This window comes from Hyperolius riggenbachi, chromosome 2 (assembly GCF_040937935.1).
Source record: "Hyperolius riggenbachi isolate aHypRig1 chromosome 2, aHypRig1.pri, whole genome shotgun sequence".
NCBI classification, from domain to species: domain Eukaryota; kingdom Metazoa; phylum Chordata; class Amphibia; order Anura; family Hyperoliidae; genus Hyperolius; species Hyperolius riggenbachi.
Window position 1 is genome coordinate 29,721,315 of NC_090647.1, and position 124,041 is coordinate 29,845,355.

The 124,041-nt window shown below is 47.9% G+C and overlaps 2 protein-coding genes and 1 long non-coding RNA gene across 5 annotated transcripts in view; 2 read left to right on the forward strand and 1 right to left on the reverse strand.

The window, feature by feature from the left end:
* Positions 1–675, forward strand: part of LOC137545404 (uncharacterized) — a 9,525-nt gene extending 8,850 nt beyond the window's left edge. The window contains exon 3 of the long non-coding RNA XR_011026027.1: positions 457–675. This is a non-coding gene — a long non-coding RNA (uncharacterized lncRNA). The remainder of the gene's footprint in view (positions 1–456) is intronic.
* A 5,992-nt stretch (positions 676–6,667) lies between these two features.
* On the reverse strand, positions 6,668–33,100 carry NEU3 (neuraminidase 3). 2 transcript variants are annotated; one of them, XM_068264646.1, is made up of 4 exons: positions 32,955–33,100; positions 23,053–23,166; positions 21,382–21,590; positions 6,668–9,701 (listed from the first exon to the last, which is right to left on the reverse strand). In XM_068264646.1, the coding sequence occupies exons 3-4, from the start codon at positions 21,580–21,582 to the stop codon at positions 8,709–8,711; spliced, it is 1,194 nt and encodes a 397-aa protein (XP_068120747.1). In that variant the 5' UTR covers positions 21,583–21,590; positions 23,053–23,166; positions 32,955–33,100; the 3' UTR covers positions 6,668–8,708. The 2 variants fall into 2 exon arrangements, with proteins under 2 accessions (XP_068120747.1, XP_068120748.1); XM_068264647.1 differs by lacking the exon at positions 23,053–23,166.
* Positions 33,101–40,275: 7,175 nt separating this feature from the next.
* Positions 40,276–110,855, forward strand: RAB6A (RAB6A, member RAS oncogene family). Of its 2 annotated transcripts, none has more exons than XM_068266588.1 (8): positions 40,276–40,492; positions 83,122–83,180; positions 86,098–86,151; positions 92,433–92,538; positions 99,680–99,791; positions 101,080–101,173; positions 101,333–101,399; positions 107,471–110,855. In XM_068266588.1, the coding sequence occupies exons 1-8, from the start codon at positions 40,423–40,425 to the stop codon at positions 107,533–107,535; spliced, it is 627 nt and encodes a 208-aa protein (XP_068122689.1). In that variant the 5' UTR covers positions 40,276–40,422; the 3' UTR covers positions 107,536–110,855. The 2 variants fall into 2 exon arrangements, with proteins under 2 accessions (XP_068122689.1, XP_068122688.1); XM_068266587.1 differs by lacking the exon at positions 92,433–92,538 and adding an exon at positions 92,228–92,333 and having other exon boundaries at positions 40,277–40,492.
* The last annotated feature ends 13,186 nt before the right edge of the window (positions 110,856–124,041 follow it).

A 124,041-nucleotide genomic window follows, 5' to 3' on the forward strand; every position in this document is an offset into this window, starting at 1 on the left:
CAACCTACCTACCTAACTGACCTAAACTGCGGGAACTTACCTAACTGACCTAAACTGCGGGAACCTACCTAACTGACCTAAACTGCGGGAACCTACCTAACTGACCTAAACTGCGGGAACCTACCTAACTGACCTAAACTGCGGGAACCTACCTAACCCATACTGCGGGAACCTACCTAACTAACCCATACTGCGGGAACCTACCTAACTAACCTATACTGGCTCCGTGGGGGGGGGGGGGGGCGATTTTTACTCCCTCGCCCTGGGTGAAACTTATCCTAGAAACTGCCCCGATGTCACATGTCACCTCGGGTATCCTTTAAGGAGCCTGTGAGAGATGGAGAAGATGGTCTGAAAATGCTGCCAGTTATTTATTATTTATCTATTTGTATTTATGAAGCGCCAACATATTACGCAGCGCTGAACATTAGTTACTAACCGTTTTCTCTCCTGCAGGTGCTGCGTTCCCAACGGTATCGGAGATTCCTGGTGAAGCATTTCAGGATGGCGTTCGGCAGACAAGAGATGATAATCGTCCGACGTGCATTTTTAGAATTTTTTGCACAGTGTGCTGAAGTCTGGGTAGCATAGAAAGGATGTAATTGTATGTGTTAATTTAATGTATAGATAAAGCAGATGCTGGAAATAAATCTCACCAGTAATATAAGAATTAAATGGTCGTTCTTCCATTCCATTGTGTCGATCTGTAACAATCATGGCCGGATTTGTCGGCAGGCCTCATGGGCTGTGGCCTTGGGCAGCAGATGGGCTGGGGCACCGTTGAAGCTGATCATCCTCCTGTGTGTGGTGTTCTTCTACTATCATCCGCTGCCTGCCTGCCCCCCTCACCTCGCCCGCATGATGTTAACGAGAGCCATGCTCTCCTCCCCAAAAGATCCCCTTGCTTGCTGCACTTCATATGCAGACCGGCAGATCAGCGGTGCAGGTAGCTGACAGTGGCGAGAGCGACCGGTGTGTCCCGTGACCACACCATACACAGGAAGTGACATCACTGGTCTGCACATGAAGTGCAGCAAGCAAGCGAGAGGAACTTTTACACTTGGCTATATGTTATGCAAATCTATGGTGAGGATATTTCCATCCCTTTGGTTTGTTCCCCTGTAACAGCATCGGTTGGTCAGGGGAAATGGACTTGTCTAACTCTCCATTAATAAGAGCAGATATTGCTGACCAAAAGGTCTTAACCCCTTTGGCAAAACCACCAGATGTTCACTTGTGTGTGACGGCATGCAATAAGGGGGGGGGGGGGGTAAGGTAGGCCTGATGGAGAACTCTCATATTAGTTTCAATGTGGGAGAAGTAGCTACTACCTTTGTACAAAGTAAGGGCCGGGCGGTGCACAACAAAAAGTGCTGGCATAATTGCAAATGCAACGCTTTTTGAAGTGTTTTTTTATTTTTTATTTTTTTAAAGAAAACCTGTAACTAAAAAAAGTTGCCCTGGGGGGTACTCACCTCGGTAAGGGGAAGCCTCCGGATCCTATCGAGGCTTCCCCGTCATCCTGTGTCCCACGGCGGTCTCGCTGTGCCCCTCTGAACAGCAGGTATGTAAATATTTACCTTCCCGGCTCCAGCGCAGGCGCAGTATCGGCTCTCCGCTTGGAGATAGGCGGAAATAGCCGATCTCTGTCGGCCCGCTCTACTGCGCAGGCGCAAGTCTCCTGCTCCTGTGTAGTAGAGTGGATCCGACAGAGATCGTCTATTTCTGCCTGTTTCCGAGCTGAAAGCTGCAACAGCGCCCCCGCTGGAGCCTGGGAAGGTAAATATATCCAGCCTTGTCGAGCGAGGATTCTAGGACACTTCAGGGGAGCTGCAGGCTTTAGCAGCGCAGCTTAATGAATCAGGCCCATAGACACTGAACAAGCATGCAGCATATCAGGTTTTTTTGACATTATTTTCAGATCTGACAAGATTAGCTGCATGCTTGTTACTGGTGTTATTCAGACACCACTGCAGCTAAATACTGTAGATCAGCAGGGCTGCCAGGCAACTGGGATTGTTTAAAAGGAAATACATATGGCAGCCTCCATATCCAGGGCCGCTGCTCGCCCCAAAGATCAGTGGCATGTGCCCCGGATCTATTGTGGGGTGCCCCTAATGTCCCCAGGCAGCAGTGGTGCTTCAATGGGGGCATGCTGGGAGCAGTGGTGCATCAATGGGGGTAGGCTGGGCGCTGTGGTGCCTCTATGTACGTAAACTGGGTGCTGTGATGCCATGCTTGGTGCTGTGATGCCTTTATGGGGACATGCAGGGAGCTGTGGTTCTTCTGTGGAGGCATGCTGGGAGTTGTGGTCCCTTAATGGGAGTCCCATGGAAGCATGTACACTAGAAGTTCAGGAGAAAGCCAGACCGGCCAGCATAGAAGCCAGGTAACTCCGCCTAATTATGTTTAAGTGACACTGCCTATTTATGTACACACACTGCTGCTCCATGCTCTGTACACACGCTGCTGCTCCATGCTCTGTACACACGCTGCTGCTCCATGCTCTGTTCACACGCTGCTGCTCCATGCTCTGTACACATGCTGCTTCTCCATGCTCTGTACACATGCTGCTGCTTCATGCTCTGTACACACGCTGCTGCTCCATGCTCTGTACACACGCTGCTGCTCCATGCTCTGTACACACACACGCTGCTGCTCCATGCTCTGTACACACGCCGCTGCTCCATGCTCTGTACACACGCCGCTGCTCCATGCTCTGTACACACACACGCTGCTGCTCCATGCTCTGTACACACACACGCTGCTGCTCCATGCTCTGTACACACGCTGCTGCTCCATGCTCTGTACACACGCTGCTGCTCCACGCTCTGTACACACGCTGCTGCTCCACGCTCTGTACACACGCTGCGGCTCCACGCTCTGTACACACGCTGCTGCTCCACGCTCTGTACACATAAAACAGTAAGGACCGGCACCGCTGTCTTGTATCAAAGCTCTTTTAATAGCACCAAAGTGGCAGCAGTGACAGACTGCTGTTTCGGTTTACACCTTTATCAAACTGCTCAAAGCCAGGCTGGCTTTGAGCAGTTTGATAAAGGTGTAAACCGAAACAGCAGTCTGTCACTGCTGCCACTTTGGTGCTATTAAAAGAGCTTTGATACAAGACAGCGGTGCCGGTCCTTACTGTTTTATCTGGACTGCACTTCCCAGGAGGCACTGGGGAGAGACCTTGGGCACGCTGCATACTCTTTTTTTGGAAACTGTGCTCCCTCTCTTTTGTTTATGTCCACGCTCTGTACACACGCTGCTGCTCCATGCTCTGTACACACGCTGCTGCTCCATGCTCTGTACACACGCTGCTGCTCCATGCTCTGTACACACGCTGCTGCCCCATTCCCTGTACACATGCTGCTGCCCCATTCCCTGTACACATGCTGCTGCCCCATTCCCTGTACACATGCTGCTGCCCCATGCTCTGTACACACGCTGCTGCCCCATGCTCTGTACGCACGCTGCTGCTCCATGCTCTGTACACACGCTGCTGCTCCATGCTCTGTACACACGCTGCTGCTCCATTCTCTGTACGCACGCTGTTGCTCCATGCTCTGTACACACGCCGCTGCTCCACGCTCTGTACACACGTTGTACACACACTGCTGCTCCATCCAAAGCCAACTGTAGCAGGGAAAGAAAGGGGGAGGTGCTGTGAGCTGCAGGATACCTGCAGATATTCTGGTGTCTCAACCTGTGCCTGTCCTCAGACACTGCACCGGCCCTGGTCTGAGGGGGGATTCTGGGCAGCTATAATATAAAGGGGCCTATGCCATTAGCAGCACTATAACTGTGGAAGTATCCGGAGGGGGGGAGGGAACGACACAACGTTAGTGTCAATTTATGGCAACACTATAACAGAGTGGAGGACAGCAAAGAGCAGGGCGGGTTTAAGTGGCCCAAGGGCAAACTTTAGCTGGGGGGCAGAGCTGGGACAAGGTCCTCCAGCACCCAAGGCTGAGACACCAAAGTGCGCCCCTCCATCCCTCCCACCATCACACACTGATTGCTATTAGACTAAGAGGGCCACAGGGCCCCCAACACCTTAATCTCTAGTTATCTGGCTTGCAGTCACTGCCATGTATGCCCTTTTCTTATTTCTCTCCGCTTCAAACACAATAGGGGAATGATAGCTGAGTGAGTTGTGCACCTCTTCCTACACTGTGCCCTGAGGCTGGAGCCGCTCTTGCCTCGGCCCCGCCCTGCGCCCCTCCTACACTGCGCCCTGAGGCTGGAGCCTCTCTCGCCTCTGCCCCGCCCTGTGTGTGTCTCTCCTACACTGAGCCCTGAGGCTGGAGCCTTTCTTGCCTCTGCCCGCCCCCTCCTACACTGCGCCCTGAGGCTGGAGCCTCTCTCGCCTCTGCCCAGCCCTGCTGGGGAGCCTTCCCCCCCCCCTCCTCCAAAGTTAGTCTCTGGATACAGCACCCCCCCCCCCCTCCCACATGCTCCCCCAGGTGTGTGGCAGTCAAGGCGGCGTATACTTAACCTGATTCCACGCCGGCCCGGTTGCCATGGTTTCCTCCCCCTGATAGTTCAGGAAATTGGATTGTTAATGAACACCTTTACATTGAGCTAGCTTTGAATTAGAACATTATTATTATTATAATTATTGGTATTATAAACATTCCAATAGATCTGAGCCATTTTCTGCTACATTTTATAGAATACATTAAACAAGTCACGTCAATAACTGTCCCTCAGAGGGACTCACAGTCTGATGTCCCCACCGCAGCCTGTCGGGATAATGTTTGGTTGTGGGAGGGATTTGGAGCACCAAAACAAAATCCAGGGGGGACAAACATACTGCGGTGGCTTATGAAGCCATATAATGGTTACCGCCAGTGACCATAGCTCCCAACTGTCCCTCTTTCGGAGGGACAGTCCCTCTTTAGGAACCCTGTCTCTCTGTCCCTCTTTCCTCCGCATTTGTCCCTCTTTCAGGACATTGTCCCTCTTTCTTCGTAAATATATATCTTTCTCTACTAAAAATGTGTTTGATTGTCTATAAACTTTATTCTCATCCTTTAAATTGATATATTACTAATTTTAAAATCTTAATATGAAGGAAAATGAACCAGGATAGGAAGGACCAGTGTGGTTTGAATTATAAAACAACAAATTTTTCTTATGAAATCTTTATGGTATGCGTGACTAAGGGTGGGACAGGGGCATGATCAGGGGTGTGGCAGGGGCGTGGCTTAAGTGTCCCTCTTTCTCATCTCAAAAAGTTGGGAGGTATGACTGAAAAGCATGGTAATATGTACATAGCTTAGATGCCTGTTTTTGCATAGTATTGCATTACTCTACGCAGGCTTTCCAGAGGTGAAAACTAAGAGGCCTGCAAATAAAACAGCGCAATGTCAAGTGCTATTATTCTCTGAATTACTGGGACTTTTCTGGTCCTCACTTTCCTAAACGTGGAGTTTAAATGAAAACAGTCACCAGTTTTTTTTTAACACCTACTGCTATTTATTAGCATGCTGGTCCCATTGGCCACATTGGTGGGACTGAGAACTGAGGCACTGTGCCAGCTCTTTTGTTAAAACAGCCTCACTGCAGTGCCAAATATGGTCACTAGAAGGCACTGTAGCTGGAATGGACACTTACTGTTCCTCTGGGCACAGAATGCAGAAGCTGATTTCATAGTCAGAACACAAGGGGGGGCAGAAGGGGACACATGGGTGACATAGAAGGATATATGAGGGATACATGTTGGACACAGGACATGAGGGACACATGGGATACACAGGATGACACATGGGGGACACAGTAGGACACCAATTGGGGGAAAACGTGTACAAGACGCTCCTGGAACCTGGACGCAACAGGTTTAGTATGTTTTTTTTCCCTGGTTCTTGCCCTCTAAACCTGGGTGCGTTTTATAGTCCAGAGCGTTTTAAATGCCAAAAAATACGATAATTCTTTCAGGACTGTTTTATAATTAAAGTGCCTGTAGATATCCCAGCCACACTGTACCATCAAAAACATATTATTTTCAGATGCACTACAGCATAAGATAAGGAGACAGGGCATGCTGATTGAACGCATAAAAAGTAGCAGCACACTGATGAGTCATCGCCATGCTCTTTGTGCAGTCAGGAAGATCGAAATGTAACATTGGTGGCGCTGCTCTGCTCCTCCCTATCCCACAGACCCACACTGAGTGCGGCTGTGCAGGAAATTACAGCTGACTGATTCAATTGTGTTTATTAACTGTATTTGAAAATATACTTAAAGGACCTCTGTCAGGAAAAATTTTAAAATGTAAAATAGATGTAAACATATACAAATAAGAAGTACGTTTCCCCCAGAGTAAAATGAGCCATAAATTACTTCTCTCCGATTTTGCCGTCACTTACAGTAAGTAGTGGAAATCAAACATTACCGACAGATTTTGGACTAGCCCATCTTCTCATAGGGGGGTTTCTCAGGGTGCTCCTTATTTTTATAAGCACTTAGTGAATGGCAGTTGCTCCGTCCAACTGCCAATGAAGTGTACGGTGAGCAGGGAGGCTGGCCAGCATCGGTGTATAAATCTTTTTCAGGTAATGTCTTTATAAAGGTCATGCTGAGAATCCCCCATGAAGAGATGGACTAACCCAAAACCTGTCGGTAATGTCAGATTTATACTACCTACTGTAAATGACAGCAACACAGGAGAAATGTCATGTATGGCTCATTTTACTCTGGAAGAAATGAACTTCTTATTTGTATGGGTTTTAAATTTTGAGATTTTCGCGACAGTTCCTCTTTAAAGGCATAGTCCAAAAAGATCTTTTGATGTTTGCAGTTGAGGGAAAGTTAAGCCACCTTTAATCTAATGTAACGTGTTCAGTGGATTCTGGCGGTGACATCTTTGGGCTCAACTTCTTAGATCTGCACTTTCCAAGTCTCTTCTTCATCTAATATGGGGGGGTTCCTAACAATCCGTGTGGAGGCAGGGGGTGGGAACACCGAAACCTCCAAAGTGGGTGGGTACAGAACCAGTAACTATGGCAACCAGAGGAAGCCCCAGAAAACATTAAAGTGGACCTGAACTGGAAATGACAGAAGGAAAACAGAGAGAAATGCACCCTGTATATATTTAGAGAGTTTAGCCTGTCTAATTCCCCCTCATCTGCGACTAATCACAACTGTAATTTGATCTCTCAGTTGTGTCAGCTGGTTGCCTCGGCAGAGCAGCTAGTTTGTAAACACAGGATGTTAGCCCTATGTCTGCTTCCATGAAAGCAGGAAGTAGACACACTGCAGATTTATTGCAGGATTTGTATTAGCTGTAACAAACAAATGTTTTTCTTTAACCTTCTGCCGCCCGCGTCACGCCAGTAGGCGTGGCCGCGGCGGCAGCCCCAGGACCGCCTAACGCCAATTGGCGTAAAGTCCTGGGGCTTCTTTTTTGCATGAGATCGCGCGCTATTGCCGCTCGGGAGACTGTTAGACGGCGATCACGCCGTCTATTTACTAGGTGCAGCGCTGCGATGAGCAGCAGCGCTGCACTGGGGACAGCCGTGTGACACGGCTGTCCCCCTGGGGGACAAGAGAGCGATCGGCTCTCATAGGGTGAAGCCTATGAGAGCTGATCGCCATGATTGGCCGGCTGTGGGGAGGGAGGGAGGGAGGGAATAAACTTACAGAAACAGGGTTTTTTTTAAAAAAAACAAAAACAATAATATTTATTTAAAAAAATAAACATGGGGGGAGCGATCAGACCCCACCAACAGAGAGCTCTGTTGGTGGGGAGAAAAGGGGGGGGGGGAATCACTCGTGTGCTGTGTTGTGCGGCCCTGCAGCTTGGCCTTAAAGCTGCAGTGGCCTTTCAAACTAAAAATTGCCTGGTCACTAGGGGGGTTTAGCCCTGCAGTCCTCAAGTGGTTAAAGGTTATTATGGTGTTGGTTATCTATTAGAGCAGAGAGGAAGTTCTGAGTTCAGGTCCGCTTTAAAGAGAAACTCCGACCCAGAATTTGAACTTTATCCCAATCAGTAGCTGATACCCCCTTTTACGTGAGAAATCTATTCCTTTTCACTAACAGACCATCGGGGGGCGCTGTATGGCTGATATTGTGGTGAAACCCCTCCCACAAGAAACTCTGAGGACCGTGGTACTCCTGGCAGTTTCCTGTCTGTGAACCTTGCTGCATTGTGGGAAATAGCTGTTTACAGCTGTTTCCAACTGGCAAAAACCATGCAGCAGCTACATCACCTGCCAGCAGTAAAAATGTCACCATGTAATAAATGTCAGAATGTAAATCAGGGATTTATAAGATTTTACAATGGGCAAACACTGACTAAATCATTTATACATGATTATTGTAAAAATGAAGCACCTTTTTTTTAATTACATTATTTTCACTGGAGTTCCTCTTTAAGAAGCCTCCACAATCTACCTCTAGCTCAGGAATGTCCAACTCCAGTTCTCGGGGGCAATCTCCATGAAACCTCATCTATGGGTGGACTGACCCTTCTTATAGTGCATTGTTTCATTAGAAACACTTTTCTTTTCACACCTTTTCTCTTGTAAACCGTATCGGGTTAAGCAGCACCAGTCTTGCCATGCTTGGTTGTTTAAGAAGACCACAAGAGTCCATTAAATTAGTACGTAAGTGCAAAGCAATGATTAGAAGTTATTAAAAAAACATTTAGCTTGTGCTGCAGGCAGGCATGCACTTCTTTCTTGCCTTCCACGGTGGCCTGATTAAGATTTTGAGATATTTTCCATAAGTTCTTCTACTTTGAAGCTTCGAAAGGAAATCTTTTCATAATAGCAATTATCGCCACACTCGAAAAGGCATCCAAATGTATGCGAGCCCTGGCACACGGCTAAGTCTGAGTACGCGCTGGGTCCTTTGTTGAGGATCCATGGCTGGCCCCAGCCGGTTGATACCAGTGGAGACTTGTTCAGGTAAATTCCGAGGTCAACCCTGGTGTCGTGGCTCGTTGGGTGGGAGTAGAGAAGCCAAGACAAGGCCTGTCTCTCCACGCTGGTGTGCTCTTGGCCATCATTTTCATCTCCTTGCTGGTGGACCTCTAGGGGTTGGTAGCTCACAACACTACCTTGGCACCCATGGGGTGGCTCGATGAGATTTTGACAAAAGTGTGAGTCGTCAAAGTCCTTGGCATGGAGGTCGCTTGTCGCTTCGACCCGGAAGTGCTTGGCTGAGCGGGCGCTACAGTACAAGACTCCAGGACCGTTGGCGCAGGCCACTTCTGCTATCTCACACTCGCCAGTCTGCTGCTTCCATAACGTGCTGCCCCTCTGCCAGGTCTTGCCGTGGTCATCACTGTAGAACACAAAAGAGTGAGGCTTGGTCTTCCATGGTATGGGTAGGCCGCAAAAACGAGAGTGGATATAATAGAGGTACGCTGGCACTATCAGCTGCCCAGATGATGATTGAATGCCGTGGCCTGGTCCCACAGCCAGAGTGGCACAATTTTTGAGGTCTTTACCTAGAATAGATTGTGTCACGTCCACCAAAGAGCTCCAGGATTGGCCGTGGTCACTGCTGGAGACGTAGCAGAGGCGGGCAGCATTTCTGCCTCTGAAGATCTGGGTCCACTCTGAGCAGTCCGTGCGAATGCAGACAAAGAAAAGGAAGACTGTTTTTGTTTTGGTGTCGTACAGTGGGCAGGGGTTCATGGTGCGATGACCGGACAGCTTGGCGTGTCTAACAGCAATCATCTTTTCCCACTGCAAAGAAGAAAGAATATCATACTTGTGTCATACAAGCTGATACTAACGCCCTCATACACAAGATCTGTCTTATCTACAGTCATCTAGCCATCCTGCAACCACGTGTCATACAAGCTGATACTAGCGCCCTGATACACAAGATCTGTCTTATCTACAGTCAACTAGCCATCCTGCAACCACGTGTCATACAAGCTGATACTAGCGCCCTGATACACCAGATCTGTCTTATCTACAGTCATCTAGCCATCCTGCAACCACGTGTCATACAAGCTGATACTAGCGCCCTGATACACCAGATCTGTCTTATCTACAGTCATCTAGCCATCCTGCAACCACGTGTCATACAAGCTGATACTAGCGCCCTGATACACAAGATCTGTCTTATCTACAGTCATCTAGCCATCCTGCAACCACGTGTCATACAAGCTGATACTAGCGCCCTGATACACAAGATCTGTCTTATCTACAGTCAACTAGCCATCCTGCAACCACGTGTCATACAAGCTGATACTAGCGCCCTGATACACCAGATCTGTCTTATCTACAGTCATCTAGCCATCCTGCAACCACGTGTCATACAAGCTGATACTAGCGCCCTGATACACAAGATCTGTCTTATCTACAGTCATCTAGCCATCCTGCAACCACGTGTCATACAAGCTGATACTAACGCCCTCATACACAAGATCTGTCTTATCTACAGTCATCTAGCCATCCTGCAACCACATGTCATACAAGCTGATACTAACGCCCTGATCTATCATACACACCTGTGCTGTCACAACAGCCTCTCTTGATTTAACATTGCTTATATATTTTTTAGTAACAGAATATTCCAGTTCCCCTTAGCTAGTTGGAGTAAGTCCCAACTGTCACTCTCTGCACAACAGCCATTTTGTACCACATTCAGTTATAGATTTGAGTCAGTTGACGAGGTAATCCTAGCAGACACATCATCTTTTTATCTTTGGAAAAGCTCTAAAAACATCCTTGTATGCTTGAGAGATCCAAGGGAAAACAAAAATGTAAATCCACTTACCTGGGGCTTCCTCCAGCCCCTGGCAGCCGTCCTGTGCCCTCGCCGCAGCTCTGCAGTAGTTCTGTGTGACGGCGCAGTACAGACCTGATGATGTCGGCTACACCATGTGACCCGCGCCGTGGCGTGCACATGAAGCCGACTCGGAAGCTGACCTGGTGAGCTTGGCTTCTGCAGCAGAGGACACCGGCAGTGAGAGGAGCTGCGGCGAGGGCACAGGACGGCTGCCAGGGGCTGGAGGAAGCCCCAGGTAAGTGGATTTACATTTTAAAGTGAACCTCCAGACTAAAAATTGACTCAGCAGCACTGGAAAGGCCTGGTGTTTCTTTAACTGTTTCACAGCATCAGAACTTTTTTTCTCTTATACAAGCCTCATTTTTAGCTGCACAGAAAAAAACTGCCCGGGCATTTTTCCCCTAATGCTGTGCAAAGCATGATGGGATTTCTGATGTTGTTGTTCTCGTTCTGCTGTTTTGGTGCAATTTTTTTTTTTTTTTTACCATTTTGAATTTGACATTTGAAGCCTAACGTGTGCAGCTGGGAGGGGTAATCAGGACACAGGACAGTTGGAACTGTGTCTCCTGCTCCCTGTCACCTCCTTTCAACCAAAAAGATGTCTGCCCCCATGACAAAGGATGGCAGCCCCCATGCATCACAAACATTTGCCTGTTCTTTTAAAACGGGGTGGGTAAGAGATTATATTACCTATCTATTCTAATTAACATAACTAATGTAACTTAATGACAGTATGTTTGTTTAGGCTGAAGTTCCCCTTTAACCTTGGATGTTTCCTTTAATGCAAGTAAAGATATTTTGGATTCAGCTTAGAGTCTTTTTTTCATCGAGTAAAACTGCCTGTGGAGGTTTCTGAGTCAGTGTGGAGACATATTGCTACAGGCTGGGTATTCTGGAGTGTGCCTCACACATAAAGCGGGAATCGAGACAGAACAGTTAAAAGGAACCTGAAGCGAGGAAAATTATTTAAAATAAACACATGACACAGCTGCAAATGTATATTACATACTAACCTCACCGCCAGTTCCTCTCAGAAGCTCACCATTTTCTTCTTACAGTGATCCCTTCCAGTTCTGACAATATTGTGTCAGAAATGATATATACCAGTTGCTGTCAGTTATATATCAGCCGCTGTCAGTTACAACTGAATATGCAAGGTAACGTCCATGTTTCCCTATGGCTCAAGTGGGCGATATTACAGTTTAACAGTGTGCTGACCAGGAAGCTGTTAGGGGGTAATGACCATTTTTAAAATGGAGGACGGAGAATTCCATTGATGACAGTGGACAAATGGGACGCAGGAGAGGAGAAAGAGATTGAGGAGTAGACTACACAGGAGGTAAGTATGACCTGTGTCTGGTTATTTTGACTTTTTATTTTCAGTTCAGGTTCTTTTTAAAAGGTGATGTGACAGCAAGGTACAACAGGATTACCACCTTACCAACTGACTCAAACCCTTAACCAAATCATTCTGTGCATTCATTAGACGTAGGCTCACAGAATATAGATTAACTCATTCCTAGCCAAGATGATCCAGATAAACTAGTTGAACCACCTGTGAGGCCAAGAAGGTCACTTCATCTTTCTCTAAAGGCAAGAGACAGGTACCCGATCCCTCTAGCGACACCGCTGGGCCGTACAGACGCGAAGTAGCTGACGACGTGCTCTGTTACTATGAAGGATGGGGCGGAGGGATGGTGGAAGGGGCGGAGGGACGGTGGAAGGGGCGGAGGGACGGTGGAACAGCACATGCGCGTCATCGTATGGTGGGTGGGGGAGGGTCCTGAACAAAAGCATCAGCCGTCGCTTGGGCGAGTTATTCTGCCGGGCAGATCACTTGTGGGGGCTACTGTACACATGCCTGATCATTGGCTGAGGTGGCCGTTATCTGCTGCCTCAGCCGACTTTCATCAAGCGTGTGTACGTAGCTTCATCTAAAGTCAACTAGGCAGTTCTGCAGCTGGCACTAGATCTCGCTCAGGAGTCACATGACCAGAAATCTCTCCCAGCGGTCATATATGACCCCTCAACCCAATCTTTTCTAGCAGGTATTCCACCCACCAGTCATGAGTGTCCCTCAAACTCTCCCCAGAGGCACCAGATCTCACCCAGCAATCACACATCTGCCTGGATCTAGTAGTTCCAGGTGTCCCCTAATCTCTCCCAGCAGTGACAGGTGGTCCCCAGTCATTTCCAAGCAGCCACATGCAGCCCTCAATATCTACTAATAGTCACAAATGTCCACTGATCTCTCCCAGCAGTCGCAGGTCTCGCCCAATCTTCTCCAGTAGTGGCTGGCAGCCCCCGATCTCTCTCAGTAGTCACAGATGGCTGCAGTTTCTCCCAGCAGAGGAGTCATACCCACTCACAGCCTCATTCAGGACAGTTTTACACTTACTTTTTGCGCTGCTATGCAGTGTGATGCTCCTGCCGCACCGTAACGCAAAATATGTCAATCATATGACCCTGCCGCAGAGTGCGCCGACGGGGTCATATGCCCCCGATCAGTGATGTACTCCCTCCTGGGCAGGGTCATATGCATAGCGCCACCCCCGCTCAGTGATGTACTCCCTCCTGGGCAGGGTCATATGCATAGCGCCACCCGCGCTCAGTGATGTACTCCCTCCTGGGTAGGATCATATGCATAACGCCACCCCCGCTCAGTGATGTACTCCCTCCTGGGCAGGGTCATATGCATAGCGCCACCCCCGCTCAGTGATGTACTCCCTCCCCGGTAGGGTCATATGCATAGCGCCGCCCCCGCTCAGTGATGTACTCCCTCCTGGGCAGGGTCATATGCATAGCGCCACCCCCGCTCAGTGATGTACTCCCTCCTGGGCAGGGTCATATGCATAGCGCCACCCGCGCTCAGTGATGTACTCCCTCCTGGGCAGGGTCATATGCATAGCGCCGCCCCTGCTCAGTGATGTACTCCCTCCTGGGCAGGGTCATATGCATAGCGCCGCCCCCGCTCAGTGATGTACTCCCTCCTGGGCAGGGTCATATGCATAGCGCCACCCGCACTCAGTGATGTACTCCCTCCTGGGTAGGATCATATGCATAGCGCCGCCCCCGCTCAGTGATGTACTCCCTCCTGGGCAGGGTCATATGCATAGCGCCACCCCCGCTCAGTGATGTACTCCCTCCTGGGCAGGGTCATATGCATAGCGCCACCCGCGCTCAGTGATGTACTCCCTCCTGGGTAGGATCATATGCATAACGCCACCCCCGCTCAGTGATGTACTCCCTCCTGGGCAGGGTCATATGCATAGCGCCACCCCCGCTCAGTGATGTACTCCCTCCCCGGTAGGGTCATATGCATAGCGCCGCCCCCGCTCAGTGATGTACTCCCTCCTGGGCAGGGTCATATGCATAGCGCCACCCCCGCTCAGTGATGTACTCCCTCCTGGGCAGGGTCATATGCATAGCGCCACCCGCGCTCAGTGATGTACTCCCTCCTGGGCAGGGTCATATGCATAGCGCCGCCCCTGCTCAGTGATGTACTCCCTCCTGGGCAGGGTCATATGCATAGCGCCGCCCCCGCTCAGTGATGTACTCCCTCCTGGGCAGGGTCATATGCATAGCGCCACCCGCACTCAGTGATGTACTCCCTCCTGGGTAGGATCATATGCATAGCGCCGCCCCCGCTCAGTGATGTACTCCCTCCTGGGCAGGGTCATATGCATAGCGCCACCCCCGCTCAGTGATGTACTCCCTCCTGGGCAGGGTCATATGCATAGCGCCACCCGCGCTCAGTGATGTACTCCCTCCTGGGCAGGGTCATATGCATAGCGCCGCCCCTGCTCAGTGATGTACTCCCTCCTGGGCAGGGTCATATGCATAGCGCCGCCCCCGCTCAGTGATGTACTCCCTCCTGGGCAGGGTCATATGCATAGCGCCACCCGCACTCAGTGATGTACTCCCTCCTGGGTAGGATCATATGCATAGCGCCACCCGCGCTCAGTGATGTACTCCCTCCTGGGCAGGGTCATATGCATAGCGCCACCCGCGCTCAGTGATGTACTCCCTCCTGGGCAGGGTCATATGCATATCGCCACCCCCGCTCAGTGATGTACTCCCTCCTGGGTAGGATCATATGCATAGCGCCACCCGCGCTCAGTGATGTGCTCCCTCCTGGGCAGGGTCATATGCATAGCGCCACCCGCTCAGTGATGTAGTCCCTCCTGGGTAGGATCATATGCATATCGCCACCCCCGCTCAGTGATGTACTTCCTCCTGAGTAGGATCATATGCATTGCGCCGCCCCCGCTCAGTGATGTACTCCCTCCTGGGCAGGGTCATATGCATAGCGCCGCCCCCGCTCAGTGATGTACTCCCTCCTGGGCAGGGTCATATGCATTGCGCCGCCCCCGCTCAGTGATGTACTCCCTCCTGGGCAGGGTCATATGCATAGCGCCACCCGCGCTCAGTGATGTACTCCCTCCTGGGCAGGGTCATATGCATATCGCCACCCCCGCTCAGTGATGTACTCCCTCCTGGGTAGGGTCATATGCATAGCGCCACCCGCGCTTAGTGATGTACTCCCTCCTGGGTAGGATCATATGCATAGTGCCACCCCGGCTCAGTGATGTACTCCCTCCTGGGCAGGGTCATATGCATATCGCCACCCCCGCTCAGTGATGTACTCCCTCCCGGGTAGGGTCATATGCATAGCGCCGCCCCCGCTCAGTGATGTACTCCCTCCCGGGTAGGGTCATATGCATAGCGCCACCCGCGCTCAGTGATGTACTCCCTCCCGGGTAGGGTCATATGCATAGCGCCACCCGCGCTCAGTGATGTACTCCCTCCTGGGCAGGGTCATATGCATAGCGCCGCTCCTGCTCAGTGATGTACTCCCTCCTGGGTAGGGTCATATGCATTAGCGCCGCCCCTGCTCAGTGATGTACTCCCTCCTGGGTAGGGTCATATGCATAGCGCCACCCGCGCTCAGTCATGTACTCCCTCCTGGGTAGGGTCATATGCATAGCACCGCCCCTGCTCAGTGATGTACTTCCTCCTGGGCAAGGTCATATGCACAGCGCCGCCCCCGCTCAGTGATGTACTTCCTCCTGGGCAGGGTCATATGCATAGCGCCGCCCCCGCTCAGTGATGTACTCCCTCCTGGGTAGGGTCATATGCATAGCACCACCCGCGCTCAGTGATGTACTCCCTCCTGGGTAGGGTCATATGTCATGTACTCGCTCAGTCATGTACTCCCTCCTGGGCAGGGTCATATGCTTAGAGCTGCCCCTGCACAGTTATGTACTTCCTCCTGGGCAGGGTCATATGCATAGCGCCACCCGCGCTCAGTGATGTACTCCCTCCTGGGTAGGATCATATGCATAACGCCACCCCCGCTCAGTGATGTACTCCCTCCTGGGCAGGGTCATATGCATAGCGCCGCCCAGGCTCAGTGACGTACTCCCTCCTGGGTAGGGTCATATGCATAGAGCCACCCCCGCTCAGTGACGTACTCCCTCCTGGGCAGAGTCATATGCATAGCGCCACCCCCGCTCAGTGACGTACTCCCTCCTGGGCAGGGTCATATGCATAGCACCACCCCTGCTCAGTGATGTACTTCCTCCTGGGCAGGGTCATATGCATAGCGCCACCCCCGCTCAGTGATGTACTCCCTCCTGGGCAGGGTATTATGCATAGCTCCGCCCCCGCTCAGTGATGTACTCCCTCCTGGGCAGGGTCATATGCACAGCGCCACCCCCGCTCAGTGATGTATTTCCTCCTGGGCAGAGTCATATGCATAGCGCCGCCCTCGCTCAGTGACATACTCACTCCTGGGCAGGGGCATATGCATAGCGCCGCCCTCGCTCAGTGACATACTCCCTCCTGGGCAGGGTCATATGCATAGCGCCACCCCCGCTCAGTGATGTACTCCCTACTGGGCAGGGTCATATGCATAGCGCCGCCCTCGCTCAGTGACATACTCCCTCCTGGGCAGGGTCATATGCATAGTGCTGCCCCCCCACTCAGTGACGTACTCCGGGCTGGGCAGGGTCATATGCATAGCGCCACCCCCACTCAGTGATGTACTCCCTCCTGGGAAGGGTCATATGCATAGCGCCGCCCCCGCTTAGTGATGTACTCCCTCCTGGGCAGGGTCATATGCATAGCGCCGCCCACGCTCAGTGACATACTCCCTCCTGGGCAGGGTCATATGCATAGCGCGGCCCCGCTCAGTGACGTACTCCCTCCTGGGTAGGGTCATATGCATAGCGCCACCCGCGCTCAGTGACGTACTCCCTCCTAGGCAGGGTCATATGCATAGCGCCACCCCCGCTCAGTGACGTACTCCCTCCGGGGCAGGTCATATGCATAGCGCCACCCCTGCTCAGTGATGTACTTCCTCCTGGGCAGGGTCATATGCATAGCGCCACCCCCGCTCAGTGATGTACTCCCTCCTGGGCAGGGTATTATGCATAGCTCTGCCCCCGCTCAGTGATGTACTACCTCCTGGGCAGGGTCATATGCATAGCGCCACCCCCGCTCAGTGATGTACTCCCTCCTGGGCAGGGTCATATGCATAGCGCCGCCCTCGCTCAGTGACATACTCCCTCCTGGGCAGGGTCATATGCATAGCGCCGCCTTCGCTCAGTGACATACTCCCTCCTGGGCAGGATCATATGCATAGCGCCACCCCCGCTCAGTGATGTACTCCCTCCTGGGCAGGGTCATATGCATAGCGCCGCCCTAACTCAGTGACATACTCCCTCCTGGGCAGGGTCATATGCCTAGCACCGTCCCCGCTCAGTGATGTATTCCCTGCTGGGCAGAGTGCACCGACAGGGTCATATACATAGCACCGCCCCCGCTTAGTGACGTACTCCCTGCTGGGCAGAGTGCGCAGATAGGGTCATATGCATAGTGCCGCCCCCACTCAGTGCGTACTCCCTCCTGGGCAGGGTCATATGCATAGTGCTGCTCCCCCACTCAGTGACGTACTCCGTGCTGGGCAGGGTCATATGCATAGCGCCACCCCCACTCAGTGATATACTCCCTCCTGGGCAGGGTCATATGCATAGCGCCACCCCCGCTCAGTGATGTACTCCCTCCTGGGCAGGGTCATATGCATAGTGCTGCCCCCGCTCAGTGATGTACTCCCTCCTGGGCAGGGTCATATGCATAGCGCCGCTCCCGCTCAGTGATGTACTCCCTTCTGGGCAGGGTTATATGCATAGCACCGCCCGCGCTCAGTGATGTACTCCCTCCTGGGCAGGAAGTACATTACCTTCCCATCGGTCCACGCATGCATGTCGTAACGCACTGCATTTCTTTGTGGACACTATGTGCATCGACCATAGACTTTCATTACCCCAAGCATCATGTGTTAAGCGCAGTGTTTGCTGTAACGCGCTGCAGCTCTTGCGTCAGATCGGATACTTCCTGCGCACCGCAACGGAACGCAATAAGTTTGAAAATATTCATAGATTTGCATTGCTTTTGAGGCCCCTTGCGGTGAAATAAAGTAACGCAACACAGGTTTCGCCTGCATGTATAAAAGGGGCCTCAAAGGTTAAAGTGGACCTGAACTCTTGCACAGGACAGAAGGAAAACAGAGAAATGCACCCTGTATGTATGAAGAGAGTTTAGCCTGTCTAATTTCCGCTCATCTGTGACTAATCACCACTGTAATTTAGTCTCTCAGCTGTGTCAGCTCAGGATTCTCATCTTTCGAAGTCTCTTCTTCATCTAATGTGGAGGGGGGGTTCCTAACAATCCGTGTAGAGGCAGTGGGTGGGAACACCCAAAACTCCGAAATGGGTGGGTACAGAACCAGTAACTATGGCAACCATAGGAAGCCCCAGAAAACATTAAAGTGGACCGGAACTTTTGCAAATGACAGAAGGAAAGCAAAGAGAAATGCACCCTGTATATATTTAGAGAGTTTAGCCTGTCTAATCCCCCCCTCATCTTTGACTAATCACAACTATAATTTGATCTCTCATCTGTGTCAGCTGGCTGCCTCGGCAGAGCTGCTAGTTTGTAAACTTACCAAACACACAATTGGAGAAACCAAACTGTGTTTGGTAAGTTTTAGAGCAGTAGGAGACAGGCCTTGGAGGTGGCAGCTCCAAGGTTTTGGCTGCGCTCACATATGGTGTTAGATGCTGGTTCTGGGGCCCCGGGCAGTGAGAGTTCCCGGGGCCCCAGGCTGGCTCATGCACCATTGTTTTTAATTTTTGCTAGTTTGTAAACACAGGATGTCAACCCTATGTCTGCTTCCATGAAAGCAGGAAGTAGGCACACTGCAGATTTATTGCAGGATTTGTATCAGCTGTAGCAAAGAAATGTTTATTATGCTGTTGCTTATGTTTAAGAGCAGAGAGGAGTTCAGTTCCGCTTTAACCAATACAACAAAGCTAGGCATGCACTACATGGGACCCTCCATAGCTCTGGATATGCTGTAGAGTGAACTGAAATGATCAGAACATTTTGGTAGCCCGGAGGGGAGGGGGGGGGGGGTGCAGTGGAATGGAGGGAAACACTATGGGTGAGCATTGGAAAGCTGTAGCTCAGTACACGCAGAAGCAGAAAATTGCATGCATAGGTCATGCAAACTGTAAACAGCTTGGAATCTGGCCAATCAAATGCACTTCCTGGCAATTTTCATTGGACCAGTTCCAAGCTACGGTTTGCAATAAATGTGAGTGCAAGCCAGAATGATAGACATCTCACTGACCTTCTCTACCCCTCATATATTCCTGCAAAGCACCAAGACCAGGCGGCACTCAAACTCCTCAACTGTGATGTATGGCGGTGATACAAGAACGCCAATGACATGCTGGATGTATACAACAGCATTAGACCGGGTTCACACTGGATGGATGAAAAACTGATCTATTTCCAAATCAAATGGATGCATTTGTTACATTGGGCATCAGGTTTTCATGCGGCGTTCCCGGTTTGCGTCTGCGCCTATATCTGTCACCATCACATTCGTGTTCCACCGCCGCTCGGATCCACTGCACAGCAGCAGACCCCCGATATACACTTTGGGGTCTCAGCAGAAGCATTCAGGCTCCACCCCCATTGGATTTCAATAGACCAATGGGAATCCTCCCTCAAACCAGGAAGAATTCTCATTGGTCTGTTGCAAACCAATGGGAGCCTGATGCCTCTGATGAGGCTTTGATCTTTATACCGGCGCAGTGGACCAAGTGGTGGTGGCAGCAACATTGGAAGACCAAAATGGCGGCAGAAGAGTTAAAGTGTACCAGAGACAAAGTATAATAAAAGTTTTATACATACCCGGTGCTTCCTCCATCCACCTCCACACTGACAACTCCCACGCCGTCTTCCTCCACCTCTTTGCTTGCTCGGTGGAAATCCCGTTAGCTTGGCAAGTCGGCGCATGCATAGTTCGTCCGCGCATTCACCCCCATTTTGCTCCTGTGGCTGGGAGTGTTCTGGCGGGGCGCATGTACACCCCAACCCTGCCAAGCTAACAGGACTTCTATGGAGCAAGTGAGGAGGCGGGAGAAGACGGCAGGAGAGCGATTGGTGCGGAGGGGGCTGGAGGAAGCCCCAGGTATATATAAAACTTTTGTTATACTTTTTCTCTGGTTTCCTTTAAAAAATGGCAAAACATACATGACGACCAGCCTACTGAGAACAGACAATGGGAGACATTTATCAAGCGTATCTGAGACAAAATATTGATAGGTTTTTAGAAATCCGTGCAGAACTGTCTCAGACATCTTAAGAAATCACTAGATAGTGCAGTTTCCTTCTAAAACTGTTCTATAATAGGAGGAGCTAGGAAGGTTTATCAGACAGTGCAGTGTGTGAGGGGAATTGCTGTTGCTGAGGTAACCAATACATCTACTGTATTGATAGCAGCAGGCTCTGAGAGGAATTCAGCAGGGGGAGGAGCGCTTCACAAATCATGTCTAGCCTGCACTGCTGCACTATCTGGAGAAATGCTATGAAACACTCCTTAATCTGCAACAGTTTAAGAATGGATTTGCACTTTTCTTAACTGTAGTGCAGCTCTAGCAATTTACGCTAAATTGCCGCTATTACCTAGGAATTAAAGTGGAACTTAAGTAAGAGGTATACGGAGGCTGCCATATTTATTTCTTTTTAATCAATACCAGTTGCCTGGCAGCCCTGCTGGTCTATTTCTCTGCAGTAGTATCTGAATAACACCAGAAACAAGCATGCAGCTAGCCTTGTCAGATCTGACTTTAAAGTCTGAAACACCTGATCGACTGCATGCTTGTTCAGGGGCTATGGCTAATAGTATTAGAGGCAGAGGATCAGCAGGGCTGCCAGGCAACTGGTATTACTTAAAAGGAAATAAATAACGCAGCCTCCATATTCCTCTCTCTTCAGTTCCCCTTTAAGAAGTTTCTTATTATCATGCAGAACAGTCCCCCTGCTGGTTAGAACTGAAAAAACTGTCGGTAATGCTTTGATAAATCTGGCCCAGTATCCGTTCTCATAGGCTATCATTGATTCCATTGTCCACCATTTCGTCCGGCCGATCCAGAAAAGTTGTGCAAGATGATCCATTCGTATCCATGCCAATCCGTTCCGTTTAGTTCCACGGAACAGAAAAGTTTTATGTGCAGTGTGAACCAGGCCTGAAAGGAACACATCAGAACTTACATGTATAGTCCCGTGCTTCTCCACGCCTCTCCGCATCACCAGGTAGAGCGCATCCTGATCTCTGGGAGACGAGCGCTTCTCCGCAAACGCCAAGAACACGGGGGGATCTTCTATGCGGAGCAGTGCCGGGATCCGATACGTCACCCCATTGGGCTCTTGCTGGAATATCGTCACCGCGTCAGATCTCGCCGGCTCCACCATGACCGCGGCTGGAAGGTAAAGCAGAAATCCTGACGCAGGTACACAGTCACCACTGATGTCCCCCCTTTCCCACTGACTGCATTTCAATACGAAAATCAGATTGTGCACAATGTGACTGTACACTGATGAGATAAACTATTGTATCTATCCTCCTACTACTAAAAATGACTTTTAGAATCTCTGTTTTCTTTTTTGTGCAGCAGCAAAAAAAAAAAAAAAAAAGTATTCTTAATGTTGTATTATCTCATATGTCTGATACAGTCTTTCAGGGCCCATTCACACTAGAAGTGCTTTTCTGAGCGTTTGGCGATTAGCGGTTTTTAAATCGCTCCCAATCACTTTCATTAAAATCGCTGTAAAAATCGCCAAGATTTTGCAATCACGTACGTGAAAATTGCCACGATTTTTATGAAAGTGAATGGGAGCGATTTTAAAAAGCACTAACCAATCGCAAAACGCTCACAAAAGCGCTTATAGTGTGAATAGGACCTCAGTATCCCAGAAGCTAAAACATAATAAGTATTGACAGCTTCGATTTTTTCTCTTTTTTTGGGGGGGGGGGGGGGGAGGGGGGGGGAGGCACGATGGCTGGCTACTGGGGCCCATTTGGCTGATCATAATTGACGTTTGTATAGTGAGCATTAGATATTTTTGCCTATCATAGGTGATAAAATGAAGGCTAACTAGTTCCGCAATGATAGGAACCAAATGTAAACATTACAAACAGAAAACAAAAATGTATCCCTCCCTTCCCCCGCCAGCCAATCAGCGCGATCGGCTGTCATAGGCATCAGCCAGAAGGGGGCAGGCTTGGGCTTGAAAAGACATCAGAGAAGACAGACTCAGCTATAATGATTCCTGAGCAAAGCCAGACTGAATGCCCAGTCGGGGATTTTATCAGGGCTGATAACAAGCAGGCTGAGCAGTGCAGAATGGAACAGAGAGCAGGGTAGGTGTTTTCTCTAATGTTCCCACTGATATATATGGTACAATACATGAGGGTGCTTTGTCTCTGGTTCACTTTAAGCATGAAATCAATCGGAAATCAGCCTGCAGTGTACGGGCAGGCAACAAATCTCTCTCCTATCAGATTCGATGAGAGAGAGATCTGTCTCTTGGTCGATCTGCCCACACATCGCCTCAGGCTGGATCCACACTCGTCTATCAGTTTTCTACGTCAGTTTTTCTGCACGAGTTGTCTGACAGTTTTGCATTGCTGTCAATTGTTTTCCTGCATGTGAAAAACGCATTCAGTCATGAACTAGCCCATTGATTATCGTTAGTTCTCAGTTTCCCTTTGCAGAAAATGCACAGAAATACTGAGGAGTGGAGACAGGCCCTAAGCGTCACTATAAACTCCCTGGGTCCTAGAGACAGCATTGCCTGTGATCACCACATGATGAATGTGACATAATGTGACATAAGCCTGGGAATCCCCTTGTAAACACAGGAAAAGATAAACACACATACCTCTCTGCTTTGTGTCCAGGCTTTGTGCCAGGGGTGACAAACTGCCCTGACTGGTCCCCGCTACAGGAGCACAGAGTGACTGGTGGCGGCCATTTCCCCGGAGACCATCCTTCACTGGAAGAGAAAGGAAGACCGCAGAAAAATGGCTGCCATCTGCGGTCCCAGGAAAGCCAGAGCAGATGGGCCTCTAGTGACCGCAGCTGACAGGCAGCTCTTCCGTGTGGAACGCCCTGCAATCAGCTGGGAGCTCACTGACACCCTATAACTGCATTATACTGATCAGTGTGATATGACATGTCACTCCTGGACATGTTATGTCACTAGCAATACACAGAAATCACATTGATGTGCCTAAACAGGGCAAATACCTACACAGGCTCTGCTTACTGCACTTTCAGCTTATTAAAGGGAACCTAAACTGAGAAGGATGTGGATTTTTCCTTTTAAAATAATACCAGTTGTCCGACTCTCCTGCTGATCCTGTGTCTCTAATACTTTTAGCCACAGCCCCTGAACAGGCATGCAGATCAGGTGCTCTGACTGAAGTCACACTGGATTAGCTGCATGCTTGTTTCAGGTGTGCGATTCAGCCACTACTGCAGCCAAAGAGATCAGCAGCACTGCCAGGCAACTGGTATTGCTTAAAAGGAAACATCCATATCCCTCTCAGTTTAGGTTCCCTAAGGCCTGGTTTCCACTTTGCATTTTGTGTGAGATTTTTCTCCCAGAAAATTTGCATTGATTTGGCAACTAATGTTAGTGAATAGGGCTGTTTCCATTCAATGTGAATTTTCGTATATGCGTTAGTACGCGTGAAAAAATCTGAGGTCCTGCATAGCTCCCAACTTTGGGAGCCCTGTACCTCTTTCCTCCTCATTTGTCCCTCTTTCAGGACTTTGTCCCTCTTTCTATGTAAATATATATATTTCTCTACTAAAAAATGTGTTTGGTTGACTCTAAACTTTATTCCGATCCTTTAAATTTATATTTTTCTTATGAAATCTTTATGGTAAGTGTGACTAGGGGTGTAAAAGGGCCGTGATCAGGGGTGTGGCAGGGGCGTGGCTCAAGTGTCCCACTTTCTCATCTCAAAAACTTGGGATGTATGCTCCTGCATCATTTTTTCGGACATCGCGTACGAAGGCAGGTAGGCAATGCATAGCAACGCAAATTTTCGCATTAGATTCATGGTTACAGGAAGTTGTTAGCAGTCATGACTAAGCTGTTACTAGGCAGATTGTGTTTATTTAACCACTTCAGCCTAACTGGACGAAAATTTTCGTCCAGTTAGGCTGCGCGCGCTCCCGCTGGCCCCCCGTGCGCGCTCCCGCTGGGGGCCGTTAGCCCAGCGATCAATGAAAGGGATTATAAATCCCTTTCACTGATCGGGCCCCCCCGGAGAAAAGCCGACAGCGTCTCGTCAGACGCTGCGGCTTTTCTGAGATCAAAAAGTTCCCCGTCTTCTTTCTTCTTCCTGGGAGCGAGATCGATCGCTCCCAGGACTTTTTGACTGTGGCCATCTTGTGGCCAAATAGCAAACTACACCAAAAAACACTTAACACTCAATAAATACATTTTAAAACATTTACAATCCCCTGTTTACCTCCCACACCAAAAAATACCCACATACAAGTTTTAATAAAAAAAATTAAACAAAAATTACAATAATAAAAAAACCAACATAAATAGTTACCTAAGGGTCTAAACTTTTTAAATATTCATGTCAAAGGAGTATATCAATATGATTTATTAAATTATGGGCTTCTAAATAGTGATGGACGCAAATTGAAAACATGCACCTTTATTTCCAAATAAAATATTGTCGCCATACATTGTGATAGGGACATAATTTTAACGGTGTAATACCCGGGACATATGGGCAAATACAATACGTGAGTTTTAATTATGGAGGCATGTATTATTTTAAAACTAGAATGGCTGAAAACTGAGAAATAATTATTTTTTTCCGTTTTTTTCTTATTCTTCCTGTTAAAATGCATTTACAGTAAAGTGGCTCTTAGCAAAATGTACCACCCACAGAAAGCCTAATTGGTGGCGGAAAAAACAAGATATAGATCAATTCATTGTGATGAGTAGTGATAAAGTTATTGGCAAATGAATGGGAGGTGAAAGTTGCTCAGATGTAAAAAAAAAATCTCAACCCTGTAGACTGAAGTGGTTAACTAATGCAAATTTTCTCGTACAAAAATTCACATAAAAATTAGTAAAGATTTACATGCGAAATTTCACCAAGCAGAAAAATCTTACACGATTCTTTGCAGGCGAAAATGTCACGCTACAGTGGAAACGTAGCCTTAAAGGGAACCTGAAATGAGAGGAACATGAAGGCTGACAGAATTATTTTCGGTACTTTTCCGTTAGCCGGGCGCATTCGCTAGGTGCCAGCAGAGTTACATCTTTCCCTACTATCCATGGCGGCCTGGAGGGGGAATAGTAATTAACGCCATGGATAGCATGGACCTAGCGGATGCGCCCGGCTAACAGAAAAGTACCTTATTTCCTATTAAACAAACCAAATTGCCTGGCTGTCCTCCTGATCATCTGCTTATAAGGCTCACCACACACCATACAATCTTAGTTGTTCAGTCTTACCAATTTCATATAGTATATAAAGGTGTCCTTTAACGGTACAATTTTTCATCAGATCTTTTGACGCGGTTTTAATGATCGTAACTAATCGGAAGGCAATTAACGATTGTTTACATTTACTGAACGATTCTTTCTGCAAATTTGATCATAAAATCCAACTTTTGGATTGATTTTATCCAGGGTCGTAACTAAAAATCACTGGGCCCCCCTGCAAAACTTTGGTTGCCCTCCCCCCTCGCTTTCTTCACAGGTAAACTGAGAACCAATGTTATTCAATTGGCTAGTCCACACCTGAATGTGTTTTCCCCATGCAGATAAAAACAGACAGCAGTGAAGCACTGCACACATTTCCTCTATCAATTACATTATCGTCTGTGATAAAATGTGCATGCTTTCATACCTACAGACACACGTGGTGTGCAGAAAACGCATACAGAAAACTGACAGACGAGGGTGCTCCCAGCCTCAGCTTATTACACTCACACTGTCCTCCTCTGATTGAGCAGAACTGGCTCTGCAGACTCCTCCAGCACCACTACAGTGCACAGCACTTGGCGAGGGGTAGAGAGGCTGGGGGCGGGGCTCTGCAGACTCCTCCAGCATCACTACAGTACACAGCACTTGGGGAGGGGTAGAGAGGTTGGGGGCGAGGCAATGTACAGAACAGCCAGCTGCACACTGAATGTGGACTGTCAACAAATCTCTGTCTGCAAAACTTTGTATGATTCCTCATCAGTGGCTGAGCAGATTCAGTCACTGTGTAGGAAGCACTCCTTATGCCCACTCCTCCCCACATCCTCCTCTGTCCGCCTTCGTTATCTTCTAAACCCCCCCAAAGCCACTTCCGGGGGCGGCCATGTTAGTGAGCAGTGCGCAGGCTCTGCCCGGCAATTGGTCCACTCTCCTGGTTTATTTTCCTTTATATTATCCTTATAAAAATAAGAAATTTTGCAAAAAAAAGAATAAAGTAATGAAACCGGCACTCAATAGACTAGATACAGCCGCTGGACCTTGGTTGCAATCCACTGTGCTCTAGGTTAGGTACACTTCAGTATTTCCCAGTAGAAAAGAACAGCGAACCTGGCACCAGTATGCAATAATCCAATATTCCTTTAATCCAGCAAGTACATGCAAAACATTAGGAGCACAAAGAGGTCGGCCTAACAGCCGTTTCGCAGGTTCCCCTGCTTCTTCAGAGCCTCTGAAGAAGCAGGGGAACCTGCGAAACGGCTGTTAGGCCGACCTCTTTGTGCTCCTAATGTTTTGCATGTACTTGCTGGATTAAAGGAATATTGGATTATTGCATACTGGTGCCAGGTTCGCTGTTCTTTTCTACTGAAAATAAGAAATGTATCGATTTAAAGAGAGACTGAAGCGAGTATAAATTCTAATTTTTAACTTGTATTCCTGTCAAGGTCCATAACCCCTGCTAAACCGCCACTATCCCACGGCAAAATGAGGGGTTTATACTCCCCGAATCCCCTCTCCTTTGTCCGGGGAGTGCTTCCTGAATGAGGCAGAGCTAATGGCTGTAGCTCTGCCTCTCAGCGCGTCTAGCCCCGCCTCTCCCTCGCCCCTCTCAATCTGCCTTCACAGAGAGGGGCGGAAATCCGCCGGCAGATTGATGCGCATGGAAGCAGCGCTGCGGCTCATAGCTCTGCCTCCAACAGCAGCAAAATCCACCACCAAGTAAGTCGTAGATTTTGCAGAGGGGATTTGGGGGGTATAAACCCCTCGTTTTGCTGCGGGATAGCGGCGGTTTAGCAGGGGTTATGCTCCTTGACAGAAATACAAGTTAAAAAAGAGAATTTAGACTCGCTTCAGAGTCCCTTTAAAGGCAGGTAATAAAGTTAGTAAGAGTTAATTAAACACATTTTTCAAGAGAAAATATATATATTTACACAGATATGTACATCAGTCCTGAAAGAGGGACAAATGAGGAGGAAAGAGGGACAGAGAGAGAAGGTTCCCAAAGAGGGACTGTCCCTCCAAAAGAGGGACAGTTGGGAGCTATGCTAACCTTCCCCTCTCAGAAACCTAATGCTAACCACTACCTTCCTTGGATTCCTAATACTAACCACCACCCCTACCTGATGCGTAAATCTACCTTTCTGGTTCACCAACGCCTAATGCAACACAGGCCTGGACCATCCCAAATCGCAGTATGTGCAGTAGCACATGTTGATGGGCAGCACTAATTGTCATTGTACTGGCAAGAGAGCGGAGTGTCCCAGAGTCATTCGCACTGTCTCCACCAGGTGTCAGCAGAGTGTAGAGCAATGGAGCTTCTCACAGGTGGCAGCAGTAATGATGGCTGCACATGACTCCCTAGATTTCAACAGTTGATTGGGGGCACCGGTTATAGGCCCACTTGGAAACCCCTGGGATTATCAAAATCCTTACAATTACTGAAATGACTGAAGTTGCCGCAAAAAAGTAAAAAAAAAATGAATAATATAGATGCACCGTAGCAATCATTCTATATGTCCGATTAAGTGACAACAGGCCTTGGTGGCGGCATAAAAAAAATAAAAAATTAGATACCTAAGAAGAGGCTCCTCCAGACCACCACTGCTTTCCCGGGTACCTCTTAAAGTTTGCGGCTGCGCTCCTTCTTATGCACGAGCACGGCAGTACTGCGCCTGCGCAGGGGCACACTCCCCACTGTACAAGTGTGCCCACCCAAACATTTCTGACAAGCTCTAGTCAGATATGTTCTGGGGGTCCGTGCGTGGCAAGGGTGGGGGGGCCAGGAGAGCGTGGGAAGTCTGTGCAGGATCCAGAGGCTTTCCTTTTCTTAGGTAAGTATCTCATTTTTTTATATCACCTTAGGTACACTTTAAAGGACTTTCGAGGCGAGATATTAAATCTATCTTTACATACCTGGGGCTTCTTTCAGCCCCTAGAAGTCATTTGTGGTGTCCCTCACCGCAGCTCTCCGGGATCTCACTGGCCTATGGACCGCCGACTTCTGCGCATGCACGTGCAGGCGCCCGTGTCATCAGGAGCCTACTTCATCTGCGCAGAATTAATGCGCAGGTGGGGTACGCTCTGGGTAAGGTGGGCACATTCTCACACGGGGTGGATGCATGCATGCCCACGCATGCGCAAAAGACTCCAAACCGGTGAGGATCACAAATGACTTCTATGAGCTGAAAGAAGCCCCAAGTACGTAAAACTAGAAGTAATCTCTCACCTTGTAAGTCCTTTAAGGTGCGCAAACACTTTGGGTATCATTCATAAAGCATTTCCGAATGCGGAAATGCTTAACACCGGTGACTTTCCCGACCACTCAGCATAAGCCCCATTCATAAAGGCTCTTTCCGCATGAAAAGGTGACAGAGCGATACATTTCCGCCTTGTGCGGAGTTTTTCTAGATTAATCTAGAAAAAGTAACAAACACATCCATTCATAAAGATTAGAGCAAGCGGTATCCGGAAGGAAAATACCGCTTGCTCGACAGTAGCGATAGGCGGGCGGAATACATATAAATGAATGGGAGGGACCTCCCAAGCAGCATCAGACAGAGCAGCGCAGGGAGGGAATCGGGCAGCTTTTAAGTTTCCGCATGTCTTCCGCCACGCTGCCGCCAGCTTCCTCCAGAAACCTCCGCACTTCTTCCGCAACAGGCAGACTTCTTTATGAATGGCCACCCAGAAGTCTTAATTACCGGTTGCGGAGAAGAACGGTGTTTTCCCGCACTACCGACAGCCTGTTTATGAATGATACCCTATGTGACATTCCTCGGTAGATTTGATCACTGTGATTGAATCTGCCAAAGATTGTTGACCCAACAACAGGAGGAAGGTGCGCGGCAGCTTTAGACGAGGTGAGTGTAAGAGAACTTCCTTGCACAGCACTCTGCATAGGGACCATAAGGCGAACCAGCTCATTTCAGCAAGATTGTTTAGGTGCCGCTATTGCCATCGGCGCTCAGTGACTATTTTGGGTGCCAGCGCTTGCCAGAGCTCAAATTAGAAACAGGTAATTTGGGCGTCGGCACGCAAATTACATGTCCCTCCTCCCTAAGTTAGTATTTAATAGTTAGTATAGTATTTAATACTAGTTGACCTAAGCCGGTATAAAAATGGGCTCTAGGTCTGTCACCTGCCCGCCGCGCACACACGCCCGCCCGGCCCCCTGGCCCATCCTGCTTATGTCCCAACGTCTGTCCGTGCAGCACATGCGCAGTAGCACAAACGCAGGACACAGGGACAGGAGTGTACGCAGGGACACAGGGGGATTATAATATAGGATGGCCCAAAATTTCAGCGGGAGTAGGGTGAGCTGTCTTTTGCCTTCACTCTCCGCCCAAATTTGCTTGCAACCTTTTTAAATGTAATGGCATTAGCAGGGGATGCCTGGTGGAGCAGGGGGACGAACCCGAAGAAGACATCAGACGTGTAAGATTGACCCCCCCTTTCCCAGCCCGCACAGCTGATTCTAATTAGCAGGGTGAAATCCGGAGAGCTACTATCCGGGTTTCGCCCGAATTCGGTTTTGAGCATCCCTTTTTGAAACCCACTAGGCCCCAGGCACCTGCCTCGGTTGTCCGCTGGATGATCCTGCTCTGAGCGACGGTAATTGACATTTAGGCCTCTTTCAGACTATACGCGCTTCTGTGCGCATTTCGGCAGTGCGTATAGTGTGCGACATGCAAGAACGGTAGAAGGGCATAGACAGCCCTTCTGCCGTTCCCATCATAGGTGCTGCTGATTAGCATATTGCGCTATCGCACTGTTGCGTGCATTTTTCAAGAATCGTAGTGCTGACGCATTCACTGTAGTGCATGGGATCAGCAGCGCAAATGGCGTGCGATCGTATGGGTTGCATTCCGATTGCACATTCATCTCCGCTAAACGATGTGAACTAAGCTTTAAAGTGAACCCGATGTGAGAGCATACCTCCTAACTTTTTGAGATCAGAAAGAGGGACATTTAAGCCACACCCCTGCCACACCTCAAACCACGCCTCCGACACACCCCTAGTCACGCATACTATGAACATTTCATTAGAAAAAAAAAATGTTTTATAATTGAAAGCACACTGGTCCTTTCTATCCTGGTTCATTTACCTTCATATTAACATTTGTAAATAACCGGTTCAGCGCCGCAGTGCCGAAAATCTCATGCATCCGAGCAACGTTCACCTCCCATTCATTCGCCTATAACTTTATTGCTACTTATCACAATGAATTGATCTATATCTTGTTTTTTCCGCCACTAATTAGGCTTTCTTTGGGTAGTACATTTTGCTAAGATTTATTTTTTTCTAAATCCATTTTAACAGGAAGATTAAGAAAGAAATGAAAAAAAAACATTATTTCTCAGTTTTTGGCCATTATAGTTTGAAATTAATATACGCTACCGTAATTAAAACTCATTTATTTTGTTTGCCTATCTGTCGCGGTTATTTCACCGTTTAAACGATGTCCCTATCACAATTTATGGTGCCGATATTTCATTTAGAAATAAAGGTGCATTTTTTCAATTTGCGTCCATCGCTATTTATAGGCTTATAATTTTAAATAATATAATAACATACTCTCTTGACATGCATATTTAAAAAGTTCAGACCCTTGGGTAACTATTTATGTTGTTTTTGTTTTTTTTTATTGTATTTTTTTTTGTTTTTTTTAAATAAAAAAATGTATGTGGGTAATTTTTGGGGTGGGAGGGAAACTGCTATTTTCTAATGTAAAATAATGTAATTGTTTTATTAAAAATGTATGTGGGTGCAGTTTACTATTTGGCCACAAGATGGCCACAGTGAGCAAAGTCCTGGATGCGAACTATGTCGCATCCAGGAACTAAAATTCAGAGGAGTTGTTTCCTGGGGGGCAGAAATACCACGCTCTCTGGAGAGAAAGCGTCGGTATTTCTGCGGGGAAGTCAGATCGGTGAATGGGAATTATATTCCCATTCACTGATCGGGGGGCTAGCGGCGGGCGGCGGGTGCGCGCGCGGGCGCGCGCCCGATCGCGCGCACCACGCAGGGAACACAGCAGTGCCTTTCTGGACGAGAAAGCTCGTCCAGAAAGGCCGAACTGGTTAATAAATATGTCAATTTAAAGGATGGGAATAAAGTTTAGAATCAATTAAACACATTTTTCAGTAGAAAATTGCATATATTTACATAGATCTATGCATCAGTCCTGAAAGAGGGACAAATGAGGAAGAAAGAGGGACAGTTGCAAGCTATGTGGGAGTGATATGGAGGCTGCCATATTTATTTCCCGTTAAACAATACTAGTTGCCTGCCAGCCCTGCTGATGTATTTGGCTGCAGTAATGTCTGAATCACACCAGAAACAAGCATGCAGCTAGTCTTGTCAGATCTGACAATAATGTCAGAAACACCTGATTTGCTGCATGCTTGTTCAGGGTCTATGGCTAAAAGTATTAGAGGCAGAGGATCAGCAGGACAGCCGGGCAACTGGTATTGGTTAAAAGGAAATAAATATGGCAGCCTCCATTCTCACTTCGGGATCCCTTTAATAGATTTCATGATCAGCACGGTGGCGTAGTGGTTAGCGCTTTCGCCTTGCAGCGCCGGGTCCCCAATTTGATTCCCAGCCAGATCAACATCTGCAAGGAGTTTGTATGTTCTCCCCGTGTCTGTGTGGGTTTCCTCTGGGTACTCCGGTTTCCTCCCACATCCCAAAAACATACAGATAAGTTAATTGGCTTTCCCCTATATTGTCCCTAAACTACGATACATAATATAGACATTGGGCAGCACGGTGGCATAGTGGTCAGCGCTCTTGCCTTGCATCACTGGGTCCCCGGTTCGAATCCCAGGCAGGTCAACATCTGCAAGGAGTTTTATGTTCTCCCTGTGTCTGTGTGGGATTCCTCCGGGCACTCCTGTTTCCTCCCAGATCCCAAAAACATACAGAAAAGTTAATTGGCTTTCCCACTGAAATTGGCCCTAGACCACGATACATACACTACACAATATAGACATATGACTATGGTAGGGACTAGATTGTGAGCTCCTTCGAGGGACAGTTAGTGACAAAGACAATATACTCTGTACAGCGCTGCGGAAGATGTCGGCGCTATATAAATACTAAATAATAATAATAAAATGATCAGATCTATTCAGACTTGATGAATCAATACAGTGTGTGGCAGTGATGGTTCCTCTGATCACTTGTCCATCACACAGGGTATGTCCAGGTTTGGGAATATCAGTAGATTACCCATCAATATAATGCATGGTTTATAGTGACAGCCCACAGACCCCAAGTAACCAGCTGTTCCCAGTATACCGACATTCCAATGCCATACCCCAAATATCACGTGACTGGCCCTTCCCTCAGTCACCGCCCACTGCTGATGAAGGCACTTCCCAGAGCAGAGCTCCTCGGTGACGTCACCCGGAAGTTCCAGCAAGTAACGTGGCGTCCGCGCTCGCTCACTGCAACCAAGCTTGCCTCCTGAGACACCGCCCTCAAGGAAAACCGGGCCACGCCCAAGCCCGAGTCTGCTGCCGAGAGGGAGGGGCCGTGCGGCCGAGGCTATTGGCCGCCAGTGGGGCTGCCTGTCCACCAATCGCTGCGGCCGCTGCTTGTGACGTCACGCCCTCCTGGCAGACGCCTCTGGCGGCCATGCTGCTTGTGGCAGCGTCTTGTAACGATGTGATGATAAATTAGTGATAAATTATTTATTATTATATGATGATGTCCATGCCACATATCCAGTCAGACTCATCATTCCCTGCTACAGACAGGCTGCTCTTTCTGATTAGGTTTAGTTTTTAAGTCATTTCTTTGTTTTTATTTGGAAATACATTAACAATCACATACCTCCCAACTTTCTGAGATGAGAAAGAGGGACACTTAGGCCACACCCCTGATCATGCTCCTGCCACACCCCTGTCACACCCCTAGTCACGCATACCATAAAGAGGTCATAGGAAAAATATGTTGTTTTATAATTCAAACCACACTGGTCCTTTCTTTCCTGGTTCATTTTCCTTCATATTAAGATTTTAAAATGAGTAATATGTCAATTCAAAGGATGGGAATAAAATTTAGAGTCAAACACATTTTTTACTAGAGAAATATATATATTTAAATAGAAAGAGGGACAAAGTCCTGAAAGAGGGACACATGAGGAGGAAATATGGACAGGGCTCCCAAAGAGGGACAGTTGGGAGCTATGAACAATCATGCAATCATGATCTAGTTGGGCAGGGCATTTAATACACCATAAACACACATAACTTTGTATTGGGGATAAATTGATTACTGATAAAACATAGTGGGCAGTACGCTTGCATTTCAGCACTAGTATCCTAAAGCCCTGTATACATTATTATTATTTAGTGTTAACATAGAGCCGACATCTTCCATAGCGCTTTACAGAGTACATAGTTGTCACTTAACTGAACCTCTGAGGGGCTCACAATCCAATCCTTACCTTTATTATTAAGTATTTATATAGTGCTAACGTCTTCTGTGGCGTTGTACTACAGAGTGTATTGTCTTGTCACTTAACTGTCCCTCGGTGGGTGAGGAGGTGTGTAGTCCAGGAGTCCCAAGACTTCTTATGGATACAGGAAAAACAGAGAAAGACCAGAAGCCCCTTATGGTGTAGTATATTAACCATTTAAGCCTTCTGGACATAGAGGCTACGTCCAAAAGGCCATGTGTGCTGCCGCAGCCGATCGCACGCATGCACACGCACTCAAGGCCCGCGGTTCGTTAGCTGAGTGATCAATGAATCGGGCTATGGTGCCCGATTAGTGATCCCTTTCCCCAGCAGAAAAAGCGACGGCTTCTCTCGTAAGCCTCGCTTTTTCTGCCTCTTAAGTCCCCCTACAGGACGTAAGGGAGACGTAAGAAGCAGAAAAAGCGAGGATTCCGAGAGAAGCCGTCGCTTTTTCTGCTGGGCGTACATGTTACATACATGTGACGTAATGTAAACAAACTCATGGCTGCCATCTTCTGGCCAAATAGTAAAACTACACCTACATGTAAAAAAATAAAATAAACACATATTTACATAAAAAAAATTACAATTTACATCCCACCCTCCCAAAAATACCCAAATAAAATGCTTAATAAATAAAAAAACATTACAATAAAATAAAAAGTGTAAATATTTACCTAAGGGTCTAAACTTTTTAGATATGCATGTAAAGATGAAATATATATATATATATATATATATATATATATATATATATATATATATATATATATATATATATATATTATAAACTTGTAAATAGTGATGGATGCAAAATGGAAAAAATGCACTTTTATTTCCAAATAAAATATTGTTGTCATACTTTGTGATAGGGACATAATTTAAACGGTGTAATACCCGGGACTATTACCATAGGCAAATACAATACGTGGGTTTTAAACTGAGAAATAATTAATGGTTTCAGTTTTTTTCTTGTTCTTCCTGTTAAAATGCATTTACAGTAAAGTAGCTCTTAGCAAAATGTGCCACCCAAAGAAAGCCTAATTGGTGGCGGAAAAAACAAGATATAGATCAGTTCATTGTGATAAGTAATGATCAAGTTATAGGCTAATGAATGGGAGATGAGCATTGCTCGGATGCATAAGGGGAAAACGACTGAAGGCTGAAGTGGTTAATGTCAAGTTCTGGATAAACATAAAGTGATGAGGTACTCACAAAGGTGGGTTGCAAGACCAGCAACCACAGTATAAAAACCAGTGTGGAAATCCCGTCCCCACTCGGGCGCTTTGTCTTCAAATGTATGGGTCGCACTCCAGAAAAAACGATTGGGTACAAAAAACAAACAATTGACAGAAACCTTTAATAGCTACGGGGCTGTAAACAGTATCACTGGGAGGGAGAAGGCGCCCCAAAAAATAACCATGGATGTAATAATTATAAAATGGCTTACCTCTAAGAAGAAGGGGCAACGCCAATATAGGAAAGAAATTTTAATTATCAGACACAAAAATTATAACACGTTTCGTGGAGCACAGTCCGCTTCCTCAGATCAAATAAAGCAGAGTCTGGGTAGCCAAGGTGCAGAGCTTGGAGTGCCTAAAAAGAAGCCATTTTATAATTATTACATCCACGATGTCCCTCAGAGGGGCTCACAATCTATTCCCTACCATAGTCATATGATAAAGTCAATTTAGGGGGAAGCCAATTAACTTATCTTTATGTTTTTGGGATGTGTGAGAAAACTGGAGTGCCCAGAGGAACGGGGAGAACATACAAAATCCTTGCAGATAGCATACATCCCAACTTTCTGAGATAGGAAAGTGGGACGCTTAAGCCACACCCCCAACCACGCCCCCGCCGCACCCCTAGTCACGTATACCATTAAGATATCATATAAAAATGATGATGTTTTATAATTCAAACCACACTGGTCCTTTATATCCTGGTTCATTTTTCTTTATGTTAACATTTGAAAATAAATAAGAAATACTGTATATCAATTTAAAGGATCAGAATAAAGTTTATAGTCAATAAAACACCTTTTTTCAGTAAAAAAAAAAAAAAAAGAATACAAATAGCTACACATATCTGTACATCAGGTCTGAAAGAGGGACAGTGGGATTGAGTACCCAAGAGGGACAGTTGAGAGCTATGATAGTGCCCTGGTTGGGATTAAAACCAGGAACCGGGATATGGGATCGGGATATGATCCCTCGGTGGAGGATGTACAGACGTGTCATTACAGAATAATGCACTTGGCCGTGTCACTCCACCAGGCTGATTGCTGGCTGAAGCATTGGGCGCCTGTAACGGCCGGTGTAACACAGAGAGGGTCTGATTACCGGTGATCTGCAGTATCACCGATAATCAGATATATCTACTAACCTCTGGACACCTGAGAGAGAAGTGATTGATTGGGTGTAACAGTAACACAGTAGACTGTACCTAAGGAGTAGGTACAGAGGCAGTAAGGAATACTGCACAGTAGTATGCTCCTTCCGTAAGCCTAGACTCTCCCGGGGGAGGAGCTAAGCAGAATGTGGGAAGGACAGAGCGTGAGTGACACCAATGAGCGGGTGTCACTAACAGATCTGGGAACTACCTCTAAAAGTAAGGCTAGTTCTCAAGGTCGGCCAAGCCAGGTCGTCAACACACAGACAAATAAAGTACAGAATCAGAAGGCAGATACGGAATCCAATAACAGGCAGGGTCAGGCAACGGAGAATCAGAATAACGAGGTACAGAATCAGGAGGCAGATACAGAGTCCAGGAACGAGCAGAGATTGGCAACAGGATATCAGAAATAGCAAGGTACAGGATCAGAGTTCAGAGGAATAGTCAGGCAGGCAGAAGGTCATAACAAATAATACAATTCAATATTCCTAATGCTAAGGTGTGAACTCCTTGATGTCAACACCTTTGGAAACTATGCTAGAACACAGATACAGACAAGGTCTGAGTGCTACCACGTAGTGATCGCAACGACAGACAACCAGAGAATGACCAGCACCCAGTATATATACTAAAGCGCTCTCCAGCACCACCCTAAAGTGCTGGACCAATGAAAAGTGGTGGAGATGTCAGCTGACCAGCTTGGTCAGCTGACCTTCTTCTGGCTGTCATATAAACTCTGCCTCTCAGCGCGCGCGTCATTCTGAACCCGTGTGGACTATCAGTCCCAGCCACACCAGTCATGTTTTGCAATGTCTCTGCTGGCCTGCACGCGGGGTGAGGCGCACCGCTATCTGCACATGCGGTGGCCTCCCCGCCCCTGGTCAGACCGTCAGTAGCAGGCCTGTGCGCGCAAACCGGTTCTTCCGCGTTCCGCTATGCCAGCCGCGGAAACAGCCGCCTGCTCCTGCATCCATGCGGGGGCTTTTCCGCGTTTCTTCACAGCGCCGCTGTATTCACATTAGACCCATTAGATTGTAAGCTCGCAAGGGCAGGGTCATCCTCCTAATGTTTACTGTTTTTGTCACAATATTTGTGCTGCTTGGAACTCTGTTGTACATTTTGTTAGCGTATCTATGTTCCCCTTGTCCTCTTTTTGTGCTTTGTAAAGCGCTGCGGAATATGTTGGCGCTATATAAATAAAATAATAATAATAATTTCATGTATTGGCAGGGCACTGTTTGCACAGAGTTTGTATCTAGAAATGTTGTTCCTTTGGGTGCTTGGGTTTCTTCCTATATTGCACAAACATAATAAAAAGTTAATTGACGTCCCTCAAATTAGCTGTAGGCTACTTTGGCACTGACATGTTATGTAGGACGATATAATCTCAGGAAGTCCCTGCCCTTGCCAGCTTACAATCTAGAGGACAGTGGGGTGGAAACAATGGGTGAAGGGAAGGAGACACAGATGTTAGTGGATGAGGCAGTGAACCTCCGATTACTACGTACAGCAACTTATAGGCTTGTCTGAAAAGGTGTGTTTTTAGAGTACGTTTGAAGGTTTCCAGGCTTGGAGCATGACGGACAGGCTGTGGGAGTGAGTTCCAAACAAGAGGGGCCACTCATGAGAAGTCCTGGATGCAAGAGTGAGAGGAGGTGACCAAGCTACAGGACAAAAGGGTCTCCTGTGAGGAGCGAAGTTAATATAAATCTTTACGAGACCTAAAAGCAGCACTATTTTTAGGGGCGTGCAGCCGCCCTGAGTGCTGTGAGGGAGGGGGGCGCAGTGATGGAAGGGGGAACCGCAACTTCAATGGGACTCAACCAGCTGTGGGGAGGGTGGCCCAACTTCTCCCTCCTTTCCTCTCCTCTCCAACGGGGCCGCCCTCTGTGCTCCCCCCTTCACTTGAGTTAGCGCAGGGAAGCCTAGAGGAACTCAACTTCCTGCTGTTCCAATCACCGCTTATTTGCCGCAGGTATCCTCTGCATGGCCGTAGCTGCAAGCGAGCGGTGATTGGAACAGCAGGAAGGTGAGTTCCTCTAGGCTTCCCTGCCATTACTCTGCAGTGGAGGGGGAAGCACGGAGGGCAGCCCCGGTGGAGAGGAAGGGAGGGAAAAGTCGGGCCGCCCTCCCCGCGGCTGGTTGAGTCCCAGTGAGGCCGCGGCTCCCCCTCCATCACCCATGGGGGGTACAACTACCTATCTAACATATACAGGGGACTCCTATCTATCTAACTAACTTATACTGGGGGCACCAACCTGTCTAACCTATACTTCTGGCACCTACCTATCTAACCTATACTGCTGGCACCTACCTATAACCTATACTGGGGGCACCTACCTATCTAACCTATACTGGGGGCTCCTACCTTTCTAGCCTATACTGGGGGCGCCAACCTATCTAACTAGGGCCGTTTCTTGGCCAGCAAATAGACCGGCAAGTAGAAGAAGGGGGGGCACAGGCAGAAGGACATAACTGCTAGGGAGCTGGTGACGCGCGGTGCAGCCAAGTGGAAGAAGAAAGAAGATTACCAGCGCGATCACCTTCCTCGACTCCTCCTGGGCTGCCGGCGTCCAACGTCAAGTCATCATCATTTCATCACCGTGCGTGCCCACTGACTCCCGGAGCATAGCCTAACACTGAAAAATGACATTTGTTTTCTCTATCTTGAGTACTGAAAACAGTGTTATTCAGCCTGCCTAGTGTCCCAGTTAGTCAGAATGGGCAATTAAAAAGTAATTTTGCTCACACTCTTGCCTGTAAATTGTTAAAGTGTGCCTGTAGGGAAAAAAGTGCCCCAATTCGCTACTTACCTTGGTAGAGTGAAGCCTCCAGATCCTCCATAGGCTTCTTCCTTGCCTCCACTGATCCAGTGAAGGGACCACCAACACCTTGTCAACAAGGGCTTTGTTGAGCAATGCCCCTGGTCCCGCTCCTGTCTCCGAAGGAGCGTGTCCACACTGTGCAGGACGCCTGCCCAGTATCATATACCCATACAGGCCCCCGTGGCTGTCTTTGCCAAGTGTGGCTGGGTAGTGTACTGGTTAAAGAGAACCTGTAACAAAAAAAGAGTTCCCCTGGGGGGTACTCACCTCGGTAGGGGCAAGCGGCAGCCTCAGGGTCCCAATGAGGCTTCCCTCTCCGCTGTAGCTGCAGGCAGTCGCTAAATCAGGCAGGGGTGCTGGCACCAGACTGGTCAATCACAGCCACCCAATGCTCCTTTTGCTGACTGGTGCCGATGGTCTCTCGGGTGGGACCACGGCACCGTTATTGGGCCAATCACTGCTCTGGATCAGTAGCAGTGACACCTGATAGGTTGGGACATGACCACCATACATGCCTCATATATAATTAAATTTGGGTTATTTTTAGGATCAAAGATGAATGTTAAAAAGAAGAGAGAATACAGTAGGACAATAGCTCAGCATTGCTGTGTAATGCTGCCAGAATGGCATTATTATGGTCTTGTAATGTTTCTTATTGTAATAAATATTTTATTTCTATAATTATTTTTCATAATGCAGTTATTATTTCATATATTACTTTATTTATTTAATATTTTATTTATATTGACAGCTGTCGGCTCAGGAGGAAAAGTTGTGAGCTGGCACTCCCGGAAATGACGTCACCGAACACGTTGCCACACTTTCTATGGTTTCTATCGCTGGACGCTCAGCCCCGCCCTCTCCTCGCTGATTGGCTAGGCCCGCAGCCTGCTGAGTGGTTCAGCCAGCCGGTTGCTATGGAGACAAGCCCCGGCCGTTGAGGCGCTGCAGGGCTGGGCTGAGTGTGTGTAGGCTGCAGAGGGGCGGGGATTGTCTAGCAGGTGTGTGTGAGAGGTCACGGGAAGCGGCTCTCTCCGCAGCGAGCGACGTCCCCGGTTCCCAGGCCGCCCCCTCCCGCCTCTCCTTCCCCCGCAGCCGCCATCATGTCCTCCGGAGGAGACTTCGGCAACCCGCTCAGGAAATTCAAGCTGGTCTTCCTGGGAGAGCAGAGCGGTGAGTGACGGGCCGGATGCGGGAGGGGCTGTCGCCTCATACACTGTGCTGCTGTGTCCCCTGCAATCACCTGTACCACAGACCCCCCACACACCAACCCATTCTCCTATACGCCCCCTATACCTGTGCTGCCTATCTGTCACCTCACTCCAGACATCACAGCCCCCCCCCTCATAGTAACTCACCCCCCCCCCATACATACATATCAGTGTTACCCCCCCCCCCCCCCCCCCGCATCTCCTGTACCATGGCCCCCCCACACACACCAGCTCATCACCCTACTATAGCCCCCCCCCCAATACTTGTGCTGTCTGCCTGTCATATCACTCCAGACATCACAGCTAACCCCCCCCCCCCCCCATTTCCTGTACCATGGCCCCCCACACACCAGCCTACCACCCTGCATCCCCTATAGGCCCTCTGTACATCTGCTGCCTGCTTGACATCTCACTCCAGACATCACAGCTACCCCCCCCCCCCCCCTCATGGTAACCCAGATCCCCCATACATATCAATGTTACACCCCCTAATCTCCCCGCATCCCCTATGGCCCTTCACTAATTGTCCTGCCTGCCTTATCACTCCAGTGTTATCCCCCACCCCACCGTTATCCAAGATCACACAAATTCCACTGCCCCCCTCCGCCACTTTGTATCCTCAGGCACCCTCTGTAGATCAGTGCTAACCCCCCAACCATGTATCCCTAGACCACCCCCTTTCATATTTCTGCTACACCCCCTCATGTTATCTCAGATCACCCCAATACCACTGCTTTCCCTCCCCTTACTTTGTATCCTCAGGACCCCCCAATATTTCAGTGCTACCCCTCAACCATGTATCCATAGGCCACCCCCTTTTATATTACTGCTACACCCCCTCATGTTATGTAAGATCACCCTAATACTACTGCGCTCTCTCCCCCCACTTTGTATCCTCAGGACCGCACCATATATCAGTGTTAGTCCCCAACTGTGTATCCCCAGAATGCCCCCTTTTTATCACTGCTACATCCCTCATGTTATCCCAGATCACCTCAATACCACAGCTCACTCTCCTCCCACCTTGTGTCCCCAGGCTCCCCATATTTCAGTGCTACCCACCAAGCATGTCCCCAGACACCACTAAACCTGTGCTGTCTGCCTTTCATCACACTAGACTTCCCTGCTAGCTACTCCTCCTTCCACCCCACTATCTATTCCCAGACTCTCCATATATCACTGCTACCCCACATTATCCCTATTCCACTGTTATCCCTACCATATATGCAAAGACTCCCTACAGATCACCCCAATACCACTGCTCTCTCCTCCCCCACCATATATTCCCAGACCATGCTTATGCCACTGCTGCCCACTACCCCCTCCTATCTTACTCTTCATTACCAGTATCTGATAAATACCCAGAGATTGCCTACATATGATGAAGTGGTGAATGAAGCTTTGTAAAGAGTTTATGACAGGCCTGGTTTCCATTTACCGGAGTTTGCAGATTTTTTTGAAGTGGTAATTTTGAGCATAAGATTGCATGTAAATCTATTATTTATAGAGATAAGTCACTTATCCAGATGGGTAAGCAGAGGTAGCTTGTAAACTCTCCATGGGATTATGCTGGTGTAGTGGATAGCATTTGTCTTGCAGCTCTAGAATTCCAGGACCGAATCTTGGCCCGGGAAACTATCTGCATGGAGTTTGTATATTCTTTCTGTGTTCACATGAGTATCCTGTGAGCAATCCAGCTTCCTTCCCAAAACATACTGGCACGTTAATTAGTTTACCCTAAAACTGGGACTTTAGGCGACCATACATTTATCAGTCTTTCCCGACGATGATCTGATTGCTGTGATCGAGTCTGCTAGGAGTCAACGCAGCAAATGGTACTGGTCGATTTCTGGACCAAGTACATGGAAGATATTGCTCCATCAGTGGTGGGACGGCAGCTCCCCACTGTATCTTCTACCCTGGGGTGAGTGTGTCACATGACAAATGCTAGAGGCCTCTAGTGGTCGAGTAAGGTACTTGCCTCAGTACCTCTAGTGTTTGGCCTCTAGTGTATACCATGTGACACAGATGGTCAATAGATTTTATGCTGATCTGTGCTTACTGTGTGGCAGGATTCAATCCCTCTCGGGCCAGATTTGATTTGAGTGGATCTATCTGGTGCCCATCTATTAGTGTATGGCCACTTTAAAAAGCTTCTGTGGAGGGTATTGAAAACAAAAAACTGACACTTACCTGGGACTTCTATCGGCCCCCTGCAGCTGTCATGTCCCACGCCGTCATCCTCCGGTCACTCGTTCCCCGCTGCCGGTCTCGGTCTAATTATTAGTCTAAATAGACTTACTGCACGCTCCCGCTAACGTCTCTGGGAGCTTTCTGCGCGGGCGCAGTATGAGAAAACCTCGCAGTACGAGAAAACCACATACTGCGCCTTCGCCGTAAGCGCCCATAGACGCAAGCAAGAGCGTGGCCGCGCAGCCGCAATTGTATTAGACAAATAATTAAACTAGGGACCAGCAGCGGGGAGCGGGGGATCGTAGGAGGACAGCACTGGACATGACAGCCGCAGGGGGCCAATAGAAGCCACAGATAAGTGTCAGTTTTTTTGTTTTTAAAACCCTCCACAGAACCCCCTTAAGGTGGCCATACACTTCCAGATCGTCAGCAGATGCGACTATCAGATAGATTTCTGTCAGATGCCTGTCAAGTCCAATCTGACAGGAATCTATCTGATGTGTGCCACACACTAGGGACAGATTTCCAATAGATTTCAGAATGAAATAGATCTAAATGCATTATTGGACCATTACACCCAATGCAACTCCATGGGTCTGTTGCCAGCAGCAGATCTACCTAGATTTTCCATCCTGTCAGATCAAATCAATTGAAATTCCCTGCAAATCGATCGGCTGATTCAATAGAATCTTTCGAATCAATTCCATTGAATTGATCGATCGATGTCTGAAATCGACCAGTGTATGGGCCCCTTTGCACTGTGTTGGGGACATAAGGTTATGAGACCCTCTGAGGGATATTTGACATGAATTATTCAGTGTACTCCGTAAACTACAACAGAAGATGCTACTTCTTTATAAGTACATAATAACAATAATACACTTAAACTACATAGCCTTTGATTTATTTTTTTATTTAGTTGCAAAATAAAGTCGAGCAATCTGTTTGTAGGGACTGAGTTTGGGAAAAAGAAACCAATATTATGTTTTTGTTGTTTTTTTAAATGTATCTCTTAGCAGGGGTCCAGAGATAAAAAAAAAAAATATTGTATTGTTAATAGAAAGAGAAATTAATATGAAGTACGGGCAGCACGGTGGCGTAGTGGTTAGCGCTCTCGCCTTGCAGCGCTGGGTCCCTGGTTCAAAACCCAGCCAGGTCAAGATCTGCAAGGACTTTGTATGTTCTCCCCATGTCTATGTGGGTTTCCTCCGGTCACTCCGGTTTCCTCCCACACCCCAAAAACATACAGATACGTTAATTGGCTTTCCCTAAATTCGCCCTAGGCTACGATACATGCACTACACGACACATACATAGACATACGACTATGGTAGGGATTAGATTGTGAGCCCCTCTGAGGGACAGTTAGTGACAAGACAATATACTCTGTACAGCGCTGCGTAATATGTTGGAGCTTTATAAATACTTAAATAAATATATAGCTCAGGGGCTTACAGAAAAAGGTTTAGCAGCCAATTCATCAAACCCCAGCAAACCGATAACTTACCCAAAATGTAGCTATGTAAATAGGAAGGTTCTCATGAAACAAAATGATTGTGTTTGTCTGAAAAGGCTGTTGTAAGTCTGGGAGATTAGAGAAACAATATTATTAAAGTGTACCTGAACTCAGAACTTCCTCTCTGCTCTAAGAGATAAGCAACAGCATAATAATCTTTAAAGAAAAAAAAACATTTCTTTAAGGCGTGTACGCATGCCTGATTCCTTCAAATGACTGGTCATCAGTCCCGCCCGCGGGGCCGCCTTTCTGCCGACAGTTTGCCCGTGTGTACAGTCTGTCGGCAGGCTGATTTTGACTGATCAGCCGAGCGGTTCAGTCAAAACCAGCCTCATCAGCCTGCCGACAGACTGTACACACAGGGAAACTGTCGGCAGAAAGGTCGCCCCGTCGTTTAAAGGAATCAGGCGTGCGTACGTGCCTTTACAGCTGATACAATTCCTGCAATAAATCTACAGTGTCTCTTCTTCCTGCTTTCATGGAAGCAGGCATATTAACTTCCCGTGTGTACAAATTAGATGCTCTGCCGAGGCAGCCGGCTAAGAGATCAAATTAAAGTTGTGATTAGTCACAGATGAGGGGGAATTATAATAAACTCTAAATACATATAGGGTGCATTTCTCTGTTTTTCTTCGGTCCTGTGCAATAGTTCAGGTTTACTTTAAAGAGAACCCGAGGTGTGTTTAAAGAATGTTACCTGCATACAGAGGCTGGATCTGCCTATACAGCCCAGCCTCTGTTGCTATCCCAAACCCCCCTAAGGTTCCCCTGCACTCTGCATTTTGAGTCTTTAAACACACCTCGGGTTCTCTTTAAAGGGGAACTGAAGTAAGAGGTATACAGAGGCTGCCATATTTATTTCCTTTTAATCAATACCAGTTGCCTGGCAGCCCTGCTGGTCTATTTCTCTGCAGTAGTATCTGAATAACACCAGAAACAAGCATGCAGCTAGTCTTGTCAGATCTGACTTTAAAGTCTGAAACACCTGATATGCTGCATGCTTGTTCAGGGGCTATGGCTAAAAGTATTAGAGGAAGAGGATCAGCAGGGCTGCCAGGCAACTGGTATTGCTTAAAAGGAAATAAACATGGCAGCCTCCATATACCTCTCTCTTCAGCTCCCCTTTAAGCTGGCTATACAATTAATCTATGGCCAGATTGACCACTAAGCCCCATCTACAGGATAAGATTCTTTGTGCGATTTGATTACGATTCTATTTACGATCCGATTAAATCCAACATGTCCGATCGGGATTTGATTCAATTCGATTTGCCATTTTTTTGCAACGGCAAATCGAGTCCCGATCGGACATGTCTGATTTAATCAGATCGTAAATAGAATCGTAATCGAATCACACAAAGAATCGGATCGTATAGATGGGGCTTTAGATATGGTGAAATCTGATCAGAGAAGGATCTTTTACCTGGTCACACACTGCACAGCAATTTATCTACTAGAAATTGTCCTGCCACTGGTCGCCACACAACGCCCCAAGTGTAAGTGATTTCAGCAGGAAATGATTGAAAATAGATTGAGCCACAGTATTGCACAGCTGCATGGAGTGCAATGCTATGGCCTGGCGATCTACCACTGCTCCTACCTCACCCCCAATCAACTTGAGATTTTTTTTTTGGCCTGTCCAATTGATTTGCAGTCAAAATGTAAACCAGTCGGACATTGGAATGGATGGAATGTAGATTTGGTCAGAGTGATCGAATCTGCCAGAAATCGAACATAATTGGTGCATGTATGGGCAGGATAGGACAGTAGGAAGTAGGATAGGACAGTGGCTCATACAGTCAGTCAGTTCCCCAAATAATCCCAAGACTAATCTACCCTTCAGATCAGCAATGAGGGGGATGCCTGATTATTGTAGTGATGTACAGAGACTCCTTTGTCCAGTCCTTGTATGTACAAGTAACTTCTGTATGTCAATCGCATGTTTACATCTTCACACAATACCACGTGTGTATGACCAGTCAATATTTACCAGCATGTCTGATTGCTGATCACTCAGCACACACAATCACAGAGACAATTATCAGTTGTTTGTGATCAGCCTGTCCATATCCATAGATCAGAGGTACTAGGCCAAGGCAGGTAAGCAAGCCTAAGGGCCCTTTTCCACCTGCAATCGCTAGCGTTCACGCTGAACGCTAGCGATTGCTGAATCGCAAAACCGGCGATTCCCCCGACGTTTGCGGCCGCGATTTTGCTATGCTATGCACTGCATAGCAAAATCGCGGCAATTATCGCTCCGCCGCGCGTTCGCGTTCCCGACAAAAGCGAATCGCGGTAGTGGAAATGACCTACCGCGATTCCTATGTTAAAAAGCAAACCGTAGCGATTGTAAAATCCCTAGCGGTTTGCGGTTTTGCGATTCAGCCAGCGCAAACGCGCTGGTGGAAAAGGGCCCTAATGCTGGGTTTACACGATACGTTTTCTGCATTCGATTAGGCGCACGTTTTATTAGCCATGCGATTTTCTGCTCGATTCTTTTATCTTCCACTCGTTTTTATTATCTTTTTTCCATTGACTACTATGACAAACGAATTGAGCGGAAACATCGGACATGTCGGAACTTTATCATCGAAGGCATCTATTGGAACCATTCTTACAACAAAACATATCGTGTAAACCCAGCAATACACCCATCAATTTTCTACAGCAGGTTTGATCGGATTGTATGGAAGTGTTTGGTTAATCAGGTGCGGTGGGAGATCAGCATTTAGCGTTGCACTGTATCAAATGGTGTAGCGCACCATGCAGTTTAACTTTAGATCAACAGGTCTAATCGATTATTACTGACAGGCCTAATCTAAATTCCACTCATTTTTCTGATTTTCTGTTCAAAATTGGGCGTATAAATGGGATGAAAAATATAACCAATCCGATTCTTTCAAATGGAATGGACTACAAAAACAGATTGATGGAACGATCAATGAATTGATTGTTTGTTTGTTGTCAATTGGCACCATGAACACTATCTAGTCCCATTGGAAGGTTTATCATTTGCTAAAATTGCATTGTTAATGGGCACCTATAGGGGCTATTTCCGCTAAGAGCCACGTCCGTTTCCTATTTCTGCCGTGGCTCCCATATTGCTGAAAAGCCGCAGCCCAATTCACTTAGCCGTAGCATGCAGGGTTTTAGGGGTCCAGGTGTGTACTGAAGAAATATGCAAGTCATTACAGGTATACACAGCGTTTCTCCGCGCAACGCGCTTGCGGGGAAACGCTGCAGATTCCGTATGTAGTGCAAACAGGCCCTTAGGGGTTGGTTGACAATTGAAGGAAGACTGAAACAGATGCACCAGTTGTAAATTTTAGTGACATCCATGCTAACCTAGAAATAAAAAACACATATATAAGTAGATAAATACTACTTCTACTTACATAACAGATGTATTGTGCTATCCACATAATGATTCCTGTGAATTTTATAAAGGAAAAGCAGGAAATCCTATTCTAGGCAGTGGCCATCTTGCTAAGCTAATGCTGACATCATATCCTCCCTGACTCTTGTTTTCCCCCATCCCTTCTCTGGCTCATTGTGTATTCATTAGCTGCCCTCCTCCCAGAGTCTTCAGACACTCCCACTGAGGTACTAGGAACTGCACTGTCTTTTTTTTTTTTTTTTTTTCTTTTCTCCTCCAATCGCTGAGTCACCTCAGCCTTGCTAGTAAACACAAGTGAGCAGAAGATCGTGTTTCAGATAGGCAGTTAGGCAGGGAAACAAATGGAAGAGGAGGAATATATTATAGATAACCCCCCCCAACATTCAACTGTTTGGCACTGACTACTAAAGGGCCAGTGCTTCTAAAGTATGTGATAACTCCAAACCATAAGGGCCCTTTTCCACTTGCAATCGCTAGCGTTCACGCTGAACGCTAGCGATTGCTGAATCGCAATTACTGGCGATTCCCCGACGTTCGTGGCCGCGATTTTGCTATGCTATGCACTGCATAGCAAAATCGCGGCAAAAGTCGCTCCGCGGCGCGATCGCGATCAAGTAAAAAACGAATCGCGGTAGTGGAAATGACCTACCGCGATTCCTATGTTAAAAAGCAAACCGTAGTGATTGTAAAATCGCTAGCGGTTTGCGTTTTTGCGATTCAGCCAGCACAAACGCGCTAGCAATCGCAATCACAAATGCCAGCAATTGCGATTTTCATTAATTCTGTTATGAGATTGCATTTTTTTATTTGCATTGCATTATCACTCTAAAATTCGCTCCAGAAAGCGACTGCGATTTGCGATTTCCAAATCGAATCACTATAGTGTAAAATACTTCTCATGATTTCTATGACAAAGTAACAACCCTAGCGATTTGCGATTTTTGCGCTTCAGCTGTGCAGTGGAAAAGGTTCAGAATCAGCAGAAAAAGTTTTGAATGCAGGATTAGCATCTTTATCACTTCATACACTCAGACCAGTTGCTGTTGAAATTGTATTTTTTTTGGTGACAATCACGCTTTAAGGAGGGATTTGTCTAGCCCCAATAGAAATTAGAAGGGATACAAATTCCACTGTAGGCGATGACACACGATACAATAAAAAGATCCAATTTCATTGCAATTCAATAAACGATCAGTTGTGCAGATAAGTAGAATGCAACTTTTTTTCCTAGAATGAAGACTGATCGTATTTCCAGGTTTTTTTAACTACATCTCGATCAGGAGCAGTGGAAATTACTGTACACATTTTTCAGAAGATGAATAGATTTGTCAATTTCTTGATGTTTAGAACCCAGCAAATTTTCAATTTTTAATTTTTTTTTTTACAGAATTGAGGGAAAATTGGACATGTGTGATACATCAGCTTTTTAAAACGTTACAATCAATCAAAACATATTGAGCTTCGCAAATTGTAAATATAAAAAATTGTATTTCGTTTGTGGCCACCTTACCCGAGATTAAAACAAATGGCCGTGTTCTAGTTTCTTGTTTTTGTTATTATTATTTCTTTATTTAGAGAGAATAGGTTGTAAATGATTGAGCACAATGGCTGTGTGGGTTTGTCAGGTTGCAGATTAGCACATGGTGGAAATAGTCTGCTTTTCTGTCTGCATTTTAATAAACAAGCCCCTCTTTTGTGTCTGCGATTTAACTCCAAGGATTAATGGACGGCTCAGTCTGGGTTTCTCCTGCACATATTTGCTGATCGCAGGGATAGCAGTGTACATTGTGTCACTATTGCAGTGAATGCTGTAAGTGTGTTTTAAGAATAAACACAATTACTATACGGTCCTGCGTTAAAGAGAACCTGTAACCTGTAACGAAAAAAAAGGTGCTGAGCTGTGTATACTGGCAGGGCCGTCTGTGTGTGTCTGTGTGTGTCTGTGTGTCTGTGTGTGTCTGTGTGTCTGTCTGTGTGTCTGTCTGTGTGTCTGTGTGTCTGTGTGTGTCTGTGTGTGTCTGTGTGTGTGTCTGTGTGTGTGTCTGTGTGTGTCTGTGTGTGTCTGTGTGTGTCTGTGTGTGTGTCTGTGTGTGTGTCTGTGTGTGTGTCTGTGTGTGTGTCTGTGTGTGTGTCTGTGTGTGTGTGTGTGTGTGTCTGTCTGTGTGTGTGTGTGTCTGTGTGTGTCTGTGTGTGTGTGTCTGTGTGTGTGTGTGTGTGTGTGTGTGTGTGTGTGTGTGTGTGTGTGTGTCTGTGTGTGTGTGTGTCTGTGTGTGTGTGTGTGTGTGTGTGTCTGTGTGTGTGTGTGTCTCTGTGTCTGTCTCTGTGTGTGTGACTGTCTCTGTGTGTGTGACTGTCTCTGTGTGTGTGACTGTCTCTGTGTGTGTGACTGTCTCTGTGTGTGTGTGACTGTCTCTGTGTGTGTGACTGTCTCTGTGTGTGTGACTGTCTCTGTGTGTGTGACTGTCTCTGTGTGTGTGACTGTCTCTGTGTGTGTGACTGTCTGTGTGTCTGGCCTGCTGTTGGCTGGCAGACATGCCGGCACTTGCTCTCCTCAGAAGTTGCTGAGCTGTATATACTGGCAGGGCCGTCTGTGTGTGTGTGTGTGTGTCTGTCTGTCTCTCTCTGTGTGTGTGTGTGTGTCTCTGGCCTGGTGTTGGCTGGCAGACATGCTGATGCTTGCTCTCCTCAGAAGTTGCTGAGTTGTATATACTGGCAGGGCCGGTTCTGCGCGTGTCTGTCTCTGTGCGTGTGTGTGTCTCTGTGTGTGCCTGGTCTGGTGTTGGTTGGCAGACATGCTGACGCTCGCTCTCCTCAGAAGGTGCTCAGCTGTATATACTGGCAGGGCCGTGTGTGTGTCTCTGTCTTTGTGCCTGGCCTGGTGTTGGTTGGCAGACATGCTGACGCTCGCTCTCCTCAGAAGGTGCTGAGCTGTGTGTGTGTGTGTGTGTGTGTGTGTGTGTGTGTGTGTGTGTCTCTCTGTCTTTGTGCCTGGCCTGGTGTTGGTTGGCAGACATGCTGACGCTCGCTCTCCTCAGAAGGTGCTGAGCTGTATATACTGGCAGGGCCGGCTCTGTGTGTGCAGAGGGGAGTGCACGCTGCTGCGGAATGCCAGTAATTACAGCCTGTGTAATTAGTGCACCGCCTTAATTAACTTCATCCAGCTGTTTATTTTTATGCAGATCTTCCTGCGCGACTTTCACCATATATTATAGAACTTAATGTTCCAGCGCAGGCATTGTTTTATATGCTTTTAATATGTTATTTTCAGTTAATTATGCCTAAGAAGTTATTATAGTACTTTGGCAAAGTGGGGGGGAGGGGCAAAATAATTCCTCAGCTCCTCCTCTAGGTGCTTTCTCGCAGTTTGCGGTCCAGTGACAGGCCCTCTTTGCTGTGGTATTAGAACCTTCCCCTGTGTCAGCTGGCAGTCTGGATGGGGGGGGGGGGGGGGGGGGGGGAGACACAGCGCTGGTCTGGCTTTACAGTGACAGCCCCTCTTTGCTGGCAGTCTGGTTGGTGGAGCCACAGCTCCAGTCCTGCTGTACAGTGACAGGACGTCTTTGCTGTGGTATGTGAGTGGTCCCCTGTTACAGCTGGAAGACACGGCACTAGTCCTTCTGTACAGTGACAGGTCCTCTTTGCTCGCAGTCTGGCTGGCAGAGACACAGCGCTGGTCTGGCTGCGCAGTGACAGGTCCTCTTTGCTGTGGTATGTGAGTGGTCCCCTGTGTTACTTGGCAGACACAGCACAGGTCTGGCTGTACAGTGATAGGCCCTCTTTGCTGCGGTATGTGAGGGGTCCCCTGTGTTAGCTGGCATACACAGCGCTGGTCTGGCTGTACAGTGACAGGCCCTCTTTGCTGTGGTATGTGAGGGGTCCCCTGTGTTAGCTGGCATACACAGCGCTGGTCTGGCTGTACAGTGACAGGCCCTCTTTGCTGTGGTATGTGAGCAGTCCCCTGTGTTAGCTGGCATACACAGCGCTGGTCTGGCTGTACAGTGACAGGCCCTCTTTGCTGTGGTATGTGAGCAGTCCCCTGTGTTAGCTGGTAGACACAGCACTGCTCTGCACACAGACACAATGAGTTCAGTGTCTGCAGCATTGCTCAGTGCGTTTTTTTTTTTGTGGCCGGATCTTTCTGCAGCTATAGCCAGAGCTGGAGGACTCTGCAGGGATCTGGCTGGATGGATGCTGACTGATCACTATCAATTATTCACTGTGATAATAGCATGCTGGGAGTGTGGCGGATCTATCACTGTCAGATGGGGCAGAGCGCAGGCCCCTTCTACTAACACTGCGCTGAGTAATGCGTGTATACTGAGGCATGCTGGGAGGAGAGCCAACCACAGCGCAAAGGCCAAGCACAGAGATCTATAGAACATCTGATAGTCCAATGAGACTTCTGCAGCTAAAGCTACATGCATACGCTATACAAGAGTGGTTTGAAGTGTCCGAATGACATTTCTATATTTCACTGTATTGAATGACAAGTGCTGCAAAAAATATAGCTAAATGGCGGTGAGCAACCAATAGCTGTCATTTTGCCAATCCTACTGGCGGGTCAACTCAAGCGACAGTTGGGCTCATATCCTGTAGTCGGCTCAGTACATGCGTGTATCATCACAGGAGACATGCAGGTAGTCTGAAATGTAGTTGTATGGAAGAGTCGTTTGTGGACAACGGAATATCGGTGTCGTGTGTGGGACATCTTTTGAAAGACGTGTCTCTAGCGTGTGTACAGATCTTAAAGTGAACCTGAATATGGAGGCTGCCATATTTATTTCCTGTTATTTCCAGTTGCCTGGCAGCCCTGCTGGTGTATTTGGCTGCAGTAGTGTCTGAATAACACCAGGAACAAGCATGCAGATAATCTTGTCAAATCTGACAATACACTGATCTGCTGCATGCTTGTTCAGGGCCTATGGCTAAAAGTATTAGAGGTAGATTATAAACAGGAAAGTCAGGCAACTGGTATTGCTTAAAAGGAAATAAATATGGCAGCCTCCATATCACTTTCACTTCAGGTTCACTTTAAGCCCCTTACACACGCTGGATTGATGTCACCCGAACGGCTTTGTGACCACCTCGCTGGGCCGAGGCTGTACAGATGCAGAGTCAGCCTACTGACAAGGCGTTGTGTTGGAGTGGGGCTGTGGTATTGGAGCCATCTCCTGAGTCTGATTGGTGGAGACATAGCATTGGTCCAGCACACATAGCGTCACACATAGTATGTCCAAGGTGCCCTCTAGACATAATGCTTCCAGCTGGGTCAGTGGGTGAAGGGCCTCTATGGATAGGTGTTAAAGAGAACCTGAAGTGGGGTTCTGACAATGCTATATGCATGCAGAGGCTGGGTCTGCCTATGCTGCCCAACCTCTGTTGCTATCCAGGTCCCTCTTAAGTTCCCTCCTGCGCTCTGCTATCCCCCATAAATCACAGCCACGCTGCCGACACGCAGTGTGTCACAGCGGGCTGTGTTTACCTCTGTACTGTCACTCTGCGTGCTCCCCCTGCCTCCTGCATAGCTCCGGTCCCCGCCTGCGTCCCTTCCCTCCCCGCTGATTGGAGGGAAAGGACACAGGCGGGGACCGAAGCTATGCAGGAGGCGGGGGGAGCACGCAGAGTGACAGTGCAGAGATAAACACAGCCTGCACAGCACTGCTGTGATTTACAGGGGATAGCAGAGCGCAGGGGGAACTTAGGGGGGATCTGGATAGCAACAGAGGCTGGGCAGTATAGGCAGACCCAGCCTCTGTATGCGGATAGCATTGTCAGAACCCCACCTCGGGTTCTCTTTAAGCCCCATCTACACCATATGATTATATGTCCTGTTCGATTTACTGATTCGATTCAATCCGACATTTCCGATTTATGATTCAATTCAATTTCCGATTCAAAACAATGGCAAATTGAATTGAAACATGAATCAAACATGTCAGATTGAATCAAATCGGACAAAGAATCGTATGGTGTAGATGGAGCTTTAGCTAGAGCGGCACTGTTAGGAGATCAGTATGTATATAGAGCAAAATTCCTAGTCAGCTCGGTCAGACGTCCAGCCAAGCTAAGGAGCCCTGAGCGGCCGGGCCGAGGAGCCCTGCAGGGCCGAGCTGATCCTGTTGTTTGACTGGTGATTGGCATGAGTCGGCATTACATAAAGTATCAGCCGGCAGCTCTGTGGAATTCCTGGCAGTTGTTAGACTGATAATGTCTCCTCTCTGAATGCAGCTGTTTTCCTGGATCTATCCTCCTATAGAAAGCATCTGATCTCCGGCCCCTGCTGAAGACGAGCAGCCACATTATTAGCACCCCCAGAAGTATAGCAGATCCAGAGGTCGCCAATTCCCGTCACAAAACAACTGAACTAGGCGATTTCTCAACGCTGTCATGTTAATGTAAATCCTCATCTTTTCAGAAATCTGTTGTGTTGCGGTGTTTGCTGTGGCCATGTACCTACACATACAGACTCGAGGCTGATGCAGCAGATGACTGCTTCTGCCAATAATCAGGCATAGGTACAGCAGCCCCTGACCGCCAGGAGGATCAATTCGGCCGATCGTTTTGTACTCCCAGCTTGCCCCGCTCACCACGTGACATCACATCTGTATCGCTCTATTGAACATCAGCATTGCAGCAGAACGTGTCATCAGCCTATGGCCTAACTATGTGTCTGCACAGCCTTAGCCCAGTAATGTCATTCGAGGGATCCGGGTCCTTGTCATGTCACATTAATCTAGTGTGTGTACGAGCCTTTAGGTCCTCCAGTGCTCCACTAGCGTCCTGTGAGCAGACTGTGGTCTTAGCTGAACCTCTACTTCCGGTGCACTGCAAGTCTGCATCCTCGTGCTGAACTGCTACCTCTTGTGAACTGCACGTGTGCATCCTTATGCTGAACTGCAACTTCCTGTGAACAGCAAGTCTGCATTCTCACGCTGAACTGCTACTTCCTGTAAATGGCAAGTCTGCATCCTCACGCTGAACTGCTACTTCCTGTGAACTGCAAGCCTGCATCCTCACGCTGAACTGCTACTTCCTGTGAACTGCAAGTCTGCATCCTCACGCTGCACTGCTACTTCCTGGGAACTGCAAGTCTGCATCCTTGCGCTGCACTGCTACTTCCTGGGAACTGCAAGTCTGCATCCTTGCGCTGCACTGCTACTTCCTGTGAACTGAAAGTCTGCAACCTCACGCTGAACTGCTACTTCCTGTGAACTGAAAGTCTGCATCCTCACGCTGAACCGCTACTTTCTGTGAACGGCAAGTCTGCCTCCTCATGCTGCACCGCTACTTTCTGTGAACGACAAGTCTGCATTGTCACGGTGAACCGCTTCTTCCTGTGAGCTGCAAATCTGCATTCTCACGCTGAACTGCTGCTTCCTGTGAACTGCAAGTCTGCATCCTCACGCTGAATTGCTACTTCCTGTGAACTGAAAGCCTGCATCCTCACACTGCACTGCTACTTCCTGTGAATTACAAGCCTGCATCCTCACGCTGAACTGCTACTTCCTGTGAACTGCAAGCCTGCATCCTCACGCTGAACCGCTACTTCCTGTGAACTACAAGTCTGCATCCTCATACTGCACAGCTACTTCCTGTGAACTGCAAGTCTGCATTCTAATGCCGAACTGCTACTTCCTGTGAATGGCAAGCCTGCATCCTCACGCTGAATTGCTACTTCCTGTGAACTGAAAGCCTGCATCCTCACGCTGCACTGCTACTTCCCAGTGAACTACAAGCCTGCATCCTCACGCTGAACTGCAAGCCTGCATCCTCACGCTGCACCGCTACTTCCTGTGAACTACAAGTCTGCATCCTCATACTGCACAGCTACTTCCTGTGAACTGCAAGTCTGCATTCTAATGCCGAACTGCTACTTCCTGTGAATGGCAAGCCTGCATCCTCACGCTGAATTGCTACTTCCTGTGAACTGAAAGCCTGCATCCTCACGCTGCACTGCTACTTCCCAGTGAACTACAAGCCTGCATCCTCACGCTGCACCGCTACTTCCTGTGAACTACAAGTCTGCATCCTCATGCTGCACAGCTACTTCCTGTGAACTGCAAGTCTGCATCCTCATGCAGGGAAGTTATCTTTGCAACGGTGCTATTCAGGTTATTTGTCTCTGGTTTGCTCCATAGTCCATTTAAGGTCTGTCTTCTGGGAACGGATCGTGATGCGCCATTGACAGGTCCTCTCCAGATAGTAACTGATTGTGATGCGTTAGTGGCACAGCAGTGACAGGTCCACTCCAGAGCCTGTGTGTAACCCTTCACCTATGTCTTTGGCATAGACATGTTTATAACCTGTTAGTTTCCTCATTTCAGATAAGTGCTCTAAACCAAAGTAAACAGTAAGTTACTTCACAGACTGCTAAATCCCTTGTAATCCTTTGTACTTTGGTCTGGCAGGAGCAGTATGACATCGCTGACACCTTTTCCTGCGTGACATGGCCTCTCCCAGGGCTATCAGGAGCTCCAGAGGATGTCCCCTCCCTGACGTTACTCATCCATTCCCTCTCCATCTTCCTCTCTAGTCTGCCTAATCAAATGAAAAAAGGTCTGAGTCTTGGGGTGTGGGGGAGGATAAGGTATACGTATAAGGTATATGTGGGGGTGGTATAATGGGTAAGCTGTCTGGATATTTTTAGGATTACAGTTTAATTATGCTCCCGAGTCTGTAGCATGCTGTGACATAGCGCGCAGTGATTGTCACTTAGTCTACAGTATGATGTGACATAGTGTGCAGCGATTGTCACCATGGACTCCTCCCCTTAGTCTATAGTATATTAAACAGATTTGATAGTAGCGCTCATAAATAGTCCATCAATTTCAGCAGTGCATGTATGGGTCTCTTCCCCCCCCCCCCCATAGAGCAACTCACCGGATGGTGCGGCCTAATATCGCCCCGATATCACTTCTGGGGTATAAGGCCACCCCTCTGCCTCCAACCGGCAATCACCAACAGCTCACTGTCGTCTGTAAATATAAGGAGAGGCTTCCATAGCGTAAAAGTGCTTATTTATTGTAAAAATTAGGTGGATTACACCATAAACAGTGGTCAGCTGACCAGTAAAATGGATAACATACAACTTTAAAAAGGAGTGACAAAAAGACCCTTCAATGATGTTATAGGGGTCACAGCGTGTGGCAGAACTGTGCATAGGCTTGAGGGGGTATATGTGTGCGTACACGCTGCAAAACCGCCGCTCACCGCGCGCTTTAGACACGCACAAGCCACTCCGCGCTGTAGGGAAACACTAGCTGCGTCCAGCCAGCGTTACACGTCGCTCCGTAGCTCCTCCCCAGTCTTAGTCTATAGTATGATGTGACATAGTGTGCAGCGATTGTCACCAGTTATCTGCTCTCCCAGTTAGATGTAGAGTTTCATCTCATTGCCTAATGATTGAGTCTGTGATGAGGGCCAGCAATTTTAGTGGGAGGCATATGAAGGCGGCCATATTTATTTCTTTTTATTTATTTCTTTTAAACCATGCAGGTTGCCTGGCTGTCCTACTGATCATTTACCTCTAATACGTTTAGCCACAGCCCCTGAATAAGCATGCAGATCAAATGTCTCTGTAGTGCGACTGGATTTGCTGCATTTTAGGCGTGTGATTCACATACTACTGCAGCCAAAGAGATCAGCAGCGCAAAACAAATTGCGATTTTGCACCGCTAATGTCTCAGCTATTAAGCGTTTTTGAGGGAATAGGATTTTGCCTGCATTCTCTTTCGTAAGGCTCTATTACCATAGCACTTTGCCGATAACCTGTCACTTGTAAAGGTGCTCCAGCCCTAATGCCCGGTACACACAATGAGATTTTTTTGGGCAGATTTACTGTCAGATCGATTATTTCCAGCATGTCCGATCTGATTTCTGATCGATTTTCCATAGATGTGAACAGAAAATTGATTGGAGTGTACCGCGCATAACACTCTTTAACTCTTGCTTGCTCTCTTTCTCTGCCACATTCGGTCACAAAAGCACCAATTCCACATACCCCCCCCCCCCCCCCCCATCTCTCTTGCCCCTTCATCACCTCCAGTCATCTCTCGTGTTTCCCCTCTGCACACCTCTATGCTTCCTACACTCTTCTCTCTCTGATCCCGCTTTCCCAAATCCAAATCCAAAAAAGCTTTATTGGCAGGACCAAATATATTTAGCATTGCCAAAGCAGAACAAGACAAAACATTAACATGGGGGGGGGGGGGGGGGTTGTGGGAATAGGGAAGGATATAGGGAGTTGGGGTATATAGTCCATAGGTGTGTGGATGATGTAAGGGGCAGCATGGGGGACTGGGATATACAGTCCATAGGGGGGTATTGGGGGGGAATACAGTCCATGTGGTATCATGTTCCTCTCAGTTGGTGGCAGACTGTGACATATCGGGCAGCTATTTGCACGGTTGTTTCCTCCTCCCCCAGTAGGATGTAGAGTTTCCGCTCCTCATCTGTGGAGGTAAAATCCTGGATGTGGGCGGAGAGTCTCTGGAAGTGGGCGGTCCTCACAGGTGCGTATTTGCTGCAGTGTAGCAGGAAGTGGGCCTCATCCTCCAAGACCTCCTGGTCGCATTGTCTGCACAGTCTCTCCTCCCGGGGCTTCCATGTCTGTCTGTGCCGCCCTGTCTCTATCTCCAGGCTGTGGGCGCTCAGACGGTACAAACTCAAGACCTGTCTGTCTTTGTGGTGATGTAGCCTCCCCAGATATGGAGCCATTGTGTACTCCCTCTGTAGTGATTGATAGACAGCGAGTTTCTTGGAATTCTTTATGTCACATCTCCATTCCTCTATGTATCGTTCCTTGCAGCTTTCTATAGTCTGTTTTATTTGGGCTTTTGTCAGCCTGTGTTGGTGGCCTTGGCTGGGCTGGCTGCTGATGCTTTGCTTGAGAGCGCGTGGTATGGCCTTGCCCCCCTGGCTCAGTGAGGCTTTATGGTGGTAAGTGCTGGGGTTGCTGCTCTGTATATGCGCCCAGTATGAGAGTGCCCTCTGCTGGATAGTAAGCCATAGTGGGAACCTGCCTAGCTCTGCCCGGCAAGCTGAGTTTGAAGTGCTTCGATGGACTTGGAGGAGATACTTGCAGAACTCTAGATGGAAGATTTCTGTTGGGCTGGAGTCCCATTTTGATTGGTCAGGGTAGGTGACCGGGCCCCATACCTCACTGCTATAGAGCAGGATTGGGGTGATGATGCTGTCGAATATCTTTGCCCACACTCTCACTGGTGGTTTTAGGTGGTAAAGCTGTCTTCTGATGGCATAAAATGTTCTGCGGGCTTTGTCTTTCAGGGCCTGTACTGCTGGTTTAAAGCTTCCTGATTGGTTGATCTCCAGCCCCAGGTAGGTGTAGCTGTTAGTGGACACCAGTGGGGAGCCATTTAATATAAATGAGGAGGTAGGGGTTTTATTTCCATTCTTCCTCTGGAACACCATCACTTTTGTCTTCTTTGGGTTGATGGGCAGTGCCCATGTGGTACAGAAAGTCTCCAATACTGACAGGCTGTCCTGTAGTCCTTTCTCTGTTGGGGAGAGCAGCACAAGGTCATCTGCATACAGCAGGAACTTCACCTCACGGTCATGCAGGAGGAGGCCTGGAGCTGGGAAGGATTCCAGGGCTACAGCCAGTTGGTTAATGTATATGTTAAAGAGTGTTGGGCTCAGACTGCAGCCCTGCCTGACTCCTCGACCCTGCTTGAAGAACGCACTTCTCTTCCCATCTACTTTCACACTGCATTGGTTCCCAGTATATGAACTCTTGATGACATCATAGGTTTTTCCTCACTATTCCACTCTCTAGGAGTTTTAGGAAAAGGCCTGGGTGCCACACTGAGTCAAACGCCTTCTTAAAATCAACAAAGCAAGCGTGTATTTTGCCACGTGAGTTGTGGACATGGGTCTTGATGAGGCTGTGCAGTGTGTAGATGTGGTCGGTTGTGCGGTGGTTTGGCATGAAACCCGGCTTGGCTTTTGCTGAGTACGTCCTGCTGTGTGAGGAAGGAGAGGATCCTCTTATTCATGATGCTGTTAAACAGTTTCCCCAGTGTGCTGCTGACACAGATTCCTCTGTAGTTTGCTGGATCATATCTGTCTCCATTCTTGTAGATGGGTGTTATGAGGCCTTCACTCTGATTTGTGCCCCCCCCCCCCCCCCCACACACACACACACCCCGTCAGGCCACAGCGTGCATCAGGTCCGGTGTCCTGGGAATGAGACGCAGGCCAGGCAGGGGAGTAGCAGCAGCACTCTGGAGCGGATCGATACTGTGGAGGAGCAGCTGTGTCTGGTGTAGGAGATGCTTTATCCTCAGATTGCTGCTATAAATCTCAGCTCTCCAGCCATTGCATTAGCCTCACACTCTGCTGACCCTGCAGGACACACTTCCCTGAAGACACATCAGAGGGCCTGCTGGCCTCACCCAGATCAACAGCTCTCTCAGTGACAGCGGCTCCGCCCACTACTCTCATATTAATCCATGCCATGCGCTGATGAGGATCAACCAATCCAAAACGGTCTGCTTGTTGCATTTTTGGGGCTCTGTATATTAACCCCTCTGACGGTACGATTATTTCTGGATTTTAGGGTCTGTTTAAAAGGTTTCAGACCCGGGGGGGGGGGGGGCGCTCAAGCATAGCTCGGGATTACTGCCAGGGATGTTAAACAAGCTGACACATTATTTCATTCCAGCAGGTCTGGAGGTGTGGCTAGCTTACAGGGACATCAAAGGATGATTTGCATATTCAGCAGTGATGCATTGTGGGACACCTTAGAGTTCACTCCAACCTAATTAATCGCAAATGCCTTCTGGTTTAACCACCCTGGCGTTCTATTAAGATCGCCAGGGCGGCTGCGGGAGGGTTTTTTTTTTTTAATAAAAAAAAAAACTATTCCGTGCAGCCAACTGAAAGTTGGCTGCATGAAAGCCCACTAGAGGGCACTCCGGACGCGTCATTCTTCCTGAATTAACAAGGAAGACCACAATGAGCGGCCTTCCTTGTTTTGCTTACCTCGTCGCCATGGCGACGAGCGGACTGACGTCCTGACGTCTGCCGCCTCCGATCCAGCCCTTAGCGCTGGCCGGAACTGTTTGTTTCGGCTACGCTGGGCTCGGGCGGCTGGGGGACCCTCTTTCGCCGCTGCACGCGGCGGATCGCTGCACTGCGGCGGCGATCAGGTAGCACACGCGGCTGGCAAAGTGCCGGCTGCGTGTGCTGCTTTTTATTTCATGAAAATCGGCCCAGCAGGGCCTGAGCGGCAGCCTCCGGCGGTGATGGACGAGCTGAGCTCGTCCATACCGCCCGGCTGGTTAAGAAAGCAAACTTCTGTTTTGCATAACATTTTAGTAAGGAGGCTTTTTGGTCCTTTTTAACCCCTTACACACTCTTAGGAGTTCTGGTTCGCCATGAGTTTACTGAGCAATCTGAAACTCAGAGGCCGGGGTCGCACTTAGCAGAATCCCATGCGTTTTCCGCTATGTGCTATGCACTGTAAAGGTTAAGAGTTCAGGTATGCAGATTAGGGCCTTGTGGACTATAGCAGCAAGCGTGTGTCGTGCAGTGTGTGCGGGGCGAACAAACTCCTCCTGTGGTCTTCAATGCAGACATGAGACGGTCATCTGACATAATCATGAACAATTGTTTAGAGAGACAGGAATCTATACCCACATGTTACAGTGGGCGGGGCTGTCTTTGAGAATCTAGCGAGTGAATGGTGATCCGGATGCATTGCCAGGAGCTCTGGAGTGATGGATGTTCTTGGCCGAGGATGTTGCACTTCTTACCCCTCCTTCTGGAAGTCTATTTGCTGGGTGCCTTAGTGGTCCCTCCTGTCCACTCCATAGGTACCGGGTGCGTCTGTACAGCACTCGGGCCCCAAACAGTCACCAGGGATTTATTACCGGTTCCCATGGGTGACAGTAATTGCCCGTGCGTACGCATCTCAAAGTGGACCTGAACCTGCAAAAGTAAAATTGAGGGAAATGCACCCTGTATGTATTTAGAGTTTAGCTTGTCTGATTCCTTCTCGTCTGTGACTAATCACAAGTGTAATCAGGGCCTGTGGCGTCGGAGTCAGACTCGGGGCAATTTTGGGCACCCGGTGTCTGAGTTGGAGTCGTGGGTTCAGAAACTGAGGAGTCAGGAGTCGGATGATTTTTGTACAAAATACACAGCCCTGTTAAGTATTAGACTAAGGAGTCGGAGTCTGAGCAATTTTGGGTACCTGGAATTGGAGTCTGAATATTTTTGTACCGACTCCACAGCCCTGATTGTAATTTTATATTGTAAGTTTTATTTAGCTGTGTCAGCTGGCTGCCTTAGCAAAGCAGCTAATTTGCAAACACAGGATGTTAACAATATGTCTGCTTCCATGAAAGCAGGATGTAGACACACTTTTTTTATTGCAGGATTTGTATCAACTGTAACAAAATAAATCTTTTTCTTTAACCTCTTGACGACCAGCTAACGCCGATTGGCGTAAACTGGTCGTCTGCGGGTTTCCATGGAAACGGCCGCTCGTTCGAGCGGCTTTTCCATGTCCGTTCACGGAGGTTGTCTCCGTGAACAGCTGGAGAGCCGCCGATCGCGGCTCGCCGGCAAAATGTAAACACACGGGGAAGAAATCCCCGCTGTTTACATCATACGGCGCTGCTGCGCAGCAGCGCCGTAAGGCAGATCGGCGATCCCCGGCCTCTGATTGGCCGGGGATCACCGTCCTTTGATAGGCTGAACCCTATCCTACAATGCGCAGGACGGATATCCATCCTGTGCAGCTCAGGGAGGGAGGGGGACGGAGCGCCGAAAACGCTGCGGAGGGGGGCTTTGACGAGTCGGCAAGTGGTTAAAGGGGCACTATGCCGAAAAATTGTAAAATGTAAAATATGTGCAAACATAAAGAAATAAGAAGTATGTTTTTTCCAGAGTAAAATGAGCCATACATTACTTTTCTCCTATGTTGCTGTCACTTACAGTAGGTAGTAGAAATCTGACAGAAGCGACAGGTTTTGGACTAGTCCATCTCTTCATGGGGGGATTCTCAGCAAGGCTTTTATTCTTTATAAAGATATTCCCTAAAAAGGATTTACACAATGATGCTGTCCAGCCTCCCTGCTCCCTACATAGTTTTTTGGCAGTTGGACGGAGCAACTGCCATTCACTAAGTGCTTTTGAAAATAAACAAATCCCTGAGAATCCCCCATGAAGAGATGCACTATTTCAAAACCTGTAGTTTCTGTCAGATTTCTACCACCTACTGTAAGTGACAGCAACATAGGAGAAAAGTAATTTATGGCTCATTTTACTCTGAAAAAAGTACTTCTTCTTTGTTTGTCTGCACATATTTTAAATTTTACAATTTTTCGCCATAGTGCCCCTTTTAAAGGTCATTATGATGTTGCTTATCTTTTAGAGCAGAGAGGAAATTCTGAGTTCAGGTCCACTTTAATGCCTGTTTTATGGTGGTTATGCAGCCTTACCATCATGTGCGTCACTGTACTGTTCACAATGAGACTCTTCTGAGACCTTTGTAGGTCGGTGAGGTCAGATGAAATCATTCTTGGACTTTATTCCCATTGGCATGGGATAGAGATGCGGGATTCTTGGCAGAGCTGGTCTCCATCGGGTTTCCACTAGCTGAGGACTATAACAATGGAGCACTGTAAGCGGGAAGCTATCAGATGGCAGATTTCAGTCCGGAGTTTGGCTCACACCTGAAGACAAAAATTGTAAAAAGAAGTTAGATGCTTTCCTCAGTACAGAGAAGCCTCTGAATAATGCAGAGGCTCCCGCCATCCACCCTGACCTCCTCATTCCAGCGCTGAGACCAGTGCAGTGTTCTCACCAGGCGGTTTTTAGCCGGGCGCTCCACCCCGCTAATTTTGGTGACCACCCGGTTATCATCAGCTTGCCTCCTCCTATCCTGTAAGCAGAGAAGCACCAGCCCTGCATTCCACATCGTGCCCCACCCGGCTACTTTCATGCCACCCGGCTGGAAAGAAAAATACTGGAGAGAACACTGGGGACCTTCTGAACACATTCCACAATGACTTGTTGAATATGTTCGTACAGCCTTGGAAGTTGGCGCTAGTCTAGTTTAGGGTTCCCAGCGGGAAGCCTGATAGGGAAATTCTGCTAATGGGATTGGGTGGACAGCACCCTGTTGAACTTTTAGGTTCAACTATTTCAGGACCGCAGGCTTACACCCCCCCAAACCCCCCCCCCCCCCCCCCCCCCCCAAGTGACCAGGCTATTTTTTTTTTTTTTTTTTATAATTTAGTGTTCTGCAGCTTTGAAAGCTCACTGCAGGGCTATAACACTGATCACACAAATCTCCCCCCCCCCCCTTTTCTGCCCACCAACAGAGCTTTCTGTTGGTGGGCTCCAATTGCTGCTGCCATGTTTGTTTGATTTATTTATTTGTTTTTTTTAATACATTTCTCTATTTTTGTATTTTTATTATTCAACTACCTCCCTCCCCCCGCCAGCCAATCATGGTGATCCCCTCTCATAGGCATCGGCCTATGAGAGGGGATGGCCATCGGAGCCTTTAGGGGGGGAAAACCGAGTGACACGGCTGTCCCCAGCACAGTGATGCAGTAGATCGCAGCGCTGTGCAATATAAATAGACAGCAGTTTCACCACTTATCAGTCTGTTAGCGGCGATCACCACTGGTAGACTGATGACAGAGCAGAGCTCCGTGACGGGAATGCGCGCGCGATGCCCTGTAAAACCCCCGCCCCAGGACTTGACGCCATTCAGCGTTACACGGTCCTGGGGCTGCCACCTTCCTGACGCCTATTGGCGTTAGGCAGTCGTGAAGAGGTTAAGATTGTGAAAAACGATGCCCACCCTATTCGGCCAATCACAACGCTTTGTGCTGTAGAGGATGGTGTGATAGATCTGTTCCCTATGAGGCGTGCTGGTAACGTCGAGGCTAGAGCAGCTCTGAGCTACTGCGCGGGTTGTGGCCATGCTCAACAAGAGCGCAGCCGCGAAGAGGAGGGTCTTCACCAGCGGTGGGCTGGAGAAGAATCGGAGAACCCTTTACACCCCAGGTTCTCAACATGTGTTGCATGTACTGGGGGGGGGGGGGGGGTACTTCTGTTAGGTCCAGAGGTACTCGGGCTTGATATAATCGATTAACAATTAGCAAATTTAGGGTATTCAAAAATGAAAAATCGAATACATGTTATATAAACAAAGCCAAATTACGATTTTAGCAATTTAAATGCTATAGTACACTACCTGGGGGTACTTGTTGAGAACAGACTTTCAGAAGCGCTACATAACCATAAAATGTTGAAAACCACTGCTCTATACTAGCTGGAGGCTTCCTTCTATGGAGCTAAGTAACTTTTAGATCTTTAAAATTTGCAGGTTTCCTATAAAGGACCACTAATGTGAAAACATTTTAAATACATTTAAACCCATATAAAGAAGTACATTTCTCCCACAGTAAAATGAGCAATAAATTACTTTTCTCCAATGTTGTTGACACTTACAGTAGGTAGTAGAAATCTGACAGAACTGACAGGTTGTGGACTAGTCCATATCTTCATGGCAGATTCTCAGCATGGCATTTATCCCTTATAAAGAATATACCTGAAAAGGATCTATACCAGGCATGGGCAAACTTGGCCCTCCAGCTGTTAAGGAACTACACGTCCCACAATGCATTGCAGGAGTCTGACAGCCACAGTCATGACTCATAAAGGCAAATGCATTGTGGGACTTGTAGTTCCGTAACAGCTGGAGGACCGAGTTTGCCCATGCCTGATCTATACAAAGATGCTAGTCAGCCTCCCTGCTTGTTGCACACTTTTTTGGCAATTGGGTTGAGCAACTGCCATTCACTAAGTGCTTTTGAAAAGAAAGAAAACCCTGAGAATCCCCCATGAGGACATGGGCTAGTCCAAAACCTGTCAGTTCTGTCAGATTTCCACTAACTACTGTAAGTGACAGCAACATTGGAGAAAAGTAATTGATAGCTTATTTTACTTTGGAAATGTGTAGAAATGTATTTACATGTATGTTACATTTTATGATATGCGTGAAAGTGGTCCATTAAACAGTGAAGCAGCGGTCTGTGTGGGATGCCATTCAGGCGCTCTCTCCGTGCTGGCGCAGCAGATAGCGGCCTGTCATCTCATCACCCTAACAAGCTGCCGTGTTTATCAGCGATGTGAGCCAAGGAACGCTCTGCGCAGGGCCGGCACAGCGAGGGAAACGTGCGCGGAATAAAGATGGAGGCTGTCGGGTGGGGAGGCTGGGAGTTCTGCCGCTGGCACATCACAACAACCTCAGAGTTCAAACCAATTAAATGCGTGGCTGGGAGCGGAACGCACAGCAGGATATCATTCATTCCCGGAACAAGGAATTCTCGTTGCAGCGAGAGAGAGCTGCTTGTCTGCAGGGGAAATGGTGATCAGACGCCAACACACGAGAACCTGGGCTCTCAGTAACTCGCTCTGCTACATAAGAAGGCCTGTGCTTCCAACAACTTGCTCTGCTGTATAAGAGAACCTGTGCTTCCAACAACTAGCTCTGCTACATAAGAGGACCTGTGCTTCCAGTAACGAGCTCTGCTGTATAAGAGGACCTGTGCTTCCAACAACTAGCTCTGCTACATAAGAGGACCTGTGCTTCCAACAACTAGCTCTGCTGTATAAGAGGACCTGTGCTTCCAGTAACGAGCTCTGCTGTATAAGAGGACCTGTGCTTCCAACAACTAGCTCTGCTGTATAAGAGGACCTGTGCTTTCAGTAACGAGCTCTGCTGTATAAGAGAACCTGTGCTTCCAACAACTGCCTCTGTTACATAAGAGGACCTGTGCTTCTAGTAACGAGCTCTGCTGTACAAGAGGACCTGTGCTTCCAGTAAGGAGCTCTGCTGTATAAGAGAACCTGTGCTTTCAGTAACAAGCTCTGCTGTATAAGGCTGCTTTCACAATGGGACATTACAGGCGCAGGTTAGAGCAGCCTGTAACGCAGCCCAACTCACAGCAATGAAAAATCAATGGGCTGCTCACAGTGCCCACGTTGCATTACAGTGTAACGCTGCACGTTCTATGAAAGTGCAGCATGCTGTGCGTTATACGCGGTTATAGCCGCGTTAGACTGTTTGCACATGCTCAGTAATGTTGTTTTTTTGTGTGCAGGAGAGGGGAGAGTCCACTATTTTGACTAGCCACATGGCTAATTAATATTCACTGCACTGCAATGCTGGTTATCTTCCTGCTAGCAATGATTCATATGAATCATTCTCTGCCTGCTAGCAATGATTCATATGAATCATTCTCGGTTCCCTGCCTGCTAGCAATGATTCATATGAATTATTCTCGGTTTCTGTCTGCTATGAATCATTGCTGGTTCTCTGCCTGCTAGTAATGATTCATATGCATTATTCTTAGTTCTCTGCCTGCTAGCAATGATTCAGATGAATCATTTTCTGCCTGCTAGCAATGAGTTATATGAATCATTCTCTGCCTGCCAGCAATGATTCATATGAATCATTATCAGTTCTCTGCCTGCTAGCAATGATTCATATGAATCATTGCCGGTTCTATTGAACGAAAACGGCGCACTAAGAGCTGCATAACGCGGCTCTATGTAGCGTCCACCCTTAGCACCACCATGTGTTGCGTTAGGGGAACGTTATGCGACCTTAACGTCCCCTGCAACGCAACGTCCCACTGTGTTAGCCCTAAGAGAACCTGTGCTTTCAGTAACTAACTCTACTAAATACGCGACTAGTGATTGTTCATCTGCCAGAGTGACTCATGCTGCAACATTACACAGACAAGGACTATAGTTGGGGCTTTGTGTCACCCTCTGCCCTGCTTTAGGATTGGCTCATCACTGCAGCGGGCAGCCTCACTAACCAATCATAAAGCTGCTTACACACCAGTATAGGTTAAAATCATTTGAAACACCAGATGAATGCTCATTCCACAACCAAATCCACACCATAAAGCCCCATCCACACGCTCAGCAGCGGTCTTTTATGCTTTTACAACTTTTGTTGTGAAACAAGTTGAAAGCCATAAAAAAAGTATTTTGCTTTTGTTCAAAGAGCTGATAAGACATCAATCCAACTGTTGGAGTGACGTCTTATCAGTCTTATCAGTCTTATCAGTGGTGTGAACAATAGCAAGCAACTTTTTTTCGGTTGTTCAACTTGTTTCACAACAAAAGTTGTTAATTGTGCAGCTTAAAAGACCGCTAGCGTGTGTATAGGAACTGTAGTGAAGATAACAGAATGAGTCATTTTTTATAATACAGTAAAACCTTAGATTGCAAGTAACTTAGTTTAATGCTGGGAATACACGGTTTATTTCTGCTGCTCGATTCTGCGCGCGATCGTTTTTGCTGTTTGATTCTGCAGTCGATTTTTTTTGTTTTTTTGTTTTTCTCTTCTGGTCGTTTTTCTTCTTCTTTTTTTTTTTTTTTTTTAATTCACCTCTATGAGAAATCGAGCGGCGAAACAATCGGGCGGGAGCTCCAACATGTCATAAATGATCTATCGAGCCATCTAAATGGCTCAAAAAGGAACCGTGTATTCCCAGCATAAGAGCGCTTTGCAAGACGAGCAAAACAATTTATGATATTTTGACTTGGCATTGGTATACATGCAACATCTTGATAAAAAAGTACAGAATGTATAATTGCTCCACGTCACCACTGCTGAGCCGAGGGTCTCCTCTCTGGTGCTGCTGGATTGTACATAATTGTACTTAATCTGAGTGTAGGGACTGTACAATGTCCTATTTCCACTGATATCGGAGCACCATCTTTCCGAGATCAATCTCCAAAAGCCCACACAAGTCTCAGATCTCCTGCACTGTCTGCCGTTACACATACTGATGTCAGGAACCGTCAGCGGGGAGTGAAGGGGACGTTCTTAAGGATGGGCGGAGAGGAGGGGAACTGCCACTTCCTCCCTGCCCATATTCGACATCCGAGATTATGGTTGAGCTGACTAAGTGCCTCAACCTTCAAACAAGAAGAAGTAGTACTTTGCATGAGAAAATTTATGCGTACTCAAACACCAAGTTTAAGGCCTCTTTTCCACGGACTGTTGAGCTGTGTGCTCAGCAAGCAGTTACCAGGCAGCAGTGAGCAGATACCAGGCAGCAACAAGCAGTTACCAGGCAGCAACAAGCAGTTACCAGGCAGCAGCAAGCAGTTATCAGGCAGCAGCAAGCAGTTATCAGGCAGCAGCGAGCAGTTACCAGGCAGCAGCGAGCAGTTACCAGGCAGCAGCGAGCAGTTACCAGGCAGCAGCGAGCAGTTACCAGGCAGCAGCGAGCAGTTACCAGGCAGCAGCGAGCAGTTACCAGGCAGCAGCGAGCAGTTACCAGGCAGCAGCGAGCAGTTACCAGGCAGCAGCGAGCAGTTACCAGGCAGCAGCGAGCAGTTACCAGGCAGCAGCGAGCAGTTACCAGGCAGCAGCGAGCAGTTACCAGGCAGCAGCGAGCAGTTACCAGGCAGCAGCGAGCAGTTACCAGGCAGCAGCGAGCAGTTACCAGGCAGCAGCGAGCAGTTACCAGGCAGCAGCGAGCAGTTACCAGGCAGCAGCGAGCAGTTACCAGGCAGCAGCGAGCAGTTACCAGGCAGCAGCGAGCAGTTACCAGGCAGCAGCGAGCAGTTACCAGGCAGCAGCGAGCAGTTACCAGGCAGCAGCGAGCAGTTACCAGGCAGCAGCGAGCAGTTACCAGGCAGCAGCGAGCAGTTACCAGGCAGCAGCGAGCAGTTACCAGGCAGCAGCGAGCAGTTAGAGTGAGAGAGAGTGTGAGAGTTTGAGAGCCATTTCACTGCCTATTCACAGTCCATGGAAAAGAGGCCTTACCCTAGCAAGTCTGACATTGCAAATCTGGCCTAATTGGCTATTCATGAGGCAATGCTCATGCAAATGCATGCACAAACCAATACCACAAAGCAGTCACCCTGCTACATGCTACATTAGCACTATCCGGCTTAGTGCACACCAGAGCGGTTCGGCAGCGTTTTGCGATCCACTTGCGGCTGCGGATACGCTTGGGTAATGTATTTCAATGGGCTGGTGCACACCAGAGCGGGAGGCGTTTTGCTGAAACCCATACTCCCGAGGTGAGGCATTTTTGGGATTGCGGAGGCGTTTCTGCCTCCAATGTAAAGTATAGGAAAAACGCAAACCGCTCTGAAAAACGGCAGTTCAGAGCGGTTTTGCAGGCGTTTTTGTTACAGAAGCTGTTCAGTAACAGCTTTACTGTAACAATATATGAAATCTACTACACCAAAAACGCTTTACAAAACCGCAAAATGCTAGGTGAAATGCTACAGAAAAATAAGAAAAAGCGTTTCAAAATCTGCTCGCATTTTGCGGATCTGCTAGCAGTTTTTGGTGTGCTCCAGGCCTCCAGGAGCGCCACGGGGAGGATTCCCAATGCCCCCTTTTTATACAACTGGGGGGATCGCAGGGTCCCAGGCTCTCTCTCTGCCTGGAAACCACAGCGGCACCCCGGAGGGGGGAGGCTGGGTGGCGTGGACGACTCCCCCCCCCCCCCCCCCCCCCCCCCCCCCCCCCCCCCCCAGTGTGGCCAGCGCCGGGGAGAGCCATCTGCACCCCCCCTCCCAATATTAAAAACAGGCACTTACCTTAACGTCCATTGCGTTCTGCTACATGCGCATTAATTTGGGGGCACCACATGAGAAAGGAGAGAAGCATGGGTCACCCCGAGCTTTAGAGCTCAGGGCTGGCTCACATACAGCACTCCAGAGGGACGGGGGAGGACAGGCGCACTCACTCCAGGGTTCACACCACCGGAGCAAGCCATCCACCACCTGCCTCCAAAGGATACAAACTGCACAAAATGCTTTCCATGAGAAAATTAATGCGCATGTAGCAGAACCCAATGGACGTTAAGGTAAGTGGCTGTTTTTAATATTAGGAGGTGGGTGCGGACGGCTCTCCCCAGCGCTGGCCACGCTTGGGGTGGGGGGGGGGGGCTGCGCCACCCAGCCTCCCACTCCGGGGTGCCGCTGTGGTTCCCAGGCAGCGAGAGAGCACTTTGCAGTATTGGTTTTTTGACCCTGCATAGTTTGGCATGCGAAAGCAAATGCATATTTGCATGAGCATTGCTCATGAATAGCCAATTAGGCCAGATTTGGAAAGCCAGACTTGCTAGGGTTAAACTTGGTGTTTGAGCACGCAAAATTTTTCTCATGGAAAGCATTTTTTGCAGTTGTATCCTTTGGAGGCAGGTGGTGGATGGCTTGCTCTGGTGGTGTGAGCCCTGGAGTGAGTTGTCTGCGCCTGTCCTCCCCCCACCCCGGAGTGTTGTATGTGAGCCAGCCCCTGAGCTCTAAAGCTCGGGGTGACCCATGCTTCACTCCTTTCTCATGTGGTGCCCCCAAGTTAATGTACATGTTGCAGAACGCAATGGACGTTAAGGTAAGTGCCTGTTTTTAATATGGCTCTCCCCGGCGCTGACCACACTTGGGGGGGGGGGGGGGGGGGGGGGGGGTGTGCAGCTCCGCCACCCAGCCTCCCCCTCCGGGGTGCCGCTGTGGTTCCCAGGCAGTAAGAGAGCCTGGGACCCCGCAGTCCCCCGGTTGTATGGGGGCATTCGGAATCCTCCCCGTGGTGCTCCTGGATAGTGCTAATGTAGCATGAACTAATACCCGCAGGGCGATTGCTTTGCGGTATTGGTTTTTGGACCCTGCATAGTTTGGCATGCGAAAGCAAATGCATATTGGCATGAGCATTGCCTCATGAATAGCCAATTAGGCCAGATTTGCAAAGCCAGACTTGCTAGGGTTAAACTTGGTGTTTGAGCACGCATACATTTTCTCATGGAAAGCCTACTTCTTCTTGCTTCAAGGTTGAGGCACGTACTCTATTAGATAGATAGATGCGGCGTATGCTACGACGCGGGTTGGCTAGTCAATCTAATTTTTTTACTATGTAGCCTTTTGCCCAAGCTCCGGACGCAAAGCCGCATATCAGATACTGCTTCAGCTCGCAGAGCATGCCTATGTCTGCCCGACCCCCCTCTCCCCCCCAGGACCAGGTGCCGATATATTCTCACATCAAACAGCTGACCGCTCTGACACGGAGAGAGAGCGGGAGCACTTCCAGCGCCGCCACCGCAGAGCAGCTGCTCTGCGGTGGCGGCGCTGGAAGTGCTCCCGCTCTCTCTCCGTGTCAGAGCGGTCAGCTGTTTGATGTGAGAATATATCGCTAGATGCTTTAGTGAAGTGAAGCATGTTTTTTGGTAAATCTGAGTGCATTCGGGGGAAAAAAAGTCTACAATAAAATAGCATTGGACCTGTTGTGTTTTTACAGAGCAAGTCTGGGTGAATTGAAGCTATAGTGATATGCAGGTTTGATGGGTGTCTGCCCTGTCCAGGGAGGAGATGCATTGATTGCTGTGGGGTGCACCACCCTGCTCTGCAGGGACTGACACACATCCTAATTTACACATAAGTAAATAGGCCAGGGCTGAATGAATAATTAAACCCCGGCTTCAGCGAGTATAATCCAGCCTTGTTTGTTTGTCTCCCAGCGGCCTCATGCATTATACATCCATAGCTGCCCTCCTCAGCCACGCTCCACCGACCTGCGTCTCCTCCTCTCACACAGCTTATACCAGCCTCCATCTCACACGGCCTCCAACCTGCGTCTGTCTCCTCATCTCACATGGCTTCATACCAGCCTCCAACCAACTGATGTTAGGGGAACATGGCCGCCAGCCTGCATGGGTCTCATCTCGCATGGCTTCATACCAGCTGATATCAGGAGAACATGGCTGCCAACCCGCGTGTCCTCATCTCACACGGCTTCATACCAGCTGATATCAGGAGAACATGGCTGCCGACCCGCGTCTCCTCCTCTCACACGGCTTCATACCAGCTGATATCAGGAGAACATGGCTGCCGACCTGCGTCTCCTCCTCTCACACGGCTTCATACCAGCTGATATCAGGAGAACATGGCTGCCAACCCGCGTGTCCTCATCTCACACGGCTTCATACCAGCTGATATCAGGAGAACATGGCTGCCGACCTGCGTCTCCTCCTTTCACACGGCTTCATACCAGCTGATATCAGAACATGGCCGCCGACCCGCGTCTCCTCATCTCACACGGCTTCATACCAGCTGATATCAGAACATGGCTGCCGACCCGCGTCTCCTCATCTCACACGGCTTCATACCAGCTGATATCAGGAGAACATGGCCGCCGACCCGCGTCTCCTCATCTCACACGGCTTCATACCATCTGATATCAGGAAAACATGGCTGCCGACCTGCGTCTCCTCATCTCACACGGCTTTATACCAGCTGATATCAGGAGAACATGGCCGCCGACCTGCGTCTCCTCATCTCACACAGCTTCATACCAGCTGATATCAGGAGAACATGGCTGCCGACCCGCGTCTCCTCCTCTCACACGGCTTCATACCAGCTGATATCAGGAGAACATGGCTGCCGACCCGCGTCTCCTCATCTCACACGGCTTCATACCAGCTGATAGGAGAACATGGCCGCCGACCCGCGTCTCCTCATCTCACACGGCTTCATACCAGCTGATATCAGGAGAACATGGCTGCCGACCTACGTCTCCTCATCTCACACAGCTTCATACCAGCTGATATCAGGAGAACATGGCTGCCGACCCGCGTCTCCTCCTCTCACACGGCTTCATACCAGCTGATATCAGGAGAACATGGCCGCCGACCCGCGTCTCCTCCTCTCACACGGCTTCATACCAGCTGATATCAGGAGAACATGGCGGCCGCCGACCCGCGTCTCCTCCTCTCACACGGCTTCATACCAGCTGATATCAGGAGAACATGGCTGCCGACCCGCGTCTCCTCCTCTCACACGGCTTCATACCAGCTGATATCAGGAGAACATGGCTGCCGACCTACGTCTCCTCATCACACACCACAGCTTCATACCAGCTGATATCAGAACATGGCTGCCGACCCGCGTCTCCTCCTCTTACACTGCTTCATACCAGCTGATATCAGGAGAACATGGCCGCCGACCTGCGTCTCCTCATCGCACACCACAGCTTCATACCAGCTGATATCAGGAGAACATGGCCGCCGACCCGCGTCTCCTCATCGCACACCACAGCTTCATACCAGCTGATATCAGGAGAACATGGCCGCCGACCCGCGTCTCCTCATCTCACACGGCTTCATACCAGCTGATATCAGAACATGGCCGCCGACCCGCGTCTCCTCATCTCACACGGCTTCATACCAGCTGATATTAGAACATGGCCGCCAACCCGCGTCTCCTCATCTCACACGGCTTCATACCAGCTGATATCAGGAGATCATGGCTGCTGACCTACGTCTGTCTCCTCATCTCACATAGCTTCATACCAGCTGATATCAGAACATGGCCGCCGACCCGCGTCTCCTCATCGCACACCGCTTCATACCAGCTGATATCAGGAGAACATGGCTGCTGACCTACGTCTCCTCATCGCACACCACAGCTTCATACCAGCTGATATCAGAACATGGCTGCCGACCCGCGTCTCCTCATCTCACACGGCTTCATACCAGCTGATATCAGGAGAACATGGCTGCTGACCTACGTCTCCTCATCTCACACAGCTTCATACCAGCTGATATCAGGAGAACATGGCCGCCGACCTGCGTCTCCTCATCGCACACCACAGCTTCATACCAGCTGATATCAGAACATGGCTGCCGACCCGCGTCTCCTCATCTCACACAGCTTCATACCAGCTGATATCAGGAGAACATGGCTGCTGACCTACGTCTGTCTCCTCATCTCACATAGCTTCATACCAGCCTCCATCCAGCTGATATCCGGGGAACACGCCGGCCTCCAACCCACGCCTGTCTCATCTCACACGGCCACTGGCCCGCTTCTGTCTCCTCTTCTCACACTACTTAACCAGCCTCCAGCTCACACAGCCTCCGACCCGCGTCTGTCTCCTCATATCGCACGGCCATCGATCCACACTGTCTCCTCATCTCACACGGCTTCATACCAGCCTCCATCCAGCTGATGTGTGATGTGCAATCTTGCGCTAATCAGACACAGCGTTGGTGATAAGTTAATACAGGCACTAGCAGCTCCTACCCCGGCTGGAGGGTATCACTGTAGCAACAAGAAAAAGGTAGGAGGAGCGCTCCGTAGTGTATTAAAACTTTAAAAAAAAAAACACGCAATGCTCAGTAGTAATGAAAACAGGCATATGTTGGGACAAAACCCCAAACCAATAAACCTGAATGGCAACCTGCTCCTCCTCTGTGGCCAGCAGTGGTGGTTGTCCTAGATAGTGGTGGACCATAGGTGCCCTTCTTCTAGTCAACGTGTGCAGTAACCTCACGACGCGTTTCGGAGTATCCACGCCTTTGTCAAGTGAGTTCTTTGCGCTGTGGCTCTGCCTCCAGTTGTGTCACTCTCCGCGGAACTCCGTCTCTCCCCACCCCTCTCAGGGAAAAAAGACTGCGAGGGACGGGGAGAGGCGGAGATTGATGGGAACAGAGGCAGAGCTACGGCACAAAGCTCTGCCTCTACCCGGAAGGAGCCCTGAATTTTGCCCCAGGGACTTTGGGGGTATTAATCGCTCTGCCGCGGGAATGCGGCGTTTCCGCAATGGCCTTACTGCTGAACAGGACTGCCTAGTAAAGTGGTTGTTTTTTTTTTTTGCTTTTTTTTTTTAGGCTTCATATTCTCTTTAACCAACCTCCGTACTTCACAGTAGTGTTAATCTGGTCAGTCCTGCTTTACCACCTCGTCCCACATGAATGCAGATAGAATGAAGCCCAGAGCAGATTTGCCATTCAGAGATCCATATTACCCATGTCACATTGTTTAATTACATTTAGGGCGTTACGCCTGCGTTGGGTGTTTGATCCGTATGCTTTGCTGGTTTCTGTATTTAGGCTTCAGCGGCACTCTGCAGACTTCTGAAAATCTCATTAATCCTCAGACGCCTGCTGGAAGCCAGGGAGACTGGCATCCGTAGACAGGTCCTCGCTGCGGCCCCCTCCCCTCCCCGGATCCACAGAGATAATTACCCGCGCTTTCGTCTGTGAAGACTCATTACTTCCCAATAATTCTTATTTTAGCCTCATCTCCGTGATTATCTCATTAATATTAACAATCAGATCCTAGAAAGAGCAGCGCGGCTCCCCAGACAGCGAGATGACAGATGTAATCGCTTCACCCAGGCGGCAGCGAGATAACAGATTGGCGGCATCGAACGCCCCGCATCACATCCACATCCGCCTGGAACGCAGAAGACTCGCATCTCACAGACTCAGCACGGGGCACTTCCAGAGCGTAAAAGATGCACCGCAGGCTGTAAACTGCCTTCCAGTGTATTTTCTTTACGCATTATGTACCATATATTCCGACGTTTAAGATGACCCCCCCCCCAACTTTTCCTGTTAAAGTATAGAGTTTGGGGATATACTTGCCGTAAAGGACTCTTCCAACACCAAATTAAAATTAATTAAAAAATAATAATATACTGGTGCTATGTATGAACAGATACTGGTGCTGTACTGTATGTAGTACCCAGTATGTAACAGCATATAGACGATTGACTGGTTGGATTGGTCAGCTCTCCCTGTCTCCCTGTTTATCAGAGCGGTATGGAGGAATAGATTGCGCTGTGCCCATAAAACACGCCTCTTTCACCCTTCTGGCCCACCCTATATCCTATTTACCTCCTTCTCTGCCTCTCAGATCTCGCACATGTGCGCCTGCGCCGCTTCACTACAGTCCCCAGCAGCGAGATCTGAGAGGCGGTAACAGGATAGGCCTATCAACCGGCATCAGTAACACCCGGCATATAAGACGACCCCTGAATTTTCAAAAGATTTTCAAGGGTTAAAAAGTACTTACCTGTTCGGCAATAATGAAGTCAGGTGATCGCTCCACTCCCCTCGGAAATGCGGCCGTGGTGTTGGTTTTCAAGGTTCTGCCGAGCTTCTGGCCACCCCCATCTGTGATGTCACGGCCTGCCCCTAAATGTGGCTGATCCAGTCACAAACACATAATCTGCATGCTTGTTTCGGGTCTATGGCTAACAGTATTAGAGGCAGAGGCTCAGCAGGACAGCTAGGGAACTGGTATAGCTTAAAAGGAAATAAATATGGCAGCCTCCATTTCCTTCTCACTTCAAGTGGGCTTTAACGCAAATCTGTAGCAGATAAAAAAAGAAGGCAGGCTCTGGATCCTGTAGAGCCCTGGTTCTCCCGCTGTCTGCCATTTCAATTTGCTGCCTCCGGGATCCCTGGGAAGGCGTTGTGAGCTCTCTTGTCTCTGGGGGACATTTATCAGAGTGTCTGAGACAAAATATTGGTAGATTTTTAGAAATCAGTGCAGAACTGTCTCAGGCATCTTAAGAAATCACTGGACAGTGCAGTTTTCTTCTAAAACTGTTGTAAAATAGGAGTTTCTCAGACAGCGCAGTGTGTCAGGCAAATAGCTGTTGCTGTGGTAACCAGGGCGGTGGAGTCGGAGTCGGGGCAATTTTAAGCACCCGGAGTTGGAGTTGGAGTCGGAGTCGTGATTTCATAAACTGAGGAGTCGGAGTCGTTTTTTTTTTTTTTTTTTTTTTTTTGTACAAAATCCACAGCCCTGTTAAATATTAGACTAAGGAGTCGGAGTCGAGGAGTCGGAGTCGGGGCCATTTTGGGTACCCGGAGTCGGAGTCTGAAGATTTTTGTACTGACTCCACAGCCCTGGTGGTAACCAATACATTTGCTGTTTTTCATCAATGTCCAGCACTGGAAGGGTTAAACACAGAACCGCTTCACAGGACACCTAGCAGCAGGGTGGAGGAGCATTTCACAGATTATGCCCAGCCTGCACTGCTGCACTATCTGTAGAACTGCTATTAAGCACTTCTTAACCTGCAGCAGTTTAGGAATGGATTTGCACTTTTCCTAACTTTTATTGCAGTTCTAGAAATTCACGCTAACCTGACGCTATTAAGTAGGATTTAGGAATGTTTTTAACATCATGCAAGAGTTTCCCTGCTGGTAAAAACAGTTTAACCACTTAAGCCCACAGGGTTGACATTTTTTGGCATCTGAGCAACTCTCACCTCCCATTCATTTGCTAATAACTTTATCACTACTCGGCACAATGAATGGATCTATATCTTGTTTTTTCCGCCACCAATTAGGCTTTCTGTGGGTGATGCATTTTGCTGAAAATTTATTTATTCTAAATCCATTTTAACCGGAATATTAAGAAAGAAATCCCTTTCACTGTTCGCTGGGCTAACGGCCGGTAGCGGGAGCACGCACAGCGCACAGCCTAACTGGACGAGAAATTTTGTCCAGTTAGGCTGAAGTGGTTAAGGCCCCCCTCAACACTGCAAATCCGATTTGTGATTCCAATTTTCCCTGGATGCTATCAAAAGAAAAACACAGAAAAAACGCAGCATGCAGTACTGATTAAAAATCCGAATTACATGTGAAAATTCATTAAAAAGCGGAATCTATATTGCATGTAGTGTGCAGGAGGCCTTTAGCGGCTCCGAGATGAAAAACTCACTATACCAAGTAACTTGTCTATATATCTTATCTAAAGTTTAGATAGTTTTATACAGCAAATCTAGCTGCAAACAGCTTCATCAGTATATGATTTATTCTTTTGATACAATGACAGCAGCCATGTTCTGCTTGTCACATTGCACAGGCAAGCTTGCCTGCATCTCCACCCCTCAGCCTGTGAAAACTTCACTCCCCTCTCCTCCTTGCCTGTGATATCATTGGCTAGTAACACCTCCTCCTCCTGCCCAGACTGAGCTCCCATAAGCCCTTGCTACATGGGTCTCAGAATGCCAAGGCGCTGGAGAAGCTGTGGGTGAGGCTTGTTTAGTTTATAGGGAATTAGGGTATTAAAACAAAAACAAAAGTATTTGGTTTGAGGAATGCCCTATAAACAATAGGAAAGGAACACAATTATGCAATGAGTAAAAGTTTATCTCTGATCCACTTTAAGCTCCCAAAGCTTTCCTAGCGCCCCCGAAGGCGGAGTTTACCAGGTGGCAGAATGGGAGCCGGTATGTCCCCTTCATTGCAGATCCCGACCTCGCCAGGTCGGTATCTTCTGCAGGTGCGTGGTCACGCAGCTTGTACTGTGCCTGCTCAGAACGCACGTGCCATGTGAGCGCATTTGCAAGCGGCGCCCCGCATAAGCGCTGAAGATGCAGACCTGGTGAGGTGAGACACTGGAGCTGCAGCGAAGGACATAGCAGCTGACAGGGCTGGAGGAAGCTCCTGGTAAGTAGAACTTTTTTCCCCCCTCTGTGATTGAGCAGAAGACACTTACAATGGCTGCTTATGTTCTGATCTGGGATGTACGCCCCCTTCTGGCTGTCTGGGGGATTGACACACAGCAGCTGAGCATTCTAATACAGAATCATCTGGCCACTTTCCTGGCTTTTCGAATTGAGAAAATCCCTGACATTCCTGCCTTTATCCTGGTTTCCGACGCGATTTCCTTTATGACAAGTGTCCTGGAGGGACGACAGAGGTTTCTGTGCTGTCAGCATACATGAGAGCAGCTATAGTCTGTCAGTCGCAGCCTGCAAGATTCTTGCTAATTCTGCTTTCTAAACCAAACCTGACAGCTGCTCGGGCTGTGAGGAAAACTTGCTGGCTGCTGCAGCTGAGGAGTCACATGACCAGCTGGGAAGGCATAAGAGCCCACTGATAAAATGTGTTCTGCAACTCTCTCTCTCCATATAACTATGCATAGCTCTGCCAGACTGAAACTGGGAGTGTCCCGTTTTATGCTAAGTAAAAGTAATCCCTGTTTAATCAATCATTGTAATTAACCTTTAAATTCCATTTTCACTTTCTTATAAAATGTTTTAACACATGCCTGAAAATATTGCTGCTGCTGTGAGCACTGTATATCTGGAGTCAGTATTTACAATGAGCTTTTAGACGCAAGCGATGCTAAAGGCGCTTACACACGCCATACCACCGCAAACGACGGGTCCGTCAGACCCTCCCGGTGGATACTTTTGTGTGGAGATTATTCTGTTGTTCTTGAAGCTGTAGTATGTATAAGCTCCTTAAAGGGATACTTACCCGGGGCTTCTTGCAGCCCCCTGCAGTCGTCCTGTGCCCGCACCGTCAATCCCACCGCCCTTCAGAGTCGGTTGGTTGTGGCCAGTCGCAAACTGCAGCGGCCCCAAGCTGCGCAGAACCTGATTGTGCTCTCATTGCCATTTGGTTGGGTGGGGGTGGTGAGGGGGAGATGGACTTTACCATTTAGCTTATCTGCCATGGCAGTCAGCTGACACGGGAGTATTCAAATTACAACTTGTGATTAGTCACAGATGAGAGGGAATTGGGCTAATCTCTCTAAATACATTTATCTAGGTTTTCCTTCTGTCCTGTGCAAGAATCCAGGACCACTTTAATCCTGGCAGAGTGTAGAGCTGAACTGAGGAGCTTGCCTTTTCCTTAGCTACAGTAGCGTTGCTGCAGCCGCCCTCCTCCTCCCCAGTTACTGGAATTGTCTGGGTAGATAATCTGCCATTGATTTTGGCAGTCAGGAAGCAAATAGCGATCTTCCCGCATTGATCTGTGTGAACTCCGATACCCTCTGAGGCCAATACAGGAGGCGGCGCCGCTAAACTCACAACTAGACGTATCGCTGACATCCAGCACTGGCATGGGGAGAGGGTTGTGCGGGGGCAGCACAGAGAGCTGTTGTAGGGAGCGGAGCTGGGGGATTTCTGTGATCCAGCAGGGTCTGTGCTCGGCATATAGCTGTACAGCTTCAGGCAGGCTTACCTGTGTGCAGCGACAATGCTTTGTGAGGTCACTGGGGTGTGACAGGACTCCTACACTACGCAGCTTGTCACCTTACACTTTGGGCAACACTGGCCAGGGGTCTGTCCATCACGATATCAAATCCTGTTAGTGCCGCACACCCAATAGAATACTTGCGACCCAAAATTTTCCAACATGTCCAATTGATCGAAACATCAGACATGTTGCAGCACCCATTTCCCTCCAATAAAATGGTCAAACTAGAAGTTCGATTGGCCTGCAAAGTCGCCTGATGTATGGCGACCTTTAGAATCTAACCCAAACCATTTTATGGCCAGCTGCTCCCAGGTTCACAATATACTTGTTTGGTAATTAGAGGTTAGGGTCCCTTCCAGGAGGATGGCTTCATTGCGGTGGAAGGGTCCAGTATGGAACACACTGCATGTAAACTGTTTTGGAAGCTAACATCCTCCATTAATGTTAATTTGGTGCATCTGTTTTGAATGCAAAATGTGTACCCTGCCGTTAGGCTCTGCACACATATGCTGGTAGTCATTCAGATTCAGCCCGTTTTGAGAAGTGCTGCCACCTTTACAATCCAGCATGCCTACAAGTGTCACATAATGTCACTTGGGACTTGTTCTCATCTGGGGGGCACTTGCTGATTGCTGGTGAGCAGTAGAGCTCCAGTATTCTGTGCTCTGTGAGGAACGTTATTGGATTTTGCTGTGACCTGGAATAACCCTCTCAGTGTGACGCAGCGCAGCTGTCGCCAGGGACTGCCAGCTCTGAAGTGATGCCACAGATGGTGCGGCACAGTTAAAGAGACACTCCGCTTGTGGTGAGCAGCAATTATCTAATTAATTCAAATACAAGAGCTCTCTAAATACATACAGGGTGCAATTCTCTGATTTCCGTCTGTCCTGAATGAGTTCAGATCTGCTTTAATGACACTGACCCCATATCCCAGCTAAAGATGGTCAGCTAGATACTTATGAGTTTGGCTTGCATGCAAATTGTATGAAGCTTGGGACCTGGCTGATCCAAATCACCAGGAAGTTGTATTTCATTGGCCTAGTTCTAAGCTGTATACAGTTTGCATTTAATTTGAATGCAAGTCAGTGATGTGCACGTCATTGAGCATCTGTCATCACAGCCTGGGGATCCGCACTGGAAGCCAAGGATGTGGAGTTGGTATAAAAATCATCCAACTCCGACCCAGTGTTCTCCCCAGAAATTTTTTTCAGCCGGGTGGCATGAAAAAGTAGCCGGGTGAGGCGAGAGGAGGGAATGCAGGGCCGGCGCTTCTCTGCATACAGCAAAGGAGAAGGTGAGCCGATAACAGCCGGGTGGTCACCAAAACTAGCCGGGTGAAGCACCCAGCTAAAAGAGCCTGGGGAGGACACTGCCGACCCTTCAGTTTATGAAACAACCGACTCCAGGTACCCAACATTGCTCCGACTTCACAGCCCTGCTGGAAGCCGTCATATTTCTCCTGAGATCCTGTGCTGTGCCAAGATAAGCAGGGGTTGGCAGAGGTTGGGGATCTTGTTCCATTCAGGATCTTTAATCTGCTCAGCTGAGACCAGCATCAAGGCAGTCATGCGGCTGAGCAAACACTGCAGTCACTGTGGTCACCTCTGCGCTGCCCCCATCCCAGGGCATCCGTCATGCTCACCAGCAGAGATGGTGAAGTGCAAATAGTTATACTCGTTTTATGCAAACTCTATACAGGTAGAAATATTGTGCGCTCTGCAGACTTCCAGCCTGTTATATAGCCCCTCCTAGTGGCAGCGCAAAAATGAGCTGAAATTGTGAAATTCGCCACACGTGAGTCATTTAACCTGTTAAGAGCCACAAACAAGTTCTCACTTTAAGATAGTGCTCTGCATTTCACCTCAGTCGGCAGAACTCGTTGTGCTGTAAATTTTTGGAATGCTTTGATCTCTCTCTACTTGCAGAAAACATAAAAACTAAAAGCAGAAGTCCTCTTGTCTCACACTGCCCCCTAGTGATAAGTGCCCATAAATACGCATTATAGCACTACTAATTAGAAGCACAGAAATCTAACAGAAGAAATAAAAACGTGCTAAAATTTGGCCTGGAGCACTTACAAGCCTCTAAATAAATAGGCTGCTAAAGGGTTAAATGGAGTGATAGTTTTATCATTCATTACGAACAACTAACTCCAATAATTCCAGGACAGATTGATCTGCATGGATGGTATTTGCTGTCTTTAACCCTCTTTGGGACACTTTTTTTTTTTTTTTTTGAATTCTGTCCAACACCTCATTCATCGTTCATTTCGGGCTACGATGGTTGAGCTTCTGTACAAAGCTTATTATAGGCTAGCAGAGATCTGTTGTCTCTGCATGCATCTGTCCAGGCTGCGTGCATTTCATAAATCAGAGCTGCTTATCAGACCAGGCCATTCCCGCTCACATCCAGGCAGCAGGAAGTGATGTCACTTTGCACACTCCCCTGAGGAACAGAACAAGAGTGTCACTGGCACTTCCTGTGCAAGTCTCCTGCAGGCTGTACTGTAATTAGTAAGCATGGGTCTATTTCACTTTACACTGTAATATGATGAAGTCATAACACTTCTGACAGTTATGGTGGGACTATTGCAAGTCTAGAATGATTATATAATAAAATTAGCTGGAGTAATGGCTAAAATGACTTACTCTTCATTTTTTCTTCCTCTCTTGTAGTTGGAAAGACTTCATTAATCACAAGGTTCATGTATGACAGTTTCGACAATACTTACCAGGTAATTCCTTGTTGCTGTTTCTGGCCAATGCTCTGTACAAATTGTTCAAGCCGTGTATTTCTAGAGTTACTCTATTGTGAAGATACTATTTGTTGTGTTTACACCACACTCTGCCCGCTGCTTTCACACAGACTGCAGCCTTGCTTGCTGCTCTGCTCAGTCCAGTTGCAATTTCTGGCAAGCAGAATGGCAGCGTTCCTAACAACCCACATGTCAGCATTTTGCACACATTGCGGTTACACAGAAGCAAGGCTCCCTGATGTCAGGTCTGAGTGCTGTTTCGCTCACATGTGCCTCTGTGCGACGGACTCCCCAGCTGAGAGATTTTTCAACTACAAAGAAGTTACTTTATTCCTGTTCTTTGATGCTTACACCCACCATTCAGAATGAACTCTTCCTGGCTGTTATCTTCTGTTTACTTTTAGACAGGCGTGAAGCAGAGACTGAGACACACAGAGCTACAGCTGATGAGTTATTTACACACTGATGCTATATTTCTGCTTTCTGACATTCTTAACCACTTGCCGACCAATGGATTTTTCACTGATCAGTGCTGCGGGGGCTCTACAGCCCGCAGCACCGATCAGGAGTACAGCAGGGCGATCAGACTACCCCCCTTTTTTCCCCACTAGGGGGATGTCCTGCTGGGGGGGTCTGATCGCCGCCGGCCATCTGCGTTTTGCGGGGGGGGGGGGCTCCTCAAAGCCCCCCTCCGCAGCCATTTCCGCCCTCTTCCTCCTTACCTCCCTCCCTCCCTCTCTCCGTAATGCGCAGGACGGAGTTCCGTCCTGCGCATTGAAGGATAGGCTTCAGCCTATCATATGCCGGCGATCCCCGGCCAATCAGAGGCCGGGGATCGCCGATCTGCCTTACGGCGCTGCTGCGCAGCAGCGCCGTATGATGTAAACAGCGGGGATTTCTTCCCCGCCTGTTTACATTTTGCCGGAGAGCTGCGATCGGCGGCTCTCCGGCTGTTCACGGAGACACCCTCCGTGAACTGACATGGAAAGGCCGCTTGATCGAGCGGCCGTTTCCATGGTAACCCGCAGACGACCAGTTTACGCTAATCGGCGTTAGCTGGTCGTCAAGAGGTTAATAAGACATTCCAGTCACAGTATTACAGCCAGTGAGGACTGTTTCTGTATGCTGGATGTGCTGGGCACAATCCTCCATAGTCACAGTATTACAGCCAGTGAGGACTGTTTCTGTATGCTGGATGTGCTGGGCACAATCCTCCATAGTCATGCCCACAGTGAAAAGTGTTCTCTGTTAAAGAGACTCTGTAACATGAAAAAGATCCCCTGGGGGGTACTCACCTCGGGTGGGGGAAGCCTCCGGATCCTAATGAGGCTTCCCACGCCGTCCTCTGTCCCACGGGGGTCTCGCTACAGCCCTCTGAACAGCCGGCGACAGGCCCGACTGTAATTTCAATATTTACCTTTGCTGGCTCCAGCGGGGGCGCTGTGGCTGCTTTCCTCTCCGAACTACACGGAAATACCCGATCTCATTCGGGTCCGCTCTACTGCGCAGGCGCCGGAAACTTGCGCCTGCGCAGTAGAGCAGACCCGACGGCGATCGGGTATTTCCGTGTAGTTCGGAGCCGACAGCCGTCAGAGCGCCTGCGCAGGAGCCAGGAAGGTAAATATTACGTCACGGCTGCACGGAGGGCTGCAGCGAGACCCCCGTGGGACAGAGGACGGCGTGGGAAGCCTCATTAGGATCCGGAGGCTTCCCCCACCCGAGGTGAGTACCCCCCAGGGGATTTTTTGAGGTTACAGATCCTCTTTAATCTCATATTTTCTTAACATAAGAAATAAATAGATTAAAAAAGTATTTGTATTACTATTTGCTAGTAATTACTACGAAAAACAAAAGTTTGCCTTCTACATTTCTATAACATTTTAGAAAGAGGGCTTTTTGGTCCTTTGTAGCCCCCTTACATACTCCTAGGAGTGCTGGTTCACCATGAGCTTGCTGGGTGCTCTGTAATTCTAGTAATCGCTAGAAATATATGTGGCATTTAGAATTTTAACTTTGATAGTTGTCCTGTAAATTGGCCACTTGGGGACCAGACCTGTATGGATACTGGATTGTCGTAACACAAGCTCTGATTTGCTGCAACAGCTTCCTGCTTTACACTAAACACTATTTCTAGCTTTACACTAAACCGCATACAGAAGTGTCACATGATCATGGCAAACATCACTGCCTGTCAGGGAACAAGGGATAGGAGGCGCCCAGTAGTTTACACAAGTATAAAAAAGGTTTAGCCAACCTTTATCTCTACCTTAAGGGCCCTTTTCCACCAGCGCTGGCTGAATCGCAAAAACGCAAACTGCTAGCGATTTTACAATCGCTACGGTTTGCTTTTTAACATAGGAATCGCGGTAGGTAATTTCCACTACCGCGATTCGTTTTTTACTTGATCACGATCGCGCCGCGGAGCGACTTTTGCCGCGATTTTGCTATTCAGTGCATAGCATAGCAAAATCGCGCCCGCGAACGTCGGGGAATCGGCGGTAATTGCGATTCAGCAATCGCTAGCGTTCAGCGTGAACGCTAGCGATTGCTAGTGGAAAAGGGCCCTTAAGGACGACTCAATTCAAGTTTCAGAAATAGGAACCTTATTAGCACTAGACAATGCGTTTCGCAGCTATAAGCAGCTTCCTCAGGTCAATGGTAGTGTGGTTTACAGTAACAGTATGTATCTGTCCCGGGCGCCTCACAAATCTTATCACCTGATCTGATGACATACTTCTCCAGAAAGTGTGAGCCGCAACAGGGAGCCCAGTTTTTGTTTTTGTTTTTTCTCAGTGTTTCTGCAGAATTGATATTTTGGGAGATGAGCGATCTAGTCCTGAGGTGTGTGTGTGTGTGTGTGTGTGTGTTTAAATCGTTTTTTTTTATTTCTTTCTAGGCGACAATTGGTATTGACTTCTTATCAAAAACCATGTACTTAGAGGACCGAACAGTAAGTATTGTAATGGGGGAAGTGATGTCACAAATCTAGTCCAGAAACTGTAAAGGGTAGCTGTAATTACAAAGTACAAACTTGACAACTGATCATTTCTGACCACACCCAGAGGCATCAGGGGCTGTATAATCTGAATAGCATGCTTTTATTTCTTCCCTCCAGCCTCTAGGTGGTGCTGTTGAATCATAAGAGCCCGCTTCCCTCTTTGTTAGAGAGTCTGATACTTTCTAAAATTCCTCTTTTTATTTAACATTTATCTTCAGCAATATGAGCATAGCTAAAACGCTGCATCCCTGCCGCAGAACGCTATAATTATACCCCCCAAATCCCGGGGCAAAATGCGGTGCTCATTTATAATAATAATAATAATAATAATCCGAACATTTATATAGCGCTTTTCTCCTGTCGGACTCAAAGCGCTCAAGAGCTGCAGCCACTGGGACGCGCTCAAGAGGACACCCTGCAGTGTTAGGGAGCCTTGCCTTGAACTCCTTACTGAATAGGAACTGACCCTAGCCAGGATTCAAACCCTGGTCTCCCATGTCAAAGTCAGTGCACTTAACCAGTACTCTATCCAGCCACCCAGTACTCTATTCAGCCACTTCCTGGTAGAGGCAGAGCTTTGTGCAGTAGCTCTGCCTCTACTCGTGTCAATCTCTGCTGATCGCCGCCTCTCCCCGCCCCTTTGTCTTCTTACACTGAGAGGGGCGGGGAGAGGCAGAGAATGACGCTAATGGAGGCAGAGCTACAGCCCCCCAAGGCAGCAAAATCCACGACCTGGAAAGTCGTGGATTTTTGCCCTGGGATTTGAAGGGCTTAAATACAGTGTTCTGTGGGGAAGCGGCCTTCTAGCGATGCTGATATTGCTGAAGATAAATGTTACAAAGAGGAATTTTAGAAGGCTTCAGACTCTCTTTAAAAAGTAGCCTAACTTGCTGAGACAGGCAACAAGGGTGCCGCCATAAACCTTAATGTGAATTATGGTGCATACACACGCACTACAGCAGCCAACGACTGGTCCGGCGGATCGTTCAGGAACAGCCTTATCAGTCCGCCGACAGTGCGTACACGCACTACAGTCTGCTGAAAACCCGCCCAGCGGGAGGTGCCGACGGACCCGTCGTTGGCTGCTGTAGTGCGTGTGTACGCACCTTTATGGCTATAGCGGCGTTCAGAGGGTAATTTGGGTGCTGGCAAAAGACCTAGCCCAAATTGCCAAAAAAAAAGTGCAGTTCAGCCACCGAATTCCATCTTTCCCCAGAGTCCACAGCGGCCTGGAGGGGGAATAGTAATTAACACCATTGGGAAATTTGCAACAGCAGGGTGAGCAGTTTTTCAGCTTCACCTTGTGGCCAAAATTTACCGGCGCCGTTTTTGGATGTTTGCCTAACTCTCCATTAAAACAAAAGTAGTACTTTCTGGCAAAGTAGGCCTAGTGGCCAGGAAGGGTTAGTGGTGTAGGATGTAATCAAAGAAAGACCTGATTGCCTATATCACTCCCCTGGCATCTGTGAGGAAGAACCATGAGAGGGCAGGTCCTGGGGGAACGGTAGGGGGCGGGGCCGAGGCGGCATTTTAATAACTGCACTTTATGATTGCGGATATCCTTTAAAGCAGGGGTCCCCAACCTTTTTGAGCCCGAGGCCCACTATCCCGACCAAAATTTTCTCCGGGGCCCCCCTGGGGGTGGGGGGGGGGGAGTGGGCGTGGCTAGTGTCAGCGGCAGCAGCCCCCCCTTTTTTCCCAGATTCCACAGTATAGCAAGTACAGTTACCACAGTATAGCAAGTACAGTTACCATAGTATAGCAAGTACAGTTAGCCCAGTATAGCAAGTACAGGTACCACACTATAGCAAGTACAGTTAGCCTAGTATAGCAAGTATAATTAGCCCAGTATAGCAAGTACAGTTACCACAGTATAGCCAGTACAGTTAGCCTAGTATAGCAAGTATAGTTACCCCAGTATAGCAAGTATAGTTACCCCAGTATAGCAAGTATAGTTACCCCATTATAGCAAGTATAGTTACCCCAGTATAGCAAGTACAGTTACCACAGTATAGCAAGTACAGTTATCCCAGTATAGCAAGTAAAGTTACCACACTGTAGCAAGTACAGTTAGCCTAGTATAGCAAGTATAGCTACCCCAGTATAGCCAGTAGTTACCCCAGTATAGCCAGTAGTTACCCCAGTATAGCCAGTAGTTACCCCAGTATAGCCAGTAGTTACCCCAGTATAGCCAGTAGTTACCCCAGTATAGCAAGTACAGTTAGCCTAGTATAGCAAGTATAGCTACCCCAGTATAGCAAGTACAGTTACCACAGTATAGCAAGTACAGTTAGCCTAGTATAGCAAGTATAGTTACCCCAGTATAGCAAGTACAGTTACCACACTATAGCAAGTACAGTTAGCCTAGTATAGCAAGTATAGTTACCCCAGTATAGCTAGTACAGTTACATACAGTATAGCAAGTACAGTCAGCCCAGTATAGCAAGTACAGTCAGCCCAGTATAGCAAGTACAGTTAGCCCAGTATAGCAAGTATAGTTAGCCCAGTATAGCCAGTAGTTACCCCAGTATATGTGTGTGATCCTTACTAAGTAAGTAAGGCTTACTTGATGTCAGGCTCGTGCAGGCTCTGAGTGGGCTCTCAGCGGCAGGCTCACAGCGGCAGGCTCTGTCTGACCTCCTCTCTCTAATGGCGCCCAGACGCTGCACTCGTATACACTGCGACTGTGTCGCAGTGATGAAATACATGCAGCCATTCATTGATTGGCCTTGGGGCGGGACGGGAGGCTGAAGGGGGAATGATGATTGGGGCACTGATGGAGGAGGCGGGACTGGCACCTCTGATATGCTGCTATTGGCCGCCGCTTCAGAAGGGGGTGATTGGCCACATGGAGGCATGACAGGCCTCCGAGAGGAATCCCCACTGATGCAGGAGGCGGGACTGGCGCCTCCGATAATAGCGTCGTCGCCGCCAGGGGGTGATTGGCCACACATAGTGAGGGGGCGGGACTTGAAACGCATTACGCGTACGCCCACTGCTTCGGTCGCACAGAGTGAGGGGGGCGGGCCTGGAGACTGGAGACGTATGATGCGCCCGCCCTCCTGCCGCGGCTGCCCTTAGAATTAGAAGTGAAATGTTAATCTGCGTGAAAGTGAGTCTGAAGCCGCGGCCCACCATGAAATGTCCTGCGGACCACTAGTGGGCCGCGGCCCACAGGTTGGGGACCCCTGCTTTAAAGCTATTCTAAACTACCCGACTAAAAGCAGCTCAGCAACCAAAGCCGCAGTAAATGCAAAGCTTTGCAGACGACACCGAGCTGCAACATGGAAATGGATTAATACTTGGCCATACGTTTGTTGAGATTTTTTTTCCTCACTGGTACTCTTAGTTCACTAATAAAAATGCACCTGCGTAAAATCAAACTGTTTAACCACCCTGGCGTTCTGATTAAATCGCCAGGGTGGCTGCGGGAGGGTTTTTTTTAAATTAAAAAAAAACTATTTCATGCGGCCAACTGAAAGTTGGCTGCATGAAAGCCCACTAGAGGGCGCTCCGGAGGCGATCTTCCAATCGCCTCCGGCGCCCAGAATAAACAAGGAAGGCCGCAATGAGCGGCCTTCCTTGTTTTGCTTATATCGTCGCCATAGCGACGAGCGGAGTGACGTCATCGACGTCAGCCGACGTCCTGACGTCAGCCGCCTCCGATCCAGCCCTTAGCGCTGGCCGGAACTTTTTGTTCCGGCTACGCTGGGCTCAGGCGGCTGGGGGGACCCTCTTTCGCCGCTGCTCGCGGCGGATCGCCGCAGAGCGGCGGCGATCAGGCAGCACACGCGGCTGGCAAAGTGCCGGCTGCGTGTGCTGCTTTTTATTTGACAAAAATCGGCCCAGCAGGGCCTGAGCGGCAGCCTCCGGCGGTGTTGGACGAGCTGAGCTCGTCCAGACCGCTCAGCAGGTTAAGTTAGAAACGATCAATTAATTGAAACCTTTTTCTATCAGAGGGATGTTTTTATTAAAAGGAAGACTACAAATTGATCTGATAAAATCTGATCATTTTTAAAGCTGATCTGAGATGAAAAACTAACTATGACAAGTAACTTGTCTATATATCTTATCTAAAGTTTAGATAGTTTACACAGCATATCTAGCTGCAAACAGCTTCAGTAGTATATGAATATTTCTCCCTGTGATACAATGAGAGCGCTAAGTTCTGCTTGTGATTATTACACAGCCAAGCTGCTCTGTATATCCACTCCTCAGCCGATGATCAACTCCTTTCCTCTCTGCCCCCTTGCCTCAGAAATCACCTGCAGGCTTCAGCTAAAGCCTCCTCCTCCCCAGACTGAGTTCCCATGAGCACTTGCAGCATGGGACTCAGAATGCCTAGGCGCTGGGGCTTGAATACATTCACTTACATGCAATTTGGTAATAAATAAAATAAGCATGGGGGGGGGGGGGGGGTGAGAGAATGGACAATAAACTATATGTAAGGGGCAGAGAAATTAAGGCAGCAAAAGTTTGTCTCAGATCCACTTTAAAACCCTAAAACATTTTTTATCTTTAGATATTGTTTTTTTTTTTTCAAATGTAAAAAAAAACAAAACTGTGTGGCCGAATTTAATGAGTTGCGCAATCAATGTTAACTGAAAAAAAAAACCAAAGGATACTTGCCATACTTAAGGAGAGGGGAGGCTCTTGGTCCTGTAGAGCCTTCCCGCTTCTCTCCCGGTGCCCTCGTATTAATCTGCCGCCACGGGAGGCTTCGGGAAGTCTTTGGGTGCCTGAGTGCTCCCAAAGGCGGGCGGCTCTGTACTACTGCCCATGGGTGAAGAAAAAAGTTTTTACTAGGTGAGGTAATTTACTTCACATGAAATTAGTAAACAGATCTTAATGAATTGAGCCCATAGTCATGAATAGAGGAGTTTGCAGGGAAGCTGGAGCATCTGCCAAACCAGACCCGATGTGTAGATAGCAGATATGGCAGTAATCCTGGCACTCACAGCCATGAATGGAGGAGTTTGCAGGAAAGCGGGAGCATCTGCCAAACTAGACCTGATGTGCAGATAGCAGATATGGGAGTAATTCTGACACACCATGAATAGGGGAGTGTGTAGGAAAACGGAGCATCTGCCAAACCAGACCTGATGAGCAGATAGCAGATATTGGAGTAATCCAAGCACTCACAGCCATGAATGGAGGAGTTTGCAGGAAAGCGGGAGCATCTGCCAAACCAGACCTGATGTGTAGATGGCAGATATGGGAGTAATCCTGGCACTCACAGTGATGAATAGAGGAGTTTGCATAGAAGCGGGAGCAGTTGCTGCATTTCTAGGGAGGAGTTTGCAGGAGCAGTCGCTGCAGTTCTAGGGAGGAGTTTGCAGGGAGCAGTCGCTGAAGCTCTAGGGAGGAGTTTGCAGGAAACAATTGCTGCAGTTCTAGGGAGGAGTTTGCAGGGAGCAGTCGCTGCAGTTCTAGGGAGGAGTTTGCAGGGAGCAGTCGCTGCAGTTCTAGGGAGGAGTTTGCAGGGAGCAGTCGCTGCAGTTCTAGGGAGGAGTTTGCAGGGAGCAGTCGCTGCAGTTCTAGGGAGGAGTTTGCAGGGAGCAGTCGCTGCAGTTCTAGGGAGGAGTTTGCAGGGAGCAGTCGCTGCAGTTCTAGGGAGGAGTTTGCAGGGAGCAGTCGCTGCAGTTCTAGGGAGGAGTTTGCAGGGAGCAGTCGCTGCAGTTCTAGGGAGGAGTTTGCAGGGAGCAGTTCTAGGGAGGAGTTTGCAGGAGCAGTCACTGCTGTTCTAGGGAGGAGGTTGCAGGAAGAAGGAGCAGTCACTGCTGTTCTAGGGAGGAGTTTGCAGGGCAGCAGGAGCAGTCGCAGTTCTAGGGAGGAGTTTGCAGGGCAGCAGGAGCAGTCGCAGTTCTAGGGAGGAGTTTGGGCACAGAAACTGAATTCTAGGATTACAAGCCGACAATTCATCAATCTGGTATAATAAACAGCGGGGTACTTCCTTTTTATGCTCACAAAGCTGTTGTCTGTCACGCCTGCTACTGCTCTCCATGTTTGACTGTCTTCCCTCCCGCAGATCAGATTGCAGCTGTGGGACACGGCGGGACAGGAACGATTCCGCAGCCTGATCCCCAGTTACATCCGCGACTCTGCCGCCGCAGTAGTAGTTTACGACATTACAAGTAGGTACCCCACCCTGGCAGCCTGTTGACGGTGTGTTTCTTATTTTCTCTCTCTCTCTCGCCCTTCTACTGCTGCACCGACCGTTCTCCCCGCCTTAGGTGCGGTTGCAGCTGTGGGACACGGCGGGACAGGAGCGGTTCAGGAGTCTGATCCCCAGCTACATTCGCGACTCCACTGTGGCAGTTGTTGTTTATGATATTACAAGTGAGTGTGGACGCTACGCCATTGCGCATCCTATGCTGTCGTCTGGTTGCCAAGCAGCGTAGGGCTAACTGACTTATAACGGACTTTTCCCCCAAATCTGAACACATGGAAGCGCAGCTGGGTCCCCCCAAACACCCCCCCCCCCCCCCAAGCTCAATGTACAGTAAGCACTGGAAGGAGCCATGTTGCATGGTGATGTCATATCTTTTATTCCCAGAGCTGTACAGTAAGGAAAACCTAGCGTTCTGCTGCTTGCAATCAGTGTAGCTGTTGCTCAGAAGCACGCAGAACTGCTTCTTCCTTTTAATTGCAAGACTTTATTATTTTGAGGTCACAGATTAGTTCTCTCAGAAGGAAGAGCAGCCCAGTAATATAAGTAAAATGTATGGTGTGCTAGGTACACACCATACAATTTTCTGTTAAATTTACCTGCCAGATAGATAATTTCCAACATGCTGGAAATTATCTATCTGCCGAGCAATTAGGCATTGTTCTACTCAGCAGGAGATAACCAGAAGACAATGCACCAGAGACAATGACCAGTCTCTACCAGTACTTTACAGTAAAGGTGGCCATACACTGGCCCGATTCGCGGCCGTTTCGACAGCAGATTCGATCCTGGGATCGAATCTGCTGCCAATCGTTCGCGCAAAACGCACCCGCCGATCCGATTTCCTCCCGAAATTGGATCGGTCCGTCGATCGCGCCGTGCGGGAAATTACCCTCGATCGCCCGCGGGTAGGGTGCGCGTCGCTAGCGGCGGCCGATCCGATCAGGTATACATTACCTGACGCTGGCTCCCGGGCATCTTCTCCGCATCTTCTCCGCGCTGCACCCGCTCCATCCCGGCGCTTCCTGTCACTGCAGTAACCAGGAAGTTCAAATAGAGGGCGCTCTATTTGAACTTCCTGGTCACGGAGTGACACAGGAAGCGCCGGGATGGAGCGGGTGCAGCGTGGAGAAGATGCCCGGGAGCCAGCGTCAGGTAATGTATGCGCGGGGGGGGGGGGGGGGGGGGGGGCAGGCGGCAGCACAGAGATTCACAATCTGTTTGCAGTAAAGGCAGCCATACGATCCCTCTCTGATCAGATTCGATTAGATAGGGATCTGTCAGCTGGTCGATCTAATGGCAAATCGACCAGTGTATGGCTACCTTAAAGGTGCGTACACACGCACTACAGCAGCCGACGACTGGTCCGTCGGCACCTCCCGCTGGGCGGGTTTTCAGCAGACTGTAGTGCGTGTGTACGCACTGTCGGCGGTGAATGATCTGCCAGGCTGATCGTTCAGGGACAGTCTTATCAGTCCGCCGACAGTGCGTACACACCCCGGACTGTCTGCTGAAAACCTGCCCAGCAGGAGGTGCCGACGGACCCATCGTTGGCTGCTGTAGTGCGTGCATACACACGCACTACCAAATGTAACTACGGGTCCGTCGGACACTCCCGCTGGGCGGTCTTTATCCCTGATGCTTCATCGCCATGTTAGTTTACTATGGAAGTGGAGAATCGTGATACAAACCTGATAGACATAATGTAGGACAAATGACTGCATTTCTCTGTTCAGCCAGAAGCCTGCAGGACAGATGGCAGCTGCTGCCTCAGCTCAGAGGAATGTCCAGATATCAATATTAGAGGAGCACTTCACATACCTCAATAACCCAGCAGCAGTGGCCACATTCCTGCATTGTGTGCTCTACAGCAGACTGAGCACGGTCCCCCCTGCTGGGGAGCGACGGTAATGCACGGACATTCAGAGCAACCAATCAGTGCCTTTCATTGAAGGATACCTGCAGTGAGAGGGATATGAAGACTTACATTTATTTCCTGTTAAACAATACCAGTTGCCTGGCAGTCGTGCTGATCTATTTGGCATACTCTGGGGTGCAACCATCAGCTGGGTTATATTAGGCCTTAGTAAGGGTTGCTGTGAAAGGTTAGCGGTTCTGTGAATGCGGTTTCCAGCTAGAGATTTTGATATAAGTTCAGGACAGCCTGCCTCACGCCCCTGACAGGTCCACTTTATCAGGCGTCCCTCACAGAGCAGCTGTGGAGCTCTCTCTGCTGCAGTCCGTTATGGGGGCGGGCCCTGCGCTGCGTGTGCATGTCACGTGTGCTTGCTGTCTGCGCTTCCACGTGTCTTGTGTCCGTGCGTGCATTGTGCATGTGTCACCGTGGTGCATGTGACGTGGCCACGCCTCGCTATGCTGGGGACCGGCTCGGTGATGTGCATCTCAATGTTTAGTAATAATGTCGTATAATCTTCTCTTCCACTTGTTATCGAGAGGAATGTGGAGACCGCCAGTGCTGACTTCCATTTATAATCCTACTTGCCTGGCTGTTCACGCTCTGCCTCCAAAGCTCCGTACACACGACGGACCACCGCTGTCGCAAAATGAGCAATCTCTCTTTGCAACACACGTTTGAATGTAAAGGGGAACTGTCATGAAAATCTTACAATTGAATACACATACAAATAAAAAGTACATTTCTTCCAGAATAAAATGAGCCATAAATTACTTTTCTCCCATGTTGCTGTCACAGTATGAAGTAGAAATCTGACAGAAGTGACAGGATTTGGACTAGTCCATCTCTTCATAGGGGGATTCTCAGCATGGCCTTTATTCTTTATAAATACATTCCCTGAAAATGATTACTGTATATACTCTAGTATAAGTCTAGAAATTTAGGTCTGATTCACTTCATAAAAGTATAGGGGTCGACTTATACATGAGTCACATGCAACACTGAGTACACCGTGTGTACTAATTGTTACATTCCCATTTGCAGCAATTTACCCTGTGGTAAGTGGCACTCTCTTGATAAAGGAACTGCTAAGAATACACAGGTCTGAAAGTCCTGGCCACAACAATTAACAAGGAAGGGGGGGGGGGGGGTTTACTGGGCTGCATAAAAGGAAATGAATAATTGCAGCAACTGGGGGGCCTGGAGGAGGTATTTGCTGCACTTAAGGGACAGGAGGGGATAATGACTGCAATACTGTATGCAGTGCAGTTATTAACCCCTTATGAGACCCAAGTGCATCCATTAAGTTTGCTGGGTAGACTTATACTTGAGTCAATAACAAATTCCAGCTTATTAGGTTGAATATTGGAGTCGACTTATACACGAGGTCGACTTGTATTCGAGTATATACGGTAATACAAAGATGCTGGCCAGCCTCCCTGCTCGCTGCACACTATTTTGGCAGTGCTTTTAAAAATAAAGAAAACCTTGAGAACCCCCCTATGAGAAGATGGGCTAGTCCAAAACCTGTCGGTAATGTCAGATTTCTACTACTTACTGTAAGTGACAGCAACATAGGAGAGAAGTGATTTATGAGCCATAAATCACTTCTCTCTAGTACTTTTACTTTAGGAGAAATTAACTTCTTATTTGTATGTGTTTAAAATTTTAAGATTTTCGCGACAGTTCCTCTTTAAAAGGGAACCTTCTCCTTTTTAAAATAATACCAGCCTCCATATACTTTTTGCTTCGGTTGTCCGTTAATGGCGGTCTACCGATCTGATCATTAGCAGAAGAGGTAGACTGCAGACCCGGAAGTGTGAAACGAGCCTCATGTGAGTTGATTGCGGATGGAGCCATTGTTTGTTGTTCAAGACCATGAACTAAAACTAATTATCTGAACCGATCTACCAGGACGGATCAGGCTGCATGGACACGAAGTACTGTTTTTTTTTTTGTTTTGTTTTGTTTTTTAAATTTACCTTCGTTGGTACTCTTCTTTTTCCATTTATTTCGGGCGACAGTGGTCAAGTATGTACAGAGCTGTATACTTTTCCAACAATTGATCTGGGAGGAGCATGCAGATCAGATGGTCTCACTCCTCTGGCTGCATGCTTGTCCCAGCAAGACAGGCGTACAAATTACTTGAAAGGAAATAAAGATGGCGGTTCCCACGTTCCTCCTGTTCTAGGTTTCATTTGAGCATCTTTAATTCTTACAGGTGTGACTACATGAAATCTCTCTGCATTATTTCCATGTTTTCTTCCTACTTCTCTGCACCATGCGGTCACTCTGACATGTTCCAGGCACCGGGGGACTGACAGGCAGCAACCATGGAGAGGACCTCACCAGTGTGATAACATTTATATATGGGGGGGGGGGGGGGGGTGATAGCTTTATAGGCATAACAATAGTACCTGCGACTACAGGAGGGCCCGAGGGCTGTACGAGCCCACTCCACCTCTTGTGCAGCATAAGCGATGGGAGTGCTGTTATACTTACCTAGTCCTCACAGCATCAAGTCTTCTCTTCCTCCTGGCATCTGTGTGCTCTGTGCTGCCACCCTGAGGCTCCTGATGCATATCATGTCACTGGGAGCCTCAAGGGGGCAGCATACAGCGTGCAGCAACCAGAGGCAGTGTGGGCAAGGTAAATAGAACAGCACTCCCTGCTCTACTCTGCACAAGAGGAGGAGCAGAAGAGTTGACCCAGTGGTCTCTGGCCAGCCATGAACAGGGGAGGTTGATGGATGCCACGATTCACTACTGGGGAACTGGGCCACTACATTTTGCTCCTAGATAGCTGAATGTTTAAATTTTTTGGGTAGCTTAAATAACTGTAGTAATTCACATCAGCACAGTTATGTTTTCTTCACTAAGTGCATCAGTGTATTATATTGGACCAGCACCGTAGGGAGTCTGGATGCAGAGATCTGGTCACTGCAGTACACTACCTCTTCAGACCACACTGATATCAACTCCTGTCTAACTACAGAAGGTATGAGATAGGAGGTGGGGCTTCTATTAGTCAGGGCGGGGCTTCCAATATCACAGGCATGGACTGATTGATTTATGACTAGCAGTAGCCCCGCCTTCTGTCTACTTCTGGTTTCTTTGAGTAATCAGGAAATGACCTCACTAGGGATGGGATTTGCCGTAGCATGGGGTTTTCCAGTGGTGAACTTCCATGCCATGACGCCTAGTCTGGCCAACCGATAGGAATGGAGTTTGCCGCGGTGGCCTTGGTGAATGCCATCCCTAGACACCGTAGTTTAAAACCCGGCAGTGTGGATCCGGGGGCATTAGTCCGCACATGATAGACAGGAAACCAATTTGCCAGACAAACTGAGATGAATCTACTTGAGTATATAGTACAGTGAGTTTAAAGACGAAAAAAATTAAAAATCAGATACTTACCTATGGAGAGAGAAGGCTCTGAATCCTATAGATCAGTGGTCCTCAAACTCCCCTGGGGCTTTTTTTACCAGCCTCCCACACACAAAAATGTATTACTTATAGATGCGGTCAGAATAGCAGTGCTGGCACCACCCGTCCACATAGAAGCCAGAAAGCAGTAATTTGCTGGTTTCCAATCAAATTCCACATCAGGTGACACTGCTGTCCAATTGGACTTCAGGTTGTCACCTGGGTATGCTTCACTGCCTGGCCTGCAAAGACGTCATTTAATGTATACTACGGCCCCCCAGCAGTCTGCACTATGTTGACCGGGCCCTCGGCCCAAAACGTTTAGGGACCCCTTCTGTAGAGCATTCCCTCTCCTTTCTTGCCCCCCCCCCCCCCCTCGTTCCAGCGCAGTCACCCCCGTTTGTGTGTATTCAACCAATTGGTCAAATACATGTCTACGAGCCCTCGGGAGGCGTCAGAAGCACTTGTGTCCCTGAGTGCTTCCGTAAGAGGCGGCAAATTAAACTGAGGTTACAGCCCTGAAATGAGGGGTACAAGAGAGGACATGGCAGGACCCAAAGCCTTCCTTGTCCATAGGTAAGTATATTACTTTTTTGGGGAGGACCAGCTTCTGCACCACTGGCCACTAGAGGTCACTCTTAAAAGCCAGGTGCATTTCTGATACCATCCTATCTATCATCCTTGAAGGAAATAAATTTGCCCAATTTAACTTACCCGGGAGTCCTCCTAGTCGCTCCAGGCTTTTCTATGCAGCAGTTGTCCCTTCTGAAAGCTGTTTGCCCGGCCCCAGACCCTCAAGCCTCCTCCATCGCGCATGCGCAGTTCATAAATATTGAAACTGCGCATGCGCTGAATTCTTCTGATTGAGGAGGTGCAGAGCTGCACATGTGCAGTAGCCTGTGACTGGCCCAGTCAGCCAGCTTTGGGAGGTGTACAGCAGCTGAATGGTACAGAGGGGAACGACGGCAAGAGACCAGGACGACAGCAGGGGGCTGGGAGATGACCCAGGTAAGTTAAATTACTGCCCACTTTTATTTCACTTTAGGTTCCTGAACTGAAAATAAACCAATGAGATTTCTCTGCCATGCAGGAGTTTTACCGCCTGTGATGTATTATAAAATGGGGCTGAAACCAAGCTGGACAGATCCAGGGAGCCCCTTAAAGGAGTCATCAGGGCACAGAGTAAAATGAGTGGTACTTACCGGGGGCTTCCTCCAGCCCCAAGCTCCCAGGACCTCCCTCGCCGCAGCTCTGCTTGCAGCCGTTCGCCGGAGCTCCGACCCGGTCCCCGGGGATGACGTCAGAGCGACCTGGAGGTCGCTCTGTACTGCGCCTGCGCAATCGGCGCTGTCAATCACCGCCACGTGGGCCGGAGCGGACTGCGCAGGTGGTAGTAGTTCTGCGCCTGCGCAGTCCACTCCGGTCCACGTGGCGGTGATTGACAGCACCGATTGCGCAGGCGCAGTACAGAGCGACCTCCAGGTCGCTCTGACATGACGTCATCGACGGGGACCGGGTCGGAGCTCCGGCGAACGGCTGCAAGCAGAGCTGCGGCGAGGGAGGTCCTGAGAGCTTGGGGCTGGAGGAAGCCCCCGGTAAGTACCACTCATTTTACTCTCTGTGCCCTGATGACTCCTTTAAAATAAACAGCTGGTACCTAACTTTATTAGGTATCTGCTGTTGTCCGTTGAGCAGCTCCTAAACATTTCCTACTGAATTCCGTCTGTCCACCCCATGGTAAAAATCAGTGGTGCAAGGACATTGCATCAGAGCCCCAACTTTCCAGACTTCTAAGCACGCTAAAATAAAACTGTAACTTTCACTTTTTCCTTCCTTCTCTCCTCCAGCTTCCTTATTGTAAGTGTACTGACTCCGCTTTAATCTGCAGGGCCACCCAGGACGCCATCTTGGGTACAGCAGTATGTCGCTGTGCATGTTTGCACTAACCTGTCTTCTGCTCTTCCTCATCAGACGTGAACTCCTTCCAGCAAACGACAAAGTGGATCGATGACGTCAGGACGGAGCGAGGAAGTGATGTCATCATCATGCTGGTGGGAAACAAAACAGATCTTGCCGATAAGAGGTAACGCCATTCCCTTATACTGTGCACTGAATGAGAACCTGTCACACCATGCCCAGACCAAAGACATACGCTATTTTTTTTTTCCGGGGAGGGCAGGATCGATATATCGAAGGATCATTTTACAATCCACTTAAAGGACAACTATAGTGAGAGGGATATGGAGGCTGCCATATTTATTTCCTTTTAAACCATACCAGTTGCCTGGCTGTCCCACGCCGGTCCTCCACGATCCTCCGCTCTCCCGCCGTCAGCTAGTTTCGTTACCGTCGACTTCAAAGTCGACAGCAGCTGCGCCTGCGCACCCCGAGCCACACGTATCTTTCTTCACGGTACAGCCCGCAATGGCGTCCTGCAGGATGCTATTACGGGCGGGAATGCAAAGAAATTTACGCTTGGCACGGGGAATGCAGATGCAGTTGCAGTGTCGGCGGTAATGAAACTAGCTGACGGCAGGAGAACAGAGGATCATGGAGGACCAGCGCGGGACAGGAAGGCTGCACGGTGCTGGCAGAAGCCCCAGGGAAGTGAAACAAAGCCCCAGGCAAGTGAAACACTTTGTTTTGTTTTTTTTCAATCTTCAGTACTATTCAGTAAGTGCTGGTGCAATAAAAAGTATTTGGCAGTGCTCTCACTGCTGCGATCGCCGGCGATTCGCGATTAGCGGCGAATGCGGTGCATGCATCGCTTTCTCGTGATTTTTGAGTAATCACGATTACAATGCTAAGGAAACACTAATTGTGATCACACAAAAGTCGCAAAAAAGTACAGTGAAAAACGCGTAAAAATAACAGCCGCAAAGTTAAGCGATAATCGCTAGCGTTTTGAGGTCGTAAGTGTGAATGGGCTGTTCAGGAACCCGAGGTGAGATTGATATGGAGGCTGCCATATTTATTTCCTGTTAAACAATACCAGTTACCTGGCAGCCCTGCTGATCTATTTGGCTGCAGTAGTGTCTGAATCACACACCAGAAACAAGCATGCAGCTAATCTTGTTTGAAAAATCATGACACGGACAACAGCTAAAACGAACGATCCAGGCCGGATCACTTCAACAGATAATAATCGTTCTTTAAACTATGTGTCTGAAGTCTATGGCACATAGCCCTATTCTAGCATCTTTTAACGATCTGATAGTTTTATCGTTAGTAGTCTTGAACTGTCCATCACATCAGGTGGATATCTTCTAGTTAGTAGTGTCACATGATGCTGTGTTTAGGTGGGTATGTGGCTTTGCATTTAGCGGACATCTGAGTAATCTTGCAGCTCACGCTCACCCTTTGTTCTGCAGGCAAGTCTCCATCGAGGAAGGAGAGAGGAAAGCCAAGGAGCTGAATGTAATGTTTATTGAGACCAGTGCGAAGGCCGGATACAATGTAAAACAGGTGAGAAGACTCTTCTAGCTCCGCCCCATGTCCTTCCCCCTTCCAGGACACTCTTCTAGCTCCGCCTCATGCCCATCCCCTTTCCCTAGCTCCTCCCCATACCTGTCCCCCCTGACTCTTTTTACCAGCAGCTCTGATTACTGTTCTCCTATCTTTCAGCTCTTCAGACGTGTAGCAGCTGCTCTGCCCGGCATGGAAAGCTCACAGGACAAGAGCAGAGAAGACAGTATCCTTCCCACGTGTGTGACTTGTGTGGTCTCGGCTGAGTGTTGATCGGGGGTGACTGCCCTATCGGCGGGGCTGAAAGTTTAATATTATTAATGTTGTAGAGCCCAGTCTGCTTCCCGCAGTCATTTCCCAGAAGATGCCTGTGAGACGGACGCTGCAAGTGGCGGCTACCAAACACAACACCGGGGAAATGCCGGCATTCCGTCCAGCGATCGATCGATTCTATAGAATCGATCGTTCAGAAATCGGTTCTTTCAAATCAGCAAATCGATCGATTTGCGATAGATCAAATCGATCTGACAGGATGGATAATGTAGGTGGATCGGCTGCTGGCCGCAGATCGATGGTCCATAGAGTTGCATTGGATCTAATGGTGTAGTAATGCATTTAGATCGATTTCCAATAGATTTCATTCTGAAATCTATTGGAAATCTGTTCCTAGTGTGTGGCACACATCAGATAGATTCCTGTCAAGTTGAATCTGACAGGAATCTGATGGTCAGAGCTGCTCCAAATCTATACGTGTATGGCCACCTGGTCCTCACCAAATCCTGTTGTGTAGTCCCCTGTAGTGCATAATTAGGTTATTTTCAGTGAACACAGGATGTGTACATTGGGTGGAAAGAGTATAAAGGTGGCCATAGATCAGGCGATGTATGGACAGATGTGTCGTTAGGTCAAAGAGGAGGGACATCTTTTTTAACTCTCATCAAAACTGTACTAATGTTTCCCGTTCTTTCCCTTGGTAGTTATCAGTTGGCAGTCTCTGCTCAGTTAGCAATGTTTTGGCTAGATTTTCTCTTGAAAGGGTTAAGCCACTGTGTTGGGATTGTACTGGGGGAAGGAAGGGGGGGGGGGGGAGCATTCTCTATGGAGCGCAGCATGTTTGCAGATCAGAGGCAGCGTCTGGTAATTGGGGTGAGATCGGGGACACAGCGATGTCTGTTTGCTAGCGACAGCGACCTCTGCGTCTCGGGCTCATCAGGCGGCCGTCTGCGCCTTTGTCTACTCATCGGATTTTACTGATTATATCTCTGGAGATGTCGGGACTCAAGTGTCCCTCCCTATGAAGATCTGCACCCCCAGCAATGACCGGGAATAGCCACTATCTACCCAAACTACAAAGATGGATCGTTCCAAAAACTGCTGTCATAGCAACACATCAAATCCCACTTTACAAGCGTACTGGTGCACTTTGTGTAACCTCTGTGACAGAAATAGGGACTGGTGCACTTTGTGTAACCCCTGTGACAGAAATAGGGACTGGTGCACTTTGTGTAACCCCTGTGACAGAAATAGGGACTGGTGCACTTTGTGTAACCTCTGTGACAGAAATAGGGACTGGTGCACTTTGTGTAACCTCTGTGACAGAAATAGGGACTGGTGCACTTTGTGTAACCTCTGTGACAGAAATAGGGACTGGTGCACTTAGTGTAACCCCTGTGACAGAAATAGGGACTGGTGCAGTTTGTGTAACCTCTGTGACAGAAATAGGGACTGGTGCACTTTGTGTAGCCTCTGTGACAGAAATAGGGACTGGTGCAGTTTGTGTAACCTCTGTGACAGAAATAGGGACTGGTGCACTTTGTGTAACCTCTGTGACAGAAATAGGGACTGGTGCACTTTGTGTAACCTCTGTGACAGAAATAGGGACTGGTGCACTTTGTGTAACCTCTGTGACAGAAATAGGGACTGGTGCACTTTGTGTAACCTCTGTGACAGAAATAGGGACTGGTGCACTTAGTGTAACCCCTGTGACAGAAATGGGGACTGGTGCACTTTGTGTAACCCCTGTGACAGAAACAGGGACTGGTGCACTTTGTGTAACCTCTGTGACAGAAATAGGGACTGGTGCACTTAGTGTAACCCCTGTGACAGAAATGGGGACTGGTGCACTTTGTGTAACCCCTGTGACAGAAACAGGGACTGGTGCACTTTGTGTAACCCCTGTGACAGAAATAGGGACTGGTGCACTTTGTGTAACCCCTGTGACAGAAATAGGGACTGGTGCACTTTGTGTAGCCTCTGTGACAGAAATAGGGACTGGTGCACTTTGTGTAGCCTCTGTGACAGAAACAGGGACTGGTGCACTTTGTGTAACCCCTGTGACAGAAATAGGGACTGGTGCACTTTGTGTAACCCCTGTGACAGAAACAGGGACTGGTGCACTTTGTGTAACCCCTGTGACAGAAACAGGGACTGGTGCACTTTGTGTAACCCCTGTGACAGAAACAGGGACTGGTGCACTTAGTGTAACCCCTGTGACAGAAATGGGGACTGGTGCACTTTGTGTAACCCCTGTGACAGAAACAGGGACTGGTGCACTTTGTGTAACCCCTGTGACAGAAATAGGGACTGGTGCACTTTGTGTAACCCCTGTGACAGAAATAGGGACTGGTGCACTTTGTGTAGCCTCTGTGACAGAAATAGGGACTGGTGCACTTTGTGTAGCCTCTGTGACAGAAACAGGGACTGGTGCACTTTGTGTAACCCCTGTGACAGAAATAGGGACTGGTGCACTTTGTGTAACCCCTGTGACAGAAACAGGGACTGGTGCACTTTGTGTAACCCCTGTGACAGAAACAGGGACTGGTGCACTTTGTGTAACCCCTGTGACAGAAATAGGGACTGGTGCACTTTGTGTAACCCCTGTGACAGAAACAGGGACTGGTGCACTTTGTGTAACCCTTGTGACAGAAATAGGGACTGGTGCACTTTGTGTAGCCTCTGTGACAGAAATAGGGACTGGTGCACTTTGTGTAACCCCTGTGACAGAAACAGGGACTGGTGCACTTTGTGTAACCCTTGTGACAGAAATAGGGACTGGTGCACTTTGTGTAACCCCTGTGACAGAAACAGGGACTGGTGCACTTTGTGTAACCCTTGTGACAGAAATAGGGACTGGTGCACTTTGTGTAGCCTCTGTGACAGAAATAGGGACTGGTGCACTTTGTGTAACCCCTGTGACAGAAACAGGGACTGGTGCACTTTGTGTAACCCTTGTGACAGAAATAGGGACTGGTGCACTTTGTGTAGCCTCTGTGACAGAAATAGGGACTGGTGCAGTTTGTGTAACCTCTGTGACAGAAATAGGGACTGGTGCACTTAGTGTAACCCCTGTGACAGAAATAGGGACTGGTGCACTTTGTGTAACCTCTGTGACAGAAATAGGGACTGGTGCACTTAGTGTAACCCCTGTGACAGAAACAGGGACTGGTGCACTTTGTGTAACCCCTGTGACAGAAATAGGGACTGGTGCACTTTGTGTAACCCCTGTGACAGAAACAGGGACTGGTGCACTTTGTGTAACCCTTGTGACAGAAATAGGGACTGGTGCACTTTGTGTAGCCTCTGTGACAGAAATAGGGACTGGTGCACTTTGTGTAACCCCTGTGACAGAAACAGGGACTGGTGCACTTTGTGTAACCCTTGTGACAGAAATAGGGACTGGTGCAGTTTGTGTAGCCTCTGTGACAGAAATAGGGACTGGTGCAGTTTGTGTAACCTCTGTGACAGAAATAGGGACTGGTGCACTTAGTGTAACCCCTGTGACAGAAATAGGGACTGGTGCACTTTGTGTAACCCCTGTGACAGAAATAGGGACTGGTGCACTTTGTGTAACCCCTGTGACAGAAACAGGGACTGGTGCACTTTGTGTAACCCCCTGTGACAGAAATAGACTGGTGCACTTTGTGTTACCCCTGTGACAGAAATAGACTGGTGCACTTTGTGTAACCCATGTGACAGAAATAGGGACTGGTGCACTTTGTGTTACCTCTGTGACAGAAATAGGGACTGGTGCACTTAGTGTAACCCCTGTGACAGAAACAGGGACTGGTACACTTTGTGTAGCCCCTGTGACAGAAATAGGGACTGGTGCACTTTGTGTAGCCTCTGTGACAGAAACAGGGACTGGTGCACTTTGTGTAACCCTTGTGACAGAAATAGGGACTGGTGCACTTTGTGTAACCCTTGTGACAGAAATAGGGACTGGTGCACTTTGTGTTACCCCTGTGACAGAAACAGGGACTGGTGCACTTTGTTTTACCCCTGTGACAGAAATGGGGACTGGTGCACTTTGTGTATGCTTGTTTAAGCTGAAGATCCTCTTTAATGTCCGCGCCCTATTCCCGCATACGGGCCCCACATTACTGCCAGCCTACGTTTGTGATGTCACACGTGTCTCACGTGCTAGAACACCAGCAACCACAAATGGATCAGCAGGACAGCCAGGCAACTAGTATTGTTTAAAAGTAAATCCAATATGGCAGCCTCCATATCCCCCTCACCTCGGCTTCCTTACAAGGCTGCTTTTTGTATTGCTTTTTGTACAGATGGAAAACGAAAAATACATAATGAAAGTTATTTTGTTCATCAGAAAAGATTCTAATAATGATTTTACGCGAGAAACCAACGTCAAAGTATCATCATTCCAATAATTAGTCATTAGTAACAGCAGCAGCGACACAAGCCCATCTTGGCCCGCACCTCATCATGATATGTAAAATGGTAAAACCTTAGAAAAGTGGCAATTCTCGTGTTGCCTACTGAGCCTGCAGTGGGGAGCGGCTGTAACAGAGACAGGTAGGGCTGCATTTTTCTAAGGGAGGGGCTGAGGAGCCTGATCTGCTGGTTGTCAGTGTGGTTCATTTTTTACCTGATTTCCAGACTGCATCTCCTGGCAATGTACTCCAATGCCCACTAGGGGCAGCGGCTGAACCCATGAGTGGTGCTCTGTTGAAGACCGGTTGCTGCTTAGATCGCCATGTCTTGGGAGAGCCGTTATCTAGCACTGGTGCCAGTGTCAGCGCGTCTACCCCACTTTATAGGAACGTAGACTAGTAGCACGGCCACAGATTACTGGGTAACACGTATCGCTGCACTCGGGGGGTGGGTGGGTAGGGGGGTTAGTAGGCTAAGCTCCAGGAAACAATGCAGGTCCCAGGATGACAGACGCGCCACAAGACTGCAGGCTAGCGACGTGTTTTGTTGCTTTGCAAGGGGGTGGAGGGTGAATGGAAAGGCGCAGGAGTTGGGTTAGTGAGGAGAACAATGCACTCTGCCATAGATCCGAGGAAGCGATCCACAGCTGGTCGAGAAGGGTTAAAGGCTGCTGTACGCACGCATTTTTTTATTTATTGTATTTATAAAGCGCAAACATATTACGCAGCGCTGTTTTTTAACAGTGGGGGTCATTATCTGCTGCCTCAGCCACGATTTATCTGCCGTGTGTGCAGAGCTTTACGCCTTTGTTGTTGGTTTAAAGGGAACCTGAAGCGAGAGGTACATAGAGGCTGGCATATTTATTTCCTTTTAAACAATACCAGTTGCCTGGCAGTCCTGCTGATCCTCTGCCTCTTGTAGCCACAGCCCCTGAACAAGCATGCAGCAAATCAGGGGTTTCTGACTGAAATGTGATTGGATCAGCTGCATGCTTGTTTCAGGGGTGTGGCTCAGCCCCCATTCACACTGGAGAGATCATAAAACGCTAGCGATTATCGCTAACGTTTTGACGCACATTATTTTCTCAATTATTGCATTTTTTTTACTGTACATTTTTTTAGATTTTTGAGCAATCGCGATTCGTGTTTTAAATACATTTCAATAGGTCGAAAACTGCAAAAAAAAAAATGCTGCGTGTAGTGTGTTTGCGTTTACCGCGAATCGCTGGCGATCACGGCACTGAGATCGCTGCCATATAGTTTACATTACACTAGCGCTTTAGAAAAGAACTAGGGATTACTGGTGATAAGCGGTACACTTATTGTCCCAGTGTGAATAGGCCCTCAGACAGTACTGCAGCCAAAGAGATCAGCTGGACTGCCAGGCAACTGGTATTGTTGAAAAGGAAACAAATATGGCAGCCTCCATATCCCCTCACTTCAGATTCCCTTTAATTGCTTATGGTAGATTCCATATCCTTGTATTATATCCTTTGACTCCTCATTGGATGATCAGGTATATGATAAAGCACCAAGTGTAACAGTCATTGTTGATTTCCTGTAATAGTTGCTGTACTTTGTGTCCAAGTTTCAAAAAGTTCTTTCCTTAACGCTTTCTTTTTCACAGTGATCGACATCAAACTGGAAAAGCCTCAAGAGGCCCCCATCAGCGAAGGCGGATGCTCCTGTTAATAAGGTCCCTCCCCTTCCTCCTCTCAAAATCAATCATGGCCCCTCCCCCTTTCAGAACATCACTACGCCACGCCCCTTTCCTCATTAACTATTCATTAACCGCAGTGTGAATACCGGCTCGCCCTCCTCGCGTTTCCATCGCTGGCTGTCTTCTGGTGACTCTACGAACAATTTAGCTGCACAGGATCATCTAATATATATATAAATACTATATATATGTATATGTATAATACACGGTGTCTTCATTATTTAAATGAAACCGAATTGGTGTCACGCGAGAAACACACCCGTCTGCCTGTCCTTGTCCTGTGATAAACCCACAGCCCGATCTACGGAGGAGAGGAAACTGCCGGACGATACCGAGATTTTCTGCTGTATATCCGATATTCAGCACACTAAGGAGATTGTACAGTTATTCTAATGCATGGGAAGAGTTTTGCACCGATTGTGACCACATAACGGCAAGGATGAAAAATATTGGTTATGTCCCCTTTAAGAGGGTCGGCAGTGGCAGCCATCGTCCGGCTGGAACTTTGTCCAAACTGTGAAGAGTGGTGGTGGTGCTACAAGCACACTGCTCTATAGGGAGGCTGCGGCCATGTTGTCTGCCGTTTGCTGTAATAAGATATACTATATACTCGGGCAGCTGAGACTGGGCGGAGGAGTGTTTGCTTTAGGCATTGTCAGCACCTTTCGTTGTGTTTTTCCCAGATATGGCCTCCATACAAAATGGCTCCACTATAGACACACCTTTGCCTGAACGTCGGCCATTTTGTTCACTAGTTTAGGGGATGAGAGGTAATGTTCTACTTCAGCCACAGAAATGGGTACAGCACAGTTTTCAGTATAGCCCGTTCTTACAGGTAATTATCATTAGAGCCAGTATACACGACTTGCCTCCTCACTACTCTTTCCAGAGCAAGTCAGGGGAAGGCCTCTCTCTGATCCAATCTGATTGTGTTCCCATAATCTCCAGATAATGAGGGCAGGTGTACCTTTCTCTGTCTGAACTGCAGTAGCGGGAGGAGGAGGGATTCATTGTACCACACGGGCAGGGGGCGGGCACTTCTTGCCAACATTTTAGACTGTTGAGCTTTTGTAAAGTGAGACGAGGCCTAATAACTATTTTTGGTTAAAGTTGTATTTTAGGTCTTATGTATTGTGACTCTATTCGTATTGTGCAAGGAGAGGCAAGCAGGTGGCTAAAGAATTATGGGAAATCGCACATACCCTTAAAAGTAAAAGACCGGTTGTGAATGCTGGTCTAGTGTCTAAGCTCCATATGAGTGGGCTACGGAATTAGGTAGTTAATTAATGCCATTGCTGTGGGGCACACTTTACTTACTTTACCAAAAGATAGTTGGGGGAGGGGAATAAATCAAGAACCTAAAAAGTAAGAGGTTAAAGAAATAAAAGGGAGATAAAGAAATTGTTGAAGCTTGCCATGTAATTGATGTTGTTTGATCCTCCGTGAGCCTGAAGGTCAGCCTCTTTAGTGCTGGCAGGCAAGCAGCACAGAATGCCATTATCCTCTGTGAGCCTGCCAGGTTAGCATCTATAGTGCTGGCAGGCATAACAATAACCAAACAGCAGAAAATGCCATCCTCTATAAACATACCCACTATCCATGTGATAGGCTAAAAGTGGTTTTTTTTTTTTTTTTTTAATACACAAAGGGAGTTACTGCATGCTTGGCAGAAGCAGGTTATCTTCTATAGTACGTTGAGGTACACAGACAGGAAGCAGTCATAGCCATAGTGTGACATCACACTGTGGGAGGGGTTTCAACTCCTTATCGGCCTCACAGACGTCCCTGATGAACTATTAGAGAAAAGTTAAAGATTTCTCGGGTGAAAGGGGGTATCGGCTACTGAGTGGTATACAGGTCAATGCTGGCTTAAAGTTACTGTTTCAGCCTGCAGTGTCACCCATTTTGTACACCAAGGAGTTCTTTGTCTTTATGCCTCAATGGCATGCTTATTCCCCATGAATTTCTAGGTTTCCTGTGTATGATAATTACCTACAGATGCTTCCCTCAAGAAACACTTCAGGCTATAGCATCAGCCATTTTGTACATGAAGCCAATGTCCGGGTTGTAAACCAATCAGACGATTAAGGCTGAGCTGAGCTGAGGTGATATTCTTCCTTGTTTCAGATTAGTGTTGATTTCTAGGCTTCATTCATCTGAATGTGGCCTGTGAGCTATGACCGTTGGCCATTTTGTACACTAAGCCAGAGTCCAGGGTTATCAGTCCACCAGAAGATCTGTCTTTTGTGCATAAGCTACTGAAACCATTGGCTTTATGTTTACTAAAGCCAGCTGAGTATGTCCAGAGGTACTGCCTTTTCCTGTGAAGCATGAGGTGACGAGTTTGACTCCCGGGTCAAAAAAAGAAAAACGTGGTCTGTAGTGTTGACCATTTTGTATAGCAGGCCAGGTTATTCAGACTGTTGGTTTATTGGGGATGAACACTGAGGGCCCTTTTCCACTAGAGCGATTGCTGAATCGCTAGTGATTTTTAAATCGCTAGGGTTGTTACTTTATCATAGAAAAAACGAGAAGTATTTTCCACTACAGTGATTCGATTTGGAAATCGCAATCTCATAACAGAAGTAATGAAAAATCGCAATTGCAATCACTGGCGTATGTGCTTGGGATTGCGATTTCTAGTGGAAAAGGGCCCTGAGGGTTTTTTTTCATAATGCCTCCAGTTACTTGTTTTGCGAGTAAACTTCTAGGCTTCATCTTTGAGATCTGCACAAAATGGCCTCACTGAATGCCTGTGGTGGCGGCCATTTTGGATGCAAGGGTTAATGTCTGGGCCGTCTGCGTTCGGAATCGGCAGGTTGGTTTCGTCCACTGACTACTGATAACAATCCATTCAGTATACATTGTTCCAGCTCACAAGATGGCTGCCACTGCCTTCAGACAATGGGATTTGTACACTAATTTAAGAAAAGTGGTCATACTCTGTGTTTTATTAGGCGGCAGGTTCCTGTTTACAGATTTGTGAACTGCTGCTTTAAATAGTAATCCTTTTAATAACTATTTTCTTTTTTTAAATAATTAAATAAAGTTAAATATAATGCACTTTGGAGTGTCACAGACCAAAATTACTGTATCCTTTGTGTGTCATTGCTAATCAGTACCAGCAGCATGTGATAGGGGGCGCTATGGTGTGTGAAGAAGCAGCACATACAAGCTGATTTCCTGAGGTGCCTGGACTCTTCAATTTCCTGTTGAGGCCTAAACAGAGTACAGTACTGCAGTCTTCTTTTTGTCCCTTGCACAGGATGCCAATAAACACATTTTATTTTTATTTTTTGTTGGTTATTTTGCAGGAAAAGGTTGTTTTTAGCAAACCTGTAATTGTAATGGAGGGAAAGTAGATTGCTGGTTTGGTATCTTCAGGTCTATTGGCACCTTTAGCATTTAGGTATGCGAACAGCAAATAACAAGTTAAGTAATCCTATGCAATGCCAAGCTGCTGCAGTTAAAGCAAATACAATTTTGGGATGCATTAAAAGGGAAACAAAAACGTGTGACGCTTTAACTCTCTTGTAAGGCCATATCTGGAATATAAAATACCGTTCTGGGCACCGCATTACAGGAGGGACATTGGAGTTTGGAGCAGGTGCAGAGACGAGCAACAAAATTGATTTGAGAAATGGAAGGTCTCGCTTACCAAGAAAGGTTAGATAAACTGGGCCTATTTTGTCTTGAGGAAGAACACCTTAAAACGTGGATCAGAGATGAACTTTTACTCATTGCATAATTGTGTGCCTTTCCTATTGTTTACAGAGCATTCCTCAAGCCAAATACCTTTTTTGTTTTAATACTCTAATTCCCTATAAACTAAACAAGCCACGCCCACAGGCTTTTAGAGAGCCAAGGCATTTTCAGACAGTAGCAAGGGCTCATGGGAGCTCAGTCTGGGCAGGAGGAGGGGGAGGTATTATTAGCCAGAGATTGCAGAGGGGAGGAGGAGGGGGATTAGGTTTTTTTTCACAGGCTGAGTGCTGAAGATGCAGATAAGCTTGCCTGTGTGTAATGTTTACAAACATGGCTGCTGTCATTGTATCACAGGAAGAAATAATCATTCTGTTGAAGCTGTTTGCAGCTAGATTTGCTGTGTAAACTATCTAAACTTTAGATAAGATATATAGACAAGTTACTTGTTATAGTTAATTTTTCTACTCGGATCCGCTTTAAAGTGAGCATACTTCTAGCAATGATGGGCATATCGACCAAGAGACAAATCTTTCTGTGATTGAATGAGATCTGTTGAGTGCGATCTGTTGGGTGCACATACACCGCAGGACGATTCCCGATTGATTTAATCTTTGGGAATCAACTGGTTCCACCACCTCGCTGCTGCCCCCCCCAGTATATAAATGTGCCCCCCATGCTTGCATTTATACATTACTGGTTCTGCGGTACCCATCCATCTTCGTAATCCTCCAGTCTTCCTTTAGCACTAAACAGGCTGGCAAAGTATAGCACGTGTTACATTGCACACGTGCCACACCGGCGGCGTGTACACCACTAATAGAAGAGCTGGGGATTCTGAAGACGGATGGGCACAGTGCGGTGGACGACACAGAACAAGTATTGTATAAATGCACAAATGGGGGGGGGGTGTGTTTCATTACTCGTCTCGATATCACTCGCTGTACTGATTTCAACCGAAATTGGTCGCGTCGTCGATCGGGCAGGCTCTTGGCGCCAATTCAGATGGTCGAACAGCCGCTAAATTGAGAGATGTATGGCCACCTTTAGGCCTCGTTCACACTATACACGCTGCCGTGCTCATGGTGTACGATCAGCAAGAACATCAGAGGTGCATAGACAGCCCTTCTAACTTTCAGACTATGTGCAGCAGTGCGATAGGCTATCGCACAGTTACACGCTTTTTCGCCAAAGCACATTGCTTATCCCATTCACTGTAGTGAATGGGATCAGCAGCGCAATGCTGATGGTATGTCACCGTGTTTGCTTGCGTTCTGAACGCACGGCCATCTGCGCTGCCTAATGTGAAGAAGGTGTTACAGGAAATCTAACATGTATAAATAAATCAGAGGGCAATTTAAAAGCTTAGGAGATGAGCTTTTTGTCCCTAGGCTTTCACAAAGGACTATTGGACATGATCTGCGCATGGAGGAAAAACATTTAAGCCATTTATTTAGGAAAGGGTTCTTTACAGTAAGGCCCTATTCACACTTGAAAGCGCAAAACGCGTTTTGTGGGAGTGATTTTTCCGCGATTTAACATGGAAAAATCACTGGACACTGCGGCGATTTTTACGCGGACGCGTTTAGCGCTTCTATAACACTGAAACGCAAATGCCGTGAATGGTGCCGGCTACGCATTTGGCGATTTGCGTTAAGCGCCAGCGATTAACGCAAATCGCCCAAGTAAGAACAGGCTCATAGGGTTTTATAGCACTAACGCTTTAAAAAGCGGTAGCGCTTGAGCGTTTTGCCGAAATTGCCGGCAAAATGCTGTAGTGTGAATAGGGCCTCAGAGTGATTAAGGCCCCGTTCACACTTGCGTTTCTCTGCCAAACGGACCGGATGACCTGACCGGATCCGGTCAGGTTGCATCAGGTGTACATCCGGCTGCGATCCGGATCCATCCATTTGGCAAAAGAGAGTACAAATAAATAAAAATTGTTGGGGTCTGGGAGGTCAGCAGAAGGTGCACCTGTGGAATCAGGTCCTCCACTGTAGGCCCTCACCTCCACCTCCGACATACTGCCAAACAGCTCCAGCACGTCTGTCACTGCTGCTCCACTCCAGTCATGCTTGGCCCATGTGTCCCCATCCGAAATGGCCTCTTGGATACGCATAGGAAGTAGGGTAGAACGTCAGGTGTTTGTAGCCAGTGTGTTCTGTGCTTCCGTTTCCCATTGCTTTCTATTTCCGGATGGTGCAGTCAGGCTCCGGTCCGGGTGCGTGGGCCGGATGATCCAGACCGAAAAATAGCGCATGTTGGAAAAGCGTCCGGAGTCCGGCTCTGGTCCGGCTCCGTACTGTACGGAACGGACGCGTGTGAATGTCTGCATAGCCTTTGCATTGCTATGCGGAACGTACGTTCCGTTTGTACAGTATACGGTCCGGATCCGGCCCGGCGAATCCGGACAGGGAACGCTAATGTGAACCAGGCCTAAGATGTGGAATGCATTGCCACAGGAAGTAGTTATGGCAAATTCTGTATCTGCGTTTAAGGGAGGCTTAGATGCTTTCCTTTGGTTGAAAGACATCCATGGCTACAATGAGTAGGTAATGCCCAGTGATGTTGATCCAGGGATTTTATCTGATTGCCATCTGGAGTCGGGAAGGAATTTTTTTTTTTCCCTTTTGGGGCGGATTGGCCTATGCCTTGTAAGGGTTTTTGCTTTCTTCTGTTTCAACAGGAATATGTGAGGGAGCAGGCTGGTGTACGTTATTTTCTGGTTGGACTTGATGGGCATACAGTATCAGAGGGCTCTGACACAGGAGACTTGGGTTTGAATCTCTGCTCTGCCTGTTCAGTAAGCCAGCACCTATTCAGTAGGAGACCTTGGGCAAGTCTCCCTAACACTGCTACTGCCTAGTGGCTGCAGCTCTGGTGCTTTGAGTCCGCCAGGAGAAAAGCGCGATATAAATGTTCTGTGTTTGTTGTGGTGGTATGTCTCCATTCAACCCAAATATGGTAATGCATTGCATTCTTATTGTGGTCGTGCTGCCTTTGCCATCTTCCAAACATGGTACAACCCAACCTGCTGTGTTTGGGAGACGACAATGCAAGGATGGTATGGCCACAAAAAACAGCTGGTCTGCCGCTGTACACAAGCCTTGGTGTCTCCAGTGCTGCAGCAGTGTGTTGTGCATGGCATAACTCCTAGAGGTAGTGGACTCTGGCCCTGGCATAGGTGCCCCTGTATGCCACGTGTCAGGCCAAAGTCTGCTGCCTCCTTTCACTCTCCTGCTGCTGTTGCTTTACAAGTGACAAACTTGTCTCTTCTGGACGGGAATTGGCAAGATTAAAGGACACCCGAAGTGAAAATAAACTAATGAAATGAATGATTGTATCTATCTTCCCTCTCCTAAAAATGGCTTTTTAAGATATTCCACAGTTTTATTTGGTTTAAATCTACTTTTTAAGTTTTAACTGCTTTTATTGTCTTTGCTCAATGACACATCCATTGAAGTATGCCAGAGCTAAAATCAATGAACTATTGAACCTTTTTATCTATTTCCTGCTCTCAGAAGTCATTTTCTGCTAGGAAAGTGTTTTATTTGGAATTTCTTATCAGTGAGGGTCACACTTTAGTCACTTCCTGTCTGAGTCAGGACTGAGTCAGCCACTTACATACCTGATATTTAACTCTTTCAGGCGGAGAAAGAAAAAAAGGAACACAGCCTAGTTATTAGTGTGCTGGGCTCTGTACATACACATGTCTATTTCATCATGTCACATGTCGCCTCGGGTATCCTTTAACCTTTTGGGGACCACCGGCATTAGATTCTACGCCGCACTTGTGGTTAGTGTAGCCTCTTGCAGCGTTTGGATCTACGCCGCCCGCCATTTCCGCTCCCGACGCGATTGTGCGTACCCGAGAGCGGAGATTAAGCTGTCATATGACAGCTGACATCTCCCCTCAGTTATCAGAAGCCATCGCATATGGCTGCTGATCACATAACTATGATTGCCGGCGGATCGTAGTGATCACTTTGACAGCTGCGGCGGTAGGGAGAGAAAGAAGAGGATCTACTCACCTCCCTGCCGTTCCTGCGACGAGCGGTGCTCCCCACCGCTCTTGCCGGCATCTCTGCTCCTTTTGACGTCAGCATCAGGTCCCGGTTTGATGACGTCATCAAGCCATGACCCGGAACTGAGCGGCAGTAGGAGCAGAGATGCCAGTCGGAGTAGACTCCTCCACTGTGGCTCATCGCTGGAGCCTGGAAGGTGAGTGATTGCTGCTGTGTGCAGGGAGGACATCTGGCGAAAGGGGGGACACCATACCCAGCACACAGAACTGGGGATCCGGCTGCATGACCCCCCCCCCCCCCCCCATGCAAAAACTCCTGGTCCTTAAGGGGGGGGGGGTTAGGCGGCCGGTCCCCAAATGGTTCAACTTCATTACCTAATCCATAAGGCAGCCACAAGTCATTAAAGAGGAACTCTAGTGAAAAAGCTACAGGGAGCATTCTGGGAGATCAGGGATATTTTTTTTTTTTTCTTTAAAAAGAAGTTAACAAGTCAGCTGTAAAAAAAGCTGTAGTTGGCCTTTTCCATTGACTATCATTGAAATGCGAAAAGCCAACTTCGGCTGTAAACAGCTTTGAAAATGTTCCGGGGAGCTTCAAAATGCAACGCCCAAAAAAGCTGCTTTAGGTGTGAAAGGTAAAATGAAAGTCTATGGACTTTTATTTTACCTTGGAAAACGCCAACTTTGGTCTTGGCTGTAAAACGCCGAAACTTTTTGTAAACATGCCTAGCGGTTTTTTGAAACGTTTTGTGTAGCAGATTACAGATATTGTTACAGTAAGGGCCCGGTCTCACCTGAGCGGGAATCGCGCGATTCCCGCTCACGGCAAACCGCTAGTGGTTCTGCAAGAACCGCTTCACAATGTAGCGAGTGGCAGTGTTCTCACTGCCGCGGTTGCGGTTAGCGATAACCGCAACCGCGCTGCATGCAGCGGTTTGCCGGCGATGAGCGTACCGCGATTAGCAATTGTGATTAGCGTGCACGGCACGCTAATCGCATTTGCTCCAAAAACGCCGCAGTGTCCAGTAATTTTTTCGCGCTAATCGCGGGAAAATCACTCACGCAAAACGTTCTGCGGTTCCAAGTGTGAACGGGCCCTAAAGCTGTTACTGAAAAGCTTCTGTAACAAAAACGCCTGGGAAACTGCTCTGATCTGGCGGTTTCCAGAGCGGTTTGAGCTTTTCCTATACTTTACATTGAGGCAGAAACGCATCTGCAAACCGCAAACGTGCAGCAGGAGGCACGTTTGCGGTTTGCTAAAAACCTCAAACCTCCGGTGTGCACCATCCCATTGAGATACATTAGCCAAGCATTTTCACAGGCGGCAGCGGTTTTGAAAACGCTACCAAAAACGCTTGGTGTGCACCAGGCCTAAAGCAGGGGGAGGAACGATTTTACAATAAGCAAACTATAAATGAATATTGTAAATAAAGGAGCTTGATTCATTGTTATTTTCACTACAGTTCCACTTTAAAGTGGACCTGAACTCTTGCATGGGACTGAAGCAAAATAGAGAAATTTGATCTGTCAGCTGAGGAATCTCGGCAGAGCAGCTAATTTGTAAGTACAGGATGTTAACAATTTGTCCGCTTCCATGAATGCAGGACATAGACACACTGCAGATGTATTGCAGGATGTGCATCAGCTGTACAGAAGAAATGTTTTACTTTAAAGGTTAGTATGCTGTTGATTATCTTATAGAGAGGAAGCTCTGAGTTCATGTCCAGTTTAAGTGAAAATGTTGAGAAATAACAGTGGAAAATATGACACTATCCATTATGGCCTTTAAGGAATAATGAAGTCCATGCGGTTTGGTTTTTATGAAGCACAAATCCTCGGTCAGTCCGCCGTCCTGCGGAACATTAATAAGCCCTGTGAGGTCACCAGCAGTCACACGGTGAGAGGGGAAGAAGGCGAGCTGGTGACATCAGCTTTAATTACCCCAGAGAAGCTTTTCATACAGGTCTTATTGATCACAGGATGACCTCATGCTGCTCTGCTCCCACAATGCACTGCATCTCTCTCCAGCACAGAGAGGGTTAGAGGCTGCTCTATGCTCTGATATCTGTTCACTGCTGTAACCCTTGTATCCTACAGAGGTGACATCACTGCTGTAACCCTTGTATCCTACAGAGGTGACATCACTGCTGTAACCCTTGTATCCTACAGAGGTGACATCACTGCTGTTACCCTTGTATCCCACAGAGGTGACATCACTGCTGTGACCCTTGTATCCTACAAAGGTGACATCACTGCTGTGACCTTTGTATCCTACAGAGGTGACATCACTGCTGCCCAATGGGATATGATGTACAGAGAGACTCACTAGCAGTGACCTCAGCATTTTTCCTGTGTGACAATGAGGTGGTTAAAACTCAGTTGTTTCAAATTGTAAGCACATTTGTTAAAGGGAACCTAAAGTGAGAGTCATATGGAGGCAGCCATATTTATTTCCTTTTAAACAATACCAGTTGCCTGGCTATCCTGCTAAGTTTCAGCCATAGCCCCTGAACAAGCATGCTGCAGATCATGTGTTTCTGACATTATTGTCAGATCTGACAAGATTAGCTGCATGCTTGTTTCTGGTCTGATTCAGACACTACTGCAGACAAATAGATCAGCAGGGCTGCCAGGCAACTGGTATTGCTTAAAAGGAAATATGGCAGCCTCCACATCCCTATCACTTCAGGTTCCCTTTAAGCTTGGAAATACACTGAAACTGCCCATATATCAAGCAGTGTATGGGCAGATCGACCATGAGACAGATCTGTTGCCTGCCCATACACCCCAGTTTCCAACGGATTTCAGCATGCAATCGACTTTGGGCTGTGCCCTTCAAGTTTAAAAATGTCCCCTCCGGTGCCTGTGCTGCCTAAAATCTCATTTACCCACGGGGATGATTCTTGGCCATCACCCCAATAGTCTGTACCGCCTCCTTGTGTGATGTCACCCACTGCCACATGCTACAGGTTATCACAGTGACAGCGGAGGAGGCCTGGAATGCTGCCAGCGAACACGTGGGGTTTGAAAACACCACATGGGGGTGATTTTTGCTTAGGGAGGGGGACACACTGGCCAGGAATCCATCGGGTACGTTGGTCATTAAAATATCCAACTCCATTACTGTCGCATATCCGATCACGCGCTTGCAACTGAGACTTTCCATTTCCAGCATGTTTGACCAATCCGTTTGAACGATTTAGGCCTGAAATAGATTGAAACATTGATTAGATGTACCGGTTGCGGCAACAGTTTTTCTCCAGTTTGATAAAATTATTGTATGGAAAGGTCGATCGGCCCTCAAAATTGTTTCATGTGCATGTTTAGGCCTCTTTTTCCACGGGCAGTTGAACTGTGTGCTCAGCAAACAGTTACCAGGCAACAGTGAGCATTTGTGAGAGTTTGAGAGGCATTTCACTGCCTAGCAACTGTCCATGGAAAAGAAGCTTTAGACCTTTTTCTGTACATACCAAACTTCAATTATTCACTTTTTTTCTCTTGATTTTTCTAACCAACCATTTTTTTTCTGGACTTTACCTATCTTTTATCCCGAAATTGCGGCAATCTCAAAAATACATGTTTGGAAGTTGAAGTGTCTAATCAAAACTTCCAATCAATCAGAAAATTGGATCAGAATGCTCAAATGGAATCAAAATTTAAAAATATGTATGGTGTGTGGCCACCTTTTGTTGTAGCATTGTTGCTAGAAGTGAGATCTCTGTGCTGCCGAGTTCCCAGCTTTGCACATCCGCCCTGGCCCTGGGAACACCCGCAGCAAGCAGGAGCTGATGCAGAAACTATGATGTCAAGATCTCCCTGCTGGAGTCCCCAAGAGACACAAGAATTCAGCAGGCGAATGAGCCCACCCAACTTCACCAATGGTCAAAATGCTGCCTTTGGGCAGAGTGGCTCTTTAAATTGCCACCCTGTATATTCAGCCAAGTGTTTCCCTATAAGCAAAAAGTAAGCATGAAGAATAGTAATTTCATGCATTTCAATGACTCTAATGCCCCCCTGTGGTAGTAAATGGGTGGTGCACCATATTTCTCAAAAAGATAAATTATAGCAAATACCTCATGTAGCTTGCTTTTGCGTTGCTTTTTAATAGTTTTTTTGTTTGTTTCTTTCAGCCCCTTATACTTTCCTAGTGGTTCTGGGACACCATAAGCTGTCTGGGTATTCTGTACTAGACTATGACTATGGTAGGATGAGATTGTGAGCTCCTCTGAGGACAGTCAGTGACATGACTATGTACTCTGTAAAGTGCTGCAGAAGATGTCAGTGCTATATAAATACATAATAATAATATGGGAGGTCATTACACTATGACTATGTACCCTGTAATGTGCTGCAGAAGATGTTGGCACTATATAAATACATAATAATAATAATAATAATATGGTAGGACATTAGAATAGTAGGTAGGATTAGATTGTGAGCTCCTCTGAGGACAGTCAGTGACAGGACTATGTACTCTGTACAGTGCTGCAGGAGATGTCCGTGCTATATAAATACATAATAATAATATGGTAGGACATTAGACTATGACTATGGTAGGGATTAGATTGTGAGCTCCTCTGAGGACAGTCAGTGACATGACTATGTGCTCTGTAATGTGCTGCAGGAGATGTCAGTGCTATATAAATACACTAGCCAACCCGCAGCGTAGCATACGCCGCATACGAGGGTAGAGGGCAGGAAGGGGGTATTAGGCACAGCGGTGGGGAGGGGGGGTTGGACCCCCCTTAACTGGGCCCCCCATGTGCGCTCCCCCTCCTGCTTAAGCTCAGCAGGAACCCCCCCCCCCTCACCTTGGTCTCCCATGTGCACTCCCCCTCCTGCTTAAGCACAGTAGCAGCCGCCATTATTAGTAAGAGGCAGCGGGTGGGGATGACTCACCTCTTCCGTGTTCCATCGTGCGTTCCACTGTCGTCACTTCCTGCAATGCCGCACACTGTATTGGTGTAATTTGCCTTTTTAAAACAGAAGGAAATCTGCAATAATTCAGCTATAAGTGAACATTTGTGGTTACCCACAATGCACTGCTACTAAATAAGAAAATTACCCCTTTCCCCCCTTGGTAAGCCAAGCAAGCATCCAGAGCTGCCGGTGTATAACAAGCATATAGCTTTATATTTTACACAGTCATATCAAACCCACATGTGACAGCCTGTTTCAGACTTTTTTTCCTCATCAGTACATGGCAGGGATTGATACGGCTGTATGAGATAGGGCTTGGACCAGTACAACAGAGTAACCAAGCAGCTGAGGGTGACCCAAACCACTCGTAATGTATAGGGGGATAAAAGGGACCAAAAAGACCTACTACTAAAAAAAGCAAAGCTTGGTATAATTTGCCTTCCTAAAACAGAAAGAAATATGCAATTACTCAACTATAAGTGAACATTTGTGATTACCCACAATGCACTGCTACTAAATATGCAAATTATTCCTTTTCACCCTTAGTAAGCCAAGCAAGCCTATAGCTTTAAAGAGGAGCTGTTAGGTATAAGGTCTCAGAGAAAATAAACACATATATCAGTAGCTAAATATAGGCTGTACTTACATTACATATGCATTTCACTGTCCACGTTTGGATTTCACAGAATTTTTATATAGTATATGCAGAGAATGATGCTCCTGACAGCTCATGGCAGGTTCCATGTTTGTCTGTCTCCTATGAAGCCAAATGTGTCCTCATGTCCTCCCTGCTTCCTGATCACAGAAAAGCTCATACTGAATAACACTAGTGTGCAGTGAATATTAATTAGCCATGTGGCTAGGAACAATAGCGGACTCCTGCAGTGTACTCTGCAGGGAGATTTATCAGTGCTGTGCTGGACTGAGTTACATGCTATTGTTACTTGACCCTGTAACTTCTCATTAGCAGCTGAGGGGAGAGCCCCAGAATGCTTTGCAGTATGGTATGAGGCTTGCGTCTTCTTAAGAGCTTGGGAATAACAGCTTTACTGATAAGCACACATCAAATGTAAGAGAGATTTTTATCTTCAGTAATGCCTTTTTGGCTTCCTTCTAAATTGTTTAACACAGGAGAATAAAGGTTTAAATTAGCTTTTGTAGCCTGACAGTTACTCTTTAAGTTTTACACAGTCATATCAAACCCACATGTGACAGCCTATTTCAGACCTTTGGTTCTCATCACTACATAGGCTATCATTCATAAAGCATTTCCGCATGCGGAAATGCTTAAAACAGCTGACTTTCCCGCACACGTAGCACAATCTGCATTCATAAAGGCTCCTTCCGCATCAAAAGCTGACATTACCGAGCAGAGCGATAAATCACCGCCTTGTGCGGTGATTGTTGTAAAAAATGTAGCAAAATGTTAATTCATAAAGATCACCGCAAGCGGTGTGAGGTCGGGAAGTACCGATCCCTCTGATGTGGTGATAACAATGTTAAGTGAATGGAGACACAGAGACCTCCCAGGCAGCTGCAGTAGAGCGGAACACGGAGAAATGTATCAACTCGGCAGCTTCCGTGTCTCCGCAAGCCTACCGCCTGCCTAGTTCAGGGAATCTCCGCACTGCTACCGCACCTGGATACTTTTTTATGAATCAGCAGCCAGATGTCTAAAACTCCATCAGTGGTGTTTTCCCGCACTGATTCTCCATACTGACAGCACTTCCATGAATGATAGCCATAGCAGAGATTGATATGGCTGTATGAGATAGGGCTTGGACCAGTACAACAGAGTGACCAAGCAGCTCAGGGTGACCCAAACTACTAAGAATGTATCGGGGGATAAAAGAGACCAAAAATCCCTCCTACTAAAAAAAGCAAAGCTTGGTGTAATTTTCCTTCTTAAAACAGAAGCAAATCTGCAATAATTCCGCTATGAGTGAACATTTGTGGTTACCCACAATGCACTACTACTGAATATGCAAATTATCCCTCTTTACCCTTGGTTTGATATGACACTACTTCTTCTTCTTGCTTGGACCGGTTCCTTCTTCTTGCTTGCACCGGCCCTGGGGGCAGAGCGCTACTTCTTCTTCTTGCTTGGACCAGCCCCTTCTTCTTGCTTGGACCGGCCCTGGGGGCAGGGCACTACTTCTTCTTCTTGTTTGAAGGTTGAGGCACTTACTCTATTATATATATAGATGATAATATGGTAGGACATTAGACTATGACTATGGTAGGGATTAGATTGTGAGCTCCTCTGAGGACAGTCAGTGACATGACTATGTACTCTGTAAAGTGCTGCAGAAGATGTCAGTGCTATATAAATACACAGGGCCGGATTTAGGCCAAGGCCACCTAGGCCATGGCCTAGGGCACCACAGGAGGAAGGGCACCAAAGCAGCAGGCTAAACTGGTGCAGCATTTGCAAGCTTGCAAATGCTGCAATGCAGAGAGATTAGTACTCTGTTGCTAGCCGCCTGTGCAGCAGCCACCCTGCTCTCTGTGCACGTTTGCATTGTGGCCGGCGGCTATGGACTTGGTCAGCATTGGAGACGGAAAGAAAGAGGAAGCTTCTGCACTGGAGACGAGCTGAGAAATTAGTGGAATGAGAGTCATCTGGCTACCTATACTAGTGGGAAGGAGGGAGGGGTCATCTCGCTACCTATACTGGGGGTTCATAAGGCTACCTATACTAGTGGGAAGGAGGGAGGGGTCATCTCGCTACCTATACTGGGGGTTCATAAGGCTACCTATACTAGTGGGAAGGAGGGAGGGGTCATCTCGCTACCTATACTGAAGGGGGCGGCTGGGGATAGTGGCCTAGGGCGGTGAAGAGTACAAATCCGGCCCTGTAAATACATAATAATAATATGGGAGGTCATTACACTATGACTATGTACCCTGTAATGTGCTGCAGAAGATGTCGGCACTATATAAATACATAATAATAATAATAATAATATGGTAGGACATTAGACTAGATTGTGAGCTCCTCTGACGACAGTCAGTGACATGACTATGTACTCTGTACAGTGCTGCAGAAGACGTCAGTGCTATATAAATACATAATAATAATATGGTAGGACATTAGGCTATGGCTATGGTAGGATTAGATTGTGAGCTCCTCTGAGGACAGTCAGTGACAGGACTATGTACTCTGTAAAGTGCTGCTGAAGATGTTACTGCTATATAAATACATAATAATAATATGGTAGGACATTAGATTATGACTATGGTAGGATTAGATTGTGAGCTCCTCTGAGGACAGTCAGTGACATGACTATGTACTCTGTAATGTGCAGCAGGAGATGTCAGTGCTATATAAATACATAATAATAATATGGTAGGACATTAGACTATGACTATGGTAGGATTAGAGTGTGAGCTCCTCTGAGGACAGTCAGTGACATGACTATGTACTCTGTACAGTGCTGCAGAAGATGTCAGTGCTATATAAATACATAATAATAATATGGTAGGACATTAGATTATGACTATGGTAGGATTAGATTGTGAGCTCCTCTGAGGACAGTCAGTGACATGACTATGTGCTCTGTAATGTGCTGCAGAAGATGTCAGTGCTATATAAATACATAATAATAATATGGTAGGACATTAGACTATGACTATGGTAGGATTAGATTGTGAGCTCCTCTGAGGACAGTCAGTGACATGACTATGTACTCTATAATGTGCTGCAGAAGATGTCAGTGCTATATAAATACATAATAATAATATGGTAGGACATAACATTATGACTATGGTAGGTTTAGATTGTGAGCTCCTGTGAGAGGACGGCAGGGAGATTTTTTTATTTCCGCTTATT

Excerpts from the sequence above, each read along its gene's own strand:
- NEU3 (XM_068264647.1), bottom strand. The coding sequence starts at position 21,582 with ATGGTGGAGCCGGCGAGATCTGACGCGGTGACGATATTCCAGCAAGAG. Across the intron at positions 9,702-21,381 it reads AGAAGCACGGGACTATACAT|TGGGAAAAGATGATTGCTGT; the intron begins GTAAGTTCTGAT and ends TCTTCTTTGCAG.
- RAB6A (XM_068266588.1), top strand. The coding sequence starts at position 40,423 with ATGTCCTCCGGAGGAGACTTCGGCAACCCGCTCAGGAAATTCAAGCTG. Across the intron at positions 40,493-83,121 it reads CTTCCTGGGAGAGCAGAGCG|TTGGAAAGACTTCATTAATC; the intron begins GTGAGTGACGGG and ends CCTCTCTTGTAG. Across the intron at positions 101,174-101,332 it reads CCGGATACAATGTAAAACAG|CTCTTCAGACGTGTAGCAGC; the intron begins GTGAGAAGACTC and ends CCTATCTTTCAG.